Source organism: Orcinus orca, chromosome 17 (assembly GCF_937001465.1).
Source record: "Orcinus orca chromosome 17, mOrcOrc1.1, whole genome shotgun sequence".
Lineage (NCBI taxonomy): Eukaryota > Metazoa > Chordata > Mammalia > Artiodactyla > Delphinidae > Orcinus > Orcinus orca.
In genome coordinates this window covers 44,655,613-44,799,791 of record NC_064575.1, presented here as the reverse complement: position 1 = coordinate 44,799,791, position 144,179 = coordinate 44,655,613, and the positions used below count along the sequence as shown (strand labels likewise).

Sequence of the window (144,179 nt, the reverse complement as noted above, 5' to 3'; positions counted from 1 at the left end):
ATTTTACTTACTAATCTTTTCATTCCTGACATGTAATATTACATTTATAACATGTTAAATTAAATCCTCATGGCTAAAAGTTTTGTTTACGGATTCTCTGTTCTTTTTTACTGATTTGTCCACATATTTTTGCATCTGTAATGCACTAATTTTCTTAGCTCTTCTTATTCATTACTTTTCCAGATAAAATTTAAAATAGTTTTTGCATGTCCACTGTGAAAAGTGAATAAATCACTGCTCCTGGAGTGGAACTAAAATTACAAATTGGGGGAAAGGGGTAGAAATTTTTATAATATTCACTTCAACTTGTATTCATCATATAACATCCAAAGGTATAAGAAGTTGAATGAGATATAATCCCTGATTTTCAGAAATTTATGGTCAATAAAATTAGCTAAGTGTTTGGAAAAGAGTCTTCTGGTGTAAAGAGAACACAGAGAACTGATATATGGGCCAAACTGGGGATCTTGGAAAGCTTTGGGGGACAGATGGTGTTTGAGATGACTAATCTGTTAAGGGTAAATTTTACTCAAGTAAATGTTGGAGATTAGGTAGAACAGAGACAACCTGAAATAGAATAATTTTAGAAGAGTTAAATTACTAGACAAATTATAATGTTTGAAAATAAAATTGACTTTATGTTTTCTGATATGAAAGTAAAAAATAAGTATACCCCATCAATCTAGTGCCCTTTTTGATTTAAATGCCAGAAAAGGTGGCATGGAATTTAAAAACTCACATACTTATAAAAACACACATTTCGGGCTTTCCTGGTGGCGCAGTGGTTGCGAGTCCTCCTGCCGATGCAGGGGACACGGGTTCGTGCCCCAGTCTGGGAAGATCCCACATGCCGCGGAGCGGCTGGGCCCGTGAGCCATGGCCGCTGAGCCTGCGCTTCCGGAGCCTGTGCTACGCAACGGGAGAGGCCACAACAGTGAGAGGCCCGTGTACCGAAAACAAACAAACAAATAAAACAAAAAACCCCCACACATTTCTTCCTCTCTCCTTCCTTCTGTGACAATAAAGAGAATAAAGAATGAAAAGAAAACTTGGAGGCTTTAAGACATGTCAGACATGGACAAAAAAATAACTATATGAAATTAAATGTTAGCCTTTGGCTTTCCACAGCAAATGGAAACTGAAGGCAGGGTGAAGCCAAATCTCTTCTAACATCTCTAAATTAAGCTATTCCTCCATTTCTTGTAGGAAAAGATTGGTCCATTGATTTCACTTACCACTTATTATACGATGGGAATTGTTAGGAAATCAAAAAGAAAGTGGAAGAAGAAATAGGGGATGGAGTCTAGAAGCTATGGCATGGTCACAAGGAATGAAAACTTCATGGTCCTTAGCAAAATTTTCAATAAGCATTTACTCTACAGACATTCCCTCTCTCTTTTGCCTACACATACACATTTCAGTTCACTTTTTAGCAAAAAAAGCTATGTGTTTAAGAAACGATCTCATACAATTTTGGAGATCAATAATGGTCATTCAAAGTCAATCACAGTGTCAGTCAAATTTGAAAAAGAAAACTAAATGAAAAAAGTATATAGTAGTATCTGACTTGAATCTAGGAAAGAAATTAAGATAATGTGTTTATTAACCTTTGGACACATGATAGGTTGAGAGAACTTTTTCCTGATAACTGACAGAAGGACTATTTTATTCTTACATGGAATTTTGTTCAGTTAGAGGTAACAAGTGCTGCATTATACATAATTGTTGAATATCCTTTTCATGATTTCCAGATTTTATAAAGACATAATATACAAAATCAAGAAAATTTGTGGAAAAATCATGAAAAAAATGTAGGAAAAAGAGAGGGAAAGGCAAAATGGAAAGTAAGAGAGGAAAGAGAAAAGAAAGAATTGTTTTTCAGTCTATCTAAAAATTATAATGTGGGCCTTCATAGAACTGGCATACCTTCTGATTTGCATGAAAAACAATTTAATCTTAAGTTGCAATTTAGATGATTAAGGACAGGGTTGTGAATGTTAATGTTATTGGAAAGGAAATACGTTTTGAAAGTTAGACTAATGTCTATAATAGAATAAAAGGGGAACTAAAGAATTAAGTTCCTCTTTTCAATTCTTTGATGAAGTATTAGCTTAAGGTGGAAACTAAATTTTTTGTGGTGAGCTTGCTGTAGTGTATATGGAAGTAGAAATATAATGTATGCATTGAACTTACATAATGTTATAAACCAATGTTACCTCAATAAAAAAACAAAACAAAATTAGAGGATAAATTCAAGAGGTTAAAAAAATAACAACAAACAAAACCAACCCTACTTAGGTTTCTCTATTATTCCAATATCTAATATAATGTTGATGACCAACTGAATTCTCCACTTTTCAGACCCCAGCCCAACCTGACCTCTAAAAACTCCTTTCTTATCGCCTTCTGAATCTTTGTCTTCCACACCCTTGGTTCATATGTAATGGTATGATGTTCTCTGTGATGACTTCATTTTTTTTTATATCAGAGTTTATTTGAATCATGTCAGTACAAGAAAGTGTTAACTAAACATAGATTCCAGCTGTATAATACAGGTGAAATTCAAATATACTTCTGACATTTAAACAGCATGATTTGCACAGGTTTGCTAATGGATTTGATGAAGACAGAGCAGAGTGGAATGGAATGCCAAGTCATTATTATAGTAATTTTTCAGCTATCTTTTCATTAGTAAAAATAATGCCTCATACTTCCTAATTTATAAACACATTTTTATGTATATCTCAATTTAACTTTCCATTTCTGTAATTTAGATAGACATTTTTCAGATAACCAAAACTGGAGGAGGTTGAATGACTTGAACTTTACAAAGAGCTAGGTATAAGAATCCAGCACTGAAGCAAGATCTGCCGAGCTAAACTGATTAGCAAATTATAAACTATTCCTGCATTTACTCTTAAGTTTAATAAAAAATTGGATGTTTACTTTTAAGACTGTAAGAAAGGAGTGTGAAAAAAACTTAGGTGAGGAAATTCAAAAGAAAAATTCAGTTGACTCCCTGCCCTTTTTCTGGCATCTGACCAAATGACATCTCTGGCAGGCAGAAACAATGCTACGTATTTACCAAACTCTGTTTCCTTTCTGACTTTGTATACACAGATTATATCTCTAAACCTCACCTTACCTAGTTGATGGGATCATATGACTTAAGTTCTAGCCAATGCAACATGAAAAACTTGGAAATAACACATACAACTTTTATACATGTTCCCTAAAGATACACCCATGTTATTCTCTATTCTTACTCTTTTTTACTTTTCTTTCTTGCTAGATGCAATAGATTCACATGTGATCTTCAACACTCTAGGAATAGTGGAACCTCTAGATGAAAGAAACTTCATTCCCTGGATGACTTCATGGAGCAGAGGTCTCACTGTCTTCCTATATAGGAGTCAAAGAAATTGCAAAGTCAGCAAGAAATAAAATTTGCTGTGTTAAACCACTGGAATTTGGCACTTGTTTCTTTCATCAGTTAATCTACTCTGTGCTTATAAACAATCACAAAATATTTTGTCTTGATTTGACGAAGTTAAGATCTTTCATCTCCTGTCTGCTTCTACTTTGTGTCTCCTGTGGCATTACTTCCAAGGGAGCTGTCTGATAGGACTAGTATCTGTATGATAGGATAGGTAGCAACCCTGTTCCTCTCCTTTGTCCAGCACTTCTAGGGTAAATAAAAGTAATTTACTGTAAAGTTAAATTTAGGAAACCATATCATTCATACCTTGGGCCTTATTGTATTTATAATCTTTCAAACACTATTTTATAATAATTTTTACAGCAGCACTATGAACTGGATATTATTAGACTAATTTTATGGATGAGAACTCTAAGGCACAGAGACATTAAATAACTTTCGCAATCTGTCACATATAGATTAGATAGACCTAGCATTTAAATTCAATTCTGAAAGTCCCCAGAGCTCTTCAAAATGGATTGCAGCAGGGTCCAATTTTCTCTTAAAATGTCTTTTAGTATTAAGGCACCACAACCCCTACCTAGGAGGAGGAAGAAGAACCTCAATATCACATCACAACTTCATCCTACTTCTGGGCTTATAATGTGACCCTCTTCAGGAAGCATAACAGAAGACAGCTGGCTACATGAAAAAGAGAATGTAATAGTTCCCATTGATATTGGGACATCTGATCCTACAGGAACACTTAAAAGACCAACATATCTTTAATCTACTCAACTATTTGAAAAATAAAAACAATTATTTATCTCTGTTTTTTTTTTTTTTTTTGCGGTACGCAGGCCTCTCACTGTTGTGGCCTCTCCCGTTATGGAGCACAGGCTCCAGACACACAGGCTTAGTGGCCATGGCTCATGGGCCCAGCCGCCCCACAGCATGTGGGATCTTCCCGGACTGGGGCATGAACCCATGTCCCCTGCATCGGCAGGCGGACTCTCAACCACTGCACCACCAGGGAAGCCCTAACTCTGATTTTTGCATCAGTTCTGGTAGACATTACAGCATGAGAAAATTGCCTAGAAAGCAGTCAGTCATGATCTATCCCTCATCCTGGATATTCCCCACCAGTAAAGAATATAGGGTTAATTCAGTGAACGACAGGTTGCTAAAGGATTCTTTTTTTTTTTTTTTTGGTCCAGTATCTATGCATTTGGCTGACTGACAAAAAAACATTATTTATTTATCTATTTAAAATACAGTTTTATTTAAGACATTGAATTTTCCACTTACAACACACTGCTTATAAAGTGCAAAGTTATTTCCTTTCCTTGTGCACATATTCCATGTTCAAGTATCAAGAATGTCCAGTTATTTACTATAGCAGCTCAACTTTAAAACTGTCATGGAATTTGCTACATATTTGGGTCCTTCAATGTTTTGTGTGGAACAGTGCTAAATCTATGCTAGGTTTTAATTATCCATAACACATATATCATACATAAAATCTTTATTTCCATTAACATACAGGGAATGTACATGACTGAAATTAACTTGGGGTCAACTATGTTTTCCTTCATTAAGTCTAATTGAAACTCAAAATTATATTTCCCATAAAAAAATTAAAATAAGGTAGTACTGCAAATTATGATATTGCTAATTTGGCAGATTTCAAATAAAAGGTGACCAAAGAGTAGCCAAATTTTCAAAACGTAATGTCTTTTACTAGTGATTGCTAATTTAAGTATTTCTGTTTTGTCTCTATTAATTTCTTTTTCTAAGATTCTTACAAAAATAGAAAGCCTTATTTACTTTTTTTCTGTACAGCGTGAAAATGAAGCTTTATTGTATGTTCTGAAATGTACAATGAAAATTATATTTTCATAAGGAAAAGTAATGCTCTTAAGATGTCATGAAATGCTGCAGAACTTAAAAATACTATAATGCACTAAGATCAAAATAGCACACTAGTTAAATGCTACATCCTCTCCCTCTGTTTCAATTTATTGGATTTGGTATTAAAAATATATTTAAAATATTCATTATTGCACTGGAAAACAAAAAGTATATCCCATTTTGTTCTAGAAACTATTGGAAATTTAAAATATTCAAAGAAGATTGAATTCAATGGAAGTAGGAAACCTCACCTGGAACAAAATGACACAGAAATATTGGAATAAAAAAATAAAGAAAAACAGATAAGCCAGAAACTTGTTAAGAAAAAAATGAATAGCAACATTAATATTAGACAAAATACAATTTAAGGTAAGCAGCATTAAAGGAGGTGAAAGGGATAGTTCATATTGATTAAATATAATGTAGGAATTTTAGCAGTATATAGTAGTAATTGTTCTTTATGTATCAATGAACATAGCTACAAAATATATAAAATGAAACTGATAAATACACACAAAAAAGTAATAAATCCATAATCATAGTGACAAACTTTAGAAATTTTTGATTTGTTGAATGGTAATGTGAAAATAAGTTAGGATATAAAATATATGCATAACACAATTAACTAATGATGTAGTAGATATATGTAGAATTTTATATAAGATTGTACTCAGCAAAGGATATAAACACAAATGGAACACCAAAAGAAAACAGAAATCAAGTGACTATGTAATAATTACAAAAGGAATCTAAAAAAGATACCAAAAGATGTTATCATGGAGGCCATATTTACTGAGAATGTTGCAAGAAAATAAGAAATCAATCACAAAATCATAACACTTCTTCAGGCTCCCTCCAAATATACAAACATATTGATTAAAGAAAATGTTTCTAAATAACGCTAAGAAATACTAATGATAAACTTTTAAAGGGTAAAAGACACTATTTATTAAAGTGTATACTCTATGTCCATGATAGAACACAGGTAAAAATTTATAGACCCAAATGCACTATTAGAAAACAATAGACTAAAAATAAATAAAAAACAGCAAACAGAAAAAAAAGTCAATAAAATTAAATATATATTAATAAAATTAAAAAATAATTTCTAAAGCTGATCAACAGAAAATAAAAGCAAGATTTTGGAGAGATTAATATTAAAAAACTGCATTTTAAAAAAAATATTTCTGATCTGATTGTTATGATTTCTTTCCTTCTACTAATTTTTTTTTTTTTTTTTTTTTTTTTGCGGTTCTTGTTTCTTTTTGTTCTTCTACCTCTAATTATTTTAGGTGTAAGTTTAGGTTGTTTATTTGAGAGTTTTCTTGTTTCTTGAGGTAGAATGGTATTGCTATAAACTTCCTTGTTAGAATAGCTTTTGCTGAATTCCATGGTTTTGGGTGATCGTATTTTCATTGCCTTTTGTTTCTAGGTATTTTTTTATTTACTCTTTGATTTCTTCAGTGATCTATTGGTTGTTTACTAGTGTATTGTTTAGCCTCCATATGTTTGTATTTTTTACAGTTTTTTCCTGTAATTTATATCTAGTCTCATAACATTGTGGTCAAAAAAGATACTTGGTATGATTTCAATTTTCTTAAATTTACTGAGGCTTGATTTGTGATCCAAGATGTGATCTATCCTGGAGAATGTTCCATGTGCACTTGAGAAGAAAGTGGACCATGTTGGTTTTGGATGGAATGTCTTATAAATATCAATTAAGGAAACAATAGTGAAGATCAATAAAACTAAAAGTTGGTTCTTTGAGAAGATAAAAAATAATGATAAACCATTAGACAGACTCATCAGGAAGATAAGGGAAGACTCAAATCAACAGAATTAGAAATGAAAAAGGAGAAGTAACAACTGACACCACAGAAATACAAAGAATCATGAGAGACTACTACAATCAACTATATGCCAATAAAATGGACAACCTGGAAGAAATGGACAAATTATTAGAAAAGTGCAACCTTCCAAGGTTGAACCAGGAAGAAATAGAAAACATAAACAAACAAATCACAAGCACTGAAATTGAAACTGTGATTAAAAATCTTCCAACAAACAAAATCCCAGTGCAGATGGCTTCACAGGTGAATTCTATCAAACATTTAGGGAAAAGCTAACACCTGTCTTCCTCAAATTCTTCCAAAATATAGCAGAGGGAGGAACACTCCCAAACTCATTCTGCGAGTCCACCATCATCACCCTGATGCCAAATCCAGACAAAGATGTCCAAAAACAGAAAATTACAGACCAATATCACTGATGAATATAGATGAGAAAATCCTCAACAAAATACTAGTAAACACAATCAAACAGCACATTAAAAGGATCATGCACCATGATAAAGTGGGGTTTATCCCAGGAATGCAAAGATTCTATAATATGTGCCAATCAATCAATGTGATACACCATATCAACAAACTGAAGGGAAAAAAATGTATTATCATCTCAATAGATGCAGAAAAAGCTTTCAACAAAATTCAACATCAATTTATGATAAAAATTCTCCAGAAAGTGGGCATAGAGAGAACCTACCTCAACATAATAAAAGCCAAATATGGCAAACACACAGCCAACATCATTCTCAATGGTAGAACACTGAAAGTATTTCCTTTAAGATCAGGAACAAGACAAGGGTGCCCACTCTCACTACTATTATTCAACATAGTTGTGGAAGTTTTAGCCATGACAATCAAAGAAAAAGAAATAAAAAGAATCCAAATTGGAAAAGAACTAAAACTGTCACTGTTTGAAGATGACATGATACTATACATAGAAAATCCTAAAGATGCCACCAGAAAACTACTAGAGCTAATCAATGAATTTGGTAAAGTAGCAGGATAAAAAATTAATGCACAGAAATCTGTTGCATTCGTATACACTAATGATGAAAAATCAGAAAGAGAAATTAAGGAAACACTCCCATTTACCATTGCCACAAAAAGAATAAAATACCTAGGAATAAACCCACCTAAGGAGGCAAAAGACTTGTATGCAGAAAACTATAAGACATTAATGAAAAAAATTAATGATAATACAAACAGATGGGAAGATATACCTTGTTCTTGGATTGGAAGAATCAATATTGTGAAAATGACTACACTACCTAAAGTAATCTACAGATTCAATGCAATCCATATCAAATTACCAATGGCATTTTTCACAGAACTAGAACAAAAAATTTTACAATTTGTATGGAAACACAAAAGATCCAGAATAGCCAAAGAAATCTTGAGAAAGAAAAACAGAGCTGGAGGAATCAGGCTCCCCAATTTCAGACTATACTACAAAGCTACAGTAATCAAAAGAGTATGGTACTGGCACAAAAACAGAAATATAGATCAATGCAACAGGATACAAAGCCCAGAGGTAAAGCCACACACATATGGTCACCTTATCTTTGACAAAGGGACAAAAATATACAATGGAGAAAAGACAGCCTCTTCAATAAGTGGTGCTCAGAAAGCTGGACAGCTACATGTAAAAGAATGAAATTAGAACACTTCCTAACACCATACACAAAAATAAACTAAAAATCGATTAAAAACTTAAATGTAAGGCCAGACATTATAAAACTCTTAGAGGAAAACATAGGCAGAACACTCTATGACGAAAATCCCAGCAATGGGTTTCCCTGGTGGCACAGTGGTTAAGAATCTGCCTGCCAATGTTAAGGACATGGGTTCAAGCCATGGTCTGGGAAGATCACACATGCTGCAGAGCAACTAAGCCCATGAGTCACAACTACTGAGCCTGTGTTCTAGATCCTGTGAGCCACAACTACTGAGCCCGAGTGTCACAACTACTGAAGCCTGTGTGCCTAGAGCCCGTGCTCTGCAACAAGAGAAGCCACCCAATGAGAAAAGCCTGCACACTGCAATGAAGAGTAGCTTCTGCTTGCCACAACTAGAGAAAAGCCCGCGTGAAGCAACAAAGACCCAATGAAGCCAAAAATAAAAATAAATAAAAAAATAATTTTTAAAAGAATCACAGCAAGCTCCTTTTTGACCCACCTTGTAGAGTAATGGAAATGAAAGATAAAAACAAATGTGACCTAATGAAAGTTCAAGTTTTTGAACAGCAAAGGAAACCATAAACAAGATGAAAAGATAACCCCCAGAATGGGGGAAATATTTGCAAACGAAGCAACGGAAAAAGGATTAATCTCCAAAATAAACAAGTAGCTTATGCAGCTCAATACCAAAAAAAACCAACCAAATCCAAAAATGGGTGGAAGACCTAAGAACACATTTCTCCAAAGTAGACATACAGACTGCCATTATACACAAGAAAAGATGCTGAACATCACCAATCATTAGAGAAATGCAAATCAAAACTACAATGAGGTAACACCTCACACTGGTCAGAATGGCCATCATCAAAACATCTACAAACAATAAATGCTGGAGAAGGTGTGGAGAAAAGGGAACCCTCCTGCATTGTTGGTGAGAATGTATATTGATACAGCCACTATGGAGAACAGTATGGAGTTTCCTTCAAAAACTAAAAATAGAACTACCATATGACCCAGCAATCCTGCCACTGGGCATATACTCTGAGAAAACCATAATTCAATAGAGACTGGTGCCACCATGTTCATTGCAGCACTATTTACAATAGCCAGGACATGGAAGCAACCTAAGTGTCCATCAACAGATGAATGGGTAAAGAGAATGTGGTACATATATACAATGGAATATTGCTTGACCATAAAAAGAAACAAAATTGACTTATTTGTAGTGAGGTGGATGGACCTAGAATCTGTCATACAGAGTGAAGTATGTCACAAAGAGAAAAACAAATACCATAGGCTAATATATATATATATATGGAATCTAAAAAAAAAAAATGGCTCTGATGAATCCAGGGACAGGACAGGAATAAAGACGCAGAGGTAGAAAATGGACCTGAGAACACGGGGTGGGAGAAGGGTAAGCTGGGACGAAGTGAAAGAGTAACATTGACATATATACACTACCAAATGTAAAGTAGACAACTAGTGGGAAGGAGCTCCATATCACAGGGAGATCAGCTCCATGTTTTTTGACCACCTACAGGGGTGGGATAGTGAGGGTGGCAGGGAGATGCAAGAGGGAGTGCATATGGGGATATATGTATACATATAACTGATTCACTTGTTATACAGCAGAAACTAACACAACATTGTAAAGTAATTATACTCCAATAAAAGTGTTTAAAAATAAATAAATAAATAAAATAAGAAATAGAAGATATTGCAACAACAGCAACAACTAAAAACTAAAAATAGAACTACCATATGACCCAGCTGTCCCACTACTTGGCATATACCCTGAGAAAATCGTAATTCAAAAAGATACATGTAGCACAATGTTCATTGCAGCACTATTTACAATAACCAGGACATGGAAGCAACCTAAACGTCCATCGACAGACAAATGGATAAAGAAGATATGGCACATATATACAATGTAATATTATTTAGCCATAAAAAGAAACGGAATTGAGTTATTTGTAATGAGTTGGACTGACCTAGAGTCTGTCATACAGAGTGAAGTAAGTCAGAAAGAGAAAAACAAATACCATATGCTAACACACATCATGGAATCTAGATAAATGGTACTGATGAACCTACTGACAGGGCAGGATTAAAGATGCAGATGTAGAGAAAGGACTTGAAGACACAGTGGGGGAAGGGGAAGCTGGGACGAAGTGAGAGAGTAGCATTGACATATATACACTACGAAATGTAAAATGGATGGCTAGTGGGAAGCTGCTGCATAACACAGGGAGATCAGCTTGATGCTTTGTGATGACTTAGACTTAGAGGGGTGGGATAGGGAGTTGGGAGGGAGGCTCAAAAGGGAGGGGATATGGGGATATATGTATACATATAGCTGATTCACTTTCTGTTAGTTTCTGTACAGCAGAAACTAAGACAACATTGTAAAACAATTATACTCCAATTTAAAAAAAAAAACTGGAAAGTATGGTCATGAAAAAGGGGAGAACACATTAGAAACTCAAACTGACAAAGTTATTGAAATAACTTTACAAGTTATTTAAGATATTGTAAGAGAATGTAGAATTCTAGGCCATAAATTTTTAAGCCTACATAACATGTATATGCTTTTGGGAAAATGAATTTTTAAGTGTGTTCAAGAGAAAGTAGAACAATTGAATTAAACCTTTAACCCCAGAGTAAACTGAAGCAGTATCAAGACCAGAAGATTTTTCCCTAGATAGCGAGTTCTGGTAAGACTCTACTAAATAAACAATTTTCTAACTTCTGAAAAAGATTCCCAGAGCAAAGAAAATAAGGTGAAGCTACCTACCTCTTTTTATTAACCTAATATATTCAACAGTTACCAAAACTGGGAAATGATAGTAAACACACCCACACACACATACATGCCCCACAATATGCCAATTACACTTCCTAAATAGGTACAAAAAAACATATAAAGTATTAATCAGCCAAATTAGGCAGCATGATAAAAAGAAAAAAAGGCGCGGCTCAGTAGTGTTTCTCCATGATAAAATATATTCTCACATTAGAATATCTACTGATGTAATAACTGTAAAATGCTGTTGTTTATTTCAATGGGTAATAATAAACATTAAATAGAAACAAATATTCATTCCTAATAAAAATATTTAACAAAACAAATCTAGATTAGAACATACCCAATAAAGTACCAGAGATTTAAGTGAACGTCATGTCACAATGCTGAAACATTAGAAATATTTCAAATTAGAATTGATACACAAGATGAAGATTCTCTTTATTGTTGCTATTCTTCAACATCATATTGGAAGTCCTAGCTAAGGGAATAATAAAAATAAAGTGGTATATATATTGGAAAGGAGAAAAAACTCTTATCAGTCATACATGATTCCAAATTCCAAGACAGTTTATCATTATTTGTACATGATTCTAAATTTCAAGAGAATCAACAAACTTTTGTAGCAGCTAAAAAATTAAACCAAGTTGAATGGCTGTATACATGATCAGTTTGCAAAAATCAATAGCTTTCCCACAAACCAGTAGTAAGCACTTAGAAAATATAGTGCATGTAGTAAATGCAATTCATAAAACCACAAAAAATACAATATTCCAAAAAAAAATCTAAAAATAAATATGCATGACCTGAATGGAAAAAATTATGCAACTTCAGTTAATGAGATCTAAAAAAAAGACATACTATGTATGTTCAAGAGTAAGAACACTCAATATTATAAAGGCATCTAAAAATCAATATAGGCATACCTCATTTTATTGCACTTCACTTTACTGCATTTTGCAGATACTGTGTTTTTTACAAATTTAAGGCAACCCTGCATTGAACAAGTCTACTGGCACCATTTTTCCAACAGCACTTGCTCATCTCATGTCCCTGAGTCACATTGGTAATTCTTGCAATATTTCAAACTTTATTATTATTATATTTGTTATGATGATCTGTGATCAGTGATCTTTGATGTTACTAATGTAACTGCAGATGTGGTGGAAATAGCAAGAGAAGCAGAATTAGAAGTGGAGCCTGAAGATGTGACTGAAATGCTGCAATCTCATGATAAAACTTTAATGAACGAGGAGTTGCTTCTTATGGATGAGCAAAGAAAGTGGTTTCTTAGGATGAAATCTATCCTTGGTGAAGATGTGAACACTGTTGAAATGACAACAAAGGATTTAGAACATTACATAAACTTAATTGATAAGCAGGGGCAGGATTCAAGAGGTTAAGCCTCCAGTTTTGAAAGAGGTTCTTCTGTGGGTAAAATGCTATCAAAAAGCATTGCATATTACAGGGAAATCATCCATGAAAGGAAGAGTCAATCAGTGCAGCAAACTTTATTATTGTCTTGTTTAAAAAAATTGCTAGAGCCACACCAGCCTTCACCAACCACCATCTTGATCAGTCAGCCACCATCAACATCAAGACAGACCCTCCATCAACAAAAACAATATGACTCACTGAAGGCTCACATGATGGTTAGCGTTTTTTAACAATAAAGTATTTTTAAATTAAGGTATGCATATTGTTTTTTTAGACATAATGCTATTGCACACTTAAGAAACTGTAGTGTAAACATAACTTTTTTATCCACTGAGAAACCAAAAATTTGTGTGACTCACTTTACTGTGATACTCACTACATTGTGGCATTCTGCAACCAAACCCACAGTATATCCAAAATATGCCTGTAATGAATATCAGTGAAATACCCACCAAAACATGGATAATATTTTTGTGGAATTTGAAAAAATGATTCTCAAATATATATGAAAGTTGAGAGTTCCATATCTAGTGATATTTTATTGAACCTAAATATCCCGATTGACCTCTGGAATTCTTCATGCTGAAAACAAATAAAAATGCTGAAGACTAGACATAGATATAGATAGATATAGACATATCTCCAAAGACCTAATGAAACAAAAGCATTTTTCAATCACAAATATAATAGAGGGTATGGAAAGTTGTATTTTCCAAAGATGGACACAATAATATTTTCCATCTCACAGATCTGCAAGGTGAGAATTCCAAGCCACTGAAATGCTATGTACAGGTCCTCATGTCAATAGTCCCAGCTAAGTGCAATCCAGCTTTCAAAACATCCTAACCCAGGTAGCAGACATTTGTATAGAGGAGCTTAAAGATGATTGATTCCAATAGCCAGCCATTTGAGTCATTCCCCAGGAGTTTAGGTTTCCCTGCTGAGACCGCAGACATTGTGGAACAGTCAAGCACTTCCTGTTGAGTCCTGTCCAAATTCCTGACCCATAGGATTTTTGATCATAATAAAATTACTATTGTTTTATATCACTAGATTTTTGGTGGTGTGTTTTATAGTAACAGTTAATTGAAACAGCTGTATTTCAGCAAGTGGCAGGAATACAGAAACTGCTTTTGCTCTGAATGTGTATGCAGAAGCTGGAAACTTCAGTGGTTTTCACAGCCTTCATGAGTCAGGGAGCACCCAAGGTAGGAAATCTAATAAGAAACTCTCAAACCCTGAGATAGGAACGTCGATGCAAGGAGGAAGCAAAAGTAAATATACGCATGCCTCTATCCTCAAAGGACTATGGTTGTCCCAACTCTGAGAAGAGAAAGGAAAAAAAAAACAAATCCCTGGGAAGTTGTACCCACAAGGTGGACTTTGAATATATTTGCAGGCAAAAGTTGAGACTCTTATGCTTCAATTAAGTTTTAAATTATTCTACATCCTTACTGCCCTAAAGTGCTTACAGTGGTAATACAAATCCTCTCTGGAATAATACTCCTTTCTCCTACACCCAAAAATTATGATAATTAATTTTCAAATAAAATGGAGTAGCACAAAACTTCTGTTCCCAGCTATGATTAAGTAATAAAGATCAGATCTAACCTTCACCTAAAACAACTACAAACTTGGTGGAGTAGAAACTCTTGAGCTTACCCCCCTCACAAAAACATCAAAATCACAGCAAACTGCTGAACAACCATCAACAAAAAAATGCTGGAACCTACAGAAAAGATAGCCTACATCCAAAGACAAAGAAGAAGCCACAACGAGATGGTAGGAGGGGTGCAATCATGATAAAATCAAATCCTATACCTGCCAGGTGGGTGACCAACAAACTGGAAAATAACAATATCACAGAGGTTCTCTTACAGGAGTGAAAGTTCTGAGCCCCAGGTCAGAATCCCCAGCCTGGGGGTCTGGCATTGGGAAAAGGAGTCCCCAGACCACCTGGCTTTGAAGGCGAGTGGGGTTTGATAGCAGGAATTCCACAGGACTGGGGGAAACAGAGACTCCACTCTTGGAGGGTGCGTACAAAGTCTCAGGCACACCAGGACCCAGGGGAAAAAGCGGTGACCTCATAAGATCCTGGGTCAGACCTACCTGCTAGTATTGGAGGGTTTCCAGTGGAGGCGGGGGGCAGCTGTGCCTCATTGTGAGAACAAAGACACTGGTGGTGGTAGTTTTGGGGAGTACTCATTGGTGTGAGCCCTCCTGGAGGTGGCCTTTTTCTCACCAAAAATTGGACATCTCAAATAATGTTTTCTTTTTTTTTAACATCTTTATTGGAGTATAATTGCTTTACAATGGTGTGTTAGTTTCTGCTTTATAACAAAGTGAATCAGTTATACATATACATATGTTCCCATATCTCTTCCCTCTTGCATCTCCCTGCCTCCCACCCTCCTTATGCCACCCCTCTAGGTGGTCACAAACCACCGAGCTGATCTCCCTGTGCTATGCGGCTGCTTCCCACTAGCTATCTATTTTATGTTTAGTAGTATATATATGTCCATGCCACTCTCTCACTTTGTCACAGGTTACCCTTCCCCCTCCCCATATCCTCAAGTCCATTCTCTAGTAGGTCTGTGTCTTTATTCCCATCTTACCCCTAGGTTCTTCATGACTTTTTTTTTTCCTTAGATTCCATATATATGTGTTAGCATATGGTATTTGTTTTTCTCTTTTTGACTTACTTCACTCTGTATGACAGACCTAGGCCCATCCACCTCACTACAAATAACTCAATTTCGTTTCTTTTTATGGCTGAGTAATATTCCATTGTATATATGTGCCACACCTTCTTTATCCATTCACCCTGTAATGGACACATAGGTTGCTTCCATGTCCTGGCTATTGTAAATAGAGCTGCAATGAACATTTTGGTACATGGCTCTTTTTGAATTATGGTTCTCTTAGGGTATATGCCCAGTAATGGGATTGCTGGGTCATATGGTAGTTCTATTTGTAGTTTTTTAAGGAAACTCCATATTGTTCTTCATAGTGGCTGTATCAATTTACATTCCCACCAACAGTGCAAGAGTGTTCCCTTTTCTCCACACCCTCTCCAGCATTTATTGCTTCCAGATTTTTTGATGGTGGCCATTCTGACCAGTGTGAGATGATACCTCATCATAGTTTTGATTTGCATTTCTCTAATGATTAATAATGTTGAGCATTCTTTCATGTGTTTGTTGGCAGTCTGTATATCTTCTTTGGAGTAATGTCTATTTAGGCCTTCTGCCCATTTTTGGATTAGATTGTTTGTTTTTTTGTTATTGAACTGCATGTGCTGCTTGTAAATTTTGGAGATTAATCCTTCGTCAGTTGTTTCATTTGCAAATATTTTCTCCCATTCTGAGGGTTGTCTTCTGGTCTTGTTTATGGTTTCCTTTGCTGTGAAAAAGGTTTTAAGTTTCATTAGCTCCCATTTTTAAATTTTTGTTTCTATTTCCATTTCTCTAGGAGGTGGGTCAAAAAGGATCTTGCTGTGACTTATGTCATAGAGTGTTCTGCCTACGTTTTCCTCTAAGAGTTTGAGAGTGTCTGGCCTTACATTTAGGTCTTTAATCCATTTTGAGTTTATTTTTGTGTATGGTATTAGGGAGTGTTCTAATTTCATACTTTTACATGTACCTGTCCAGTTTACTCAGCACCACTTATTGAAGAGGCTGTCGTTTCTCCACTGTATATTCTTACCTCCTTTATCAAAGATAAGGTGACCATATGCACATGCGTTTATCTCTGAGCTTTCTATCCTGTTCCATTGATCTATATTTCTGTTTTTGTGCCAGTACCATACTGTCTTGATGACTGTAGCTTTGTAGTATAGTCTGAAGTCTGGGAGCCTGATTCCTCCAGCTCCATTTTTCATTCTCAAGATTGCTTTGGCTATTCGGGGTCTTTTGTGTTTCCATACAAATTGTGAAATTTTTTTGTTCTAGTTCTGTGAAAAATGCCAGTGGTAGTTTGATAGGGATTGCATTGAATCTATAGATTGTTTTGGGTAGTAGAGTCATTTTCACAATGTTGATTCTTCCAATCCAAGAACATGGTATATCTCTCCATCTATTTGAATCATCTTTAATTTCTTTCATCAGTGTTTTATAATTTTCTGCATAGAGGTCTTTTGTCTCCTTATGTAGGTTTATTCCTAGATATTTTATTCTTTTTGTTGCAATGGTAAATGGGAGTATTTTCCTAATTTCACGTTCAGATTTTTCATCATTAATGTATAGGAATGCCAGAGATTTCTGTGCATTAATTTTGTATCCTGCTACTTTACCAAATTCATGGATTAGCTATAGTAGTTTTCTGGTAGCATCTTTAGGATTCTCTGTGTATAGTATCATGTCATCTGCAACCAGTGACAGCTTTACTTCTTCTTTTCCAATTTGGATTCCTTTTATTTATTTTTCTTCTCTGATTTCTGTGGCCTAAACTTCCAAAACTATGTTGAATAATAGTGGTGAGAGTGGGCAACCTTGTCTTGTTCCTGATCTTAGTGGAAATGGTTTCTGTGTTTCACCATTGAGGACGATGTTGTCTGTGGGTTTGTCATATATGACCTTTATTATGTTGAGGAAAGTTCCCTCTATGCTTACTTTCTGCAGGGTTTTTATCATAAATTAGTGTTGAATTTTGTTGAAAGCTTTCTCTGCATCTCTTGAGATGATCATATGGTTTTTCTCCTTCAATTTGTTAATATGGTGTATCACGTTGATTGATTTGCATATATTGAGGAATCCTTGCATTCCTGGAATAAACCCCACTTGATCATGGTGCATGATCCTTTTAATGTGCTGTTGGATTCTGTTTGCTAGTATTTTTTTGAGGATTTTTGCATCTATGTTCATCAGTGACATTGGCCTGTAGTTTTCTTTCTTTGTGACATCTTTTTCTGGTTTTCGTATCAGGTTGATGGTGGCCTTGTAGAATGAGTTTGGGAGTGTTCTTCCCTCTACTATATTTTGGAAGAGTTTGAGAAAGATAGGTGTTAGCTCTTCTCTAAATGTTTGATAGAATTCACCTGTGAAACCATCTGGTCCTGGGCTTTTTTTGGTTGGAAGATTTTTAATCACAGTTTCAATTTCAGTGCTTGTGATTTGTCTGTTCATGTTTTCTATTTCTTCCTGGTTTCAAATAATGGTTTTAAACACTGGGCATTATGCAGCAGGACAGTCATTTATGAGGGAGAAAAAAAATATTAACTGAGGGCTATGACTGCCTTACTTGCACCCTGGATAGTGTTTCCAGCCCATAGTTCAGGGAGAAGACACCTAGGTGGAGCCTGGTGGTGTTGCTCAGTTGAGATAATGAAGTTGAGAACTGGTGAGGCCAAGGCAGCTGTAGTTCACAGGGTCAGATAGCAGACAGGAGAGTCCTATAGAGTGAGAGTTCTGCATAGATAAAGCAATTACTTCTTGAATTTCAACTGAATACTGATCAGTGAATCAGTGTCAGGAAACTACCTGAATTTTTAAAAAGTACTATTTGGAAGAAACAGAAAGAAAAATCTGCAGGGTTAACACAGGGTCAGGAAAAGTTTGTGTCCTTACCAGCCAAAGTAGTAATTCAATAGTAGTAACATCATAATTCAAAGGGTTAGAATAAACAAAAGTGTATTTGGTCAGTGGTGAAGAAATATTAATAGACCAAATTCTCCTCTGCTTCTTCCTACAAAACTTAAAACAACCCTGAAAAGGATTAAATTGTGTCTAGTAACACCTGCTTTCCACAAAAAAAATCCTCAGGTATATTTTAGGAACATAAAAATATCTAGCATCCAGCAAGGTAAAGTTCAAAATATCTGGCATTCAATAAAAAAATTTCCAGATGTGCAAAGAAATCACCCATATAATGAAAAGAAATATTCAATCAATAGTAACAGACTCAGAAGTGACAGATGATAGAATTAGTAGACAAGGATAATAAAACAGTTAATATAATTATCTTCCAAATGTGCAATAAGGTAGAGGGAAGGATGAATATATTAAGAAAAGTGATGAATGATATCAAAAAAGTATCAAATTGAATTTCTAGTTCCATAAAATATCTGATATTAAAAATATACATTGGGTGGGATTAACAGCAGAAGATATAAATGAACCTGAAATATAAAGCAATAAACAATAAAACTATCCTAAAACAGTAAAAACTATCCAAAATTATATATATAGAGAAGAAAATATTAAAACATACTAACAGATCAAGTAGTCCAATGTATGTGTCTGGTGTACTTGAAGGAGACAGAAGAGTAAGAAAAAATATTTGGAGCAATAGTGACTGACAATTTTACAAATCTGATGAAAATTATAAAACCAAGAATCCAAGAAGCTCAACACACTTCAAACAGAAGCAACATGAAGAAGTCTATACCATGACATACAATCAAATTTCTTAAAGTAACTGCTAAAGGGAAATTTTTTAAAAACAGCCAAAGAAAAAAGAATCATTACTTAAAGAAGAACAGATATAAGATGATTGCAGATAGAAAACTTCTTTCTGCAATCAATGCAAGGCAGAAGAATGTGGAGTAACATTTAAAATACTGAAACGAAAAATGCGAACCTGGAATTCTATACCCAGCAACAATATCTTTCAAAAATGAAGGCAAAATAGAGACTTATTCAGGCATACAAAAGGTAAAATAATTCATCATTAGCACCATGAGTTATGTTCAGGGAAGTCCTTCAAGCAGAAAGAAAATAATACCAGATGGAAACATGCATCTACACAAAGAAATAAAGAACACTGCAAATGATAAATATGTGGGTGAATATAAAAAAAAACCTCTGCTTATTTTTAAAACCTTTCTGAAGGAAAATTAAATTGTTAAAGGAAAAATAATAACATGTATTATCAAGGCCATAACAAATGAAGAAATAAATTGTATGATAACCGTATCACAAAGGCTGAATAAATGGAAGTACACAGTTTTAAGGCTCTTTTACTGTATGTGAAATGATATGCTATCACTCATTTCTTACCAGCAGAAACTGAGGTGGCCATAGGAGCAGGCCACCTAGGTAACATATCTCATACACCAGGTATCCTTCTTTGTGGGAGTTGCTTTCATGCTCACTGGTGCTGACTGGGGAAGGGGGACATACAATGGAGGGTGGATGTCTGTAAGAGTCAAGCTTGCTAGTAATAGCCCAGTAGAGGTAGATTCAAAGGAGGATAGAACCCCAAAACCAAAGACTTTTTTGTTTCCCTCTCAGCTTCTGTAGGAAGAAGCAGTGCCTTCTGTCTGTCTTATTTGTATTTTTGGTGTTGCTGAACTACCACACATCTGGAATCCAACAGAATTCTGTGCTCCTGGGGCATCCAGAACTCTGTATGCACATGGGATGCCCAGGAATGGTGCCAAACATACTGTGCTTATCTCCTCTGCTCATGCACATGCTCCTGTATCCAATTCAACTTCCTTAACAAAGGACAAGTTCAAAGATAAAATTATTATTAAGAATTTCATGAAGGCAATAGGACAGCATTAACCAAACAGGAGGCCCTTCTGCAGGTTCTGTGTGCCTGCACAGTTCTCATGCCATAAATCTGGCCCTGAGCGATACATCCAGGAACTCAGTAAAGATCGAGTGAAAGTCTTGGTTTATGTTAAGGGCTGAGCACTGGTTGGCCTTCCACTTGGTGGGATTGGCCTTATTGCCTCTTTTTCTGTTCACTTCCCTGATACCTTGCCCAGGTACAGAGGTAGTGTTTTTACCCTCCTGGTTTTGTTATCCCATGTAACATGATGCCAAAAGATGTAGAAAGTTTCTGGTTTCCAATGACCCACTGAAGCCCTGTGTACTGGCAGCTGTTCACCTTGGCCACCAGTCAGGGCTTCAGCTATACCTGGTAGGATGGTGGGGGAGCCACTGGAGTTAAATTCAACATTGAAAAGTATTAATTTAAGCCATAACACCAATAGGAAAATTTGCAAATCTTTATGATCATTTCAAAATGCACAGAAAAAGATTTGATAAAACTAACATCCACTTGTGATTTTGTTAAAAAAAGTCTTTGAAATCTAGATATAAAAGGGAACTTCCTTAACCTAATAAAGAATATTAAAAAAATTACAGCCAACAAACATTCAGTGATAAAATATTTAAAACTTTCCCTTTGAGAATACAGAATATGTAAGAATGCCTTCCATCATCACTTCTATTCAACATTTTAGCATGAAAAAGACATAAAAATTATTTAAAAAAGAAAAATAAAATAGTCATTATTTACTGGTGGCATAATTATGTAGAAAAAATGTAATACAGATAATTTAAAAAGAAGTTTAGCAGAATTGCAAGATACAGAATTAAAATACAAATGTCAATGTAGACTTCTGCCTTAAACCATGGAAGAGTAGTTAGTAACAGACTAGCCTTTCTACTTAAATAACTGGACAAGTTATGTGAGGCAAGATTTCAGGCCTTGGGCATGAGTCAGCATATAGCTGTCATCCCTGAGAGAAGTAAAAAACATGATATAAAGTCCCATGTTCACTGCAGCTCTCTGTCTGAAGTCAATTTCCTGATTACAGCTTACAAAGCTGGAAAACAAGCAAAGCACATCAGTTCCACTTGCCTGTGGAGACAGATTTCAGAATTTGGGGCTGTCAGATTAGCTGGAAACTGCAGGGCAGGCGGGAAAGAAGAAAGATGCACATAAGGCAGGAACCAAAAGTCTCGTTGGGGGTTCCCTGTAAGTCCTTACTCAAGGATTAGGCTGTGCCTATACAATGAAAACCTTTACAAGGCTTACTAAAGACTAGTTGTTGTGAGATTGAGAGAGTAATAAAGATATTAGAGGTTGGCCAGAAATGGGAAATGAAATTCCCATCCAAGTAGAGTGAGGAAACCTCAGAAACACTCAGGGATAAAACTGAGACACCAGAAAGGCCATAGCTTAGGTGCAATGACCACTAAGGCTTACTGGAGACCTATACTAACAAAGCTCAAAATCAAGCCTGGACGAGAACAGGAGGGAATTTGAAGACAGTCAATGTAGAGGGTCTTGGAAAACATTTTGGAATTTTCACTGATCCACTGTAACAGAGTATAGAGCCAAGCCTACATAAATGCAAGTTGATTGGATATATTGAACTGACTGCAAGAAAAAAAACAACAACAACACTTTTCAGAGGAATATAACAGAATTCAGTGTCCTTACAGCATATCACCCACAGCATCCAGTACTCAATGAAAGGTTACCATATCTGCAAAGAAACAGGAAAATATGACCAACAACAAAGAAAAATAGCAGTCAATAGAAATAGCTCTTGAGAAGGCAGAAATGTTTAATTTCGAGGTGAAGTGTTTAAAAACAGCTATTATAAATATGTTCAAGGGCTTAATGGGAAGTATGGCCACAATGAGTGAAGAGTCAAGGAATCTCAGTAGTGAAATAGAAATATAACACTTAAATGGAAATTTAGTGATTCTACAGTAAATGACTTTTAAAAATTACTGAATAAGCGTCAGGGCAGAATAAAGACAGCTGAAGTGGGAATCCAATCTGAAGAACAGAGGATAAGAGCTTGGAAACTAACAGAGGCTCAGGGATTTAGGGTGACACAATTATCACCATATAACTGGAATCCCACAATGAAAGATCACTTATGATGGGCCAGAAAAATTATTTAAAAAATATATCCAAAGCTTTCCAAGTGATATAAAGTATTGGCTTATAAATCCAAGAAGTTCAGCAAAATCAAAGTAGGGTAAATACAAAGAGAAGTACACCTACACACCTAGATATGTGATAGTCACACTGCTGAAAACCAAAGGTAACACGTGGAAAGCAGTGTGAGGTGGGAAAAAAAAGATAGATTGCAACAGAGGACTAGTTAGGTAAATAATGGCAAACCTCACATCAGAAACATGGAGGCAAGACGATCCAGAATTCTAAATAACCATCAAAAAAGAGAGGGAAGAAAGACCTTTTCAGATAAATAAAGCTGAGAGAAAGTATCACCAACACACTTGGTGTTGCTAATTCTGCAATATGAAGGGAATTGGTTCCATTGGAGATGTAGGAAAGAACAAAACACCAGAAATGGTAAATATTAGAGTAAAAATTTTAAGTTGAGGTTTTACAATGCATTTAAAAGAAACATACATGACAACAATAATACAAAAGATAGGGTGGGAGTGTAAAAATAGAATTACACTCTTACAAGGTTTATACATTTGTGAAGTATCATATATGAACAGGAGGTGTGAAGTACTGTGTGTGAAATGTGAAACTGTGAACTCCAGCTCTGGAATACTGGAGTTGGGGAGAAAACTGAGGGTAGTATGAAAGAAGAGCATAGGGGGATCCCTCCTAAATATGTAATATTAATGGATATAATATTGATGAATCTTAGCAATTATTTAAGTATGCATACTATTAATCTTAGAATTGTAGAACACTACATTTAACAGTTGCAGAATACACATTCTTTTCTAGTACACTGAGAGCAATCATTGAGATAAACCATATGCTGGGCTATAAAATGAGTCTCAATAATTTTCAAAAGTTTGAAATCTTATAGAGTATGTTGTCTAACAAATTGTAATGAAATTAAAAGTCAGTAACAATAAGATATTTATAAGACACCCAAATACTTGAAAACTAAACAACAGAATTCTAAACAAATAACAATGATAAAAGAAAAACTCACAGGGAAATTTAAAAATAATTTCAAATGACTTCTAGTTAAAACACAACATACTAAAATTTATGGGATATTAATAAAGCGGTTCTTAGAGGTAATTTTCTAGATTTAAATGCTTATTAAAGAATAAAAGTTTAAATCAATTTTTTTTTAGTTTCCACCTTAAAGACATAGACAAATAAGAAAGTTAAATAGAAAAAAAGAAATAACAAAGAGCAGAAATCAATGAAATATTAAACAGACATTAGAGAAAATTAACAAAGACAAAATTTGGCTTTCTGAAAAGAAATACATTTGAATCTCAGAAATACTTCTGTTAGGAGAGCAAAATAGTACAGCACCTTGAAAAAACACTTTGGTATTATATTTTCATTTAGAATGTGCACATGCTCTAGAAATCTGTGATTTTACTCTAGGTTATAAGCCAAAGAGAAATTCTTGTGAATCTTCACCAGGAAAATCATATAAAAATATTTATAAGCACCCTGTTATAGAACAAACCTAAAAACAGCCCTAAAGCACTATCACAGGACAATAGATATAGGAATTGTGGCATATTCATGAGTTAGAATAGTATAAGGAATTAAAACAAATCGATGACAGCAATTAATTTAATTAACACTTTTCTTGTGTACCTATTAGGTGTTAGGCACCTGGGATACGTCAATTAATAAAACTGACAGAATAGATCTCTACTCTCAAGCAACTTACATTCTGAGGTGAAGAAAGATAATAAACAATTTACATAATATATAAGTAAATTATGTATAAATTATACTAAAAAGTGATGAATGGCTATTAACAAAGGAACCAGTAAAGCATGGTTAGGGGACATTTGAGTTGGAGAAACTGAGGGAGTAATACACAAGGGGAGCATATTATCAATATTGTGTGTACCACTAAGAAGGAGAAAATGCTATCAGGGAATTATTTATGAACTGCATCCTGATTTGAGAAATGTTTGTGAAATATGTCATTGACATTTTGGGTTAAATGCTCAATAAGCAGAAAAAAAGAAGTAAATGTGAACATTTTCAGCTCACTACAAGTTATGCTTTTTATGCATGCCATTTGATGATTAAAGAAATAGCTGGCAACTCTACATTTGAAATTATATCCTCAAAATATTTGTAATATATGGTCCATATTTCTTCTGTGTACATAAAATAATTCTCTATATATGTTCTCACTATTAATCATCTGAAGAATTTTTTGAGATAATTTTCTTCTAGATTTCAGAGACAATATTGTATTCAATTATTCAAAAAGCAAACAAACACTGAAATATGTGTTTAATAACATGTCAGTTCTTTTCATGGAGTTCATTCTATATATGTGCTCTATAACTGTAATTTCAAATATAGAAATCAATAAAAATGTTTTTTTAAAGTTTATTAATTTTCTGAGTTTTGAAAAGGAAGGCTTTCTTTAAGAAAACATACCCATTTTCCAGGTTTTGTTAAGTGATTTAAATATAGTACAATAGATTAAAACCAAGACTTTCAAGTACGGACTTAGAGGATCACAGAGTTTTTAAATGAACTTACATGAAAAAATCATTCGTTTAAATTTTTAAACAAAATTCACCCTAAGCACCTCCCTGATGTTGTTCTAGGACAATCCCACAGGAATAATAATATGTGTGTTTGACCTAGTAAGTAGCCGATTCCAGCTACTGAGAAAGCAAATTTGGATAATTCAACTTTTAAAATCTAAGGCAAAAGACTGCTTAACAAGATTAAGTAATTTGATATGCTATTTCTTATTTTAATATATTCAATGAATTTCATACATTTTGACAGGATTATAATTTCTGCAAATTGATCCAAAATGATTCTCCCAAATTTCAATCTATATGCACATTTATCTAGACTAAAGATGATGGCACATATAATTATTAGATTCTAGTTTACAATTCAACTTACCACAAATTTAACTAAATGACATATCTGCCACTATATAATAAGAAATAGGCATATTCATAACATGTATCTGGATGTTTAATTTTATGTAAAGCCATTTATTTCTTGTTCAATGTCCCTAGATATATTTTATTTGATATTTGGTTAGTGTATTCCTCATAATTTCTTCTAATATATATTTGTGCCTAGGAGGGAATTTTAAATTATACATGTTCCAAGTATTGGAGAACAAGCGTGAGTTGAAAAATAAATAATTGAGGCCTGGATAACATGAGACTCTCCCACACCAAAAGTGTAAAGTATTAAAAGTTAATTTGAAACATGATTTTTTGGAGTTTAATTATTTTAAAAGATGCTTGCAAAACTACTTTGCAATAGCCATATTCATGGAAGGTAAGTTCGCTGGTGCCCACCTTATAGATCAGTAAACTACTTGCAGACAATTTGCAAGGAAAAGCTATCTCATAAGGATATGTTCAAGATAAGAAATTCATTGGCAGAGACTCATTACCCACTGTTCTAACCTTATTTCCTCACTGTGGATACAGTTTGAAAATTTATTCCTGTGTATGTGTAACACACTATTTTCTACGAGATGTTTAAATAGATATCAAGGTGTAGAGTTCCAGAAATTTGAATATATGCTTCAAACATCTGGAGTTATACATATGGGGAGTATACAGCTGTGTTTATTTCAATGATTACACATTTACATGCATACAATACATTTATTTAAATGTATAATTTCTTATATATGTGAGAATATTCAAACACATTTGCTGTACTTATTTGAATATGCAATTGAAAAAGGATTCAAATAAATAATTCACCATTTTTATTTAACTCTTACAGTATTTATTTGTATAAGGTACTTATTAATATACAATCAGAGCACTTTTTAGTGTAAAACCAAATATTTTTAAAAGATTGAAGTAACAATCGGGATCATGAGTCATACAAATGAAGAAATTTTTTGTACGGAGGTATTCATAGCTGGCAAACTTTCAGAAGAATTTGGAAATTCAGCAGGACGAGAATAAAAGCATTTGCAATTGGAATGTGTTTCTTTTATTCTAACAATTTTATCATAGTATAGTGGCCATTTTAATTGAATCTCAAAGCACTTATCCAGAGGCATTGTTTTTGTTTGTTTGTTTTTATTTTCTTTCTTACTACCTTATCTGACAAGACAAACACTTCTGGGTATTGGTATAGTATAGAACAAAAAAGGATTTTATTATTTTAAAGCTGCACACATGCAAATCTGGTCAAGAGTATTAGTCTCATTTAACTCTACCTTTATTTCTGGAAGAGGAACTGGAGACCAACAAAGGATTTAGAAGGACAGAAAATAAAAGTACATTTTTAGACTCATAATAGTCTCATTTAACTCTACCTTTATTTCTGGAAGAGGAACTGGAGACCAACAAAGGATTTAGAAGGACAGAAAATAAAAGTACATTTTTAGACTCAATTCCTGGCCCTGGTGTCTTGGGAGATTTCAGAGAATCTTCCAGTTAGTCTGTTTATACTTGTCCAGTTCTTTTGCATGCTATTTCCTTTCTCAAGGTTTTCTTTTGTTTGTTCGTTTGTTTTGAAAGATTTGATGGGCTGTCCTAGAAAAAGTGACTTATATTTCAGCAAAAGAAAAATTATATTGGAAGTCACATGATTTTTTTTAAAGAAATTTGAGTTCAATTTATCACAGTATAAAAATAATGACTGCAGGCACTTTTTCATGTGTTGAACGACTGAATAAACGTCACTCACAGCCTCAGTTTCTTTGTTCTTAAGTTGTGGATAATAACACCTCACAATGGGTGTTTTGACGATTATATAAGATAAATCATTCAATTGTCAGATGCTTTGCAAATAATAACTAATAACAATATTTCATTCCAATTTTGTAGGTGTGAAGACTGGGTACCTGGACATATCTCCAAATCTTAGTTGTTGGTCAGATTTCAGGAATCACCTTTCCTAAACTGATTAATCTGTTAAAAGCTTGAATCTGCAAACAACATCGTTTTCAGACAGTTCATTCTTCCATCCAGGGATGCCCCCCCAGAGTGTGGATGGGGATGTGTGTATGTGTGTTACGTGAGAAAAATTCAATAATCAAAAGAACGTATTTCTGTGCTTTATATTGAAAAACAAGTCGCAGTCCTTATTTTCAGTTTCCACGGTCACTTTGTGAGACAGGTATCAGAGCCTGGGAATCGCGTCAAAAGGAAATGCCACAGGTTCCGCGCATTTCCTTCCAGGACCCGCGCAGAGGCGGGAGAGAGAATGACCAATCGGGGCGCAAGTTTAGGCTACTCCCGCCCCTTTCCGTCGAGCCCCGCCTCTTTTCCGTACCGCCCTCTAGGAGTAGGGGTGTGCAGCAGGCTCGTCCCGCCCCCTCCTCTGAGTGACAGGACCGTGGACAGCAACATTTCCAGCCGGACACATAGTTTGTTGGCCCTTGCGTTGGCTGAGCTAAGGTGTGTGTGTCCCGCGAGGGCGAGGGGATTGGGGAGGCCCTGCCCGGGAAGCTCGGGGTCGGGGACTGAAAGCAGGCGCACCTCCTTAGTGGGCCCCCAATGCGTTTAGGAGACGTTCGATCCGCCCCTGGGAGCGGCACTTGGGCGGGCTGGGCGGAGGGGGGGCTCTGGAAGAGGAGGAACCCAGAGCCCGGGAAACCCAGTAGGTACGGTAATGACTTAAGGACCCTTCCCGGAGAGCAGGGAGATCGCGGTGGGGGTGGGGATGGCGGGCGCGGGATTAGTGCGGTGGGTGGGCGTGGCCGCCGTGGTTGCTAAGGAACGCGCGGTTCCCGCCCTGCCAGCGTGTCTGGCGCTGGCTGCTGGGCCCTAGAACCGTAGCCCCACCCACATCCCAAGGCCTTCCACTAGGGTAGGGGCTGGCTCCCGTGTGCTGTCAGTTAATTCGCGTCTGTTAATTTCACTGTCCTGATCTCTGCGTCTATAGTTCCCGCTCAGGCCTCCCTCTCTCTTGTTACTCTTCTCAACATTTTTTCTCACCTCCCCTTCTAAAACGAACAAGTATCTGCAGACCAAAACATGTGCAGAGAAGGGCTTCAGGCAGCCTGAGGTGGCCTTATTGCCAGGATGGTGGGGCGGGATGGGTCTTTTCCTGGTGTTTGGTGAATCCCTGAACCCACGTGGTGTCCATGTGGATGACTAGGAAAAGGGAGATAGAAGATCTGATTTCTTCCACCTGGAATTCTTTTTAATCGGTGCTGCTGTTTGAGCTCAATGACCTTCTCAGGAAGTTGAGGCAGTTCATTATTGGACATGCCCTAATATATGATCTCCCTTTCGGACCCTATTATGGAGAAGGGTGGTACTAACCCTATAAAGCCCTCTTTTGCGTCACTGTCCCATATTTAATGATTACAGCAGAACAAACATTCCAGAGAGAAAATACAAAGGAGCTAAGAGTCTGCTTTTACTTCCTTCTGCTAGGTTTACTGTATAAATCCCCAAGAAGGAAGCTTGTACTACTTGTTACCACTGGGAAGAAGACTGGCCTAAAAGTCAGGAATGTAGCAGAGTTTGGAAATATTTGCCCTTGGGCAGTAACCCTCATAACTGTTTTCTCATCTGGAAAGTGGAGATACTTATGTGCCCTTTATTTCTAAAAAGTAAGGAGGAATAATTGGTTGTGAAAGTGTTATTAAAGTAATGATCTACACGAATGTAAACTGTTATTGATTACACTTTTAATCTAGTTTTTTGTCTCTATGATCTCTGTTATTGATTCTGTATTAGTTCTTGTTAGTACCTGAAATGTCTTGCATGATATATATTTTTTTCCATTGAATCACTAGATTTTTCTCAAGTGTATTCATAGCCTGAAAGAATTGGTAAAGAGTACTTTCTAATTCAACGATGAGTGACCTTTTTGGTGTCATATATCATTGTAAGAAGCCAAGGGAAGCTATTGATTCTCCCCTTAGAAAAAAACACAATTACAAGCATAAGTGGACCTTGGATAAAGAACACCTGTTTTTGATCAACTTCTTGAGGGTTAAGGAAATTACTCTCCCACCTTACCTCACTCCAAAGACTGAGTAATTTATATCCAAAACTACTTGGCTGGGAGCAGAATTGGGTCTCTTTCCTTTCTTACACAGTGCATCTCACTGTAGCTTACCTTAGTTCATGGTCTTCAGTGAATCCTTTTTCTTTTCTTTTCTTTTCTGTTTTTAGTGTTTAACAAACATGAGCTACCAATGATCAATAAACTGGTGCTGTCTTTCAAAAACATGTAAATTGTATTTTATTCCAGATGCCCTTTGATCATCCTCTTAAAGAATATTCTTATATTTAAGCAAGTAAAAGATAAATTATTGTCAAATATTTTGGGAAAATGTAAAATTTTATTTTTGTAATTCTCTCTTCTATGAAAGTCCATTTTGGACAAAGAAAAGCTGATTACTTTTAGTGTATGCTACTAGAATTATTTAATTTAAATGAATCATCTTTTATAACATTATAATTTCCCGTGTCTAAAAAATATTGTGTTTGACTCCACTTTGGCTCTTTTCCTGTTTTCTGTATTAAAATGGAAGGCTAGAAATAGAGATATTTTGTTTGTTAATGTACCTTTATCTAGCTTTATCAGTAAAAGTGGGCATCAGTAGTAGATACTATCATTAGACAGAGAAAACAATGAAAAGGAAAAATATATAGCTTTTGTAATAAACATAAGAGTATTTAGGAGCACTGATTGTTTAGCACTTATAATTTTATTCGAACTGTTTAATATTTATTCCTTTGTTTACTCAACTCACTTCATTTCTAGTGGAGAAACTAGAATAAAGACAAACTGATTATAGCAAGAATTCTAATGGAATTAAAGTTTTAGGGCCTCAATAAATAATAGCTCTTCTCTCGAATTTGTAAACAGACAGGTGGAGTTGGCAAGATCTGCTTCCTTACTACAGAGCTGATCGGACATAGTGCTTTCAGTGGGAGACCAAAAATGAGTACTAGAACTTCCTTCCCCTTTTTAGCTTCACTCCCTTTCTCAGAACCTAGACTTTAGTCCAGTGAGAGAAAATTTCAGTTTAAAGAACAGATGCACTTACTCAGAATTGCTGGTCTGTATGATCCAGGGCAGCGAGGGAAGAGAAAGAAGATAAACCCCTAGTGTTTACAGGTTTATAACAGGTTATCTCTACCCATTGGAATAATATGGGCCAAAGGATTTCAGCTACGGATCATGTAACTCCCCTGTTGGGAAGCTGTGAATACAGAGTGGGATCTGAGGCCAGGACTGTTAATCTAGTGCTCTGGTGTTTCATCCTGGAGTGTACCTCTGGGCCATTTGAAATATGTGGAGGTGTTATTAAATTATTATGATATCTTTAAAAGCTACTGGCTTTTAGGACCCTGACATTTAAGGATGCTGAATATTGTATAATGTAGAGGTCCACCAGCTCAATGAAAGCTTTCCTTCCCCTACTCCAATGCCAAAATCATCTCCAGACTATTCCAGTGGAAGTTCCTCCATATAGAAACATGAAACTAGGCCAAATTTCACCCTAGTCTTTGTTCATATGTGCCATGTTTTTTCTTTCTTTTTCTTTTTTTTAACTGAAGTGTAGTTGATTTACAATATTGTATTAGTTTTAGGTTTACAGGAGTGATTCAAAATTTTTATAGATTATACTCCACTTAATGTTATTATAAAATATTAGCTATATTTCCTGTGCTGTACAATATATCCTTGTGGCATATTTATTTTATACATAGTAGTTTATACCACTTAGTCCTCTATCCCTATCATGCCCCTACCTCTTCCAATCTCCCCACTGGTAACCACTAGTTTGTTCTCTGTGAATCTGTTTCTGTTTCATTATATTCATTTGTTTGTTTTATTTTTTTGACTCCACATGGAAGTGGTAATTTACAGTATTTGTCTTTCTCTGTCTGACTTATTTCACTGAGCATAATACCCTCTAGGCCCATCCATGCTGTCACAAATGGAAAGATTTCATTCTTTTTATGGCTGAGTAATATTCCATTGTATATATACACACCACATCTTCTTTATCCATTCATCTATTGAGTATCTACCATGTTTTTGATATCAATAGATTTGACTCTAAATGTGAAGGTCTTAATAAAAACACTGCTTAGAATGTAGTTATTTTTTGGTATTCTCTCAGAATGACTAAAATTACATTAATGGAAAATAGCAATACAAAGTTCATCATATTTAATATCCTTAAGACTGAATATATCCTTACTGAACATATAAGAATCATAGGCTCCTAGAGCTAAATTTTTTTCACCCCTATTATATACATTTAATTCTTTCTTATATGGTACAAGTGTTAAGTATCTTTGCAACAATATAGTGAGTAGGTATATATTTTCATCAAAAAGAAAAGATGACTTCTTAGCTTACTTTTTAGTTTTGAAATGTTAACAATAGAAAGATAAATACTCTGTACTCAGTGGTTTAACAAACTCTGTTGTGTTGAATCAGAAGGTGGAGACAGTTCTGTAAATGAGAGGATCTTTTCAGTTTCATGGTTTTCAAGCCATTAAACATGGAGAATGAAGCAGGAATAAAGTAGCTTAGTTCTTCTATAGTAGTATTATGTAGGACAAAGTGCAAAAACAGCAGACCAATTAGATTGAACAACTTAAAATTTTGGGGAAGATGAAGGGAAGATAGTTTAATACAAAAAGCATTTTTTACATACTTTGAATTTAAAATATTCAAATATTGCAAGATATAGAATAAGAAATTATATGGATACCTGTGACAAAATCCTAATTGTAGATTACAGTTTATAACCTACACCAGCTAGAAAGTGCACTGGACTGAAAGTTTTAGACTTGGCTCCAGCAATAGATATATCATTTGTTGGGTTTTATAATGTCTCCAGGCATCAAGTTCCTTATTTGTGAATAGAAAGAGTTGAAGATTTATTGTTTTCTACCAGTTTTTTCTGAAGAATATGCTTGAGTATCATGAAAATTCTCATTATTCACAGCGATTCACTTATAGCAGTTTATAGCACTGAAACTTTCTGGGCAGGAGTGTATTAGATATTTTTTAAGTATAATTTTAAAAAGAATATCCCAGTTCCTGATTTCATTTTGTCTGTTCATAGAGTTCTATTCTCTGTCTCTTCTCCTTCCCTCAACATCCCCCTCACCCTCCACACATGCACACACTTGGAAAACACTGGGCTATGTAGAAATGATCTATACAGGCTCTTTCAATGCCAGGACTTTCTGGATAAATTCAGCATTTGAAATGAATAGAGTGGAACAAAAAATTCCCACAAAACCAGGGAAAAGGAAATTGGCAGAATACTCATAGGCATACCTGTGAAAATCTGAGAAGAATTTTAAGCTAAGGAAGAATATTTGAAGGAATTTTTTGATATCTAACACATGCAAGAATGCATAGCCTCTATGGATAGGAGAACTTCATATAAAAAGAGCAACAATTAAGTGACACTAGGAAGAGAATAAGATAAAACAAAAAGAGGACAAAAAAACTGAAAAATGTGAGAACTGTATTAGTTTTATATTCATGCTGTATAATTTCTGTATTTCAAAGTCTGATATAGGTTTTACTGGGCTGAAATCAAGGTATTGGCAGGGATGCATTCCTTTCTGGGGGCTCTGGGAGAGACTGTTTCCTTGCCTTTTCCAGCTTCTGGAGGCTACCCACATTCTTTGGTTTATGGCTCCCGTCCTCCATCTTCAAAGCCAGCAACATTGCATCTCTCTGACTATTCTTTTGTAGTCAAATACATTATGACCACAACTAGGAAAACTTAACAACATTTAAAGACTCAGCTGGATAATCCAGGAGGTTCTTCATTTAATCACATGTGCAAAGTTCCTTTTGCAATGTAAGGTAACATATTCACAAGTTCTAAGAATTAGGACTTGGACATCTTTGAGGAGGGACATTTCTGCCTATCACAATAACATATTAAAAGTTCATATTTGAGGCAGTAAAGAGCAGAACTGATGTTACGGTAGAAAATCTAATGTGTGGAGAATAGACTTGAAAAAATGTCCTAGCTGAAATACTGAATGCATGAAAAGAGAGAAAGATGAAGTCCATTATATGAACATTTGGAATTTCTGAAGGAGAGACTAGAAAATAGCTAATTGTTCCTAAACAAGAGAACAGAACATTTGAAAAAAAGTAACAAACAAAGAGATAACAGGAAATAAAAGTTTTATTAACTAAAAAATGACCAATGTATGCAGAAAGGATATTTCTTATATGAGATATAACAACTCAGAGACACAATATCAAAATTTTTTTCAAATTATAATGATAAAGGGAAAAAATTTTTCATATGTATAGAAAGAGAGAGAAAAAATTGCATATTATTATCAGGAAACAAAAATTAAGCTGGTCTCAGACTTCTTTTCTGTAGTATTAAATACGAGATAACAACAGAGCAACATTTTTAGAGTTTAAAACAAAATTCCATGCAATCTGTCTTGTTCACACACAGCGACAGAAAACCACTCTTAAGTATATAAAGAACTCTAAACTACATACTTTTTGCTTTGGGGGGAAAAAGGACAATAATTTATAAGAAGCTGATACAATATAAATACAAAAGTGATGGTATATTAAAAAACAAACAAAACTGATGATATATCTCAGAGCCCTAGAATATAGAGGTGGCTTTAATAATTACGTTAAGTCTAGTTAAAAATTCAAATGTAACAAAAAAAACTGCATGAGAAGATATATAATGTAAAAATTAATTCAGCAACAGCAACGTAAATTTAAATAAAACATTGATTTTTTGATTTATTTATGCCAGAAATGAAACCTGGTAATTCAAGAGTATGAATAGATTAAAAAATAAACCATAGCTCAGCAAACTATGACCTGGAACCCACCCACATCTGGCTTGTTTTTGTAGGACCCATGAACCAAGAATAGTTTTTATGTTTTTAAATGGTTGAAAAGAATCAAAACAATGATATTTTGCAATGTGAAAATTATATGAAATTCCAACTTTATTGTTTATAATTAAAGTTTTATTGGAACACAGCTACACTCATTTGTTTACATATTGTCTATAGCTGCTTTTGTGTTAAAACAGCAGTGTTGAGTAATTGCAACAGAGATGTAAATGTGGTGCTCTCGTAGCTTTGCATTGCTTCTCAGAGCACTACAAATCACAGTGACAAAATTGAGTTATAACTTAATTTTGTCTCTTGACCTGCAGAGCCTAAAATATTTATGATCTGGCCCTTTACAGAAAAACTTTGCAACTCCTAACCTAAACTATATATATGGACTTTAGTGTATAAGACTGAAACTTTCTTTTCAATTCACGGTACCCAGATTTACTCAGTTATTGCCCTTCAATGTTCTACTTACCCTAGCAACTCTTTGGTCTTATATGGACTTGGGTTAAAACCAAGAATCTATTATTCTTTATATTTAATAATCCAAATTTTCTCTTTTTCACCTCTGTGCTTTAGAAACAAAATTCATGTAAAGATTTTAGAATATCACTTCCAAAGACAAAAATCAGTTAATACTGCAATACTGTAAGAAGAAAAAATGAATACTTTACTGTTGTATGCCAAAATTCTATGTGCTTATAGAGATAGATAAGCATGTACTACATTTAATAAGTAGGTTGTATGTCAATCATTTAATAATCAAATATTTGTTTGGCAAGTATAGGTGAATTATTTCAGAAGAAGTGACATTGAAACAAGGTTTTGAAGGATATTTGTTAATTTAAGGTAGTTAAGGCTGGGGCTAAGGTAACATGGAGAATAAGATTTGTAAAGCCACTAAGCTGTCAGTAGGGTCATGTGATTGGGAAATGTAAGAAATTCAGTAGCTGGAACAGAATTTGGAAAAAAACAGTGGCTGGAGTTGAGGCAATAAGACCTGCTAGCCCAGGCCAAGAAGGCTATTATATGTCATGCAAAGCAATTCTCATCTTGTGGGCAATGAGGATCCATTTCAGATTTTTGAACTGTAGAGCAACATGATCAGATTAGTATTTAGAATAATTGTTCTCAAATTTTTCAAGTACAGCACTCCCTAAAATTCTTTAATGTTATGACTTATAACTTCATGAAGCAAAAGTTGCCTTGGGATATACCCATTTATGTTATATTTATAACAGTTTTTCCTCTGAGGGGGATATATAAACAGTCCCCCAATTTCTTTTCTCCATTTTACAGATGTAAAGTCTATATCTCAGATAAATGATCTGAACACACTCTTCCTTGTAGAGGAAAGTGAGTGTGCTCTGTGATTAGACAGATTTGATTTTAAATCTCTACCCTTACCTTGTTAACTGCATGCTTGGAAAAGTCACCTAATCATTAGAAAACCTAGTTTTCCCAGTTGGGGTTAATTGTACTTATCCCACAGGAATATTATGAGAATTTCTGATAATGCATGCACCATGCTTAACACAGTAAATGGAAACTGCTGATATTATTATTATTACTAATATTAATCATCATCATTATAAGGCTTCAACACCCATTATTCACATTTTCAAAACACAAAAGTTTTGAAAAATTATTTTTTTTCTAAGTTTTCACAAACTAATTGGAGGCAAACCATCTTTGAAATGACAAGGTACTACTTATATAGTATTTATTTTTCTAGTCAGTGTCAATATTGATAAGATTTTGCTGTGAAGTATTGATGTGCTGCCCCTATACTCCTCTAAGAGTGTCATGTAATTATGGTAGATATGGGACATATTACCTTTCTATAGTCTCCAAAACACATCTCACCCATTTTATTTTATTTTTATTTTATTATTTATTTATTTATTAGAATTTTTTAAAAAAAATTTTTAAAAATTAAAAAAATATTTAAAGTCTTTTAAAAAGACTTTAAAAAATCTGGACCATCCTTAAAGTCTTTATTGAATTTGTTACAATATTGCTTCTGTTTTACGTTTTGGTTTTTTGGCTGCGAGGCATGTGGGATCTTAGCTCCCTGACCAGGGATCGAACCCGCACCCCCTGCATTGGAAGGCAAAGTCTTAACCAGTGGATCACCAGGGAAGTCCCTCAAACATTTTAGATAAGGACTACAGATCTATATTATTGTGATTCTTTTATTTTAATAACAGCTTCATCGAGATATGATTCACAATCATAAAATTTATCATTTTAAAGTGTACAATTCAGTGAGTTTTAGCATATTCACAGAGTTGTGCAATCACTACTATCTAATTTTAGAATATTTTCATCACCTCAGAAAGTACTCACTATCAGTCACTCCCCATCTGTTCTGCTCTCACCCTCACCGTTAATCAAACTTTTTCTGTCTCTATAGATTTTCTCATTCTGAACATTTAATATAAAGAGAACAATAGGAATGATGCATTAACTGGACTTTTGTGAATGGCTTCTTTCACTTAGCATAATGTTTTCGAAGTTCATCCATGTTGTACCATGTATCAATATTTCATTACTTTTTATGTTGAAATAATATTCAATCATATGGTTATACCACATTTTGTTTATCTATTTATCATGGATTGTTTTCACTTTCTGGCTATAAGGATAATGCTGCTATTTACATTTGTGTACACATTTTAATGGGAACATACGTTTTCATTTCTCTCACATATATACCTGGGAGTGGAATTACTGGGTCACATGGCCATTCTGTTTAGTTTTTTGAGGAACAACCAAACTGTTTTCCAAAATGGCTGCACCATTTTGCTTTCCCACAAACAATGTATGAAGGTTCTAGTTTCTCCACATCCACAGCAACACTTCTTATTATCTGTCTTTTGGTATAGCCATCCTAGTGGGTATGATTTGAATTGTGATTTTGATTTGAATTTCCCTAATAACTGATGATACTGGGTATCTTTTCATGTGCTTATTGGCAATTTGTATTTATTCTTTGAGGAAATATCTATTCCAATCCCTTGCACATTTTAAAATTGTTATTTGTGTTTTTACTGTTGTAAGCGTTCTTCATATATTGTCTGTATATGGCCCTTATCAGTTATACAATTTGCAAATATTTTCTCCCATTCTGTGGGTTGTCTTTTCATTTTCTTGATCATGTCTTTTGGAATACAAAAGTTGTTTTATTCTGATGAAGTCTGATTTACCTATCTTTTATTTTGTTGCTTGTGCTTTTCATGTTGTTTCTAAGAAACTATTGCCTAACACAAGGTCATGAAGTTTTACTTCTGTGTTTTCTTCCAAGCATTTTATAATTTCAGCCTTTACATTTAGGTCTATGACTTGGTTTGACTTAATTTTTGTGTATGGTATGAAGTAGGAGTTCAACTTTATTCTTTTGCAGCATCATTTTTTTTTAAAGACTATGCTTTCATATTGTGACTCTTGACCTGAATTATCATCATTATATTCAAATAGTCTAAAAATTGCAAGCTATTTTTTAATTGAAATACAGTACGTATGTATGTACAGTATGTATTGAATACATACAGTACAGTATGTATTGAAATACATTATGAAATGATCACCACAATAAGTCTAGTAACCATCTGTCCCCATACAAAAATATTATTGACTGTATTCCTTATGCTGCAACTTATTTATTGTATAACTGGAGTTTGTATCTCTTAATTCCCTTCACCTATTTCACCCACCTCCCCACCTCTCTCCCTTCTAGTAACCACCCATTTGTTCTTTGCATCTATGAGTCTCTTTTCATTTTGTTTTGTTTGTTTGTTTGTTTTCTTAGATTCTACATGTAAGTGAGATCATGCAGTATTGGTCTTTTTCTTCACCTGATTTATTTAACTCAACATAATACCCTCTTGATTCTTTTGCATATAGCTATCCAGTTTCCCCAACACCATTTATTGAAGAGGCTGTCTTTTCCCCATTACGTATTCTTACCTCTTTTACCTCTTTTGTCATAGATTTATTGATCGTATAAGTGTGCATTTCTTTCTGGACTCTGTTCTATTCCATTGATCTGTGTGTCTTTTTTTGTGCCAGTATCATACTGTTTTGATTACTGTAGTTTGTAGTGTAGTTTGAAATCAGGGAGGGTGATTACCTCCAGGTTTGTTCTTCTTTCTCAATATTGCTTTGACTATTCTGGGTCTTTTTGTTTTTCCATACAAATTTTAGAATTGCTTGTTCTAGTTTGGTAAAGAATCCTTTGGGGTTTGGTAGGAATTGCATTGACTCTGTTGATTGCCTTGAGTAGTATGGTCATTTCAACAATATTAATTATTTTAATCCATGAGCACAGTATATTTTTCAATTGTTTGTGTGGCTTCAATTTCTTTCATCAATGTCTTATAGTTTTCTGAGTACAGGACTTTTACCACCTTGGTTAGATTTATTTCTAGGTATTTTATCCTTTTAAATGCAATTATAAATGGGATTGTTTTCTTAATTTCTCTTTTTGATAGTTCATTGGTAGTGTATAGCTATGCAACAGTTTTTGTATATTAACTTTATTGAATTCATTGGTGAGTTCTAGTAGTTTTGCGGTGGTGTCTTTAGGATTTTCTATGTATTTATATATGTATATAAATTATATAGTATATACATATTTTATATATATGTATATTTTTTTATATATATATTCATGTCATCTGTAAACAGGGACAGTTTTACTTCCTCCTTTCCAATTTGGATTTCGTTTATTTCTTTTTCTTTTCTCATTGCTGTGGCTATGACTTCTGATACTAGGTTGAATAAGAGTGGCAAGAGTGGGCATCTTTATCTTGTTCCTGGTCTCAGAGTAAATGATTTCAGCTTTTCACCATTGAGTATAATGTTGGCTATAGGTTTGTTATACATGGCCTTTATTATGTTGAGGTGCATTCCCTCTATACCCATTTTTGTCGAGAGTTTTTATCACAAACAGATGTTGAATTTTGTCAAAACCTTTTTCTACATCTATTGAGATGATCATTTTTTTTTAATTTGATAATGTAATGTATCACATTGATTGATTTGTGAGTATTGAATCATCTTGTGTCACTGCGATAAATCCCACTCGATCATGGTGTATGATTCTTTTAATGTATTGTTTGATTTGTTAATTTTTTTTGAGGATTTTTGCATATATGTTTATCAGTGGTGTCAGCCTGTAATTTTCTTTTTTGTGGTCTCTTTTTCTGGTTTTGGTATTCAGGGTGATGTTAGCCATGTAAGATGAGTTTGGAAGTGTTCCTTCCTCTTCAATTTTCCAAATAGTTTGAGAAGGATCAATGTTAACTCTTTAAATATTTGGTAGAATTCATCTATGAAGCCATCTGGGCCTGGACTTTGTTAAGAATACTTTTTTTTATTACTGATTGAATTTATTAATTAATGATTGAGTAAATTAATATTAATTTATTTATTAATGACTGAATTTCATTACTTGTAATTGGGGTCTTCATATTCGGTTGGCCAAAAAGTTCATTGGGGTTTTTCCATTACATCTTGCAGAAAAAGATGTATGTTTTCCCATACGTCTTACAGAAAAACCCAAACGAACTTTTTGGCCAACCCAATATTTTCTAAATTCTTCCTGATCAAGTCTTGGGAGATTGTACATTTCTAGAAATTTATTCATTTCTTCTAGGTTGGCACATAATTGGTTGTAGTAATCTCTTATGAGCCTTTGTATTTCTGTGGTGTCAGTTGTAACATCTCCTTTTTCATTTTTCATTTTATTTATTTGGGCCCTCTCTGTTTTCCTTGATGAGTCTGTCTAATGGTTCATCCATTTCGTTGATCTTTTCAAAAAACCAACCCTTAGTTTTATTGAACTTTTCTCTCTGTCCCTCTTTTTTTTTTGTTAAGTTTCTGTTTTATTTATGTCTGCTCTGATCTTTGTTATTTCTTTCCTTCTACTAACTTTGGATTTTCTTAGTTCTTTATTTTCTGTCACTTTAGGTGCAAGACCAGATTGTTTCTTTCAGATTTTTTTGTTTCCTGAGGTAGGCTTGTATCACTGTCAACTTCCATCTTAGAACTACTTTTTCTGCATCCCACAGATTTTGGATTGCTGTGTTTCCATTTTTGTTTGTTTTCAAGTATTTTTTTACTTCATTTGATTTCCTCTATTACTGATTGGTTTTTTAAGTAGCATATTGTTTAGCTTCCACCATGCTTGTGTTTTCTGTAGTATTTTTTTCTTGTAATTGATTTCTAGTCTCATAGCGTTTTGATGGAAAAAGATGCTTGATATGATTTTAGTCTTCTTAAATTTATGAAGACTTATTTTGTGGCCTAGGATGTGAACTATTATGGAGAATGACCCATGTGCACTTGAAAAAAAATGTGTATTCTACTGTTTGGGGATGGAATATTTTATATGTATCTATTAATTTCATCTGCTCTAATGTGTCATTTAAGACCAGTGTTTTTTTTACTGATTTTCTGTCTGAATGATCTGTCCTTTAATATAAGTGAGGTGTTAAAGTCTTCTACTACTGTATTACTGTAAGTTTCACCCTTCATAGTGGTTAATACTTGCTTTATTTATTTAGGTGCTCCCATATTGGGTGCATTTATATTTACAATTGTTATATCTTCCTGTTGGGTTGATCCCATTATCATTATGTCATATCATACTTTGTTTCTTATTACAGTTTTTGTTTTAAAATCAATTTGTCTATCAGTGCTACCTCAGTCTTTTTTGTTTCAATTTTCATAGAGTACTTTTTTTTCATTTCCTTACTTTCAGTCTCTGTGTGTCTTTAGAACTGTAATGACTCTTGTAGAAAGCATATGTATGAATCTTAATTTTTTAATCCATTCAGCTACTCTATGTCTTTTGATTGGAGCATTAAGTCCATTTAAATTTAAAGTAATTCTTGATATGCATGTACTTATTGTCATTTTGTTAATTGTTTTGGGGTTGTTTCTGTAGTTTGTTTTTTTTTTTTCTCCTTTCTTCTTTTGCTTCCCTGTTGATTTGATGGCTATCTTAGTGTTATGTTTAGATTCCTTTCTCTTTTTTTGTGTCGGTATCTATTTTAGGTTTTTGATTTGTGGTTACCCTGTGGTTCATATATAACAACCTATATACATATATATACACATATGTATTGTATATGTATGTGTGTGATTATTTTAAGTTGATGATCTCTTAAGTTTGAAGGCATTCTAACCGCCTTGTATTTTTATTCCCCCACCACCATGTTTAATGTTTTTGATATTATATTTTTGTTTTTGTGTCCCTTAACTATTTATTGTGGATATAGATGATTTTACTACTTTTGTCTTTTAATCTTCCTACTTTATAAGTGGTTGACTTACTGTATGTTTGCCTTTATCAGTGAGATTTTTTTTCCTTTCATAAGTTTCATATTTCTGGTTGTGGCCTTTTCTTTTCTGATTAAAGGAGTCCCTTTAATATATCTTTTAGAACTGGTTTGGTGGTGCTGAAGTCTTTTAGCTTTTGCTTGTCTGTAAAACTTTTGATCTCTCTATGAAATCCGAATGAAAGCCATGCCAGGTAGAGTATTTTTAGTTGTAGGTTTTTCCCTTTCATCATTTAAAATATATTGTGCCACTACCTTCTTGCCTTCAGAGTTTCTGCTAAAAGTCAGCTGATAGCCTTATGGGAGTTCCCTTATACATAACTTGCTGCTTTTAATAACCTTATGGGAGTTCCCTTATATATAACTTGTTGCTTTTAACTTGCTGCTTTTAATATCCTTTGTTATCATTAATTTTTGCTATTTTATTTATAAAGTGTCTTGGCATGAACCTTCTTGTGTTCATCTTGTTTTGGAATCTCTGTGCTTCCTGGACTTGGATGTCTGCTTCCTTCCCCAAGTTAGGGACTTTTCAGCTATTATTTCTTTAAATAAATTATCTGCTCTTTCTTCTCTTTATTCTGTGACTCCTATAATGTGAATGTCAGTTTGCTTGATGTTGTCCAAGAGATCTGTTAGACTATCCTAATTTTTTAATTTTTTTTTTTTTTCTGTTCAGCTTGGGTAATTTCCAGTAGTCTATCTTCCAGATTGCTGATCTGTTCTCTGTATCTAATCTACTATTGATATCTTCTAGTAAATTTTTTTTATTGCAGTTATTGTAATCTTTGCTCTGTTTCTTCTTTATATTTTCTAGCTCTTTATTGAACTTCTCATTGTGTTCATCCATTCTCCTCCTGCATTTGGTGAGCATCTTTATAATCATTACCTTGAACTCTTTATTGGGTAGATTACTTATCTCCCCTTTGTTTAGGTCTTTTTCTGAGATTCAACTTGTTCCTTCATTTGGGACATATTTCTCTGTTGCCTCATTTTTCCCAGTTCTCTGTGTTTATTTCTACATGTTAGATCAGTCAATTATGTTTCTTCATCTCGGAGAAGTGGCCTTATGTAAGAGATATCCTGTGTAGCCCAGCAGCATGTTTCCCTCTGGTCACCAGAACTATATGTCTTAGGGGTGTCCCATACATGGGCTGCATGTGCCCTCTGTTGTGGCAGGGCTGACTACCATGGTCATGCTGGTAGGTGAGGCTGGCCCCAACCCGGTTGGCTGCGAAGCCACATGTTGTGTGGTAGCTGCAGGCCTGCTAGGGGATGGAATGAGCTCCCCATGCAGTTGGTTGTACAGCCTGGGGGCAATAGGACTGCTGCTCGCCTGCTGATGTGTGGGGCTGAGTACTAGCATGGCTGTTTGCCTGGTCCAGGTGGGCACTGAGCTGGCACTGGCCTGCTAGAGAGCATGGCCAAGTCTCTGGGCGGCTGTCCACACAGTCCAGGGAGGCCTGGGTCTGTTGCTATCCCACTGATGGCTTGAGGGAGGATTTCAAAATGGGGATTGACAATGCTGGTGGTATTGCTGTAGAATGAGCTCCCAGAAATGGTTGTTGCCAGCTTCTCCATCCCCATGGGGAGTCCCAGTTACCTCCTGCCTCTCTGGGAGGCTCTCCAAGATCAGCAAGTGGGTTTGACCCAGGTTCCTCTCAGACTACTGCTTCTGTGCTGGGATTCAGAACATGTGAAGTTTTGTACATGCCCTTTGAGAGCAGAGAGTTTGTTTCCTATAGCTGTCTGGCTCTCCCAAACATAAGACTTGCTGGTTTTCAAAGCCAGACATTTGAGGATTTGTCTTCCTGGTGCAGGACCCCTAGGCTAGGGAGCTTAGTGTGGGGCTCAGGCCTCTTATTCCTTGGGGAGGAACTCTAAGATTTTGATATTTTTTCATTTGTCGTTTGACAACCTGAGGAAGTGTGCTGACTATACCACATCTCTGCCTCTCCTATTCATCTTCTTGTGGTCCCTTCTTTATATGTTTAGTTGTGAAAAATCCTATATGCTAGTCTTCATGTTGTTCTCATGGAGAATTGCTCTGTAAGTAGTTGTAATTTTGGTGTGTCCGTTGAACTCCAGGTGAGTTCATGGTCTTCCTACTCCACCACCTTGGCCACCTCTGCAAGCTATTTTTAATGATATAATTACAATTAGTAAAACTTGTATTCTCAAATACTTTGAGTTAAATTTTATGTTGATTATTATTGTTAGACAGCAGTTTGGAACCACTTAAATTTGATACTCTTATCTATGTGAGAGCAATTGTGGCATAAAGCTAGAGATAAGTTCAGTGCCTGGCACGTAATAAGTATTTAATAAATATTCATTGAACAAAAATGAATAAACCATACATTATTTGAATGTTTTCCTTGTTGCTTTTTAATTGGCATTTGGTTTAGAAAGTAACATGTACTTAACAATTATGGTTGAATAAATATATTTATAGGTCAACTCTACAAATTGCAATAACAGAAAATAAATTAAAATTAGTCTCTACATTCATATTTAAGTCTAAAATATAGTGGAAACATTTCTTAGTACTTTTCAGATAATCACTATACAATGAACCATTCTTCAAGTGTGATCTGCAGAAATAGTGTTACTGTTTATTACAGTGGAAGGGGGTCTTTACTTAAATAAATTTAGGACACATTGGGTCAAGTAAATTTAAATAGGCTTTTCTATTATAGGACTTCTCAGAGCTTTTTTATGAAAGTGTACCTTGTGTAAAGGGGGAATGGTATGCAATGTTTTTCAAGTATACATGGCCATAGAAACTTAATTTGAATGAACATATAACAGAGTTAGCAAACCACAAACCACAACTTGGAAAATGCTACCACAGTGATTTTATTTTGTGGACGTTAAGGAACTGGAGATCATCCATTTAATATTTCCATAAACTCTGTTTTGGATTCCAGTAAGAAAAAGCAACCAAGAGTATTATTATTGGTATCTGGAGTTGAATTTTCCAGGAATGCGAGCGCAGCTTCCTCAGTAAAGATCTTGCCTTTGGAAACATCTTACTCCTTGACATCTCTCCAGAGTTAAGACTTGGCAGCCTCAAGGACACAGCACAAGGTGTGTTTATTTGATTTAACATTTGGCAAAAGGTGTTTTGACTTGTGGTTTGTTTTCTTTCACTTTGTTTTTCTTGTTTTGATTTGTTTGTTTTTGGCAATGAACTTGAGTTTGGAATTAGTTCTTTTTTATGGGAGGCAGGATTACAATGGGGAAATGTTTTTACTTGGATTTATTTTATGATTTTGGGTAAATCCAAGAAAATGAAGCAAGATCCATAAAACTATAAAATTTTATCTGATTAATTTGTTAAATCATTTAGTATTATTAATTGTCTATGAGAATTTGTTGCCACATTAAATATTTGATCTCTCTTGATGTTTGATACACTATGATGCTTTGATACATAACTATATGTTGATAATTATATATTGGTTAAAATCAATGTCCCTGCATAGTAAGTAATGAACAAATTAAGATCATCATAAAATATCTATTATTCAACATTATTTTAAATCTTTCTTGATTAATTGGTATATCTATGTCTCACATGTTTTGTGGAGAGAGGAAATATGTTATAAAATGGAAGAAAATGGGCCCCCATTATATCTGTGACCCTATCTTCTACTCTCTTCTTCCACCCCTCATTCTAATTAGAACTCTTCAATGGCTCCCCATTTCACTCAAGACAAAAGCTAAAGCTTTGAAACTGGCCTGTATGTCTCTGCAAGACCTGGCTCCTTGTCACCTCTCTAATCTCATCCCTAACTACTCACTTGCTTAGCCATACTGTCTCCCTTGTTGTTATTTGAACATGACAGGCGTGTTCCCATCTCAGGGTTTTTCCATTATTTTCTCTACTGAATTGCTTTCTCCCTGATATCTGCATGACCAATTTATTTACTTTCTTTTAGGTTGTTATTAAAAGGTCACTTTCTAAATGAGGTCTTAACGTGGTCACCATTCCAAAATATCCCTGCTCTGTGTTTTCTACTTAGCATTTATCTTATCTAATAAACTATGTATTTTATACTTATTTGTCTTGCTTACTGTCATTATCATTTGCAAGAATATTAGTTATTCCTATGAGGGCAAGGGATTTTGTTTGCTCTGATTTTATTCTAGCTACCAGAGTAGTCCCTGGCCTTTGATGAGTGAATGAATGAATGCTTAATTTAGCAAATATTTTTTAAGGACTTACCATGAGCAGTGCTAGTTGGTGAGGATAAGGAATGAAATACACAGTTCCTGCCCTCAGAAGTACACTTTGAAGGAGGTAGAAATTGCAGCAGTATGAACAGAACATTATCATTACTTGGGGAAGCAACATTTAATCAGACTGTGTTGGGCTCATGAAAGTCTTCCTGAAAAATGTAACCCTTTGAATCACTCAAATAGCCTAGGTTATGCTGTAGGAACAAAGAAGCCCAAAGCTCAGTATCTTTCTTTTTTAAATTTTTATTTTATATTGGAGCATAGTTGATTAATAATGTTGTGTTACTTTCAGGTGTACAGCAAAGTGCTTCAGTTATACATGTACATGTATCTATTCTTTTTCAAATTATTTTCCCATTTAGGTTATTACAGAATACTGAGCAGAGTTCCCTTCCACTATACAGTAGGTCCTTGTTGGTTATCTATTTTTAATATAGCAGTGTACAAGTCAATCCCATTCTCCCAATCTTAGCACAACAAATATTTATTTCTCACCCAGACTACATGTCCAAATTGGATTGGTAGGGACTCACAGTGACCAAAGACATTGAAGACTTCATCTGAATGTATTTCCATGATCACTGCAGAAGTGAGAAGAAAGAGTGGCTAGTTATGCACTGGCATATAGAGTTTCACTGGTCAAAGCAAATTGCTTTATTTCAAATGGGGGACTGTGAAGTACAATACTGGCCTCTACGCAAAGGGAAAGGAAAATTGGAAGATATGTGAACAGAATTAATGACTACCATGCCTTTCTAACTGTTTTAAAGGAGTATAGGAAAATTGGAAGATATGTGAACAGAATTAATGACTACCATCTTTTCTACTGTTTTAAAGTAGTATAAGATACCCACGTAAAGAAGTATTTGAAAGCATTTTCAGAGAAAGGAAGGGCATGGGCAAACCCAGTAAGCTGTTACATATTATGATCATTTCAGAAAACTACACGTAGTTAAAAGTAGTTGGGGTATAGTGCATGCGTGGGATAAAGACAGATAAAGAGATTAGTGGGAAAACAGGGGTTAGATTATAGCACACTATGGGATTAGAGCTCTATCCTAAAGGACTTAGGGAGCATTGAATGATATAATATACCTCAGAGGAATTTCTTGATTAAATTTAATTTGTGAGAGATTATTCCTGTTTTTGTTTGTTTTTTTTGTTTTTATTGAAGTATAGTTAATTTACAATGTTGTGTTAGTTTCAGGTGTACAGCAAAGTGATTTTATATATATATGTATATATACATATATATGTGTGTGTGTGTATATATATATATATATATATACTTTTTCAGATTTTTTCCATTAAAGATTATAACAAGATATTAATATAGTTCCCTGTGCTATATAGTAGGTCCTTGTTGTTTATTTTATATATAGTAGTATATATATGTAGTAGTATAGTATATGTTAATCCCATATTTGTATCATTTTTATTAGATTCCACATGTAAGTGATATCCTATGATATTTGTCTTTCTCTGTCTGACTTGCTTCACTTAGTATGGTAATCTCTAGGTCCATCCATGTTGCTACAAATGACATTATTTCATTCTTTTTATGGCTAAGTGTTATTCCATTGTATATGTATACTACATCTTCTTTATTCATGTGTCGATGGACATTTAGGTTGCTTCCGTGTCTTGGCTATTGTAAATAGTGCTGCTATGAACATTGGGGTGCAGGTATCTTTTTGAATTAGAGTTTTCATGTGAGATATTATTCTGGAATCAGTGTGGGGGATGGCTTTGAGGGGAGGAAAAACTGGAGACAGTAAGACCAATTATGATACTAATGCAGTAATGCTGGTGAGACCCTGGATAAAGACAATGACAGAGGAAAGAAAAGGAGGGGAACAAAAGGTAAAAAGGCAGGAAAGTGTTTATGGGGTGGACTCCAGGACACAGAGGAAGTAAGATACTTCTTACACTGGCAGTGTTTGTGCCTGAGCATGTGTATGTGGATTTTTGTTTAGTGTGTGTGTAAATGTGTATGTTGCTGTGTGTGAGAGAGTGAGAGTAAGCTTGCAAAGTCAGTTGGCATTACCTAAAGATCTATGTTTTCTTTGTGATTTGGTAAACAAGCTCATGTGCCCAGATTGAAACGAAGATGGGTTTCAGGAGAGCCCTGCAAGCTGGAATGGCTACTGAGTCAAATGGGAGATGGGATCACCTTGGGGCTGAGAAGTTGCTGGGTAGTGTTTTGTACTTGTAAAATATCAGATTACACATTTTACAGCAAAAATTGCTTTGGGAAGTTCAGTTGCGTTTTTCTTTAAATTGTTTAGCGTTCAGCAATAATTTGAAAATAAACATTTTAAATGAATTTGTGTATGCTATTTCCATTAGAGGGGCCCATGATATATAACCTATCCCCTGCTCCCAAATTTTGGTTAATGTGATAATGAAGACCCAATCATTTTATAATAGAGGAAAATTTTCTAAAATTAGTGAGGTAGTTATCCAATGCTTTTATAAAATCATTTTTGATGATAGACTGAAATAAAATACTATAATGTTATAGTGAAGTTTAATTTTCAAAAAGAAAATAGAGAAGTGATTGGAATACTTATTATATTTTTCTTAAAGTTTTTTGGAAGACATTGGAATGTACTATAATTTAAAGGTATTCTGAAATTGCATTTCTTGTTTGCCATTGTATGTTAGACCCATGGTCATTTTAAATATTTGGGATGCTAAATTTATTACTGCAAATTCAAGTCTGGTCATTGAAAGAACCAGTTTTATCTAATGTCAGACTACTGCTCTAGTAGAAAGAACCATACCGACCTGCCCAATGCACGTGGTGGATATATGAGAGAAATTGTGACATATCGACTTAGAAATAACACCAAGAGTTTACAACTCCTGAACTCCTGATAAGAGAATATCAAAGAAGTCGTGGAAGTGTTGAACTGAGAAGATTCTTTTCTTAGAATGGAGAATAATTGGAGATTTCTGACAAAGATAAGAGATTCAGTTGTTAGTTTAAAAAATGGGGACTAGTGTTTAAGATTTTTGTTGTTGTTCAGAAGCCTTCCACTTTAGAAAGTATTTTTGCATACTGATTATGTACATATACTGTAAACATATAAGTAATAATCTATTTATTCAAAGTTTTCAACACACTAACAAGAAGACAGCATATGTAATTTGGCATTTTAAAAGTTATCCAAAGATACTTTTGCTGAAACCACTTAGCTGATTATAGAAGATAGTTAGGAGACCAAATAATAGCAGAAAGGGTACAATTTATATGTAATTAAGTTACACATAAGGTACATATTATGAGACCATTCTTTTCTTTTTGTATCTCATTGACTTTTTAAATGAATGTGAGCTCATCAAGTTCAGGTTATTATTTTTTTGTCTAAAAAAACCTATTTGGACTGTATGGTGCCTCAACAATGAGTAACTGATTAAGCCAGAATGATGTAATAATACTAACAACATTTATTGAGCACTTACTATGTGAGAAGCACCATGTCAAGTACTTTAAATGAACTAGCTATTTAATTTAATGCTTACAGCAGCCACATGGGATAGGAATTCTTACTGTACTGATTTTAAAAAATGATAAATGAGCTTAACTTCATAAACCACTAAAAAGTAAGAGAACCAGAAAGGAAACGAGTTAAAGCAGGGAAGAGTTAACCCATACTTTATCAGGCTCATATTCTTATAAAAGATAGAGAACTTATAGTAATATTTTAAAACTCAAAGCATTTTTAAATTAAGTTTATAATAATTAAGCATAAAATGTGGATGTTTTAAGTTAATGTAACAGTCTTCTGAAAAATATATCTACTCAAAAATATACTGAGTGTCTACTCAAAAATATACTGAGTGTCTAGTGTTCTAATTGTTTGAGATTATTTAGTGTACAAACAATTGTGGTACTACATTCTAGTGGAGGGAAGTCAGAAAATAAGCAATAGACTAAATTTAATATGAAAAGAACTTTTTAACATTTTAAAAGTAATAGTTGATAGGTCTAAGGTAAAAATAACTTTTCTTTTGCAACACTGATCATATACTTGTTCATAAAAAAGGTGAATATTGATTGCTATAATATGGTTATTTATTTTAAATATTATTGACCATTACTTTGAAGAAATCTCTCCTTTCCTCCCTCCTTACACACTGAAGATGCAGCATTCCAAGAAAACAATTAAATGTCATTTGTAAAATAACTTTATTTTATTTAATTACAGAACTAAGTGCTCCATGGCTTAAACAGAATGAAAGTGAAAAGTCTTAGGACGTATTTTTCCTATGAAGAACACATTTAAGTGCATTTTAGCACCAAAATAACTGCAGATGCCATGATTAAAGATTCAGTCGTCGTCCTTTTGTTTGCAATATATAGGGGTATGTTTATGTGTGTATGAGAAAAAGAGGAAGGGAAAGAATAAACATGAGAATGAGAATGAATAATGCCAAAGCTCCCTAGGTGCTTTTGTTTTAGTAGCTTCTCAGAATTCTACCTCTATAATTCAGGGAATTGACTAAACATTTATATGTATTGTTAAAGTAAAGGATGCCATTTTCTCTGTTCTATGTTTCTTCTATTTTCTCTCAAGTGGTCTCAGTATTACTATACTGGATATTCTTTTATGTAGCTGTCTCTAGTATACCACTCTGTAACTACTTGGTAGACCATCTTACACCTATTCTTTCTTGTGTATGCTTTAAGGAGTTAAAAAATGGATATAGTTTATGAACTTCATTATTGAAGTAGTAATGATGTGGTACAGTGAAAAATTAAAATGTTCAATCACAAGGTCATTAACAAAGAATGAAAAATAATTAAGGGCAAAAGATGAATAAAGGTTTTAAGATAAAATCGAAACTCAAGTATGAAAAGACCACTGTGTTGAGAGAGGCATAGGAAAGATTTTTGCAGAGGATATAATCTGTATTAAAAGTCCAGTTCTGTTAGGAACTAGACTTTTGTACTGAATGAGATAACATGAAAGTCTTTGGAACAGGCTGTAAAAAAGTTTTGGAAAAAGTAAAGGTAACAAAAGTGACAAGTGTAGTTAAAAAATAAGCAGTAAGGAATATGATTCATTAGGGAGAATTTTGGACCAACCAGAGATTGTGATTATGGCCAATAATGTGAAAAATTTGGAAAACTATATTTTTCTTTATTAATTGCTTCATCAGTTTATTCATGCACTAAGAGTTGTTTACTTTCATAAAATCCCATTTTCTGATCTGAACTAAACAAGGCAAGTTTAAAGGCAGGGACTCAGAACAGTTCACAGCCTTTTCACTACATTCATTTCTAAATGCCTTATTTGACAGAGAATGCCCTGGTTTATGATTTTCATATCTTTTTCCCTTTTAGAAAGAGGCAGATGGTATGAAAACTGGACTCCCTTATTTAAAGAGAATGTTGATATTTATAACCAAGCTTATCTCCAGCAAGATTTGTTTTTTGCAGCTGTTCCAGGTTGAAAAAAATATTATATTAAAGCCCCGGCTTGTTTTTCTTTCCATATTTGGGGGGGGGGTAATCTTCAGAATGTGAAAAAGTGATGTTTGATTTTAAACATGAATGCAATGTAAACTGTGATTTTTTGCTTCTATATGTGAATTTTCTGTTTGTATGCTGTGATGATATTACTCTTTTTGTTTCACTGATCTATTTCCTAGATACATCACACTTGAGAAATAATTTACTCATCTTTTTCCTATCATCAAAGTATTCTAGGAAGTATAGTAGATTTTCACTGAGTTAGCCTTTATTATTAAACAAACTATTTTCTAACTGTCCATTTTGATATGTTAGTCATTTTCTTTCTGCCCAGAGTGAGTATGTTTCACTGGGAAATCAACTTTTTCTGTTCTTTTTTTATAGTTATATTATTTTTTGTAAGATATGTTTTTCTTTCTTATTTTCTATTCTTTGTTTCTATTTTCAATTATAAATGCTGCTATTTTTCTCTGAACATGTTTTAGAAACTTTCTTTTATAATTTAATAGAAAATTAATTATATTTTATACTCTAAACTTAATACTTAGAGCTATCTTTTTGGGCATGTGTTGACATAGAATGAATATCTAAGCTTATACACACACATAATCTTTGTTCATATGTGTTCTTATTATGTACCCACATGTACAAAATTTTCCATAAAGAAGGATATTTTATCAATAGATATATTGATTTATTGTGAATAAATGTGATTATTGATTTAAGTGGACATAACTTACACAGCTTGCTTGTCAAGTTAAAGCAAGCCCCACTATTTTCATGAAGATTACCTTCTTGAATATGAAATATTATGCAAATTATGATTATGTCAGACATATATTTTTCCTTTTTAATAATTAAAGCTGAAACTTTTATTTAAAAGTTTTTAGTGTTTATCAGCACTCACAATTAAACTATTTAATTTAATATCATGAAAACCAGCATATTGCTTAAATTTACAAAACCCCAACCATTATTAGTAGTAAACAGTTTATTTCCAGAGAGTTTCTGGCTGTTTTCTAAATAAACCCTTTAAACTTCAATCTTTGATTCATAAAATAATCAATCTCTCTCTTTAACCACATAGAACATGAGTAACTTTAATAGATTTTATCAGTTCAGTTTATTCCACACCTCCCTTTATTCTTTATAATGATAATCACAGTTAAAAATGTTAAGTGAAGAATATGTGAACTCTTTGTTGGTGTGTCACCTCTCTCCCTATCTTTTTGTAAGGAATGCTTTTCACTCTAGTATGTTAGTTCATTGTACAAATGCCATTTTTTCCTTGCATGAGTGTTTGCCTAATGTGGGTTTAGTAAAAATTTAAATGGAATTCTCAAAATAAACAAATTGACTTGAAACACTTAGTGAAAGCTGCCAGCATTCTATTATTCTGTACTCTCACCATGTAACAAAGCAAGTGATTCTACAAAAGGTATGAAACTGCAAACAAAAGTCTTTCACCTTACTATTCCTGGTTTTATTATTATTGCTGCATGTTCCCAATGGATACCGTATGAGTGAGCATTTAAGGATCCTGTGACCTGGGGTTGTCTATATTCATTTTCTACTTCTTTAGCCAGGAGATCTAAAGTATATATTTCTCAAATTCTTTGAAAATAATAAAAATAATAAAGATAAATAAATATAATAAAATAAATAAATAATTTATTTATAAATAAAAATAATAAAGGGTGTTCTTTCAGTCAGTACCTTATACATCTAAATCTCACATAAGTTCAAATACAAAGAGCTAGGGCAGAAATAAAATACATTCTTTTATTATATGATATGGCTGAAGGAGATGCTGTGTTTAGTCATATAGAAGTAGTAGTGTATAAAAAAAGTGAAATAAAATATATTTATAAACTATATTAAAATAATTGAAATTTTAATTCAGAAAGTATTTATGTGTTTCCCAGGCTTGCAGCCTTTCATTTTGAACATCAGTTATCATTATTCTATTAGTTCATGGGGAAAATAACAAACTGCTCACAATAATCACCCTCTTTTTTTGAAATATCCTTCTAGAGGACCTGATTCCAAGGTAAAATGTTAGCTTATGTGAAGGAGGATTTAATTAACACTTGAAAATTGACCAGTGGGAGAGAGAGAAAACTTGTAGAGTAGTAATGCCATTTTATAGTGAATAAAAATTGATTCTAAATATAATGACACTTTAATTTCTTAATAAGAATGTAGTTTAGGAAGGATCTAACAAACGTGACACATTATTTATTTATTTATTTTTGCGGTATGTGGGCCTCTCACTGTTGTGGCCTCTCCCGTTGTGGAGCACAGGCTCCAGACGCGCAGGCTCAGCGGCCATGGCTCATGGGCCCAGCCACTCCGCGGCATGTGGGATCTTCCCGGACCAGGGCACGAACCCGTGTCCCCTGCATCGGCAGGCGGACTCTCAACCACTGCATCACCAGGGAAGCCCTACACATTCTTTTATCTTTAAAAATAATTACTGGGAATTCCCTGGTGGTCCAATGGTTAGGACTTGGCGTTTTCACTGTGGGGACCAGGTTCGACCACTGGTTAGGGAACTAAGATCCTGTAAGCTGTGTGGCACAGCCATAAAAACAAAAAACAAACAAACAATAAATAAAATAATTAATAATAACCAACATGACTATGTTTAACTGATTCAATAAACTAGATATTAGATAATTAATTTCCAGGTATGTATTAGTTTTCTATTGATGCATAACAAATTACCATAAACTTAGTGTCTTGCAACAACAACCATTTATTAGCTCACAATTTTGTGGGTCAGAAGTCCAACATGGCCTGAATGGATTTTCTGCTCAGGGTCTTACAAACCTGAAATCAAATGCCAACCAGGCTGTTCAAGGCTCTGTGAAAGAATCCACTTTTAACCTCTTATATGTTCTTGGCAGGATTTAGTTTCTTCTGGTTGTAGGACTGAAGTCCTCATTTCCTTCTCAGCTAACTGATCTATTTCAGGTCAGCCTTATTTTTTGCCACATAGCCCCCTCCATCAATGGAGAATTTCTTATACCCAGAATTCCTTTGACTTTGAATTTCTCTGACTTCTCTGGCTTTGACCTCTAGACCAAGATTTAAAATGCTCATATGTGAAACCCCTTTGCTGTTAATGTAGCATAATCACAGGAGTTATATTTTATCATATTCACAGATTCCACCCACACTTAAGGAGGGGAAGAGATTTACAAAGAAAACCATATTGGAGGTCATCTTAGAATTCTACCAAACACATTTGATGTAGTCATTACTTATCAATATGAGTGTATGGATAACTTTTAATCGACGGTGTGCTCTAGGATTACCTCATTATTTTTGTAGCTAATACCAGGTCTTTCTTGCTCTGCTCACTTAAAATTTTTGTATTTACATCTAACATTTTACTTCCTACATCTCTGCTGCATTATCATAGTTTTCTTCTTATCTGTGTTTAGAACAGGTGAGACATAGGACCACACATTGAGATTTCTCCTTTTAAAAAGCAGCTAATGAATTCCTAGGGAGAGTTATTCTGGGTCTCTTTTGGACATTCAAAACTGTTTTGAGAAAACACAGTTAATTGCAAAAAGCTGTAATGTATTTAGGAATTGATGGGGCAGAAATAGAGTAATGAATTATATATATATTATCACATGTTCCCCAGACAACAGATTCTGAGGCTCAGCTTAACCTTGAGTGCAATACTAGGGGGACAAGAGTGAGTGAAAAATGGAAGAAAGAAAAACTTTAGATAAGGAGGAAAAACAAATACAAGGTGGTTACTAAGCTGGCCATAGGTGCAAGAGAAAATGTAGACTTTTGTGTAGTCATGTGGGACTTCTCCAGGCCGGCTGTATAGAACCAATCAGTTGGGTTGAGCAGAAGAAAGTAATTTATCTGCCAGCATCTGCCTATCTCTTATTTTTCACTGGTCAAAGCTCACCTCATGGTTTGTTACTATCCCTGTACTTTTCAGATTGTTGTTGTGCTATGGGGCTTGGGATTTGGAAGTGGCAGGAGGAGCCAAGCTTCCTATGGGTCTAGGTGTAGGTATTGCTGTAGCTGTGGAGGTAGTGTTGGAAGCTGTACCTTCACCTTCACCCCCAGAGGAAGCCAAGTCAGCCAGTGGTATTTGAAGATTAGTTGAGGTTCATGGCTGGTGCTATTGGGTAAGTGATTGAAGATCCAGGAGGCAGTGAATCTGCGGAAGTACATAAATTGGGTCTAACATAGAATGACATGTAGTGATTGCATCTGGTCAATTTCTTTAAAGATTCCTTATAATATGTAAATGGGCCTTTAATAGTACCTATGTCACAGTTAAAACTCACTAAATGTTTATGAAGTTTAATTTTTAGATAACATCGTCTCCTTGGTCATCAGATAGTCTTTTCAAAATTTAGATAGTTTATTTGTTAATAGATGGGGAAATAATCAAGCATAATTAATGTTAGAAGCAATAGATATCATTCCTTTGGATATCCATTGTTAATTGAGTCCTAGAGTTATACCGAAAGGCATTGATCTTGTGGATGTGTTACCTTTCAAATATGAGTATTCAACCAGGTCAATATTCTTTACAAAAGCCAATTGTCTAATTTTCACACCATTACTGTAACAGCAGAATTCAGATTAACATTTACATGGTCTTCTTATACAAAGATTTTGTTATTATTTATTTTTTGTTATTATTATTAGGATCAGGGTAGGATTGAACCCAGGTTCTCTGATAAGGCTTGTTGGACTGTCCAAGGTATAAAGGTTAAGAACAAATAGATGTATTTAATCTCTGAGGTTTCTTCTGATTCTGTGATTCTGTTGTACTAAATAAACTATTGTTTATACTCAGATCCTTCCTTTTATATATTTAAGGTAAGTTCCATGGCTTTAATACTACCATTCTCATTCAAAAACTGAGGTATATTCATATGTCTGTCTTTTAGTTAAGTTCTGTGGTTTTAACTACCATGTTTGTCCCAGATTTTTTTTTTCTTTCAAACTAACCTCAAATATTAATCTCTGGGACTATATTTTGATTGACTTTTGGAAAATTCTAACTATGAAGAAAATAATAGCTCTCTAAATTTTGTGGTTGATTGAGTGAACAAACAAACCAATCTAAGTTTGTATAATTCAAGTACATTTTCATTGTCAATTGTACATGAAAAGCATATTATCTGTTTTATAATGAAATATTTCATTATCAAATGAAATGTTATATAACAATGTTATAAATATCTATGTCTCACCCCCAAGAGTAAGAAATAAAATTACAAATTGAAAGCTTCATCTTATGGCCATGGTGGAGGAATATGGGCCACACTTTGCCTGCTTTAAACAACTATCAATAATAAACTGGTATATTTCAACAATTTTAAACATTGGACAACAGACAGTAGAATTGTGATTCCTAAGAGAAGGAAAACGGTGAGCACTGGATTTCTTCCTGGAATTAATTTCCTGCTTGTGGGTATAGAGAGGAGGAACCCAAACAGAACCCAGCCACCTCACTGAATTTAGCTGATATGGATTGGAGTTTGGAGAAGCTGAGTGGGCTATATATGGTGGGGCAGAGTTCTGGAGGGAGCTATGCAGTCAGAGCATTTCAGAAATCTACATAGGGGTTCCCTTGCATCTTTATTGTGTGCTATGCCATACATGTGTAGTATGTAACTCTATTTGGCTGGGCATAGCATGGGAAGGGTGTGTTAAATTGAACAATTATGAGAGCTTACACAGAGTGGGGAGATTAGAGCTTTGGCCAGTCAGAATGGAGGGACTTCATGGTCAAGTAGGGCATTTAGTGGGACCCTAGAGATTATAATGCCTTAGAAGTAGGACTGATCTGAGTGAAGGCTGTGCCAGACCCAGCCTAGAAAAACTTAAATAAAACCTGATCAGAGCTTCCCTGGTGGTGCAGTGGTTGAGAGTCCGCCTGCTGATGCAGGGGACACAGGTTCATGCCCTGGTCCAGGAAGATCCCACATGCCGTGGAACGGCTAGGCCTGTGAGCCATGGCTGCTGAGCCTGCGTGTCTGGAGCCTGTGCTTCACAACGGGAGAGGCCACAACAGTGAGAGGCCTGCGTACCGCAAAAAAAAAAAAAACACCTGATCAAACTGATTTGTAACTTAACTGCTTACCCATCCTCCCCTCCCCCTAAAAGAAACCCAAAATGTTTCAAAGGAAGAAAATGATATCCAGACACTCAACAATGTAACATTTACAATGTTCATCATCCAATAAAAATTACTAGACATGTCAAAGTGCAGGAAAATGTGATCCACAACCAGGATAAAAGATAGTCAATAGAAGCAGACTCATAAATGACAGATTTGGTGGACCTACCAGCAAGGAATTTAATTAGTTATTATGAATATTTAAAAATTTTTGGTGGGAAACATGAAAATAGACAAAACATGAACAAAATGGAAGGTATTAGAAAGAATCAAAGGAAGTTCTAGTAATAGAAAATACAGTTTATGAATTAAAAAAATTTACTGTATGATATTAATAGATTAGACACCATAGAAGACAAGATCAGTTTGGACATATTGTAAGAAAATCAGCCCCGAATGGAAAATAGAGAGAAAATGATTGCTTAAAAATAAAACAAACAACCAAAAACCCACAGAGCCTCAGTGACTTATGAGACAATATGAAGTAGCCAAATATATATGTAGCTTAAGTCCTAGAAAGTGGGGGGCAGGAAAATATTTGTAGAAATCATGGCAGAAAAATTTTAAAATTTGATGAAAACTTTAAACTCACAGATCTAAGAACTCAAGGAATCCTAACCAGGTTAAAAAAAAAAAAATTAGACACCAAAACGCATCAAATTGCTGAAAACAAGGATTTAAGAAATCTTCTAAATTAGCTAGATCAGGGGAGGAATACGAAGCAAAGAAAAAATGGTGAATTTGAAGAGTGTTCATCAAAACTATGCCAGCCAGAAGACTGAAAGAAAATATTGTGACCCTAGAATTCTATACCCAGCAAAAATATTCTTCAAAAGTGAAACACAAAAAAATACTTAAAAAAAATCTTAGAGAATTTGTTGCCCAAACACTTGCATTACAAGTAATATTAAAGATAGTTCTTTAGGAAAAATGAAAATGAAACCTCAATTTATACAAGGAATAAAGAGAACTGGAAATAGTAAATATGTTGGTAAGTATAAAATATATTTTTCTCATTTCATAAATTTTTAAAAAGATGCTGGTTTAAAGCAAACATATTAACTATGGCTTGGAGTGTACTGTTGCAAGGCCTTATACTATGTTAAGTAGTAGAACGTTATTTGAAGATAGACTGTGATTAGTTATGTATGTGGGTTATAAATTCTGGAGTAACCACTGAAAATGTAAAACAAAGAGGAATAACTAATAAATTAAAAGTGAAGATAGAATATTAAAAAATGTTCAATTAATCCCAAAGAGGCAGGTAAAGAAGAACAAGGAAAAGAACAGATGGAACAAATAAAGAACAAATTGCATGATAGTAGATATAAACAGAAATATATCATAAGTCCAATAAACAAAATTATCTTAAAACTCCATTTGAAACAGGTATTTTCAGCCTGGGTTAAAAAGACAAGCCGCAACTATATGCTATCAACAGATATAATTAAATACCTCTGTGCAAACTATCTCAATTGTTATCTTCCTTCCTCGTTCCCACCAAATAACTAAAGAATTTGGTGTTTTGGTGTTTATTATTAGGAAGCATGAATATACGTATATATAATATTGTATATATTTTACCTAAATAATATTGGCTATTGATTTGAATGTTTTAAAATGTTATATAAATGTATTAACACATGTATTTTGTCCATATGTTTTACTGCCTTATATTTCATTGATGAATAAATTGTGATGTACATGCAGGGCTTTTTTTTTTTTTTGCTGTTATTAAAAATGTTGCACTGAACATTCTTTCTAGTGTTTTTGTGCATGTAAATCTAGCATTGTTTTTCTAATTCATATAACTAGCAGAGGAATTGATGATTCTGGTGAATGCATATTTTAAATTTTACTAGATATTGCTGCATCACTCCCCAAAATACTCATTAGTTACTGCTCTTATTTTATTACAGTAATCTATTCTCTTTAAAAAGTTCTGTAAGTGATCTTGCATGCATTTTAGAGGTATTCATAGTATTTATAGGTATTTTATAGATTTTACTGTTATAGTAATTATGATCTTTGTACCTAGATTTAATATACAGTAGCCTTGCTGAGCCCTTGTAAAGAATGTTGCACACATTCTAATAATTTGCCTGTAGTTTCCTTTCTGTCTCCCCAGTCATATTATTTGTGAATAATAAGTTTTTTTCTTTCTTTCCAATCCCTGTGTCCTTTCTCCCCTTGTCTCACTATATTACCTGGATTTCTCAGTACAATGACTATATTTGTCTTGTTTATGATTTTTACTATTAAGGATAATCTTTATCTGTTTGCCTATTCATAAGCAGAGTGAGAAAGTTCTTTTCTATTCCTGTTTCCTCCCTCCCTTTCTCCCCTGCTCCCACCCAACTCTTCTTTATTTTCTTTCTCTCTTCTCTTTAAGAATCAATGGGTAGTAGATGTAACTTTTATTTTTGCATCTATTGATTGAGGACTTTCATTTTTTTCTCTTCTTTAAACAGTTACATGCAGAATATTATTAATGTGTTATCTAATATTAAACTATCCTTCCATTTGTGTTATTGGTCCAGCTTCTTCATGGTGAATTTTGTTATTTTGATTATACATACTGGATTTAGTTTATAATATTATATTTAGGATTTTTATATCTCTCTTCATAATTGTGATTGGCTTATGATTTTTCACTCTCATAATGTTCTTATAGTGCATATTTGTATTTTTCAAAATAGCTTATTATATATCTGATCTAGCTTGTTAAGGATTTTCTTTTCCTCGAATATTCCTTTCACATCTGAAGCTGGGGAGCTGATTGATAAGCATGTCTCTTAACCAGTTCTTGATATCTTTTATTCATTAACCAGATGCTTATTCCCTTCCTTATAATCCTTCTAAATCAGCTTTCCAATAATCCCTTTAATTCAACAAACTTTACATGAAACAGAGGTTTTATGGGATGATAATGTGCAAAATTTGAAAAGTTGGACAAGTAACATTGGAAACATAGTTTCAAGTCCTCTCAGAGATTGACAAGACACGTGTGGAGATTCAGTAAAGCTTTGCAGAAAACTTGTCCTAAAACTACCACATTTTGGGAACTTGGTTCACGTTTACTTCAATGTAAAATACATGTAAATTAAGAAAAATAAAAATTTTAACTTTAAAATAAGCCAAGCTTGGTTATAAATAGTGATTTTGATAGATTAAGAGTGAATCAGAATACTTCATCTACACAGATATATATTATTTGGGGCTAAACATAAAAAACATACTTTTTGCTAGTAAAGCTTTGTTTCAGGTAACTTATTGAAAGCTCTGAATAAGAATTTGCTAATGTTACTTCAGAACCAAGGTAAGGGAGTTCATATTGAGGAATTATGATAAAATAGATATACATCTGTTTACTTAGGAATTTCAGAGATAAGAATAGATACCATCTGAGATGTTTGCATTTAGAGCTTATTGTTTTCCCTCATCTTTTAGCTACCAGTTTTTGGTAGCATCTGGTTGGAATACAGTTTTTTGTTATTGATATGATAATTGAAACAATCTTGGGTTTCATAAAATTCCCTTAAAATAACCCCTCGTTTAAAGGGATTATAAGTATTGAAAAATCAAAGTTTGTGACCTTTAGAGCTAGAACCCTATTTTTAATTACTCTTTGTCTCTTCAAGAAAAATAGTCTGAAGCTGTGTTGGTCAAAGGTCAAAGATATGAAACTGCCTTTTCTCTGCTTGAGTCCCTCAAGCCAAACATAGCCTTGGTTCCTCTCATTCCTCTTGACTGTTAGTAGCTCTTAGCATGCAGTGTACACGTTGCCTGACTTACTGATTTTATACTAGAACTGTAGGTGTCTTTGCTCTTTTTACATGGTTGGATATGTGTCTCTTCTTTTATCAGCATTTTGTAGTAGTAAAAACAGGGTCTGGAGTTTTATTTATTTGGTACCATATTATTGTAACCTATAAAAACTTTTTGAAAGTGCAGTTTACAATAAAAATAAAATGCTTATTTGAAAGAGTGTAGTTTATGACTTTTTAATTAACTATTAAAAGTTATATCATAGGCCAATCCTAGCTTAATTATCTTTTGCAAATGTAATACGAGAAATTAACTGAAGTGCATTTCCCATTTTGCTGAATTTAAACCCTGCAAATCATAATGATCATTTTTCTGCTTAGGAACATGGTCCAGAGAGAAATCCTCTCCCTGTCAGATTTGAAGTCCCTATTCCTTTGATATTTATGCGAGGTTCAGAATTTTAAAAAATAATTCCATGGGACCCAGCTAATGTAACTCCCCCACCCCCAAATGATGAGCATTGCTGATGGTACATGCAGGCAGCTTTTTGTCTATTCTGGGCAGTATAAATTTAATGTGTTGTTTTCAAGTATGCCATGTGTCCAGATGCCACAACAATCTGTGAATTAAAAAGGCATTAAAATAAAAGTAAGTAAAATATTTGTAGGTATTTTTTTTTATGAAGGCCTGGGAATTTGTGATACAATTATGTTTGGATTAACTAATTCTATTAGGTTTCAGGAAAAACAAGTGCATTGTTTTCTTACAGCAATTTTAAACATTTTATGGTGTGGATTTATACTACTACTCTATCCTCATCGCCTAGCCCATACCTTCTTCTCCCGCTATATTACCTATTTCCGTTAATGACATTACCATCTCGCTAACCCAGTATTTTGCAAGTATAGGCCATGAACCACCTGAGTTTGAAAACTGCGGCAGGGAGCTGGTGCTTGTTTAAAATGCAGCTTCCTTGGACCCACCCCGACATTTCTGACCGGGTGTCTCTGAAGAATAAGACCTGGGACTTTGTATTTTAGTTATGACTCAGTTTAAAAGCATAGTCATCTTCAGCTCTTCCTTTGCCTCATACCCCCATCCAGCATGTTCCCAAATTCTAAAAGTCAAACACCAAAACATCACTTCCTTTCTATTTGCTGCATTCCTTCCTTAGTGGATTGCCTTTGAACATAACTAAATTTTTTTTAAAACTTATTAATTATGTTCAAACCTTCCAGTCTTTCTAATATCATTAGAAAGTGTCTGATTTGGTTACCTCACTGCACAATACCCTTTTATGGTTTCCTGTTGAAAACAGGAAACCCGAGCCTTTTCCTCTGGAACTGAGATGCTCAGTTCTGGGCAGCTGACCCTTTCCACAGGGACTGGGATCTCCCCATTTTACCCAGGCCACAGCTGCCTCCTGAGAGGGAGGCCTGAGTACTGCATGCAGTTATGAGTTAAGCTGGTTCGAGATATTACACATTCGTGTTATATTCATTCACTTTTTAAGATGACCTATTTGGCCATTTTTCCTCCCCTTAACCCTTATGCTCCCCATTATTTTGTTTTTGTTTTTGTTTTTCATGGACCACTCTTTTGCTGTTCCCTTATGTTCCTATATTTTTCTTTATGTCCCTCTTGAACCCCATCCATTCTCAAGCAATTGATTATTACTTTTACCTCTTGGCATTAATTGAAACCTTATTCTTCTCAGAGACACCATTTCCCTGAAGCTTTCTTCAGTGGAAACTTCTTTCTTTAACCCTCCACATACCCATGGATCAAGATTTTGGTTATCTTTTCATTTCCTTATTACCACTTCCAGATCATTTCTTTTTCCATGCATATAGAATGACAAATGAAACAAAAAAACCCCAGCTCCTTTGTGGTTCATTCCATTAGACTGTAGTGCCCTTTACCTCTCTTCTTTGCTGTTATCTGTGGACATTCAGGTCACAGAGTCTCCCTAACTTAGAGTTTTCTTTCCATCCTACCCCAAATCTTTCCACCCTCCTGAGTACCTTCACTATTCATATGTATGAAGTATATATTATTCTGGTCTCTCGTTTCCTTATCTGCCATATTGTTTTTCTATCATTTTAGTCACCCTCCATGATGGGTGATTAATGTGCTTCATCCCGATAATAACATCAATCACCTCACACTTTCTATTAATAACCTTTAGTTCTTCTAGAGTAAATGAAGACTTTGGTTATTGGACCTCATACAAATCTTTAAGTCCAAAAATCAATCTATTTTCTGCTTAACTCTTAAATCCTCACGGTCTCCACTTCTTTCTCTATCTTTAAACTCCATGGTACATCATTTCACCCACTTTTTATAGTACCCTAATCTTCTTGCCCTACTGCCCTTCTGTTATGCCTGTCCGGGAAAAACAAAACTTTGCTTAATCTAGCTCTCTATCCCTTCCCTAGACCAGCAGTGCACAGCTGAACACTCAGAAATATATTATTTGCAATCATGTAGCTTGCTGCTACTGTGGATTCATGGTTACCAAATTAATGTGGTCTCTTAGTGTTTCTCATTAATCTGGTTTTCCCTAGACACCTCTTTCCATTTCTCCACAACAGAAATTCCAGCCTCTGCACTCTCAAATCTCCAAACTTCCCACCTTCCGTTTCACTCTTAGGAGATAACCTTGCTTCCTAATTCATGGTGAAAGGAGAGCTACAGCTTAGAGCTCCCTCTGCTTTCGGCAGCCAAACCTCAAAACTTACATATATTTTTACTCATCGTTTTTCCTCTTTCCTGCTGAAGTGAAATAGGTAGTCTGCTATGATTATTCCTTCAAGTGTACACTGAATTCTGTCCCTTCCTATCTACTTGGAAACCTCAATCATTTTCTGTTTTTTTTTTTTCCTGTGTCTTCACCTCCTCACTTTGTGCTGGTTGCTTCTACTTACTATTTAGACCAACTCAAATTTCCATCTGTATTCAAAAACAAACATGCCCTCAAGAGTAAAACAAAGCAAAGCATAACAAAAAAATCTCCCTCAACCTCAGTTCCTCTCTACTTACTATCCTATATCTCTCCTTCCTTTTACTTATTTTGTAATAGATTTGTCTAGGCTTTCCATCTCTGCTTTCTCACCTTGTACATATTCCTTAGACCATAGGAATTAAGTGTTTCAGTGTATGTGTCAGGGAAGAAGCAGGGATGACCACTGTTAAATCATATTATAAGGCCACTTATAATGAAACGGATGAATGCCCATTCAATTTAGGTCCAAAGGAGCCATTGCTTCTTTTGCGCAGCATAGTATTTTTGAGATTTATTTCCATTGTTGCATACTATCAGTAGTTTTTTGCTGGGTAGTATCTCATTATATGAATAAACTGCAGTTTATCAGTTTTTCTATTGATCAGCATTGGAGCTGTTTCCACTTTTTGGCTACTATGAATAAAAATGCTATGAACACCCTTGTACAAAGCTTTTTTTGTAGACATATGTATTTATCTCTCTTAGATAAATACATAGGAGTAGAATTGTTGGTAGTTAATTTTGTAAGAAATTGCTAAACAATTTTCCAAAGTGGTTGTATGATTTTACAACTTATATACATGAGAGTTTCAGTTGCTCCACATCCTCCCAATATTCTGTAGAGTAAATCTTTATTTGAATCATTCTAGTGGGTGTATAGTGATATTTCAATTCTAATTTTAATATGCATTTTGCTGATTACTAATGGTGTTGAGAACTTTTTCGTGTGCTTGTTTGTTATTTGCATATCTTCTTTGGTGAAGTTTCTGTTCAAGTCTTTTACCCATTTTTTGTTGAGCTGTATGTCTTATATTATTGAGTAGCTCTTTATACATTCTGGATGCAAGTTCTTTTTGTCAGATACAGGTATTATGAATATTTACTTCCTATAGGTAACTCACCTACTTATTTTCTTACTTGATAAAGTTCAGTACATCCTTTTCTTTTTGCTTTTATGGTGCATACCATCTGTGTTCTCTCTAAGTGTTTTTTGCCTACCCCAAGGTCATGAAAATAAACTTTTTTCCTAGAGCTTCATTGTTTTGTTGTTTTTCTCTTTTGTTTAGGTCTATGGTCTATCCTCAGTTGAGTTTTGTGTGTGGTATGAGATAGGGATCTGTTTTTTTTTTTTTTCCCCATAAGGACATAGAGTTGTTCCAGCACTATTTGTTGATACTGTAATTACTTTAGTTCTAAGTATAGATGAAGGGTAGTCCCAATCACTAAGATTCCTCTTTTGGAACATGACTTTTTGGAGTCATACAGATTACTGTCTTGTAGTTACTTTTCTAATGAACTTTTATATCAATGTTGGCAAGTGATCAGGATTTTGGAAATCACATTTTCACACATTCGAGTTTTTACATACTCTTTCTGCAGCTACAAAGGAAATTAATTTGGCAAAGTAAAGATGAAATGGTCACCTTGATCCTTGAAAATATAAGGAAGACCACTGTTTAGCTCTCCAGTTTTATACAATAGGAATTTGTTCCTATTACAGACTTATCTCACTATTACACTTATGTCAAGGTATACATTGTCTACTTGGATGCTGTGTCACATTTTGATAGTCTTTTAATTACTTATTTTTCACTTCCTCAAGTGTGGAGAATTATCTCAGGAGATCTGAATCATGTACCCTTGCTTGAAATATTAAAATATAGATTCCATGAGTGGGGGAGGGGTACGGAAGTGACATTTAAAGTAAATTGCAGAGTTTCAAAATCATGGACCTAAAAGCTGAATTTGATAGTGCACTGGAACATGAGCAGGGAACAAATGACAAACTTGGATCATTAATGCTTCTTTATACCAAGGATTTTTGCGTCATATAGGAAAAAGGCCATAATTTGGATGACTTAAGTATGTTAATTACATGATCAGCTTTGAAATTTTAAAACATTACTCTGGAATGTTAGATCAGGGACCCTTATCTTCTTCATTTACTACTTTCTTCAGTTCAGCTTCTAGCATAAGATTGTATTTCATGATTGATTCTCAATTCTGATCAAGCTATAGCCAAACATCTTTTTTGCCTGTTTATAACTTAATACTTAGGTTAGAGGGTTTTTTTTGTTGTTGTTTTTTTTTAAGTGAGAGTCTATCTTGTAGTCTTAAAAACTGAGATGGTTAATTTTTTGTGGTCATGGGTTGAATTTTTTTTAATAACCTTTGTTTCGATCTGTATTTAAATGTCACAGTCTGGATTGAATGCTTTTTCTGGAAGCAGAGACATATGTGAAGGCTTCAGGTTTCTTATTTCTTTACATGTTCTTTCTGGATTTCATAAAAAAGATATAAATGAGCAATAAAATAAGTTGGTTGGAATGTGATTAAATATAACACTACCTTTGTTTTTTTTAAAGGTCACATATTATGCTTAAAAATATGTATGGGAAATTGCTGTGCAAAATTCAGGTTAAGAGAGGATATTAAAAACAAAAGTATTCTCTTTAATTTTAAAAGTCCTAAAGAGTGTACAGTTTTAATGGAGTAAAAATTAATTATGAATTATTTTAATATGCAATTTAGGTATTAAATAAACTTTTTTTCTTCCTTAAAAATGTGTTATCAAGTTTCAAGAATGTTAAAAACTTCTCTGATGATTTAATCTAAAATAATTCTTACAGCAAAATTCATAAATAATAACTATCTTATTAATCCATATTTTAGTTTAGCTGGGTCTCAGAGCAAGATAGTTCCTCAGGGAATGTAGTCTTCTTTGTAAAAGAAGGTGATGAGATGTAATCTCCAAGGAATTAAATTGTGAAAACAATCTTGGTATTGTACATGCTAATATAAATCTGCTATTCCCTTTCTGCATCTATCACAACACACTTTAAATTGTGACTGATCTTGTATGCAAATAGCTGTCTTATTAGAAATTGTGGCTGTATGTGCTAATGTCTCCCTGGATTTCTAGGGGGTTTGCTATCTAACCATCAAACAATAGAAATGAATGATGATTACTGCAAGGCTTTGAAGAACAAAGAAAAGACAGAGCATTTTAGAGGTTCTAGATGTCTGAGGCATTGACAGTTTGCACCATACACATGAATGGGTTTCTCTTTAGATCATTTAAAATAGCCCCAATGTGTTTATTAGGAAAGTAAAATATTTTCCACCTTCTTGTGTTTGTGGCAACTAATAAAATGTGAGTCATTTGTGCATGTGTGTGCTCTCTAGGCATTTTTTTGTTTGTTTCAACATTTGTTCAAATGTAACCTTGCTTAAAAAATGTTCCCTGGTGGCGCAGTGGTTGAGAGTCTGCCTGCTGATGCAGGGGACATGGGTTCGTGCCCCAGTCCGGGAAGATCCCACATGCTGCGGAGCGGCTGGGCCCGTGAGCCATGGCCGCTGAGCCTGCACGTCCAGAGCCTGTGCTCCACAACTGGAGAGGCCACAACAGTGAGAGGCCCGCGTACCGCAAAAAAAAAAAAAAAAGAATATAATAATTTCAAAGATAAGAATAAAGTTTAAATTTTTGAAATTTTGCATAAGGGTTATCAATCACCAAAATAATTAGGAACAAACATTTAAAACTAGTTCCTCTTTAATGTATCTCCTAGGTTGAAATTCTCTTAAAGTTTTTATATTCACAGGTTATTATACACATAAAATGTGTCATTTATAGAGTGTAGGCCCTTATAAACCTTTAGGTTCTTTAGCTTTTTTTTTTTTGATATAATTTTGTGTATTTAAAGTACATTTTAAAGTAAATAAAGTCCAGTTTACTTTGGTGAAAAGATTCTCTATGAGTTCCTGACTTTTTTACTTACTACAGATAATGAATGAATAAAATACTGGCCTCTAAAGTGTTATCTCTGTTTGGATGTTTGTCTAAATGACTAGGAAGGAATTGGGGGAAACATAGTTAGTGACTGTTTTGGTAGGTTGCCTTAGTAACTTGCTTTTTAAACATTTAAGCTATTCCATAAAGGCAAAAAAACAAAACTAAATTGAAGAGAGAATAATATCTTATGTATTTATTCATTTAAACTAACTTCTCTCCTAAAATGTAGTGATATCTTCTCTAGTCCCACACAATCAAGATTAAAATAACTTGACTCCTCTCTACAATTAACAAATGCAAAACAGTATGCAAATGGAATTGCTATATGAATAAATTATAATATATCTGTTGACATTATTTATGGTACTTCTTTATCAGAATTATTTTTGATATTCTGAATTACAACAAGTGAGAATATAGGATTAGGTGATGTCTTGGTTTCAATTCTGAAATTTTAAGCATGTGTTATCTTAGATGTAATAACTACATGGTTTATGAGAGATTAAGACAATTTATTTGACTTTTTGTCTTGCTTTGTACATTCCTAGATATTACCATAATATTAAATCTGAAGATTATTATGAATATAAAAATAAATTTTTAGCTGAATTTATAATTTTCCTATATATAAGTAGAAATTATTACTTTGGAAATGCCTTTTACTGTATAAAGTGGGGTCATTGTTTTCATTGCTCTATCTGTGTGACCATAAATATAAATAAACAATACAATTTGGTCTGAACAGATTTCAAATGTGTTTGGCATTTGGCATTGTTAATAATGCTCATTTACAGTTAGATAATTGCATCAGTTTATATGGAGACATCTATACATCTATTTGTTTTAGTTAGGGTGATACTACCTACTGTGGCAAATAGATGCAAAATGTATAGAGGCTCAAATGCTACAAGTTTATTTCTTGTGCTCATAGCAGTATGAAAGGGAAAATAAGTTGGTTGAATAGCTAGCTGTTCTCCATGCAGTCATTCAGGATCCAGGATGTCATGGGCTCTGCCATCTTCATCACATTATTAACAGGGTCATTCTGGAGGTCATCTCCATTTCAGCCAGATGAATGAGTACATATGAAAAGTTTTTATAGTTTAGTTATAGAAGTAGCAGACATTAATTTATTCATATTTCATTAATTGAAACTCAGTCACATTCCCACAACTAACAGCAAAGGAGGCTGGAACATGTAATTGAGTGTGACCAGGAAAAAAAAAAAGAGAGCATGTAATTTAGGAAGCAGCTTTTCCTACATTCCACCTTTCTGGTCATGATATAGCCATGCACATCCTTTTTCCTGCCTCCCCAGTAGGGAGATCCTAAAGTTCCCCACTTACTGAATCCCGCACAAAGTCAAGGATCTCAAGCCAATGCACTGTCTGGTTACTTGAGGTTTACAGACTATGAAGTTTACCTACTGTTTCCCAGCCTCACCAGGCCCCTAATAAATAACAGCAAAGCAAAGGATAACTGCTTCATAGCTCCAATAATCACTCCCATTTAGAAACGGAAGAATGGGAAACACACAGGGATCATTGATCCATGCTGTGCAGGATACCGCTGAGAAGGCCCATTATACTGACAGTAGAAGTTTCTTGCTTAGACCCTAGTTATGGTCTTTTTTAGAGAAATTCCCTTGTCATGGCTCTACCTTCTGGATGGTTCTCCTTCCTTGTCTCATATGCAGTGAGTGTTACAAATCCACAAAGTTTGCCTTCTTTGGGGGCAGCACTCTGCTGGTTTAAGTTTAGAGGCCCAGGGATTGGTTTTCATTCACAGAATTTTTTAAACAAAATTTCTGGTTTCCCTGTAAATATAGTTCCCTCATATTTTAGTAACATTTTTACCATTTCTAGTTAGTTCCATGTGCCAGTAATCACACTGCGATTTCTTTCTTAGACATGGTTCTCAAGTCTGCTTTCTTTATAAACATCAGATCTCCCACGCGTCTCTTTCTATAGTGGCTGCCTCTAGGTGATCTGGAACATTACGTTCAGGTGAGAAAGGAACACCCTTGATCTGCTCTTTGCCCCCTCTCTCTCTCTTTTTTAACTGAGATGTCTTAATGAGCATTTGTTTTTCAAAATCTGTTTAACTGTCTTCAAAATTTTTTTTAAAGTTTTATTGAAGTATAGTTGATTTACAATGCTGTGTTAATTTCTGCTGTACAGCAAAGTGATTCTGTTATACATATATATACATTCATTTTTTAAAATATTTTTTCCATTATGGTTTATCATAGGATATTGAATATAGTTCTCTGTACTCTACAGTAGGACCTTGTTGTTTTAGCCATTCTATATATAATAGTTTACATCTGCTAACCCCAGCCTCCCACTCCATCCCTCCCCCAACCCCCTCTGAGTCTGTTTCTGTTTCGTAGATAGGTTCATTTGTGTCATATTCTAAATTCAACATGTAAGTGATATCATATGGTATTTGTCTTTCTCTTTCTGACTTCCCTTAATGTGATTATCTCTAGTTGCATCCATGTTGCTGCAAATGGTATTATTTCATTCTTTTTTATGGGTGGGTAATGTTCCACTTTGTGTGTGTGTATAGATAGATACATAGATAGACAGATAGATAGATAGTTAGATATCTCATCATCTTCTTTATCTGTTCATCTATCAATGGACATTTAGGTTGTTAACATGTCTTGACTATTGTGAATAGTGTTGCTATGAACATAGGGGTGCATGTATCTTTTTGAATTATAGTTTTGTCTGGGTATATGCCCAGGAGTAGGATTGCTGGATCATATGGTAATTCTGTTTTTAGTTTTCTGAGGAAGCTCCACACTGTTTTGCAAAGTGGCTGTACCAACTTACACTCCCACCAACATATAGGAGGTTTCCTTTTTCTCCACATCTTCTCCAGCATCTGTTATTTGTAGACTTTTTAATGATGGCCATTCTGACTGGTGTGAGGTGGTACCCCATTGCATTTTTTTAAATTATATTTTTTATTGAAAGTGGGCATAGAGGGAACCTACCTCAACATAAAAAAAGGCCATATATGACAAACCCACAGCAAACATTATTCTCAATGGTGGAAAACTGAAGGCATTTCCTCTAAAATCAGGAACAAGGCAAGGGTGCCCACTCTCACTACTATTATTCAAGAAAGATTTGGAAGTCCTAGCCATGGTGATCAGAGAAGAAAAAGAAATAAAAGGAATCCAAATTGTCAAAGAAGAGTAAAATTGTCACTGTTTGCAGATGACATGATACTATATGTAGAAAATCCTAAAGATGCTACCAGAAAACTACAAGAGCTAATCAATGAATTTAGTAAAGTTGCAGGATACAAAATTAATACACAGAAATCTCTTGCATTCCCATACACTAACAATGAAAGGTCAGAAAGAGAAATTAAGGAAACAATCCCATTCACTACTGCAACAAAAATAATAAAATATCTAGGAATAAACCTACCTAAGGAGGCAAAAGACCTGTATGCAGAAAACTATAAGATACTGATGAAAGAAATCAAAGACGACACAAACAGATGGATCAAAGACGACACAAACAGATGTTCTTGGACTGGAAAAATCAAAATTGTGAAAATGACTATACTACCCAAAGCAATCTATAGATTTAATGCTTCTCTTTAACTTTTATTTACTGCTTTTTGGCGTTTAGAAGTTGGCATTTCCAATCTTGTTCCCAAATTACTGGGCTCTCTATTCCCTCATAGTTTTGCTTGTGAACTGGCCAGTTCTTGCCTGACTTCATCTTTATCCTGTAGCTCCTTCCTCGAAGCATTGAGGAATGCTTCCAGGCACCCTCTGGGGAACACTTAAGTCTGTAATAGTCCCCACCAACATACATGATTCAATCACAATAGAATTTCATTTCTTTTTCAGTAGAGTCCAATGATAGTTTGAACTAAAATATTGCCTGCCGTGTCAGGAAACAAAGGATGTGGCAGCCATCAAGCCATCACATTACAGCCACTGGATGGTGAGCCCTGAGGGAACTCAGGGTGGAGACAAACAGGCTGCCCACTGCCAAGCTCATCTAGCAGTCAGCCACTGTAGCCACCTGTGATAGTACACCAGAGGAAACTCAGGATGAGAAAACACAGGATACTGGCCCCAGGTAGCTGAAGGGCATATCAAAGGAATGATTTCAGTGAGCCCAGACTCTTGCATCTTCCCATACATAGAAAAGAGCTAAATTCCTTAATCTGAGCTATCTGGTTTTCTTTAATTAATAGTAATCTTTTGATGTTCCAACTACCTGGTCTTTGTTGCAGAAACTCCTGTATATCCTGACTTCCCCCCTTGCCTCTTTGAGCAGTTTCTCAGAGTCATCTGAGATGCCTCCTCCCAGGCTTGAAGTCCTAAGAATGTTTACTGAATAAAACATAACTCTCAACTTCTAGGTTGTGCAGTTTTTTCGGTCGACAATAGTAAATGAGTTACAGAATACCCTCCTCCATCCCAGGAAGATCAAGATTCTGTGTTCTTACAAAGATACCCTTATGGTTTCTCTGGAGATTATTTCCATTCTAGCCAATTGGAAGGGGAAAAAGAACACAGGATTCAGCACGGGAGATTTTTAGTGTTCAGGTCTGGAAGTGGCACACGTGACTTCAATTCATATTCTGTTGATAAGAATTCAATTAAATGTTTGATTTCAGGCTAGGAAAAATAGTGCCAGGAAAAGGACAATATGGATTTTGGTTAGTAGGTTGCAGTCTCTGCTACAATATCTAAATTCAGTAAAAAGAATAGGATTTGAAAGATATGTTGTGGATTAAAACAAACAGTGCATATAATGTAGTGTACAGGGGGGAAGAAATTTTCTTCTACACTTCTAGGTTCTTCTGGCTGGTCTAAGAATTAAATTGACGTGAGACAGATTAACAGGAGAAAATCAAACAGAACTTTAATAACATGTATACATGGGAGAGACCCAGGAAAACAGAGTGACTCATCAAAATGGCTGAAACCCTCACCTTAAATACCCTGATCTCCAGCTCTGTAACAGTGTGGTTTCATTGAGCATTAATAGTACTTGATAAAATGAATGTTACCAAGAATGAATAATTGGGAAATTTAATTGTATTTATTTGCACCAACAATTGTATCCTTGATAATTTATTTGAAAGAATTTTATATTTTCTTTTTCTTTACATCTTTATTGGAGTATAATTGTTTTACAATGTTGTGTTAGTTTCTGCTTTATAACAAAGTGTATTAGTTATACATATACATATGTTCCCATATCTCTTCCCTCTTGCATCTCCCTGCCTCCCACCCTCCCTATCCCACCCCTCTAGGTGGTCACAAAGCACTGAGCTGATCTCCCTGTGCTATGTGGCAGCTTCCCACTAGCTATTTTACATTTGGTAGTGTATATATGTCCATGCCACTCTCTCACTTTGTCCCAGCTTACCCTACCCCCTTTCCTTGTCCTCATATCCATTATCTATGTCTGCATCTTTATTCCTGTCATAAGCTTAGGTTCTTCAGAACTTCTTTTTTTTTTTGATTCCATATATAAGTGCTGGCATATGTTATTTGTTTTTCTCTTTCTGACTTACTTCATTCTGTATGACAGATGCTAGGTCCATCCACCTCACTACAAATAACTCAATTTCATTTCTTTTTATGGTTGAGTAATATTCCATTGTGTGTGTGTGTGTGTGTGTGTGTGTGTATATATATATGTATATATATGCCATATCTTCTTTATACATTCATCTGTTGATGGACACTTATGTTGCTTCCATGTCCTGGCTATTGTAAATAGAGCTGCAGTGAACATTGTAATACATGACTCTTTTAGAATTATGGTTTTCTCAGGGTATATGCCCAGTAGTGGGATTGCTGGGTCATATGGTAGCTCTATCTTTAGTTTTTTAAGGAACCTCCATACTGTTCTCCATAGTGGATCTATCAATTTACATTCCCACCAAGAGTGCAAGAGGGTTCTCCTTTCTCCACACCCTCTCCAGCATTTATTGTTGGTCGATTTTTGGATGATGGCCATTCTGACGGGTGTGAGGTGATACCTCATTGTAGTTTTGATTTGCATTTCTCCAATGATTAGTGATGTTGAGCATCCTTTCATGTGTTTGTTGGCAATCTGTATATCTTCTTTGTAGAATTGTCTGTTTAGGTCTTCTGCCCATTTTTGAATTGGGTTGTTTGTTTATTTGGTATTGAGCAGCATGAGCTGCTTGTAAATTTTGAAGATTAATCCTTTGTCAGTTGCTTCATTTGCAAAAATTTTCTCCCATTCTGAGTGTTGTCTTTTCATCTTGTTTATGGTTTTCTTTGCTATGCAAAATGTTTTAAGTTTCAGTAGGTCCCATTTGTTTATTTTTGTTTTTATTTCCATTTCTCTAGGAGGTGGGTCAAAAAGGATCTTGCTGTGATTTATGTCATAGAGTGTTCTGCCTATGTTTTCCTCTAAGGGTTTTATAGTGTCTGGCCTTACATTTAGATCTTTAATCCATTTTGAGTTTATTTTTGTGTTAGGGAATGTTCTAATTTCATTCTTTTATATGTAGCTGTTCAGTTTTCCCAGCACCACTTACTGAAGAGGCTGCCTTTCTCCATAGTATATCCTTGCCTCCTTTGTCATAGATTAGTTGACCATCGGTGTGTGGGTTTATCTCTGGGCTTCCTATCCTGTTCCATTGATCTATATTTCTGTTTTTGTGCCAGTACCATACTGTCTTGATTACTGTAGCTTTGTAGTATAGTCTAACGTCAGGGACCCTGATTCCTCCAGCTCTGTATTTCTATCTCAGGGTTGCTTTGGCTCTTCAGGGTCTTCAGTGTTTCCATACAAATTGTGAATTTTTTTGTTCTAGTTCTGTGAAAAATGCCAGTGATAGTTTGATAAGGATTGCATTGAATCTGTAGATTGCTTTGGATAGTATAGTCATTTTCACGATGTTGATTCCTCCAATCAAAAAAACATGGTATATCTCTCCATCTGTTTTTATCATCTTTAATTTCTTTCATCAGTCTCTTATAATTTCTGCATACAGGTCTTTTGTCTCCTCAGGTGGGTTTACACCTAGGTAATTTATTCTCTTTGTTGCAGTGGTAAATGGGAGTGTTTCTTTAATTTCTCATTCAGATTTTTCATCATTAGTGTATAGGAAGCAAGAGATTTTTGTGCATTAATTTTGTATCCTGCTACTTTACCAAATTCATTGATTAGCTCTAATAGTTTTCTGAGAGTGTCTTTAGGATTCTCTATGCATAGTATCATGTCATCTGCAAACAGTGACAGCTTTACTTCTTCTTTTCTGATTTGGATTCCTTTTATTTCTTTTTCTTCTCTGATTGCTGTGGCTAAAACTTCCAAAACTATGTTGAATAATAGTAGTGAGAGTGGACAACCTTGTCTTGTTCCAGATCTTAGAGGAAATGGTTTCAGTTTTTCAGCATTGAGAATGATGTTGGCTGTTGGTTTGTCATATGTGGCCTTTATTATATTGAGGTAGGTTCCCTCTATGCTTACTTTCTGGAGGGTTTTTATCATAAATGGGTGTTGAATTTTGTAGAAAGCTTTTTCTGCATCTATAGAAATGATCATATGGTTTTTCTCCTTCAATTTGTTAATATGGTTTATCACATTGATTTGTGTGTATTGAATAATCCTTGCATTCCTGGGATAAACCCCACTTGATCATGGTGTATGAGCCTTTTAATGTGCTGTTGGATTCTGTTTGCTAGTATTTTGTTGAGGATTTTTGCATCTATGTTCATCAGTGATATTGGCCTGTAGATTTCTTTTTTTGTGACTGCTTTGTCGGGTTTTGGTATCAGGGTGATGGTGGCCTCATAGAATGAGTTTGGGAGTGTTCCTCCCTCTGCAATATTTTGGAAGACTTTGAGAAGGATAGGTGTTACCTCTTCTCTAAATGATAGGTAGAATTCGCCTGTGAAGCCATCTCATCCTGGGCTTTTGTTTGCTGAAAGATTTTTAATCACAGTCTCAATTTCATTGCTTGTGATTGGTCTGTTTATATTTTCTATTTTTTTCCTGCTACAGTCTCAGAATGTTGTACTTTTCTAAGAATTTCTCCATTTCTTCCAGGTTGTCCATTTCATTGTGATATAGTTGCTTATAGTAATCTCTCATGATCTTTTTTATTTCTGCAGTGTCAATTGTTACTTCTCCTTTTTCATTTCTAATTCTATTGATTTGAGTCTTCTCCCTTTTTTTCTTGATTAGTCTGGCTAATGGCTTATCAATTTTGTTTATCTTCTCAAAAAAATAGCTTTTAGTTTTACTGAGCTTTGCTATGGTTTCCTTCATTTCTTCTTCTTTTATTTCTGGTATGATCTTTATTATTTCTTCCTTTCTGCTAACTTTGGAGTTATTTTTTTCTTCTTTCTCTAATTGCTTTAGGTATAAGGTTAGGTTGTTTATTTGAGATGTTTCTTGTTTCTTCAGGTAAGATTATATTGCTATAAACTTCCCTCTTAAAATTGCTTTTGCTGCATCCCATAGGATTTAGGTCATCATTTTTTCATTGTCATTTGTTTCTAGGTATTTTTTGATTTCCTGTTTGTTTTCTTCAGTGATCTCTTCGTTATTGAATGGTGTATTGTTTAGCCTCCATGTGTTTGTATTTTTTACAGATTTTTTTCCGTAATTGATATCTAGTCTCACAGTGTTGTTGTCAGAAAAGATACTTGATATGATTTCAGTTTTCTTGATTTGTGAATGAAGGCTTGATTTGTGAATGAAGATATGACCTATCCTGGAGAATGTTCCATGAGCACTTGAGAAGAAATTGTATTCTGTTGTTTTTGGCTGGAATGTCCTATAAATATCAATTAAGTCCATCTTGTTTAATGTATCATTTAAAGCTTGTGTTTCCTTATTTATTTTCATTTTGGATGATCTGTCCATTGGTGAAAGAGGGGTGTTAAAGTCCCCTACTGTGAATGTGTTACTGTCGATTTCCCCTTTTTTGGCTGTTAGCATTTGCCTTATGTATTGAGGTGCTCCTATGTTGGGTGCATAAATATTTACAATTGTTATATCTTCTTGGATTGATCCCTTGATCATTATGTAGTGTCCTTCTTTTTATCTTGTAATAGCCCTTATTTTAAAGTCTATTTTGTTTGATATGAGAATTGCTACTCTAGATTCTTTTGATTTCCATTTGCATGGAATATCTTTTTCCATCCCCTCACTTTCAGTTTGTGTGTGTCCCTAGGTGTGAAGTGGGTCTCTTGTAGACAGCATATATATGCGTATTTCTTTTTGTATCCATTCAGCCAGTCTATGTCTTTTGTTTGGAGCATTTAATCCATTTACTTTTAAGGTAATTATTGATATGTATGTTCCCATTACCATTTTCTTAATTGTTTTGGGTTTGTTATTATAGGTCTTTTCCTTCTCTTATGTTTCCTGCCTAGAGAAGCTCGTTTAGCATTTGTTGTTAACCTGGTTTGGTGATGCTGAATTCTCTTTGTTTTTGCTTTTCTGTAAATATTTTAATTTCCCCCTAAAATCTGAATGAGATCCTTGCTGGATAGAGTAATCTTGGTTGTAGGTTTTTCCCTCTCATCACTTTAAATATGTCCTGCCACACCCTTCTGCTTTGCAGAGTTTCTGCTGAAATATCAGCTGTTAACCTTATGTGGATTCCCTTGTATGCTATTTGTTGTTTTTCCTTGCTGGTTTTAATATTTTTTCTTTGTATTTAATTTTTGATAGTTTGATTAATATTTGTCTTGGCCCTTTTCTCCTTTGATTTATCCTGTATGGGACTCTCTGTGCGAAGTGCACCTTATTGACTATTTCCTTTCCCATATTAGGAAAGTTTTCAACTATAATCTTTTCAAATATTTTCTCAGTCCCTTTCTTTTTCTCTTCTTATTCTGAGATCTCTATAATTCAAATGTTGGTGCATTTAATGTTGTCCCAGAGGTCTCTGAGATTGACCTCAATTCTTTTCATTCTTTTTTCTTTATTCTGCTCTGCGGTAGTTATTTCCACTATTTTATTTTTCAGGTCACTTATCCGTTCTTCTGCCTCAGTTATTCTACTATTGATTCCTTCTAGAGAATTTTTAATTTCATTCATTGTGTAGTTCATCATTATTTGTTTGCTCTTTAGTTCTTCTAGGTACTTGTTAAACGTTTCTTGTATTTTCTCCATTCTATTTCCAAAATTTTGGATCCTCTTTACTATCATTACTCTGAATTCTTTTTCAGGTAGACTGCCTGTTTCCTCTTCATTTGTTTGCTCTGGTTGGTTTTTAACTTGCTCCTTCATCTGTTGTGTGTTTCTCTGTCTTCTCATTTTGCTTCACTTACTGTGTTTGGGGTCTCCTTTTCGCAGGTGCACATTCGTTGTTTCCATTGTTTTTAGTGTCTGCCTGCAGTGGCTAAGGTTGGTTCAGTGGGTTGTGTAGGCTTCCTGGTGGAGGGGACTGGTGCCTATGTTTGGTGGTTGAGGCTGGATCTTGTCTTTCTGGTGGGCAGTACCATGTCCAGTGGTGTGTTAAGAGGTGACTTTGACCTTATTATGATTTTACTAAACCTCTCTGCTAATGGGTATGATTTTGTTCCTGTCTTGCTGATTGTTTGGCATAGCATGTCCAGCTTGCTGTTTGTTGAGTGGAGCTGGGTCTTAGCATTGAGACGGAGATCTCGGGGAGAGCTTTTGCCATTTGATTTTATGTGGAACTGGGAGGTCTCTGGTGGACCAATGTCCTGATCTCAGCACTCCCACCTCAGAGACACAGGCCTGACACCCAGCCGGAGCACCAAGACCTTGTCAGCCACAGAGCTCTGAAGAAAAGGGAGTAAAAAAGAAAGAAAACTGAATAAAATAAAATAAATTTTAAAAATTATTAAAAGTAAAATAAAAATTAAAAGTAATAAAAAGAAAGAAAGAAAGAAGAGAGCAACCAAACCCAAAAACAAATCCACCAACGATAATAAGCACTAAACATTATACAAAAACCAAAGAAAACAATCAAAAAGATCCAGACAGGCAGAACCCTAGGATAATGTTAAAAGCCAAGCTATACAGACAAAATCACACAAAGAAGCATACACATACACACTGACAAAAAGAGAAAAAGGGGAAAAAAATATATATATATATAAAGAAATAGGAAGCGAGCAACCAAATCAATAAACAAATCTACCAATGACAATAAACTCTAAATACTAAACTAAGATAAACATAAAATGCTAAACTAAGATAAACATAAAATCAGAAACAAATTAGATGCAGAAATCAAATCCCAAGTCTACAGTTGCTCCCGAAGTTTACCACCTCAATTTTGGGATGATTCGTTCTCTATTCAGGTATTCCAGAGATGCAGGGTACATCAAGTTGATTGTGGAGTTTTAATCAGCTGCTCCTGAGGCTGCTGGGAGAAATTTCCCTTTCTCTTCTTTGTTCACACAGCTCCTGGCTTCAGCTTTGGATTTGGCCCTGCCTCTCTGTGTAGGTCGCTTGAGGGCATCTGTTGTTCCCTTAGACAGGACGGGGTTAAAGTAGCAGCTTATTTGGGGGCTCTAGCTCATTCAGGCCAGGGAGAGGGAGGGGTATGTAATGTGGGGCAGAGGCCAATGTGACATTGCAATAGCCTGAGGTTCACTGTGTGTTCTCCCAGGGAAGTTGTCCCTGGATCATGGGACCCTGGCAGTGGTGGGCTGCACAGGCTACCAGAAGAGGAGGGGTGGATAGTGACCTCTGCTTGCACACAGACTTCTTGGTGGCTGTAGCAGCAGCCTTAGCATCTCATGCCCGACTCTGGTGACTGTGCTGATAGCCACGGCTTGTGCCCATCTCTGGATCTCATTTAGGCTGTGCTCTGATTCCCCTCTCCTTGCTCACGCCAAAACATTGGTCTCTTGCCTCTTAGGCAGTTCCAGACTTTTTCCTGGACTCCCTCCTGGCTAGCTGTGGTGCATTAGCCCCTTTCAGGCTGTATTCATGCAGCCAACCCCAGTCCTCTCCCTGGGATCTGACCTCTGAAGCCCAAGCGTCAGCTCCCAGCCTCCACCTGCCCCTGTGGGTGAGCAGACAAGTCTCTGGGGCTGGTGAGTGCTGATCGGCAATGATCCTCTGTGTGGTAATCTCTCTGCTTTGTCCTCTGCACCCATGTTGCTGTGCTGTCCTCCATGGCTCTGAAGCTTCCCCCCTCTGCCACCTGCAGTCTCCACCCGCAAAGGGGCTTCCTAGTGTGTGGAAACCTTTCCTCCTTCACAGCTCCCTCCCACTGGTGCAGGTCCCATCCCTATCCTTTTGTCTCTGTTTTTACTTTTTTCTTTTGCCTTATCTAGGTACGTGGGGAGTTTCTTGCCTTTTGGGAAGTCTGAGGTCTTCTGCCGGCATTCAGTAGGTGTCCTGTAGGAGTTGTTCCACATGTAGATGTATTTCTGATGTATTTGTCGGGAGGAAGGTGATCTCCACGTCTTACTCCTCTGCCATCTTGAAGATCTCTCGAATTTTATATTCTTTACCAATATCTAATGGGAATAAGTCAAATGCATTTTTACCTGTTGCTTTAAAAATGGATTTTGTGAAATAAATTATTTCTGAAGTTTGTAGATAGTTCTTTTGATTTTTTAGGACTTCATCATAATTATTTTCTTTCTTTGCAGCAGGCACTTTGGAGATCAAAGATGGGAAGAAAAGATGCCTCCACTATAAAACTTCCTGTTGATCAGTACAGAAAGCAAATTGGTAAGCAATGAATTCCCTTTGATACATTCTTGTGAATTCAGATGAAGAAAAAAAGCAATTATGTGTGATATTAAGAAAATAACTTTTCCCTAATACATATGATGCACAGAATATGAATAACAAAGGACTGCACAGAATTTTTAAGGAAGAAAAATCAGTGCAGCCCTGTTTACCTCTGAAGAAATACCTTTTTTGTACTTATGATTTTTCAAAGCTCTTTTAGATTTTATTAATTTGGTAAAGCAAAAATACTTTTATTGTTATTCTTAAGGCAAGGTGCTTGTGTATAATCAGTATTTTTAATATTAACATCTGTTTAATTATTTATTTTTATCCTTATAAAACCTTTCAATTCTTTTGACTCTTAGTGGCAATAATGTGATAACCTCAAAATTCTCTATTAAAATTTTAACTTAGTAAAATGGTGAACTAGAGGAAAGTCCAGTCAACAGCAAAGGAAGATAACAGGAAGCTTCCCTGTTTTAGACTATGCTCTAGGTACAGGATTTCCTACCCAATCTTTTCAAGGATGCATGGAGTATTTACAAAAAATTACCTCCATATTACGTCACAAACCAAGTCCCCTCAATTTTAAAGAATCAATATCCTGCAACCACAACTTTGAACAAAGTGTAGTAAATTAGAAATCAATTGGAAGCCAAAAAGTTAACTTCCCCTTCCCCACCTGCTACCCTCTCTTCTTACATGTTCCTTCCTTTTGCCACCTGTTCCCATTCTTTTGGAAATTAAAATAATAATAATAATAATAAAACCTCTTCTAAATAACTGACAGATAAACAAAGAAGTTACAATACAAGTCAGAAAATAAGTAGAAGTAATTGATAATAATAGAGTATATACCTGTTTTATAAATATGATACATAAGGTACACTCCATAAGGGAAAAGATGTTTCTGCAAAACAAAGGAGATGAAAGCAAAGTGAAAAATATTTAAAATATGTAACCAATTAAAAATTTACATGTAGAAAAATAAAGCCCTACTATAAATAAAATAATCTGGAAATCCAATAGTAAAATGGGCAAAAAATATGAGCAGGCAATTCATAAAAGAGGAAATCAAAATACACAAACAAAACCAAACAACTATTACAACAAAAAATGCAATCAAAAGAATCTTATGAAAGATTTAACTCACCTAACTGATGGATAATGCAAATTAAAAAACAGTATTTCTGACTATATTATTTCTTAGGAGAAGGTTTATTATATTTGATTTCTTTTGTATATATCTTCCTTCACTTATAGGATGCAGCATGAGTAAATAGTGTGGGTTGTTATATTACTTATGTGTTTAAACAGAAGGACTGACTTACCAGATTGAAGTTTGATCAGATGGGATGTGCTAAACCACATAAATAAAGAATAACCATATTGGGGATCAATCCACATCCAACTCTTAAATAAACAATTCTTAGAATTTTGACAAGTGTATATATCCATGTAACCACATATGCCAATCAAAATATAGAACATTTCCATCTTCTCAGATAGTTCTAGTCAGTCCTTACCCACACCCCCCATATGCAACCACTGTTCTGATTTCTATCATCACTGATGACAGAAAAATAAAATAAAGCATCAGCTAAGATTTTTATTGAAATTGAATTATATCTAATGATCAATTTTTGAGAATAGACACCCTAAAAATCTAAAGTATTCTGTTCTATAAACATTGCATATCTTTCCTTTGATTTAGTTCCATTCATATATGTAAGAGCCCAGAAAGAATAAGACAGAGAAAGTAATATAATTGTAAAGTCTCAGCCCTCTTCTTATACTAAATTGTTCTGAGGATTCTGTGTTATGCATTATGTTCCCGTATAGAGTTCTCTTTCCTGTTTCACTTCCTCTTGAAAATATAAGCAGGCACAAGATCTACCCTTCTCACAGGATGCTTGTGAGATCCATAAAAAGTGTTAGAGCAGTTTATAAAGTAGAGTGTTGCATGGACATGAGTTATCCTGGGTAAACTTTGCAAATACAGTAATCATGATCAAACAAAATATACTAAAATTAAAATAGCAAGGGTATACTTTTGTTTACTCTTTTTAAGGATAATGCACTGCAGTGTTTAGATTTTCATGTATATACTATAGAATAATATAGTAATATTATGTAAGTAATAATAATAATATGTAAGATTTTGTAAAGACAGAGAAAAAAGCGAAATAGAAAATATATTAATTAGTTAATTAATTAGGATATTAACTAATGCGAGAATTTTCTCAAGGATTTTTTTTTCTCACTTAATGCGTCAGAGTTAGAAAGTACCAGAAGCCTCAACTCATACTAATGATGATAGATGGTCTATCACCGACACTGTCTTCCTTACATGGAGTTCTATGTAGACATTTTCCCAAATATGATCCAAAATGTGAGGAGGGAATAAAGCAACTAGAATTATTTTAAGAAGCTATTTCAGTATTGATGGTAAAAAACAAAATACAAATAGCAAATAAACTGAGTATCACAGTGTTTTTCTTTTAGTATTCAAGCTGTTAGTAAGCTAATTTAGATTGCTAATAAAGTTTCACAATGAATAGAGGCATTGTATGTGTTCAGTGTTCACTTGTTACTAAATCTCATTTATTTATGTAATTTTTGTATGGTCAGTCAGTGACTGTACATGGCAAAACCAGTGCCATTTTTGAATGATGATTTCAGTATCATTGTTTAATATTTGTCTTCCACTAAAAGTTTTGCCTTTTAAATTATGTAGTAAATGACAGTGATTAATGGCTTTCACAAAAAGCCTTTCTTACAATAGTCTTTGCTCAGGTAAGAATCAAATGAGCTGACACTGTGACTGGAAACGCCTCGTAGATGGAGAATTTTCACATTAAATGGACACTACGTTAATTACTGTATCATGATCTTGAAATGTGTAGAGAACTGAGATGGAATACCCTTCTCACTTTTAAGGCAGTATACTAAGAAAAACTGAATATTCTGAAATATTGCTGACTGCAAAGGGAAATAAATTGGTTTGGGCCTTACATTTCTTCAGAAATAATGTTTTAAAAATAGTGTGAGACTGGCTAATATTACATGTATTATTCTAGAGATAAATTATTTCAAAATTGAAAAAGAATAGAATTTTTAAAACTTCTAACATAATTGATATTTTATAAATAGATATTATTAAATATATGAGGCCAAATAATACATGTGCTAGGTAAATCATATAAAAATTATAACTAATTTACTTATAAATTCCTATTTTCTTATATAACAGAGGTATTATAGGCATCTTGTGCCACGCACATCTTATTTCATCCTCATAGTAGTCCTATAGGAGCTTCATTTTTTACAGATCAGGAAAATACAGCACAGATGGGTTAAAGAAATTTCTCAAGGTGCTACATTTGGTAAGAGGTAGAGCCAGGACTCCATTCCAAGAAACCGACCACAGAATCCCTTCACTATACTGCTTCCCTGGGGCCAAAGACAATATTAGGTACTGGCAGATGCAAAAATAATTAAGTCATAAGATCTGAGTTCATGGAATTGGCAGTATAATAGCACTATGGCTATTATGACTGACTGAGGAAACTCTGCTCATAATTTAGAGATACAATGTCCAAAATAAATTCTGGTATTTCTTAATTCTCTCTATATTTTTAAAAATCCTAATGTTATTACTGTAGTTTATTCACTAAAAATTCGTATATAATGGTATACGTATTTACTATTTCCTCTATTCCTAATTCTGTTTTATGTCCCAGACCTTCTATCTAAAATCATTTTCTTTTGTGCCTGGTAGACATCATTTTTTAGAATTTCCTAGAATATATGCCTGCTTGTGGCAATTTCTCAGTTTCTTTTTTTAAAAAGTGATATTGATATACCATTATTTCTGAAATATGTTATCTCTGGCTGTAGAATTTGAATTTGGAAGGTTTTGTTTTTATTTCATTGTGTGTTCTTTCAATATATGAAAATATCACTCCTTTGCATTTTGTCTATTATTTTTACTCCTAGGAACTCAATCTAAATGTTACTTCTTTAAAAATAATCAATCTTTTTTTTTTAACCTCCTTTTAAGATTTTATGTGTCTTTGGATTTCTGCAGTTTCACTAAGATAAGTCTAAGTATAGGTTTGACTTCATTTATCCTATTTGGGGTTTACTGGGCTTCCTGTTGTTGTAGATTCATTTTTTAAAATATGTTCTTGAAAATTCTTATCCATTGTTTCCTGAAAATATTACCCCAGTTTCATTCTTTTTCTCTCATTTCTGGCAAATACCAGATATTCTATTGCTGTACAATAGAAAGGTGCATTTTCAGCTTTACTAAATGCTGGTAAATTACTGTCTAAAGTGGATGCACTCACTATTTTACAGTCAGAGAAATGATGTAAAATGTCAATTTCTGCATATTCTTTGTTACTTCTTAGACTTAAAATTTTTGCCAATCTCATACACATGAAATTGTATTCATTCTTATTTTAGTTTTCATTTTATTACTTACTAAGATTAATCATCTAATATATTTGTTGATCTTTTGATTTCTCTCTTTGACAATTCTATTGCTGCCATTTTTCTTTTTCTTTTTTTGTGTGTGAGTAGACTAAACTACTATTCTTTTCTTTCATTCTTTTTTTTTTTTTCATCTGTTAATAGATCTATATTTTCTTGAACCAATTTGTTTAACATCCTGGGATGAAGCTGAATGAAATCTACTGAGTTGTTTTTCTCTCATTGCATTGTTTCATTTCTTTATTTATACTGATAATAATTCTCTGTTACTTTATTCCATTATCCAATTTGCTTCTTGCTTTGGAAATACCTTACTTGTTTAGTTACTATAGCTTTTATACTTTTATACTTTATTTTTATAGTCTTTAAAATGGTAGGACAAATCCTCACCCTTATTTGTTGTTTTTAAAACTTGTCTCAACTACTCTTGGTCCTCTATCTGCTCATGTGAATTTTAAAATTAACTTTAAATAGTCATGAAAAAGGCCACTGGTAGTCAAATTTGAATTCCATGGGATTTGTAGATTACTTCATGGAGAATTTATGTCTTTATATGTGAAAATTCATATCAATTTTATCTTTTGAAATTATCATATGGCTGGTAAATTCAATAAATTTTTATTATTTTCTTTATAAAGTTATTGAGTATTTTTGAGCTAAACAGAAGTGATACATAATTTATTTGCTATTATTGCATATTTTTTTGCTAATATAGAATTATATTTTGTAATTGGTTCTTGCTGCTATATAAACATGGTAATGAATTTTAATTATTAATCTTGTACTAAGCAACCTGACTGCATTTTATTAGAGTAATAATAATTTGTAATTTCTCTTGACTTTCTAATAGGCATAATTAAATTTTTTTAACCTTTTTATTTTATCTTTCATATCTTGTTATGTTGTGTTTTTCAAGTATTGGATATAAATTACTGACTTTTAAGAAAACACTTCAATCATTTTGCCATTATGTATAATACAGCTCTAGGATTTTGGTACATGTTGGACTAAGGAAATTCCCCTTTGTTCTTAGTTTGCTAAGAGTTTGTTTTTCTTTTTTAAAATAATAAAGTATGTTGAATTTTATTGAAGTTTTTCTGTATCTGTTGGAAGGATATTTTTGTTATTTTGGCAAATTGTATTTATAGATTTTCAAATGTTAAACTATCCTTGCATTACTGATATATACTGATATATATCCTACTTTGTCTTGATATTTTTTAATACACAGCTGAATTTAGTTTACTAATAATTTAAGATTTTTTTAACATCCTTCTTCATGCATGAAATTGGCACCAACTTTCCATTCTCTTACCACCTTTGTTCAGTTTTAGTTTCAGAGTCATATAAGATTTCTATAATGAATTGGAGAAATATCTTTTTTATATGCTCCAGGATAGGTTATATAAATTTGGAAATATGACTTTCTGGAATGTTTATAAAACTCCCTAGCAAAACCCCTGTCTGAAGCTTTTTAGGTGAGTAGACTTTTAACTACCTTTTTTTTCCATCAGTTAATAGATCTATATTTTCAGCCAATTTGGGTAACATATTCAGTGATAAAGTTGAATGGAAAATATAGAATATATTCATAAACAGTTATGCATAAAATTCTTTCAATATTTTAAAATTATAACTGTAATTTCTATTTTTAATTGATGTTATTTAATTTTACTCTATCTCTTTTTTCATCACTCGAGATTTGTTTAAATTTTTTAGACATCTTAAAGAATTAGCTTTTGTTACTAGATTTTATTATTTCCTTTTCCATAATTCTAGTGTTGTCTCTGATTTCCTTCATTGTAATTCTTTAACTTGTCTCTTTCTTTTATAATTATTTGAGTTGAATTCTTTGCTATTTGCTTTACAAACATTTTTTTTTACTAATGTATTCATTTAATGGATCAGTTTTCTTCACTACATTATTGGCTCTATTATATTATTTTAGAGCTTTCTTGAGTTATATACAGTTATCCCTCAGTATCTGCCAGGGATTGGTTCCAGGACCCTCTGAAGGTACCAAAATCCATGGATGTTCAAGTCCCATAGTTGACCTTTGTATTAATGGCTCTGCATCTGTGGATTCAGCCAACCTTGAATTGTGTGGTACTGTCTGTATTTACGGGAAAAAAAAATCTTTCTAAAAGTGGACCTGCATGGTTCAAACCCATGTTGTTCAAGGGTCAACTATGTGTATATATATATATATACACATATATATATATTTCAAATTGATTTTTAACCTATTGTTTTCTGTTCAGAAAATGTTTTTAGAATAATGTTACTTTTTGATATTAAGCTCTTCTCTATTGCTTACTATATATATGGTCAATTTTGTTAACATTCTCTCTGTGCTTACAAGGGATAGGTATCCTCTAATATTGGGATGCAGTACTGCTTATATTAACTGTGGTGTTCAAATCTATTTTGTACTTAATATGAATGTATGTGCTGTCATTCTGTGAGAAAGAATAATTGAAATATTCTCACTAATTCCATGAAGCTGTCAATTTTTGTAATTCTGTCATTTTTTACTGTGTATATTTTGAGGTTATGTTTTTGTTGCATAGCATTTCTAAATTGGTATATATTTCTGATAATTATTCCCCCTTTTCTATTAAATCCTGGCCTTTATAAAGTGCTATTATTTTTCTTCAGAAAATCTTTTTTTGTCTTAAATTAATGTTGGTAATGACCTTTCTTTTGTTTAGTATTCTGACTGACATTTTTGTTCCTACCCTTTTACTTTCATCTAGACTTTAATGTTATATTTTATGATTTTGATACAGCCTAAGAATCTTTGTTTTGGGGCAAGCAAATTTAATCGTATATTATTTACTGTGAAAAAAATCTAAATATATTTCCACAATTTTATTTTGTATTTTTTATCTGTGGCGGTTTTTCCTTGCTAATCTCTACCCTAACCTTCTTTCCAAAAAAAATTGGATTGTCTTTTTTTCTTTTTTCCTTCAAATTTTAGTTTTACTTTTCATTTCTTTCTCTATTTTCTTTTTTGTTTTTTTGTTTGTTTTATTTTTTCTTCCATCAAATGTTATCTGGTATATTTGACCTAGTGAAAACTGAAGTGTATCAATACTTTTATTTATCCTAAACAATATAAAGATTTTTAACTCTTTATATCTGATTACTTTTTCCTGTTGTTCTTGTTGTTGTGTGTATTACTTTCTCTCTTGTTTTCAACAGGATAATAATTATTATTTTTAACTTTTTAATCACCAATAATTACTTAGGTCTAACTTTATGTTTGCTCTCTTTACTAACCACTACCTCTTATATTTTACATCTTCCTCCTGGTGAAGTTTCCTTGTTCCTTTTGCCTGAATGCAAATATCTATTAGGGAAAAATTCCTCTGTCTCTGCTTAAAAGACAATATTGTTGTTACATTGTACTCACACTTGAATTATTGTTTCAGGTGTTTCTGATGAGAACTCATCCATTAGTCTAATTGCCATTTCTTTTTGGTGTATTTTTTTTCCTGTCATTAAGAATTTTTTAACATATTTTTCAACTTTAATTTAATGCAAATATTTTTTATTGGTAAAAAGAAAAAAAGGGGGTGGGCTTCAGAATTGCTGTGATTCTTCATCCTGTGGATTCTCGTCTTTCTTTAGTTTCAGAAGGACTTCAATCTCTGATTTTTTTTGATAATGACTATCCTCTCTAATCTCTCCTTGTGGAATTCCTATTATATATAAGTTCAGTCTTCACATTATAGCATCCATATCTCTTAAAATCACTTTTATATTTCATATCTCTGTCCTACTCTGGGTTACTTCTCAGATCTACCTTCCCTTTGACTAGCATTCACAAATTCTTTTTCCCTCTCTCATTTATTTATTACTGTGTTTATCTTGCACCCATAGATGTATCATTTCAGTGACCTTTTTTTTGTCCTGGGTAAAAAGTCTATTTAATCATTTAAAAACTCATTCTGTTTTTATTCTGTTCCTTAATTTTTTCCTCTTTAATTATTTTAAATAGCAATTTTATATATTCTTTCAGATTTTTTAAATTATTCCTTCTTCTTATGGTACCAACTTCCCCATTTGTTGTATTGGCTTATTTATTCTAGGTCATGCTGTTTTCTTCTTTTTCTTTCTTTTTTTTTGATCTCTCTGTGCTTTATGGTTCTGAGTTTGTGTGTATGTATTCAGCTTCAACAGAGGTTTGTTTTTGTTTCTGTTTTCTCCCTCTGTGAGAGTCCCAGCAGTCTGAATTATGAAATATTCTTATGGAACAGTGTTCTATTTATTTATTGACAATGGGGATTTTATAGATTTTGGACTATTATTTTGGACTTATTTCTTGGCCTAGGATTCCCACAATTTGGACCTCATACCTTGTTCTGGGTCTAACGGTATTAAGATTTGTATTTCCCACAGGAGACACATCTCTCTTCCACACCCAGAGCTTAGAGGAAGCAGAAAGATCCCTTGCTATTTCTCCTAACAAGCACAGAATTATTTTTTGTATGTTTTGGTCAGTGCTTTGAGAACCTCAACTTTATCCATATATCTCACAGTGGCACTATACAGACCTGGGCCTTTAAAATCTAATATCCAAGCCTCTTGACATCTAATACAGGCACTAATATGACCACCCCGACTTCTGCAACCAGGGCCACTAGAACATCAGCTGGAACTAGCTGTCTTGTTTTGAGTTTTTTCCTTGTTTCTGGCATTTGAACATTTTCTCTATTTCCTTTATTTTATTATAAATATATGTATGTATGTGTGTATGTAAATATGTGTACATCTAATATTAAGAGCTTTATAGAATGTTTGTCTGTTTGTTTGTTTGTTTTTTCCTACTGTTTCTATGTACTTATATCAGAGAAGGGTCCATCTCAGCCCACTCTACCATGTTTTCAGAACTGGAAGTCCTTTTAACATTTAACTTTGCTGATTGCACATACCACTTCCTTTCTACCTTGTTTAAGTATTTATATTTTTATTTGTACCTACTAGGACTTAAACATTTTTGCAGGCAGAAGCTCTATCTAATTTTTGCATCCTTAATGATCATCCCTCATGATAGAAGGTACTTAATAATTATTTGTTAAAATAATCAATAAAACAATCTCCCTAATTCTTAGGTAATTAAAATTCTATATGCCCTTTGTTTAACCTACTGTTTATATTATTTATTGTTTTGTAATCTCTCTTGAAATAATAAGCAGTATCTTTAACTAACTTGAAAACTTATTGATATATGCTGTTATGTAATTTTTCTGGAGTTTGTTTCTTATCTTCTGTGTGATACTTTTTGTTGTTTTCCTTTAATTTTATCTCTGTATCCCCAAGGCCACTTTACACATAGCAGCTACTTAAAAAAATGTTTGTTGATTTTTTTGGGGGTGGGGGAAGTGGTGGTTAAATACAAACTAAAGATTGAGATACTTTATAATACCTTTTACTTAACTACATTTCCCTCTTTTGGGGAGGAAGAAACTTTCCTCTATCTTTCTAGGTTCTTCTGGCTGGTCTAAGAATTAAATTGATATGAGACAAATTAATAGGAGAAAAATCAAACAAAAGTTTAAATAACATGTATACATAAGAGAGACCCAGGAAAAACTGATTAACTCACCAAAATGGCTGAAACCCTCACCTTAAATACCATCTTCAGCTAAAAATAAAGGAGGACTTGGGGGTAGTAGTTTGGAATTTTAAAGGAAAAGAAGGTAATTCACATGCAGATGGAAGCAAACTTTTGGTAAGCAAATGTTTGCTGGGCCCTGCAGAGATAATTAAACACAGAGTTCACTGTGATCTGTAGGCACTGATGAGTTTCACCCACCACACCCAGCCCCTATTCTTGCAGATATCTCTGGTGATAGCTCTATTTTTAGAACAAGCTACCTAAATTTTTTAAACAGGAGAAGGTCAAAGTTTCTTCCTGAGTCTTTTTGGGCCTTGATTGTTTTAAGCTCAAAATAATCTGCATGCCAAAGAGACATTTTGGGGTGGCAAATTTTGCTCCGCTACATGTATAAGTTGCTCTCCATATATTAAATTGTTGCTTGGTTAACATTTTTAATGTATTTTTCTGGGAAGTTAATTTATATCTCATAAGCAACTTGTTGCATGACCTTTGTAGAAACCCAAAGTAAAGTACTTGTTTCTTAGTACTTAATGACTTAATGTGCTGTTAAATGGTGATGTGTCCTTTACAATGTATGATTAATGTTAAGTTGTTCTGTGCAAGCACTGAAAAATTATCATTGTTTGAGTTGCCTCTATGACATGATTTTAAAAGTTTGTGTGAGATTTTTGTTTCTGAGGATTAATTTACCAGCTTCCTCTCTATAGCCCAGATATCCCTCAATAATTTTAAGAAAAATACTATTTTCAAATTTACTTTTATAGATACCTCCTTTTTCTAGGTAAATATATGGCATCATTTTGTATGACTAAGTAAGTATAAAAGTGTACAATGCTGATGAGAGTCCATTAGATCTGTATTTTTTATTGTGTTCCTGGTTTTGTAATAATTTTCTTTTTATCAACTTGATGGATTAAAATTTTAATTATATTTTGCCTGTGACCACGCAATTTGTGATTTTATTCATCTTGCAGCTATCAAAATGCAGACTTTTTGTTTACTGGCATAGCTACTGGAGCTTGCTATAGAGTTCCATAAGAAAGACTATTGAACCTTGCTTTTGCAAAGCGTTTTCTATAGTTATTTGTAGTTTGTAATATAGTAACTAAAAATTGTGTTCATATAGTAGTTGGAAAATTACTTTATATGCCAAATAGTATTGTTCTCTTACGTGTAATTATGGTAATATGAGAAAAGTAAGATTTCAAATAGCATTTTGCTTTTTAAGGAATGGAGGAGGGATTTGAAACAGTTGAGAAATTATTCTAAAGACGTTGTAGGAAATATAAAAGTCTTTATTGTTGATTAGCAAATTTTATTATTTGTCAGTATTTTTGGCATGTTGTAAATAACTCATCTTCCAATAATTCAGTTGAGTAATTAAATTTAGATTGCAAATTTTTCTTTTCAAATATTTTGACTCTTATCTCTTCACTTTTCTATTGTATCTTAATTGGTGTGGTCTATATAAATGGACAATAAATTATATATCTTTGTTATAGAGATCAGACAGTGAATAGAACTTGGTATTCATCCCAGACAGAATTATGATTGAATGTGTTTGCAAGATTAAAGCACTGAATTTACTTTTTTCTAATTAAAGGCAATTAAAGATTTCCAGACACAAATAAAAGACAATGAATTGAGGAATAAGTGTAGGAGCAAGTCCATTTGCAGGTGAAAAGATGTGCCTTTGAAGCAGAACCAGCTGTATTTTCATTGAAAGAATAACAGTTGAGGAAGCTTTTCTGCATGTGCTTGCTTGATAGCATAATGTACTCATAAGCAGCTTATGCAGTATTCAGAAAATAACAGTGCATTAATTTTTAAAGCAGCAAAAGCAGAGGAAGAGCAGTACTGCCACATGATGATAATGAGTGTGGCTACTGTAAAGTCTACTGTTCTAAGAAAGAAAAAAAAAAGTGAGCTTCTGAAAAATGAACATTTATAAAACAATAACCAGATATTCACATGATAATGAGCTTAGGCCACAATATCAACAAAAGGCAAAGATGCAGTCTTGTTTCTGGGCAAAGCTAAGGAATTAAAAAGCCAAAAGCCAAAAGCAGTTAAGTAATCTATTCTTTTATTAAACTAAGGAAACTGTCAGTAAAACTGTGGCACAGTTAACACAGACTATTACTTTAAATATAAAATAATTCTTGGCATAAATGTAGGTTTTTATGTCGAATTAAATAGAGCATATAAATTACTCTATTCTTTCCTAAATTAATGTAATATGAGGAATGGAAAATGATAATATTGAGGTAACAAAATATGATCTTTATTAAACATATGTTCTTATATCTACCCATGATTCTTTATAGAAACAGTGCCAATGCTAAAGTTAAATATATTTTAATTATACTGAATAAGAAAGGAATTTTTAACATATATAACATGTACTGATTAGAAATTATAAATGAAAATGGCCTTTTAAAGTATTCTGTTTAAAAAAGCAGACACTACACAGATAGTTTGCAAAGTATATATAAATAAAAATTATGAGAATGTAGGTATTATCTTTGCTATCAAAAAATTCAGGCATAATTCAAAAATTCTTTTGCATCAATGTTTTCTTTTTAGTTATTACTTTGCTCTTAGTTGATATTTATAATCCCTGTTTAAGACTTGAAACAGGAAATTCTGGTGATTATGTACAATGAGTTGTCAAATATGTTTTCAATTTATATTTAACAGGAGAAATCAGAGACAGACTAGTTTGTTTTGTTAAAGTTGCTTGAATTGGGAACTAAACACATATTATTAGGTGAATCTTAGTTCTCTGTCGTTAGAAGTAACTTGAGAGATAATCTTCTGGGGCATAAGGATGATTAAAATGATCCCAAAGAAAAGTATACATTCCACTTTGCTCTTAGTTTTATAAAGTGTGAGCCAGGGCTGGAAATAGCTGTGAATCCAGAGTGAAACAAGAAATAAACTCTTATTCTTCTCTTATCTCCTGGAATCAAGAAGTAATCAATTAAGCTCTCTCTCTCATTTTCATGTTATTTCAAGTTGGCTTTCTGTCCTTTATCATGAAAACAATTCTGAAGAGTATCTAAGAAGATCCTCAACAACTACACAGATATTTTCCAACCAAGCCAGGGACTGTTACTCTCCAAGTCTAGGATCTTAATTAATATTTAGTCTTTTTATTCTTTCTTCTTTTTTCTATTGTGATCCAGCCTAAAAGATGAGAAAGAAATATTTAAATTTTTATAATGTTCTTTAAAGGAGAAATTGGTTGTGTAGAGAGGATGGGCAGTACACTCTAGGACAAAGCAAAGAACTATAGGTTCAGGTTATCATGGTCAGTATTCTAGCTGGTCATAGTAGTTATAATTTATGACCTTCATTCTCCAATATTCATTCCAGATCTTATCTCTAGCAAGAATCTTAGTTTGATGAACCCTTTGCCATTAGTGGGTAACACAAATCTTCGTTCCTGAAGTTTCTAAGTGATTCTTCTTGTTATAAAGTCACACAGTTGACCAATTTTTTAAATAGATATATGTGTTTATTTATTTATTTTTAACATTTTTATTCGAGTCTAATTACTTTGCAATGGTGTGTTAGTTTCTACTTTACGACAAAGTGAACCATTTATACATATACATATATCCCCATATCTCTTCCCTCTTGCATCTCCCTCCCTCCCAAACTCCCTGTTCCACCCTTCTAGCTGGTCACAAAGCAACGAGCTGATCTCCCTGTTCTATGTGGCTGCTTCCCACTAGCTATCTATCTTACATCTGGTAGTGTATATATGTCCATATATACACTACCACTCTCTCACTTTGTCCCAGCTTACCCTTCCCCATCCCCATGCCCTCAAGTCTAGTAGGTCTGCATCTATATACCCGTCTTGCCCCTAGGTTCTTCATGACCTTTTTTTTTTTTTTTTTTAGATTCCATATATGTGTGTTAGCATACAGTTTTCCTCTTTCTGACTTACTTCACTCTGTATGACAGGCTCAAGGTCCATCCACCTCACTACAAATAACTCAATTTCATTTATTTTTATGGCTAGTAATATACCATTGTATATATGTGCCACATCTTCTTTATCCATTCATCTGTTGATGGACACTTAGGTTGCTTCCCTGTCCTGGTAATTGTAAATAGAGCTGCAATGAACACTGTGATACATGACTCTTTTTGAATTATGGTTTTCTCAAGGTATATGCCCAGTAGTGGGATTGCTGGGTCCTATGGTAGTTCTATTTTTAGTATTTTATGGAACCTCCATACTGTTCTCAATAGTAACTGTATCAATTTACATTCCCACCAACAGTGTATGAGGGTTCCCTTTTCTCCCCAACCTCTCCAACATTTATTGTTTGTAGATTTTTTGATGATGGCCATTCTGACTGGTGTGAGATGATATCACATTGTAGTTTTGATTTGCATTTCTCTAATGATTAGTGATGTTGAACATTCTTTCATGTGTTTGTTGGCAATCTGTATATCTTCTTTGGAGAAATGTCTATTTAGGTCTTCTGCCCATTTTTGGATTGGGTTGTTTGTTTTTTTGATATTGAGCTGCATGAGTTGCTTGTATACTTTGGAGAAAAATCCTTTGTCAGTTGCTTCATTTGCAAATATTTTCTCACATTCTGAGGGTTGTCTTTTCGTCTTATGGTTTCCATTTCTGTGCAAAAGCTTTTAAGTTTCATTCGGTCCCATTTGTTTGTTTTTATTTTCATTTCTCTAGGAGGTGGAACTCTCTCATAGAGTGTTCTGCCTAGGTTTTCCTCTAAGAGTTTGATAGTGTCTGGCCTTACATTTAGGTCTTTAATCCATTTTGAGATTATTTTTGTGTGTGGTGTTAGATAGTGTTCTAATTTCATTCTTTTACATGTAGCTGTCCGGTTTTCCCAGAACCACTTATTGAAGAGGCTGCTTTTCTCCATTTCATATTCTTGCCTCCTTTATCAAAGATAAGGTGAACATATGCATATGTGTTTATCTCTGGGCTTTCTATCCTGCTCCATTGATCTATATTTCTGTTTTGGTGCCAGTACCACACTGTCTTGATTACTGTAGCTTTGTAATATAGTCTGAAGTCTGGGAGCCTGATTCCTCCAGCTCTGTTTTTCTTTCTCAAGATTGCTTTGGCTATTCAGGCTCTTTTGTGTTTCCATACAAATTGTGAAATTTTTTTTTTCTAGTTCTGTGAAAAATGCCAGTGGTAGTTTGATAGGGATTGCATTGAATCTATAGACTGCTTTGGGTAGCATAGTAATTTTCACAGTGTTGATTCTTCCAATCCAAGAACATGGTATATCTCTCCATCTATATGTATCATCTTTAATTTCTTTCATCAGTGTCTTATAGTTTTCTGCATACAGGTCTTTTGTCTCCTTAGGTTGGTTAATTCCTAGGTATTTTATTCTTTGTGTTGCAATGGTAAATGGGAGTGTTTTCTTAATTTCACTTTCAGATTTTTCATCATTAGTGTAGAGGAATGCAAGAGATTTCTGTGCATTAATTTTGTATCCTGCTACTTTACCAAATTCATTGATGAGCTCTAGTAGTTTTCTGGTAGCATCTTTAGGATTCTCTATTTAGGGTATCATGTCATCTGCAAACTGTGACAGCTTTACTTCTTCTTTTCTGATTTGGATTCCTTTTATTTCTTTTTCTTCTCTGATTGCTGTGGCTAAGACTTCCAAAACTATGTTAAATAATAGTGGTGAGAGTGGGCAACCTTGTCTTGTTCCTGATCTTAGTGGAAATAGTTTGTTTTTCACCATTGAGGACGATGTTGGCTGTGGGTTTGTCATATATGGCCTTTATTATGTTGAGGTAAGTTCCCTCTATGCCTACTTTCTGGAGCGTTTTTATCATAAATGGGAGTTGAATTTTGTTGAAAACTTACTCTGCATCTATTGAGATGATCATATGTTTTTTCTCCTTCAATTTGTTAATATGGTATATCACATTCATTGATTTGCATATATTGAAGAATCGTTGCATCCCGGGATAAACCCCTCTTGATTATGGTATATGATCCTTTTAATATGCTGTTAGAATCTGTTTGGTAGTATTCTGTTGAGGATTTTTGCATTTATGTTCATCAGTGATATTGGCCTATAGTTTTCTTTCTTTGTGACATCTTTTTCTGGTTTTGGTATCAGAGTGACAGTGGCCATGTAGTATGATTTTGGGAGTGTTCCTCCCTCTGCTATATTTTGGAAGACTTTGAGAAGGATAGGTGTTAGCTCTTCTCTAAATGTTTGATAGAATTCACCTGTGAAGCCATCTGGTCCTGGGCTTTTGTTTGTTGGAAGATTTTTAGTCACATTTTCAATTTCAGTGCTTGTGATTGGCCTGTTGATATTTTCTATTTCTTCCTAGTTCCGTCTCAGAAGCTTGTGCTTTTCTAAGAATTTGTCCATTTCTTCCAGGTTGCCCATTTTATTGGCCTATACTTGCTTGTAGTAATCTCTCATGATCCTTTGTATTTCTGCAGTGACAGTTGTTACTTCCCCTTTTTCATTTCTAATAATATTGATTAGAGTCTTCTTCCTCTTTCGGATTGATCCCTTGAACGTTATGTAGTGTCCTTCTTTATCTCTTGTAATAGTCTTTATTTTTATTTTATTTAATTAATTTTTTTTTTTTTTTGCGGTATGCAGGCCTCTCACTGCTATGGCCTCTCCCATTGCAGAGAACAGGCTCTGGACGTGCAGGCTCAACATCCATGGCTCACGGGCCCAGCCGCTCCGCAGCATGTGGGATCTTCCCGGACCGGGGCACGAACCCGTGTCCCCTGCATCAGCAGGTGGACGCTGAACCACTGCACCACCAGGGAAGCCCAATTTTAAAGTCTATTTTGTCTCATATGGGAATTGCTACTCCAGCTTTCTTTTGATTTCCATTTGCACTGAGTATCTTTTTGCATCCCCTCACTTTCAGTCCGTATGTGTCCCTAGGTCTGAAGTGGGTCTCTTGTAGACAACATATATATATGGGTCTTGTTTTTGTATCCATTCAGCCAGTCTATGTCTTTTGGTTGGAGCATTTAATCCATTTACATTTAAGGTAATTATTGATCTGTATGTTGTTTCGGGTTTGTTATTGTAGGTCTTTTCCTTCTCTTGTGTTTCCTGCCTGTTGAAGTTCATTTAGCATTTGTTGTAATGCTGGTTTGGTTGTGCTGAATTCTCTTAGCTTTTGCTTTTCTGTATAGTTTTTAATTTCTCCATCAAATCTGAATGAGATCCTTGCTGGATAGAGTAATCTTGATTGTAGGTTTTTCCCTCTCATCACTTTAAATATGTCCTGCCACCCACTTCTGGCTTGCAGAGTTTCTGCTGAAAGATCAGCTGTTAAACTTACGGGGATTCCTTTGTATGTTATTTGTTGCTTTTCCCTTGCTGCTTTTAATATTTTTTCTTTGTATTTAATTTTTGATAGTTTGATTAATATGTGTCTTGTCATGTTTCTCCTTGGATTTAACCTGTATTGGACTCTCTGTGCTTCCTGGACTTGATTAACTATTTCCTGACCCACATTAGGAAAGTTTTCAACTATAATCTCTTCAAATATTTCTCAGTCCCTTTCTTTTTCTCTTCTCCTTCTGGGACCCCTAATTTGAATGTTGGTGCATTTAATATTGTCCCAGAGGTCTCTGAGACTATCCTCAATTCTTTTCCTTCTTCTTTCTTTATTCTGCTCTGCAGTAGTTATTTCCACTATTTTATCTTTCAGGTCACTTATCCATTCTTCTGCCTCAGTTATTCTGCTATTTATCCCTTCCAGAGAATTTTTAATTTCATTTATTGTGTTGTTAATGAATGTTTGTTTGCTGTTTAGTTCTTCTAAGTCCTTGTTAAACGTTTTGTATATTTTCTCCATTCTACTTACAAGATATTGGATCATCTTTGCTATCATTATTCTGAATTCTTTTTCAGGTAGACTGCCTATTTCCTCTTCATTTGTTAGGCCTGATGGGTTTTTACCTTGCTCCTTCATCTGCTGTGTCTTCTCATTTTGCTTAACTTACTGTGTTTGGGGTCTCCTTTTCACAGGCTGCTGGTTTCGTAGTTTCCGTTGTTTTTGGTGTCTGCCCCCAATGGCTAAGGTTGGTTCAGTGGGTTGTGTAGGCTTCCTCGTGGAGGGGACTAGTGCCTGTGTTCTGGTGGATGAGGCTGGATCTTGTCTTTCTGGTGGGCAGGTCCATGTCTGGTGGTGTGTTTTGGCCTGTCTGTGACCTTATTATGATTTTAGGCAGCCTTTCTGCTAGTAGGTTGGTTTGTGTTCCTGTCTTACTAGTTGTTTGGCATAGGGTGTCCAGCACTGTAGGTTGCTGCTCGTAGAGTGGAGCTGGGTCTTGGCGTTGAGATGGAGATCTCTGGGAGATTTTTGCCGTTTGATATTACGTGGAGCTGGGAGGTCTCTGGTGGGCCAATGTCCTGAACTTGGCTCTCCCACCTCAGAGGCACAGCCCTGACACCTGGCTGGATCACCAAGAGCCTGTCCTCCACATGGCTCAGAATAAAAGGGAGAAAAAAACAAAGAAAGAAAGAAAAAGATAAAATAAAATAAATTAAATAAAATAAGATAGAATAAATAAAAATGTTATTAAAATAAAAACAAAAATTAATTATTAAAATTGTTTAATTAAAAAGAAAGAAAGAACAACCAAACCAAAAAACAAATCCACCAACGATAACAAGCACTGAAAACTATACCAAAAACAGAAACAAACAAACAAAAATAAACAGACAGAATCCAGGACAAATGGGAAAAGCAAAGCTATACAGAGAAAATCAAACACAGAAGCATATGCCTACATACTCACAAAAAGAGAAAATAGGAAAAAAAAAAAAATATATATATATATATATATATATATATATATATATCGTTGCTCCCAAAGTCTACCTCCTCAATTTGGGATGATTCGTTGTGTATTCAGGTATTCCTCAGATGCAGGGCACATCAAGTTGGGTGTGGTGATTTAATCCACTGCTTGGATTTAATGAGGCTGCTGGGAGAGTTTTCCCTTTCTCTTCTTTGTTTGCACAGCTCCTTGGATTCAGCTTTGGATTTGGCCCTGCCTCTGTGTGTAGGTCACCTGAGGGCGTCTGTTCTTCACTCAGCCAGGACGGGGTTAAAGGAGCAGCTGCTTTGGTGGCTCAGGCTCACTGAGGCCGGTGGCGGTGGGGAGGCAGTGGTACGGAGTTCAGGGTGAGTCTGTGGTGGCAGAGGCCAGCATGGCGTTGCACCAGCCTGAGGCATGCCGTGTGTTCTCCTGGGGAAGTTGTTCTTGGATCACAGGACCCTGGCAGTGGCGGGCTGCACAGGCTCCCGGTAGGGGAGGTGTGGATAGTGACCTGTGCTCGCACACAGGCTTCTTGGTGGCTGCAGCAGCAGCCTTAGCGTCTCATGCCCATCTCTGGGGTCTGCGTTGATAGCCATGGCCCGCACCCGTCTCTGGAGTTCTTTTAAGCAGCGCTCTTAATCCCCTCTACTTGTGCACCAGGAAACAAAGAGGCAAGAAAAAGTCTCTTGCCTCTTCAGCCATTCCAGACGTTTTCCTGGACTCCCTCCCAGCTAGCCGTAGCACACTAGCCCCCTTCAGGCTGTGTTCATGCAGCCAACCCCAGTCCTCTCCCTGGGATCCAACCGAAGCCGGAGCCTCAGCTCCCAGCCCCCACCTGTCCCGGCAAGTGAGCAGACAAGCCTCTCGGGCTGGTGAGTGCTGGTCTGCACCGATCCTCTGTGCGGGAATCTCTCTGCTTTGTCCTCTGCACCCCTGTTGCTGTGCTCTCCTCCTCGGCTCCAAAGCTTCCCCCCTCTGCCACCTGCAGTCTCCACCCGCAAAGGGGCTTCCTAGTGTGTGGAAACCTTTCCTCCTTCACAGCTCCCTCCCACTGGTGCAGGTCCCTTCCCTATTCTTTTGTCCCTGTTTTTTCTTTTTTCTTTTGCCCTACTCAGGTACATGGGGAGTTTCTTGCCTTTTGGGAAGTCTGAGGCCTTCTGCCGGCATTCAGTAGGTGTTCTGTAGGAGTTGTTCCACATGTGGATGTATTTCTGATGTATTTGTGGGGAGGAAGGTGATCTCCATGTCTTATTCTTCCGCCATCTTCCAAATGGGGCTTCTTCTAGATGTATATTTACATACCACACAGTTGACCCTTGGTATCCATGGGAGATTGGTTCCAGGACCCTCATGGGTAACAAAATCCTGATTCTCAAGTCCCTTATATAAGTAAAATGGTGAAATACAGTTGACACTTGAACAACATGAGTTTGAACTGCTTGGGCCCACTTATACACACACTTTTTTTTCCCAATAAATATATACTAGAGTCCTACAAGATCCTGGGTTAGCTGAATCCATGGATGTGGAACTGGAGATACAGCAGGCTGACTATAAAGTTGTACTAGATTTTTGACTGTGCAGAGGGTCAGTGCCCCAACCCCTGCATTTTTCAAGGGTCAACTGTATTTGTGTATAACCTACACACATCTTCCTGTATACTTTAAATCATTTCTAGATTACAGTTGACTGTATATAAATTTCATTAAATTCTACCATTGGTCATGGTAGTACATGGGATTAACCAAGGAGTTCCTTCACATCTTTCCATATTCCTCTTGGCCCTCACTGTGTATTAACAAACCATTTTCTCCTTGATAGCCAACATCAATTATCCCAGCCAACACTGTGAGTCCCCATTTTACTGTTTACTCGTAGGCATGAATAATCCAAACTGACTGGGTAGCAGACTCAGCTTCCAATTCAGGAAAACTAATATTGTGTATTTTTTTTAGGTTACCTCTCTTTCTAGGTAAAGTACACAACAAAATGTACTACTTAAACTTTGGGCACTGGGAGGATTTCCCTTATAAATTGTGTTTTAGGACCACCTCCAAAGATAGCAGTGTACTTCCAGCTGGTGCAGCATATTATAATGAACCATCCACATACATTATTTTTTAACTACTAAAACAGTACACAATATTTTATGATTTGTTGAATTAGATAACCCCCAATTCATGACTGCTAGCTCAGGCCAGATGGTCCCTGAGTCTCATGACCAGGTAGTCAGTCTTCATCAGAGCTTGGTATCAATCCAGGAGTTGTTTCTTAGCAGCTGTTACCTGTTGAAGGATGTATGGTGTTGTTCCAAAACCCTAGAGACTGCCACTTATTTTTAATTGGGACCTGCTAAAGACTTGTTTCTATGTCTCAGTTAGCTTAAAGCACTGCAGGCTCCATTGACTATGCCATGTCATAAGTTCTAAGAAGTAGAAGAGCTTGTACACCAATCTACTGGAGAACCTTTTATTGTACCATGTCTTAGCAGCTTTTCAGGTTCTTTACATATATAAAATATGCATGTAGATTAAAAAAATTAACAACATGAGCAACCATGTATCCATCATCTAGGTTAAATATTAGACATATACCAGTAGCTTAGATTGCCTCTTTATGCACCTTCCCAATTGCTACACCCTCTATGCCTCTATACGTGTGAGAGATAACCACTATCTTGATTTTGTATTAATTCTGTTTTATGAATTTTCTACCTAGATATGTGTTAAGCAATATATTTTTTAGTTTATGAATTTTATATGAATGAAATCATGCTGTATATGTTGTTATGTATCTTGCTCTTATTGAACATATTTTTAAGTTTTATTCTTATTGATGAATGTTGATATAGTTCATTCATTTTCTATGCATTATAGCATTCCATTATATGACTATATCAATATTTTTCTATCCTACTCATTTTGACAATTGCATGATTCTCAGTTTTTTTCCTATGAATGCTATTATGACGATTCTATAAATATTTTCAGACATGTCTGTTCCATGTGCAAGAGTTTTTCTCTACAATATATACCCAGTAGAAAAATGTTGGATTATAGGTATGGATATGTGACATTATCAAGTAATGCCAGTTTCTTAAGAAGTTGTACCTATGTTCCCTTCTTAATGGTAGATAGAGCACAAAGCGCAGCAAGTTGACCTTTTCTTCTTGGAGATAATCTTGACATGCTCTAAATCAGTGGACTTCCATGAATCAGATTTAGTTGATAAGTCTCCGTATTTTTGACAGAATGTTCTTTCTTCTCCCAGATATAGACATAGATAGATATAGATAGATATAGATATAGATATAGATATAGATATAGATATAGATATGAATGAGGCATCTCAGGCAGTTTTCATATCTTCTCCAGGGCTTATGTCTTATTGTCCTTGTGATATATTGCAGGTTGGTGAGGCAGTTGGTCTATTGGAATCAGATTATAGCATTAGAGAGAGAGTTGATATAGTTTAAAAGCAGGTTTGTAAGTATACTGCTGTTCCTTCCAGTAAAGGCAGATAGTCTCTTGTGGTATCTGTGATCAGAATTTAGAAAAATGCATTGGCTAGATTAATTAGCTAGTTGTGACCATGTGCAAAGGACATTTATATTCTGCTATGGTAAGTACAGTAAAAAAATTCTACATTAAGTTTATATTTAATTGTACTCAGTCTCCAAGACCAACTAGCCACAGTGAGGAAATAAATAGATCTGCAAAAATAATCAGTGTAATTGCATATTTTGGGTTTTTTTTTTCTTTAGAGTAATCTTTTATTTATTTATTTTTGGCTGTGTTAGGTCTTCGTTTCTGTGCGAGGGTTTCTCTAGTTGCGGCAAGTGGGGGCCACTCTTCATCGCGGTGCACGGGCCTCTTCACTATCGTGGCCTCTCTTGTTGTGGAGCACAGGCTCCAGACGCACAGGCTCAGTAGTTGTGGCTCATGGGCCTAGTTGCTCCGCAGCATGTGGGATCTTCCCAGACCAGGGCTCGAACCCGTGTCCCCTGCATTAGCAGGCAGATTTTCAACCACTGCACCACCAGGGAAGCCCACATATTTTGTTTTTGATGATATACTCAGTTTCTGAAACTTCTCCAGGAATATGCATTCCCTTTGATTTACCATTTTAGTAAGCAAGGGGATTAATATTTCTACTTCACTCTTACTTTCAAAAGTTCTCACATCACATATCAGGGAACAAAGCTGAAGATCCTGCCTATTTCCAAGGTTATCATTTGAACCTATATACTCATATATTGACAGTTGGTTCTGGACCACTGAGCCTGACATCAGAAATTGAACTTTTTACTTTTATTACCTATTAAGCTCTCTTTCTGACTTGGGAGACTTCAGTGACATTTTGGCCCCCTCCAGAAGTTAGTGTTTTCTGAATCTTTATACTTAATATGTTCCCAGTATTTGGAATTGCTTCCACCAGTTATCCACATGACTTCCTCCCTGACGTCATTCAAGTACCTGGTTAAGTGACATCAAATGATAATGTCAAGTGATGTTACCAAGAAGGCCTTCCCTAACCACTCTATCTGAAACAATACATCTCCCTCCTTTGTTTTCTGCTGCTTGCCAAATGTATTCTTCTATTTAGTGCTTTTCATTACCTAGCAAATTGAACCATTATTTTTGTTTGCTTATTATCCATCTTTTTGCAAGGTTCAAGATAATAGGCATTTGGTCTGTTTTGCCAAACTATTTTATTTTCAGTACCTTGAACACTGTTTCTATATAGTGTAAGTGCTCAATAATTTTTAATGAATGAATGAAAGCACTGCTTAAGAAAATAAGATATAAGAATTCTTATGACCATAAGTGAACATTTTCAGTTATGCTTAGGTACAAGGTTAACTAAGAAAAATTATAATTGGTGATATGTCCTGATGTTATACTATTTACAATACTATTCTCAGAGATTCTAGCAACTCTATCTGCTAACAATAAAAAATAATGTCTCATGCAATTAAGAGCTTGGATACAGGTGAAAATAATAATAATAGTAGTAGTAATAATATATCTATATATAGATATATAAACACATAGGTATAACTTTTCTGTTTCCTTATGGATAACAATATTTTGTTACTTGCTAGCCAAAGTAACCTTATGTCAGAGATTTTACAATGTACTCAATAGCTATGTGTATATACTCATAGAGGTTTGATAATCAGTTGCTAATATTTGTTCAAAGAGCAATTTTATAGTACAGATTTCCTGTGTGAAAATGCAAGCTTTAATGTTTTTTATTTTGAAATGCCCAGTTTTCAGCATTAAGTCCAGATTAATTTTGAAAAAAAAATTACTAAATTCTATTATAGAATAAATAGCAAAGTTCATACATTCTAAGTGTATTTTTCCCTTATATAAGTTATGGTAAGTCCAGGCATTAACACGAAAGTTAATATGTTTTATTGTTCCAAGTGCATTACTTAGCTGTATCACTAGCATATTTGGGGACGGCCTTTTATATTTCTTCCCAAAATGATCTTGGATTTTACATGCAAAGGGAGAAGCTTTATAATGAGATATTGACAGAAACACACACTCTCTATTAAGAATCTCAGATTGTATTGAAGGAATTTTAAGTTTCAATGTCGTGATTTCAGAGAAATTTTCTATTTGTATTGGCAATATTAATAATGCAGTCATCTAAATATATATTTATTGTTAAGTCTTATACATAATGGATAATAGAATCTATATTCTTACTAAGCCATAAAAATAGTTTTCCATATCATGGAATTTTTACTAGAATAATAATTTTGCAACTTTATTTTAAACATACAAAAGGTGGCATTTCATTATTATAAATATGTCTCATAAGTTTAAGATATAATATGTCATTATTTTAGAGAAAATCAAATGGAATGTTATGGCTGTTTTGATGAAAGTAATTGAGATTGAGGATTAAGAGTAACATTTGTGGGCTTCCCTGGTGGCACAGTGGTTGAGAGTCCGCCTGTCGATGCAGGGGACACGGGTTCGTGCCCCGGTCCAGGAAGATGCCACATGCCGTGGAGTGGCTGGGCCCATGAGCCATGGCCACTGAGCCTGTGCGTCTGGAGCCTGTGCTCCACAGCAGGAGAGGCCACAACAGTGAGAGGCCCGCGTACCACAAAAAAAAAAGAGTGACATTTGTCATCATTTATCAACCTGAACTTTGTTTTATTCCTGTACTTTGTTTTGGTTTTACAGTATCAAGAAAATTCTATTAATACAAATAAATAGTTACAATATTAATGTAACTTTTTAATAGTACAGATCTAGCAATTTAAGCATACTCTTCAACTAAACTGAACACAAAACTCTAGAGAAGAGTAGTTAGAAATTTTATTCCAGAACTAAAACACAGGTATTATCTAAGGACAACCTGCAGTTTTTATCATGAATATAAAGTTTCAGTAACCAAAGTATAATAGTCCTTCTAACTATGCATGTGCCTCTCACTTTTTATTGCAAAACAGTTAAGCTATAATAAGAACATGCATCAAATAGGAACACCAGTGTCTTGTCTAGCATTTTTAAGGAAAATGCATCTGTGCTACAATAGTATATTCACTTGTATAATTCTTTGTCTGTGGACATTTAAAGTCCTGAATTATTAAAAGTCAACTGTATAGAAACAACTTTCCTAACCTATGACACATGTCCAAGAAGATCAAATATAAGTACAGCAAAGTCAAAAGAGATAAACAACAACTAGTTAAACTAGCACTGCAAAGCAATGTACTGCTTGTTTCCATTATATTAGAATGTGAAATGTATTGGATTGTGCATGTTAAATTTTTTTTAAATGTAGAATATCTTTAAAAATAGGAAATTGGGGCTTCCCTGGTGGTGCAGTGGTTGAGAATCCACCTGCCGATGCAGGGGACACGGATTTGTGCCCCGGTCCGGGAAGATCCCACATGCTGTGGAGCGGCTGGGCCCATGAGCCATGGCCGCTGAGCCTGCGCGTCCAGAGCCTGTGCTCAGCAACGGGAGAGGCCACAGCAGTGAGAGGCCCGTGTACCACAAAAAAAAAAAAAAAAAAGGAAATTGAATAAAATATGATTTGAATTAGACTCTTAAAAGTTAAATGTATATTTTGTAATCTCTTGGGAAACTATTGAAACATTATTCTAAGAGATATATCAAAATACAATAAATGATTTAAACAAAATATTAAAAAATGTTCAAATAACTTAAAAAGGCATGAAAAGTGAAACAGAAACAAATCAAAGGAAACAAAAAGAAAACAAAGATAAAATGGTAGACCTAAATAAAAATACATTAATAGTTTCATTAAATGTATATGTTTAAACATACCAATAAAAGGACAGAGGATTTTCAGGTTGAAATTTTATAAACTGATGTAAATATAGGCTGTAGATAAGAAATTCACTTCAAATATAATGAGATTAAAGGTAAAAGGATGGAAGAGAAGCACTTCTTGAATGGAAAGTAAGGACCTCAAAAGTCTGCTCTTCTATAAAAGCAAGAACAATGACAAAAAATTGTCAAAATCAAATTTTTCAGAAATCTACAAATTTTCAAAAAATTTAAAACAGTGCAAAGAGTGTTTATTTGAGAAAAACAGCTGACTCTGAGTAAGAACATCAAGCTTTGTTTTGTTCAACTTGCCTTAATCCAATCTTCCCCTCCTCAGCTTTGCAACAATAGTAGTCATGAAAAACAGCAGCCTGCAGTCACTGGAGAGGCCAAATGTGTTTGGAGCTACCCCAAATCCCATCCTCTGAGAACTATCACTATTTGACGTATCTGGGAGCTTACTGAAAATCCCCATTCTCAGAAGTTGTCTTTATTTGACCTGACTTAGAGCTCATTCTGTGTGAAGAGTCCTTTCCTGATGGCATTTGGCAAAAACAATCAGTGGCAAGCATTTAACATCACAACTACCTGAGGCAGCATTACTAGTTGGGGCTAGCATAAGGCTGACCTAAAATTGTTTTTAAAACTGGGCAATGAGATGTTCATAGTGTCTTTTTAAATCCCTGACATAGATTCTTGGGAATCTAGAAAGTCATGAACCTGTGCAGGACTATGCCATGTCCAGTAAAGACCTGGAAAGGCCATAAGGTCTCACTCTTTGCTGACCTTGAGGAAGCTAGCAGGAAGTGAAGGCTAATGCAGAACTATAAAGTCCTGTCAAAGTATGGAACACCTGTTCAACAAACCTGGAAGATATATTGGTAAAAGACAGTTAAGAAAATACCTGTCCAGTTATTAGATGAACATTAAGCTAAGTGACTCCATATAACAAAGAATACAGACTCTACAGAATTAGACCATAAAAGTCACTAAACAAACAAACAGTAACACCAACAAAAGAAGAACAAAGAGCAGCAACAACAAATCCTAGGGGAGATCTGTTTGGCCGAGTTGCCACATTACATTATTTAACTGTTGCTACATAACATTTTGTAGAAAACTGTTCTCTACAAAAATTATGAAACACACAAAAAAATCAGCAAATTATGGTCCATACACAGAAAAAGAATAGAAAGCATCTCTAGACAAGGTCAGACCTTGGACTTACTAGACAAAGACTTTAAATCAGCCATTTAAAATATGTTCAAAATATAAAGAAAACCATGTCTAAAGAATTAAAGTATGAGAATGATGTACCAACAAATAGAAAATATTATTATATAAATGTAAATTATGTATATAAAAAATAGAAATTCTGGACTTGAAAAAAATATAATAACCAATATAAAAATTTCACTAGAGGGGCTTCGCAGTAGATTTGAACTTATAGGAGAAACAGGGAACATGAAGAGAGGTTAATTGAGATTATCCAGTCTGAGGAACATGAATAAAAAATAATGAATGAGATATGACAAAAAATGAACAGAGCCATAGATACCTATAGGACTCTATCTAGCATACCAGCCTATGCATAATAATAGTTCCAGAATGAGAAGAGGAAGAGAGAGCGTCAAAAAGAATATTCAAAAGACAAAAACCGTCTTGAAATGTGATGAAAAACTTTAATTTGTATATCCAAGAACCTCACAAAATTTTGAGAAGGATAAACTCAGAGATCCACACCTGGCCACATCATAGTCAAACTGCTGAAAGTCAAACATAAAGAGTAAATCTTGAAAGCAGAAAGTAAAAAGTAATTCATTATATATGATGTGATGAAAGCAAAAGAGCGTCAACCAAAAATTCTACATCTAGCACAACTGTCCTTCAAAAAAGTGAGAAATCAAGATGTTCTTGGATAAACAAAACCAGAAAATTTGTCAGTAGTACACCTGCCCTATAAGAAACACTAAAAGAAGTCCTCCAGGCTAAAATGAAAGTGCATAAGGCAGTTAGTAGAATCCACAAACAGAAAAAATAAGTTAACACCAGTAAAAGTAACTGCATAGGTAAATATATCTACAAGTGTTTTTGTGTATAACTTTCTTCTTCTCCTTGCTGACTTATGAAATGATGATAAAGCAGTACTTAGATGGAGATTTATACTTGTTAATGACTATATTAATAAAGAAGAAAGGTTTCAAATCAATAACTTAAATTTCTATCTAAAAAATTAGAAAAAAATGTGCAAACTAAACTCAAAGCTATCTGAGGGAAGGAAATAAGAAAGATTAGAGTGAAAATAAACAAAATACAAAACAGAAAAATGGTAGAAAAAAATCGACAAAACCCAAAATTTGTTATTTAGAAAGATCAATGAAATTGAAAAAACCTGTAGTTAAGACTAAGGAAAAAAAAAGAACAAATTACTAATACCAGTAACAAAACAGTGTAACTACTATCAACCTTACACATATAACATGGATTATAAGAGAATACTATGAACAATTAATTGTACACTAAAAAATTAGATAACCTAGATACAATAATACCAAGTGCTAGTGATGATGCAAAGCTATCAGAACTCTTATTCATTGCTGGTGAGAATGCAAACACTCTGAAAAATGGTTTGACAATTTCTTACAAAGTTAAATATATACTTACCATAAGACTCAGCAATCTTACCCTAGATAAATGAAAACTTATGTTCACATAAAAACCTGCATACCTGTGTTTATAGTAGCTCTTGTCATACTTGCCAAACACTGGACATAACCCAAATGTACTTCAATGAGTGAATGGATAAACAAGTTCTGGTACCTTCCTATAATGGAATACTAACCAGCAATAGAGAAGGATAAAATGCTGATACATACAACTTGGGTGAAATTTAAAGGCCTTAAGCTGAATAAAAGAAGCGCTTGTCACATTTTTGCTGCATTATTGAAAAGACAAAGCTATAGAAATGGACAATATATCAGTGGTTGCCAGGAATTATGGTAGGAAGGAGGGTGAGTTTAGAAAGTTAGTGCCAGGGAGTTTTTTGAAATAATATAACTTTTCTATATCCTGATTATAGTAGTAATTACATGATCTATACATAAGCATTAAAATTCATAGAACTGTATACCAAAAGGAAAAAAAATGTTATATTCACTGTATGATAAGTAAAAAATAAAATATAATGAAATAATATAATAGGATCATATTGGAGGGAGGAAGCATAAATCAGTCCATCAGAAAGTGTGGAGATGGGGGAGAAAGCTTTTGTTACTTAAACTATGTCATAGGAAATTAAAATACAGAACTGTGATGAATGGTGTAATTGAGAAGAGAGAAACGAGATGATTGAGGTCCCATATTGGCTTTGTAGGCTCGAATTTCTCTCATATAAAATGTAATGAGCAATTGCTAAATTGCCACTTTTGTTATCGTATTATTGATATAACCAAAATCAGATCCAATTGTATTTAAAAAGCTGTCTGCATATGAAATCTAGATTACATAAATGTGTTTTTTCCTGGGTGTAAGTACTCAGAAGGCAGGAGCTTCTTATTTTATATTTTTTTTTACAATCATGTGCGCATAGGTATTTTTCATGAAGCCATAAAAAATTAAAATGTTAAATATCTTTTTGGGTATAATGGAGAGATCTGGTTTTAGTTATAAAGAACTTAACAAATGCCCCTGTAAACGTTTTCACTTAGTAGACTGAAACCACGTTTTGCAATATATACTTTTGGATATCACAGTCAGCAAGGAGAATGCTACATTAATGACAGATGCACTTTTTGGAGAAGTATGAGGTGTGTAATAATTTTTAAAACTGTCTTTTTATTATAAATACTGCTTCAAATGTTCATATCAACTTTAATATAAATTTAGAAGTATTATTCTTTAAGAGATTATAGGACTTGAATTGAAATAGAACACATTATTTAACCAATGGCAAGTGAAGTAGAATGATAAAATCTCACTTTAACATTGACTCTTTTAAGCATATTTGAATCTGCTTTATGACAGACACATCATCCAGAATATTGCATATGTCTACAAAAAGCAGATTGGTTAAGATAATCTCTTTTTTTGTTTATTTTGTCCCTGTTGCACCCAGAGTTTATTATAGGGCATATATAACATAAGAAATGACTTCTTGGCTTCAAATCTATAATATTGAAATTTCTTTTTAGGGTCTCATTAGAAACTTGCTTTGTAACCCTGAGTGGAGACATTTGATGTGTCACCAGTTTCATTGCTCTGAACTGTTTATATCTCAGCAGGAATAATGACATGAATAGTTTGACTGTTGACATGTGAAATCAGAGTGAACACTTGTCAAGATTTTTTCAGCAAAATTAAATGTTGCTAATTTAAAATGGGTCAGAGTAATATTTTTCTGTATTTGTTCATTCCATAATTTAAATTTAGATCATTTGATATACATTTTTACAATTGGCTCATTTCTGGATCATTAAACCCCATCATCAAATAATATTTATTAAGGTGCTGCATGCTCATAGATCCAGAATGACTGCTATACCATTGCAGTTAAGGAAATAGCATACACACTTCTTAAAAAAAAAAAGCTCTTCAGCCAAATAAATACTTTTATGTGTCTAATGAACACAGATATAGCATTTCTTCATCCTCCCATTCATTTGTCTCACTTCTCCCTGGCATTTCTAACTCTAAAAATCTATATAGAATTTTAAAGGTACTTTTGAATCATTAGCAAACACATTAAAAAATATATTGCACATTAAATTTTGATGGTATACTTTAGATAAACTGCTTTCAGATTTACTTCAGTGTGAGGAAGATGTGGAAATTAAAGTTAGCAGTTGTATTATTTTGATAGACTACAGGGGTAAGTTTTGGAAAGTAATTGATCTTTGAAAGGAAAGGGAATAAAATGGAAACAACAAGGCCAAATAGAAGAATATAAAATAGTTGAAGAGATTATATGGTCAAATGTTAACTCCCACTCAGAATGACATATGATTATATTTGAGACTAATTGGACCCAATTCTTAGCTAACAGATTGGTTAACAAAAAGAGTATATTATTCTAGTCAATGCTTTTGTTGTTGTTATTGTTAAATCTGTTTTCCTCACAGGGTGTGTAATAGCTCTTTTGTTACCCATTAGTGGGGTCACCAGGTGGTATACACACACACAAAAAAGCAAATTTGGTGACACTAACTCAGTTTTGTTCATTTTTGGTTGTTAAATGTGGTAAAGAACATTGAAACTAATGTCTAAATATAGCTATCCTTCATCATTTATCTAGCCATATTTATTCTGTCCTCCACAGAGAGCAAACAAAAGTTAAATACTTTTTTCTAAAGAATTCAGCAACTGAAAGTTATTTACAGATCAGTCTTTAGTTTCTTACTTTGAAGATACTTCTCAGATTGATTACTGAATACTTAATATATCGATAATAAAATAAATTTCTAATGAACTGTTATTCTTCAATTATGAAGACAGAGTTAATCTTATCTGTTTAAAGGGATCTTATGTAATTTCATTTATTTCCACATTTGTCTCCAAATGCTTCTAAGGTTTACTCTCTTTGCTTTAAACATCTTATTCTCTAAAAGAATTTTTTATCTTTGTTGATATTCACCTCACACCAAATGAAAGATGTCTGTCAAATCTTCTTCCTGAAAAAGTAAGAGAGAAGGAAAAATTGACCTTAGGGTGACCAGTTTATGGTTTCCATAACTGGGAATTACTTTGCAACTTTGTCTCCCAGTTTTACTCTATTTAAAGGTTCTTTGACATTTCAGATGGCCGTTAAACTTAAATTATAGCTCATTGTCTGAAATTATCTCTTTCTAGGTAAACAGGATTATAAAAAAACCAAACCTATTTTACGAGCAACCAAATTAAAAGCAGAAGCAAAGAAAACAGCAATAGGCATAAAGGTACCTGTATTTGATAACTTTAAAATGTGATATATTGCATGCCATCTCATTTTCTAAAACTGGATTGCATAAATGTTGAATTCTAAATGTTTTATGACATTTCAAAATCTAAGTCAAATGCCAGGATTAAAGGCTTTTAAAGAGAATTTACTTAATGAGAAACATCCTTCCCATTCTAAGATTTTATTAGGTCTTAGAATAAGACCTAATGTCACTTAAGAGAGACAGTTACACTTAAAGTTGCAATTTACTTTTTCTCTAGCTACTGTATTTATTGTTCAAACACTTCAGCGATATACGTGGCCTGGATCAAAAACTTTTCTCACTTGCAATAAGTTTCATTTTATGGTTGTTTAACTTTTAATTATAATTGTATATACTTAGATCATTAATATATGTAATTTTACACGTGTATTATTTTTGTTGTCAGTACTCCCTATGATGAAATTCTAATGATGTTTCCAAACTTGTTCTTTTAGAAAACCAGTGTTTTAACTGCTTAAGAGGGATAAAAGCAACTGAGAATGATGTTAGCAGATGCTAATCCAATGTGCTAGCACAATGAAGTTCAACAAAATTACATTTACATTATTACCCATGTCAACTCTGCCAAGTGTTTAGAGTAAAATTAAACTATAAATAGAAAAATTAATTTGACAGCTCTACTGTCAAATGTGCAAAAGTAAAGTGACTAGTACCTATATTTTATTTAAATATTAAAATGTTAAAAGGAGATTTTGGGTTTTATCTGGCAGATGAAAAATCAATTTTTCTAAGTTATAGCTTATAGCAAATGCCAAGGTATTACTACCAAGCTGTAACAGCTGTTGAACTGCCAGATGATATATTTGGTTGTCTTCCAGAATTTGCTATTATGATCACAAAACACTGCCTTCTTTTTACTCCTGATACTGATTTTGATCAAGCATTGCTGTGTGCTGCGGTATGTTTCCACAGCACAATCTCCTCAGTTAGTGCTGTGTGTCAGTTTTTAATGGAAGAAAAAGAAAAAAAAAAAAATGAATTGCCTTTTTGTTTGAAAGAGAGATGATTAATCTTTTGAAGTTTTCTTCTAATTTCATGTGAAATTTCATTCATCTTTAAAATTATTTCCATGACACAAACTTTCTAAAACCAGTGGTTAGTTTCTTATTTTGCAGTTAGTTACCTGATGATTGTCTCTTGTAATGAGAGCACTGTCTGTCATTTTCCAGGAAAGCAATATGTCACTTATTTTTATCTTTCACAATACAGGGCTTTGTTTTTGTCTTGTTAGAAGAATATTGGGGTAGCACAATCCACTTGTGGCACAGTATAATGAGCAGCTGCAAATTAGAATTTGAAAAATAGTGCAGCCATGCATTTATTGATGTATACCACTTTCCTGTATATATCCTCTGTTTCATTTGCTCATTTTGCTATGGTTTTAACTTGAGGAAATAACCATATTCCTAGTATAAGTCTACCTTATAGTGCAATCTAATGTCTTTTTAAAAACAATATAGAATTTGTTTATCTTTTATGAGAAAAAAATTGTTCTTAGGTTTCATTGATGATTTAAAGTATGTACAGAAAAGTTTCTGACATCAAAAACAGCTCCTTTTTAATAAACTAGCATATCATTTTGATTTGTAAACCTGTGAAAAACAAAAACCTTATCTTTAAACACTGTTTACTTTGCTTGAAAATTTATGTAATGAACCCATTAAAATAATAGGAAACTTTTTAGAATCAGAACCATGGAGGTGTTTTACATTTCAAATCTGGCATACTAATTAGTTTGCCCTGTCAAACTTTGATTGCCTTGTCATTTTAGCATAGTATTTTAAATAACGAAATTTCTTTCAGCAATTGCCATTTAATGCTATTTAATTTCCCCAGTGAGTGATTTTATCCATGTTGATAATGTCAGAGAAGCAACTAAGGATTAATGAACATCAAACATGTTTGACTCTTATCTAGTTAATACAGGATGGCCATAATGTTATCATATTTTATCACTTTACTACTTATTTTTTAGAATGAATCATTGCTATGCTTTTAAAATAATTTAAATCTACAGAAAATATGAACAGCTGCAAGGAATAGGAAAATAACAGCAATGATAAAACTGAACACGAAAGAGGCCTAGAATCACATGACTCCTCTTACTGTTACAATGATCTAGCTGAGTCTAAACTGGCACATTTGTAAAATGGATTTTATGCCATTTACCTCACAGTATAGTCAGAAGAGTTAAATAATACACTTAACATAAATATTTCTTTGAATTAGCTATTACTGGTTTGCATAAATAAGACTGTCCTTGGATGTTTGTCATTGGCCTAAAGATCCCCTACTCAACTAAGTCTGCTTTGTGTTACTATACTACATATTACAAAATGTTTTCAGTTTTGCTGTGAAGATAGTATTATGGATATTATTGCTGTAAAGTTTTCAAAACATTACATAATTTTAATATACCTTGTACATAAATTATATAAATCTGACTCAATCCTTCATTTATTTAGAAATTGCTATGAGCATTACAATGTTGTAGAACCTGTGGAAAAAAAGATGAATAAGACACAATTATCTTGGAGGAATTTCTACAAGAAATCACATGATTGAGAAATCATGGATTAGAGATATAAAAATTACACAATAGGGGCTTCTAGTGCTTTTTTATAAATGTATGTTTAGTGATAGAAAATTTCAGGGAACAGTAATGATTCAGAATAAGATATGAATATCACTTCTTCAAAATGTGGAATTATTTCTATTGAGAAGCTATTTTTAGTTCGTGTCTTTTACCAATATAAACAAAATGTCATAATTTATGACCCAGTAATGAGTACCACCTAAAAATTATTTGCACAACTAATATTTGCTATTTGGTTGCTGTTCAATTTGAAGATTATTTTTCAAGAGTTGCAACATCAGGGAAAATTTTTTTAGAATGCAAATAACCTGTGTTTCCTAGTATTTAGAAGGAAAAAGATAATCTATATTTGTTTATTAAGTAGTTTATTTGAAACAAGTAATTATAATAAAAAATAAGGATCAGAAATTTGATTTATCTGTTACATAAATAAAATATTCAAATGGCAACCAGATCCTGCTAACAACCCCTTGGGTTGAGCCAGCTGGAAGCATTATTTTTGTTCTCTTTGTTATTCCTGATCTAAAACTAAAAATGGCCAAGGGTGGGGAGAGTCATAAATGCCTGTAGGTCTCTAAGTTATGGTTAGTGTGACCAGAATTCTGAAAGCAGTATTTTCAAATTTTACCGTAGTTTTAACCCTCCAAGTATGCAGTCCCCACAATACTTATCTCCTTAGCAGAATAGGGACATTCTGAAACAAATGATTTGCTGTACCTCCTCGTCCAATACTTCGGAAGCCTCACCCCCTACACCATAGTATGTTGAATAGACTTAATTGAATTAATGGATCTTCTGAAGTTGTATTCTATGAATGTTCTCTGCTTCCTACCCTTAAACCCCTTTTTCATGCCTCTGGATATTCTGAAAATGTACAATGAAGATGATACAGAGCTGTTTGAAAGGATAAGAAGGAGTTGAAAAACAGCAATTAGAGGTGATTATCAATGAGATGAGAATCACAGACTCTAATCAAGAGTAAAAACTTTAGTCTTGTGTTAAGCTTATGGGAATGGTGACTGCTGTTGAACAGTTTTTTGTCCACTGTACAGGACAGATGGAGTTTGCAGTTGTGTGTCACTTGTTTATTACATCCTCTTAAAATTAGTAGCTGTGTAACCAGATGGGTCTGGGAGCACAGCTGTGGATACAAGAAAATAAATGAAACCTGTCTGATGCTGCCATGCCCTTTTGAGATGCCAAAGTATTCCAACTGCAGCAGAGAAAATTCACTTTAATTTGACATTATATTGATAGAGTAGATTGAGAAATCAAATCTTACAAAAATAGTTGACACTAAGTCTTTCAACCCCATGTATTTTATTAATATTTATTTTTATAGTTTGCAAATCTAAAAAAATCTAATTATAAAGCTAAAAATCTGTATAAAATGTCCATTTGTAATTTCAATATCCAGGTAAAAATTACATGTTGATTATAAACCAAATTTATTTTAATGCTTTTAAAGTTTATTAGGTGGCATATGTTGAATTATTAATTTTGCATTCTTTTGAAATGTAAACTACATTTGTGTAAGTGCAAATAAATTGCTTCTCCATAAAATAATGTCAGGAAGGGGTGTGATATGCAAGTGAGAATTACAAGGGAATATTTAAGCCCCTTAGGATACTGTACTAGCACTATTTATTCTTCTTTCTGTTTAGCCAAATGATATGTTAATATTGAGACAATTCCTTCATGGTATGTGTGTGTGTGTGTGTGTGTGTGTGTGTATATATATATAAGTTTATAGACTTTTTGAAAAATAATATGATTTTTGCCATTGTATATATGTTAATTTTTTGGCTATTATTTCAGCATAATTGATTAATATAATCCATATCAGATCACCAAATGAAGTATCCAGGACCATCCTTCATAGTTGTGTTAATTATATCATATCATGCTTTATGAGCCAAGAGTACTTAGTTTTGTTCTGCCACATTGTAAACTATAGAATTTAGAATTTAAAAATGAGTTTTAAAAAATAATATTTAATAAGGATGTTTACAGAGACATAATGTAGAAACTGGTTATAATAGTTTCTTCCTATTAGAAAAGGAATGATAATTTAAAAAAGAATCTGTGTCCAAATGCTATAGCTAATAATAAATGTATTGAAGCAAGAAATAATGTTATTTCTTTCTCAAATGTTATTTCTTTCTCAGATAGAGAAAGATAAACTGTGTAGGCACAAACTACATTGCTTACATCCAACAGTTTGATATCCAAACTATGAAAATATATTAAAATTATAAATGTTAATTTTACTATTAAAAAAACACAAATTTAAATAAAAATAATAATACACATCTATTATTATACCCACTGATGTACCTGCCATTATATTAGGTATTGTCAAGCACAAAAGTTTCTTTGCTTAATGACAGAAAGTGTTAAACAAAAAGAATGTGATTATTAATTCTAGACTGTGTTTTTTTATCTCGTGAAACTGATAAAGTTAACCAACCTCATTTCATGAATTTCAAATCTACTTTTTTTTTCCTTCCTCAGGAAGTTGGCCTTCTACTTGCAGCTATATTGGCCCTCCTACTGGCTTTCTATGCTTTCTTTTATCTCAGATTGTCCACAGATGTTGACCCTGATCTGGAACCAGATGAAGATTAGTTGAGCAGCAATCAATGCATGAAAAGGATATAATTTTATAAAAGCACCTCTAGGGACCAATACTTTCTGAAGTACTGAGACAGCAAGGTCTTGAATTTTTTCTGCTGGCATTTTCAGTTTGCAGAAATATCTTTTAAAATGTTGCATAGGATATCAAGAAAAGAACCTTACCTAGTAATGTAGTATGTGTGCTACCAGATACTTTTATAAATCTTTCTACTTTGACAGGCAACCTATTCATGGTGCATTTAGATAAAGTGAAAAACAGATCCTAAATTCTTCAGATGTCTTAGGCAATTTATGTGTATAACTCCATCACTTACAGATTACTAAATCTATTTTTGTTCCATATACATTCTAAGTAAAAGTATATATCCTCATTTACAGAAACATTCTCTAGTCACATTCAGAGCCTAAGAAGGAATGAAAACTCATGGGAAATTTTTCATTTTACAGAGAAACCCTGCTTTCTTTCCAGACGTAGTTTATATCATTAGAGAGACAATCTGCACATACATCTACAGTAATCTTTTTCCTTCTTTGCCAACTGTTCAGTGCACATGTGCTCCATCAGAAATGGCACCTGGATGACAGAAGCTCAAAGAGTCACATATGTCTCTAAAATAGAGTTGCTTTCCTCTTGGGCTGTCTGAACTGGTGTAAATAGAAAGTTCAGTTGATCTTGATTTTAATTAACTTATTACTCTATTAATATAAACTTGGAATTCTATTTTAATTATGTTGTCCTGGCTGCTTGCAGTATCAGTTTTCCCCTCTTGTTAAGGAGATATGTAGCAACCTGTTGTCTAATTGTGCAGTGTTTTTCACACAACGGTAATAGCAGAAGTCCTACCTACTCAGAGTCATTTTCTTGGGTTGTCTCTTATATCTGAACAATACAAACTTGTTTTACAAAATTGTATTTTGTCTCTTGGGAATTAAATCAATTAGAACCCTTTCATGAAAAGTAATAGAAGAAAATATATGTCTTATATTACTCACATATGGAGTTTTTTGTTTATATGATTTTTCAAGGTATTTTACATTTGTTGGAGTATAATGACTAATGTAGTCAGTATTTTTTACTGGTAATGGAATTTTAAAATAATTTTATAACACATGAGTACATAAAGGTTAGAAAATGGAAAAATATGTGTCCACAGCAGAGTTGTTAGTTACTACCTTACATAAATATGTATAGAAAATGAATAGCTTGCAACATGTGCATAAGGTGTTTCATAGTAAATACATTGTATTTATAAAGAGTAAATAAAATGTTAAGATTGTTTCCATACTCTCCAAGAGAAGAAAGTATTGATAAATATCCTAGATAGTCTTTGAGACTTTTGCAGATAGTTGAATGTGGTTGTGTAGCATTATGTTCTGTAGAATTTTTTCAAGTAGCATAACTCATTTCATCAGTGTGAAAACAGCCAAAAGTTCCAGTGTCCTCACAGATCATTTATGCCAAACATCTGAGGGCAAAATTTAGCCAGTGCTGTTTCCTGGATTCTTCCCATTGAAATCACAAACTTAAGAGACAGACCAAGAGTTCCTATACATTCACCACAGTGGACAAATCCAAGTGGCATTTTTAGGAAAGGTTGCAGCATTTAATGCCATGTGGTATGTCTGTTTGTGAAGTGGGTGGCAAGAGAATATCCAAGCTGGCATTTTGGATATGATGGGTCTTTTACTTTCCTGAGTGACATGCCACATGTCAAGAAATACTGCTTTCCCCCACTCCTATCACATTTATGTGAACAATCTTCATTTAGTTATTTCCCCTCCCATCTGGTGTTAAATACAGTCATATAAAATAAAGATTATTTCTAATTTCAGTGGTAATTTAAATGCAAGGATATGTAATAATTGTCTATTAAATACCTATCCAAGTGAGATATTACAGAATTTACAGTATTTAAAATAGATGATTGTACTCTTGGAAATGTTTGAAAATTCATTACCCTGAAAAAAAGGAGAAAAACAACTTTACTATCCTGTTCTACTCTTGAGGTATTCTTTGGAGGAAAAATGTTGTTTCTGATAGTAATGAATATTAGCCTAGACACAGCATAACTAACTTAACTGATTAACTTATGGTAAGTCCCAAAGGCTAAACTCTGATTTTAATAAATAGCAGGTAAAGTGAGACAATGTATATTTACAAAATAATGTTTTCGTGAAATGCACATTTTTCAAACTCACATTAGCTGGGAAGCAGCCAATCCTCTGTAGAGAAATCCCAAGTTGAAGTCTGGTATGAATCTTTGAAGACAGAGAGGTGATATCCGGTCTGCAGTTTCAGGGGACTACACTTTTAAATAGTGAGTGGTATTTGGCATAAATCTGAGACTGGCACCATACAAATTTTAGGCATGGGTTTTTCCCCTCCAATAATTCACTGCTCAGAGTAATTCAGAAGGCAAAAAAAAAAAAAAAAAAAATTAATGACTTTTCAGAATGTTAGAATCTATCTGTTAACATACTCTTTCTGCAGAAGAAATTTCAACTAACGCAGCTGGACTTAACGTACAGCCTATAGAACACTTTGAATGAAGCTTGAATGGTTGCTGGTTCTTATATTGCATGAAAAATACAGAATATGTAAATTCATTTGAGAGGCGATGTTGTAAAAATATAACCTCATCTATAATTTCTTCTAAAACAAATGTGCTAAAATCCTATTTTACTACCAGAATGAGGTTTGTTGTTGTTTTAAGGTGGCAAAATACTTGAAGATTTTCCAATCTTTTTCAATTTTTTGTAAATGTAGGTGAAGTACTCCCACTCCAACCAAGGATTACAAAATCCTGAGAATATGTTCTTATTCATTTCTGTAATTGCAGTAGTGTAGTGGTCTGCACATTTTTAATAAATGCATGTTAGAATTTAAGTTAATCTCTTTCAGTCCTCTCAGAGCCTGGCACAGTTCTTGCATGTAACAGATGATCAAAAATTATTTGCATTTAATAAATAAAACTTAAAAATCACAATATTGATCAACTCAGCATTTAACATTTATGGTCTTTGGTTGTATTGGGACACATATATATTTAATCCTGGTTCTCTTTAAGATCAACACAACTAGCATTAAATTTGCTACACAACAGAAACGTTGCTCTTTTCTAGGAAATCAAATATGCTATTTTCATCTTAGTATTGTTAAAAATCATACTCATTGTTTTAAATTTAACTTAGTCTAAATCTTCACTCCCATTGTAAAAAAAACTAAATTTTCATTATAATGCTATATTTATGTGAAAACTAAAGTGTTATATTTTCCAGAATCTAAATTATATAGTCATTGATAATTCAGTAGATCAATTTATGCTTTAGATAAGCTTCAGAAATAAACTTCTAGATATTAAACTTAAATTTTAATGTATTTCATCCATAACAAGGTTATTGTGTCAGAGACTATCTAAGATAAACTTTTATTTTTTTCTTACCAACAATTAGGTGAAGACACTTACCTGAGGCTTCTCTGGGGAGATTCTCACCACTTTTCCCTTAGCAGCACTGCCTTCTTTTATTAGAATTGCTCCAATGCAGCCTGGATAGAATGTTTGCTAGATTTTGTTCCACTGACACCATATCTAAAATCAGTGTAACCTACAGTAAAAATTGTAGCAGATGAATTCAGTGCCTACAGAAACACTTTACTATTTTGTATAGGTTTTAGCTATACAGGTAAGTATAGAGGGAACTGGGAGAGTCACTTCAAGAACTATATCAGTGTGGAAATATCTATAGTGGGTCAGTAAATGTATCTAAAACAATTGAACTGCTGTCGTATTCAGCATTGTGCCTCTTTGTTAGACAATTTTTTTTTTATCCCTAGCAACAGACATGAGATCCTTATTTCAAGAAAAATAAGATACTTTACATGCCAGAAGATTTTTTGATGACAGTACCCCCTCCTATTCTTCATTTTTTAAAACAACAACCAAAATGGTGGGGAGGCAGCCAAAATTTGAGGTACCAATGCCTCTCGAACAGATGTCGCACCATTATTTTTTAGCTCGTTTAGATGAATAAACATGTTAAACTGTGAAGTATTACATTTTAGATTTTTTCATTAAAAAAAGAGACAATCTGTTTACTGTCCTAATTGAGACAACAATCCTTGTGGTTGCCAGTTTTGGCAGTCATAACAATGAACTATAAATATTTGGACCAACCAAGTAAATGATGGCTATAAAGGCTATAGCATGTGTAAAGTTCTGTTTTCACGGGCACCCATCTTAGTATGGCATTTTTTTCTGACTTCTTCAAATACAATTGTTTGTGTAAATCTGAAGTTTCATGGTGAGCCTGAAAGAAATTGATTTCAATATCTAATTTTGTTCTAGTTTATCATCCTTTTCAGTGTTCAACTATCCATCTGCTTGTAACAAATTGCTTCTGCAGTTGCTCTATTGAATGTGACAAGGCAGGTCTTATTGGATTGCCTTCTCTGTACATCCTAGGATAATACAAAATTCAGAGGGTTTTTTTTTGTTGTTGTTCTCATATATATAAAGTGAGGTTAAAAACATTTTTAAAAGTCTCTTTAATTGCAGTTTTTTAAAAGAAGATTTTATAGATAAACATGGCCAAATATAAGTCTTGCTATAATGACCATGAGATGGAGGTCATAGTCTTAGCCCTTATCAGTATGCTTTACATAAAACAAGGGTGTGGGAGAAGTTGGTGGACCAAAGAGAAATAATCCAGACATTAAAAACCCATTTATGACACTAGTTCCTAAACATTTGTGATGCAGATAGTGAGTGCCCTTCTAGGCATCTTATTTGAGTTCTCTTGCTCACTTTTCCTACTCTTCACCCATGTACCTCAATTCTAAATTCTCAGCAATCTCGAACATTCCTTCTCTGTTTGTCTGAACCTCACTTGTACTTTGTAATACTTAACTTTGTGCTTACTATATTAACTGCCTCTATCTACTGTTTTACTTAGAATCATCATTGATCCTTACCTATATTTTCTACTGTCTCTTATTTCTTACCTGCTTTCTTTTTAATCTGTCACTAACCACAGGCATTACACAAAACTAGAGAATAGTACAATGAACCTCAGTCTACCCATCACCTAGTTTCAACAATTACCAATATTTTGCCACTGCTTTATATACTCCGTGCATTTTCTGTAACCTGAGGTATTTTATAGCAAAATTCAAATATGCTGACATTTTACCTGTAAATATCTCAGTATGCATCCCTGAAGGAACTTTCATATTTGTTTGTTTGTTATTTGTTAGGTATTATTTTTTGAGTTACTAAGAAGCTACTATTACAGCTAATATAATTAATTTTTTCTTGTTATCACTTAATACCAAGTCAATATTCAGATGTCCTTAACTGCCTCCAAGATACCTATTTAAGATAAGTTTTGAATCAAGATCTGTACTGCATTTGGTTGTATGTCTCTTAAATTTCTTTTAAAGTTGACCCTTGAACAATGTGGGAATTAATCTCCTTATAACTCAGTCAGCCCTCCATATCCCTCATTGCTCCACATCCGCAGATGCAACCAACCATGATCATGTAGTAGTACTGTAGTATTTACTATCGAAAGATATCCACGTATGAGTGGACCCATGCAGTTCAAACCCATGTTGTTCAGGAGTCAACTGTATTCTGCAACAAACCTTTTTCTATCATGCCATTGATTGTTGAAGAAACCAAGTTATTTGTCCTTTTGGATGTTCAACATTCTAGATTTGGCTTTTTCATTTTGTTATTCATTTTATTCCTCTATTTTTCCTATTTTCTGTAAACTAGGAGTTAACTTTTAAGTTAGATTAGATCCAGACAGTTTTGTTGTTGTCATTTGTTTGTTTTTAAGGCAAGAGTATTTCATAGTGAGACACATGATATCTGGTTGTCTCACTTATGGTGGTGCTGAAATTTAATAGTGGATTCATGCGCTAGTAACCTGATTCCCTCCAAAATAAGGTTTTACATCAACATTTTACCTAAAGCTTTTAGCATCCATCCATAATTGTTTCCTCGGTTCATTATCTCATTAGGCATTTCAAACTGGTGATTTTCCGTCATTCCTTTACCATATATTAAGTGAAATTATTAAAAACAATTTTATCAACTATTTGGTTAGCTTACACAGCTTATAACAAGAAGGAAGCATAAATACTTGAAATCCAAATTTCAGAGTAATGGCTTAGCACTCTCTAACTGTGGCCAATAAAGATGTGTCATTGTTGTTCCTGTTGTTTCTTTTATTATCATTATAAAGGCATAGATTTTACCTATGTGGTGTGGCTCAATCCTTTGTAATCTTTGTTCTTTTCTGTACTGAAAGGAGAATTCCATTATCATGCTTTACGTTATTAAAATCATGAAAGTTTTATGTTTTTACACTATTTTAAGTTATTCTGAAAGTGACAGCCAGTCCAATCAGATTTTAAAAACAACAGGAATAAGTAGTAAATATGGGAAAAAGTATAATATTTTCATATTATATGATCGACTAGAAAACTAAGAAAATACTAAGTTTTATATAACATGCTCTTTTAGAAAAATATCTGTGAAAATCACTATCTACCTAATAATTAGCTAAATATCATAACATGAAAATATTTTTACAATTGCAATCAAAACTACAGAATTATCTAGAAAAAAATCAGCAAGAAATATGAAGAGTCTTCATTGGAAAAAGAACTTTACAGGGGAACGTAATAAAACTTTAATAAAAAGGGACCAACTATTTCCCTGAATGAGATCATTCAGTATTGTACAAATATAAATTTTCTTCTGATCTGGAAATAGAAAAGAGAACCTTTATCAGATATTAAAGTGTATTATAAAGTTATAATACATAAAATAATATCATTGTCAAGGAAAAGTAGACAAACAAATAGAAAAAGCACAATGTCCAGAAATATATTCAAATGTAGATATTCATTTAATGTATCCTGTAAGTCATGAAGATGGAAAGATAGGTTATTTATTAAATGTATTAAAACAACTGAGTGTCCATTTTGAAATTAAAAGATGCCTACCATGACGTAAAACAAGATTAATTTCTGATGGAATTTGATTTCTGTATGAAAATAAATGAAACCATAAAAAGTATTAGAAGAAATTGTAGACATTTTAAGAAAATTATAGTAGGGAAATTATTTCTAGGCATTGATTCATGAGTCAGAAACCATAAAGGAAATACTGTTGGTTTATAACACATTAAATTAAAATCTAACACATAACCCGGTACCCAGTGTTAATTAAAGATGTGAGAAAACAGTCTCTTTCATATACTGCTTAGGGGAATGGTAATCTTACACACTTTATGGAAGGGACTTTTGCAGTGTACTTTAAAAGTCTTAAATTTCATATATACTTTAGAAATTTATCTCAAGATAATAATGCCTATAGTGTGTAAATACACAAAGTTAACCACAGCATTCTTCGTAACATCAAAACAAACAAGCAAGCAAACAAAATGAAAGCAATGTAAATGCCCAATGTAGGAGTCTTTTTAAATGAGTCATGTTACATCTATAAAATAAAATGTGATGTATTTATAAAAATAACATATTTATACTTAACTGACATGGAGAGAGGTGAAAAAGCAGTCATAAAGGATTACATGTAATGCAGTTCTCTTGTTCGAATGTATATACATGTCTGTGTATTGTATATGTGTGTGTTTATATGAGTCTGTTGGAAGAATATTTAGCAAAAATTAAAGAGTATTTATCTTTGGATATTAAGTTATAAGTGATTTTTACTTCTCTATATAGAGAGAATTCTTCAGTCTCTGCTCTTCAGGCAAGACTAGAAGGGAAATGTTTTACTGAGCTACATCATGGGTCCAGACACCTGGCAGATCTATCTGTTTTGGGTTTTTTTTTTTTCCCATTATGTTCTTCATTTTTCATTCAGTTAATAAACATTAAGCACCTATTAGGTGTTATAATAAGTCATCTTTTACATTTACCCATCTATATGCAATGTAAGAAGTATGGGAAAAGGCAGTTCTGGGTTTTTTTGTATGTTTTACAGTGAGAAATTGAGGAATGCTTCAGAAAAGAACTGATAATGTAATAGGGAAGAACTTTTGTATCCTATTACAAGCTAATAACTCAAGGCATGTTGCCTATGAGCTTAAATTATACATAACGGCCCATCTCTGGGAACCCTGACTCCCAGGTAATGAGCATTAAGCTAAAATACCTTTTTTTAGCTCACAGGAAACATCCTGACCAGGCCCACCTGTGAATGACTGCAGGGAGGAAGAAATTAACACATCCCTTCTGGAGGCTGATGGGAATCAGAAAATGCTTGACTTTACTCCCTCTGCTTTTAGTATAAAAGAAGCCTGAATTCTAACTCAGGCAATGTGGTTCTTTGGGGCATGCCCACCATCTTTTTAGTTTGCCGGCTTTCCAAATAAAGTCATTATTCCTTGTCCCAACAACTCGTCGCTCGATTATTGGCCTGTCACGTGGCGAGTGGTACGAGCTTAGACTCAGTAACAGTATTTGGGTTTATACATTTGTTCATTCAAAAATAACTTAATTGAACATGTACTACATGCCAGAACTGTTTTTGTGCTTGCAACATATCCATAAACATTAAAAAACAAAAACAATACCCTTGCTCTCATGACATATGATCTTGAGAGATGGTGATGGTTTCATCAAACAGAAAAAAAGCGTGAAAAGGGTATTCTGAAGTGAGAGAAAACCAATACAAGAGTACAAATACATACTAGTACTTGAGTGCTAGGCCTGTTGCAGCCAAGAGTGGCTGAAACACAGAGTGTATGTGGTAAAGTGGAGTGAGAAGTTTGTTTGTTAATGTCCCTTTGTACTTATTGTCACCTTTCTTTCCTTTGCCTAAAACCATTTCCTTATATTTAATCGGGAAAATGCCTACATATCTATCCTTTAAGACCCATCTGTTCCCAGATTTTCCTGGACTTCCCCCGCTCCAGCCACCAACACCTCCAACCCAAGGCTAGAATTTATTCCATGACAATTATTCATTTATATAATTCTTCCACTGGACTCTGAGGTCCTTCAGGAAGGAACTCTGGGTTTCATTGCTGTATCTCAAATGTCAAGCACTCCTCTAGACCCATGGCATTTGCCACAGTAAATATTCTTGAGTGAATAGATACTACACCTCATTCCCTAGAACAGGGTTTCTCAACATTGGCACTATTGACATCTTAGGCTAGATAATTCTGTTGTGGGGCCCTGTCCTGTGCATTGGAGGATGCTTAGCAGCAGACTTAGATGCTAGTATGCAACTAGATGCCAGTAGAACCTCCTCCTGCCCCAGTTATTGTTGGAGGAGGTCATCAAGAGGATGGACAACTGGTTGGCCCATGAGTTGGACCAGGGCAATGGGAGGTTCCTTGCCCCTTCCCTGGGATGTATATTCTTCCCACTGTTTCCACAGTGGGAACCATTTTCAAGGACACAGCCTTTGGAGGGCAATGTATTGTGGAAATCATTTGGACTGTGTACGTGACTGTTAAGGCCTCTATATAAATGTTATGATTCTGAGAGCAAGTGCAGAGATCTACTCATCTCTTACTTTCTAATTTTTCATTCATTTGACTTGCCTTTTACTGAGATTGGTGTGTTAAAGTCTTTTATTAGTATTTTTTTTTCTCATATCTTCTGTGGGTTTTGCATTTTGAACATGACTGCTTTGTTATCTGGTATCTTGTTATTTGGTGTATTGATATTCATTATTATATCTTGATTATAAGTTTTGGATTTTAGCATTATAGAGAGTCCTTGATGCTTTTAGGCCTGAATTCTACCTTTTTAATATCAATATCACAATTCCTGCTGTCTTATAGTTTCACTTTTTTTTTTTTTTTTTTTGCGGTACACAGGCCTCTCACTGTTGTGGCCTCTCCCATTGTGGAGCACAGGCTCCGGACGCACAGGCTCAGCGGCCATGGCTCACGGGCCCAGCCGCTCCGCGGCATGTGGGATCTTCCTGGACCGGGGCACGAACCCGTGTCCCCTGCATTGGCGGGCAGACTCTCAACCACTGCACCACCAGGGAAGCCCAGTTTCACTTTTTTGATATGTCTTTTCCCATACCTATGATTTCAACAGTTTGAAACACTGTATGTTTGGTGTGTCCCTTACATAGAATCACAGAGTTCAGATTTGCTTTATGAGCCAATTTGGATTTTTTTTTAATAGATGAATTAAGCCCATTCACATTTTCCAATGTGGCTGATATATTGATATCAACTCTGCATATAATTTTATTTTACAGTCACCAAATATATTTAGTTATATATACTATGTTTCTGTATTTGATGTGGCTTTGCTTCTAAAAAATTATTTTGGTATTTTTGAACATTGGTATTTTTATTTAGAGATTTCACTTATATTTATGCCTTTTTTGTGCACTTAATATACCTTTTCTTAAATAACCTTTTATTCAGTAGACTGTCAGTCTTACATGATATCCTTGACTTTCGTCTATTACCTATAAAACAGTCAATAATCTTAGTCTGCTTTCTCCTTTGTCTTTTCCTTCTTCTATTTCTAGTTGTTTTCTTTCTACTTTTCTAGAGTATATTCTTCTACTCATGCCACTACCCTTCTTTTAGGTATTTAACTCTTAAAATACTCAAAAATTAAACTTAAATTTAACTCAAAAATTTAAAATATATAAAATGCTTATCATCATTTATTTTGCCAAAATTTTCCAGGTTATCTCCTAGTTGAATGAAGGTCATCCAACCAAGGAAGAGCTCATGTGTAAACTATTCTCTTGATTCACGAACCTTTAAAATAGTTTTTCTATTGCCTTGACACCTGAGGGACAGTTGGGTGATTACAGAATACTTGGCCTGCAATTTTTTTTGTTTGTGTGTTGCCTTTGAAAAGCTTGATGCCAGTCTTTCCTAGACCCCCTCTATGCATAAGCAACTCGATGTTATTGCCGGTATACCCTGAATTCTAATTGTTTTTCTAGAACATGTCTCTAAGTTGATTATTTTTGAGTTTTCTAGGCACACAGTGGGCCCTTTGAATATGTAAAAAAAGGTTTTTCTTACTTTTGAAAAGTTTTCTTTGATTATACTTTTACATATCAGTTATAGCACGTTTTGTTTTCCTTCTTCAGAGACTTCAATTATATGTATTTTGAATTTTTTTTTCATGTCGTCAATTTCAACCATTTTCTCTTTGACCCTTTTACTTACTACTTTATCTCATTTTATCCTTTTATCCTGCTTTCCTTCAAAGTTCCTTAGTAAATTTCACTAGAATCTATTATACCTTGGGTACCTCTCAATTTATTCTTTATTTCTGAGATGGGCTAGTTTTTTTCTACAGTTTCTTTGCTGAGATCAATCAACTCTTACTCCATCACTCCCCTTTTTTTTTCCCATTGTGCCCTTAGTTTTAAACTTTCTGTTTCTAGTTTATATCTGTATCTATATCTGTGTCTCTACGTATCTATATCTAATTTTCAAATGCTCATTTGAGGATTTTTAATTCAGTTAAAAATTGTGTAAGCATATTCTTCTGGTTTGTGGTTTTTGGTTGTTTTTGTTTGTTTGTTTTTGTTGTTGCTTTTTGGTACAGACCATTTCATCAGCTGAAGTATTTTGATTTGAATTTTCTGTTTTCTTCTTCCATTAACTTTGTATGTAGTTGGTTTGATTTTTTTTTTTTTTCTATTCCTAGTCATTTTGGGGGTTGAGTCTCTAGTTCAGGATTACTTCCTTATAAAAGCTTAGTGAAGCCAGTTTCTTTAATGAATGCTTTCAGTGGTAGGGAAGACACAAAGGATCGCATGCCTTGTCTCTTTCATTTCTGAAAGATCCTCAGGTTTTCCCTTACCTTCTTTCTCATTTCTGCTACATTCTCAAGAGCATAATCTTTTCTCTACTTTTATGATTCTCACTAAGAAGCAATGCTCTTTGAGGCTGCTGACTTCCTCAGTATTAACCATTTTCGAATATTTTTCCTATAGCTGGTACTGTGAAGTGCCAAATACCAGACCTCAAATTTTGCCACTTAGTATTGTACTTCCTTTTTCTGGGGTCTTTGACTTGTTGATGTGTTCCACTTTTTAATGGTGTGTCTTAAGTGTCCCCTTTCCTAATTTTGGCACCTACAGGCTTAAGATGTTTGTTGGAATGTGGTGTTTATATCTCTGTTTACAGGTAACTTGATTTTGGTGTTTTCTACTTCCTAATGAGGGTAAACACTTGAGCCATTTGTGATTATATTTGCATTCTTATTTTGATATTATCATTGGGTGGAGGACTTGAGAGATTCAAGTTCAGGAGGATATCGTTATCTCCAGTCCCACAATTTTTAAATAGATTTTGAAATTGCTTATTTTCTAGGTTAAATGTATAAAGCTGCTTTGGATTTGTCTTCTATAGACCTTATTATATTTTGAATTTTAAAATATTTTTTGTCTTTAACTTGTATATCCCTAAATGGACTCCACACTTTGAGGGGAAAGATCTTGTAATTCTGATATTCACCATAGTACCTGGTATACTAACATACACAGAATAGCTTCTCAATACATATTAATTATTCAGTTATTAAAATTTTTATGTAAGAAATTGTAAGCAAAATATTTGGTTTCTTTATATATCTTTTTAAAAAGATTTCATACCTAGATAAATATTGAGAAATATCTCCTAAAACCATTAAAATGTAGTCCAGTTTCTTAAAAAGAATCCACGTTTTAAGAGAAGCACCAATATGAGAACATGTTCTCATGATAAAACTGGAAATAATAGACTAAGTAGTTTCTCCAATTCATATTTTTCTCAGTAATTTCTCTGCAAAAAAAAAAAATGGAAACCCATAAACTTTGTTCATTTTAACACGTGTAAAAATTAAATCAGCAAACAATAAGAAAATATAATACATTATTGTAATCTCTGCTATTTGTTAATTCATTTAATTTAAATGCAAATTGTATGTTTTAATCATAAATTGCTTGGTACCAGGTTGTTCCTAGTAATGAGCAGTTCAAGAGATGGCACTTTTTTGAAATTCTAATAAAGCATTCCACAGAGCCCTCATTCTTTGTGAGCATGGTTGCCCCTTGAAACATCCTGAAATACAGAGCTAAAATGATTTAAAACCTCAGAAGAAGGTTTCTAAGGTTGGAATAGGAAGCTACTCTTGGCTTCATGGCTAGATCTGAACACCAAAGTTAAGAAGTAATTTCAAATCAATCTGTAGAAAGATTTTACCTCTGATCATGAACGAACAGAAGCCCTCTCTCCAGAAGGTGTCAGGAGTCATATGATGGACACTAATGATGTCTGCTGCCTTTTATCATCTGTCAGGGACGAGTCACATTTATTTCCACACAGACAGTGAGAACATTTAATGAAACAAAACAGCATTATCGAGCTCCAGGTTTCCCAATTCTCTTTGGTCCTAGAAATGAAGCCCCAGTTTCATTAAATTGTAGCTTTTGGAGGTATACTACAATTATAGTCCATTGAACCAAAAATTATAATAAGATCCCAAAGCAAAACTTTAATATACACAGACCTCCTCTCTCTATTTCAAAAGTTCAAGTTAATTCAGCAAATACCACAGCTTTAGGATATATATATAGAGAGAGAGAGAGAAAAAAATTATAGAATAAATACAAAAATGAATTAAAAATAACCAAAATCATATTATCCAGAAATATTCCCTAATAATGTTTATACATTAATTATTTTGCTTTTAGCCTTCTAGACTTTATACTTTCATGTTATTATAAAAGTATGCAATTTATTTGTTCCCAGGCCTCAATAGCCTGTGACTACTGTAATACCCAAATTTTTGCTGTCTTTAATCAAAAAATGCACAAATGTAGGCATATATAGGCCTACCATATTGTCATATTCTTATTTATTTATTCACTCAACAAATATTTACTGTATTTCCACTAGAAGCAAGGCACTTTTTAGCAACTAGAAATATAGCAGTGAACCAAAAATAATGAAATCTGTCCACACAGAGCTCGTATTCTGGAAGAATAGCTGAGCAGAGATATAAAATAAACAAATGAAAAAATACATACAAATATATAAACATAATATGCCAGGTGATGAGAAGTGCTATGGAGAAAAAGAAGGTGAGGGAGGTGGAAAATGAATGTCTCTTCACCCCACTTGCTCTACCAGACAATTCAGACTATTTTTTTTAATTAATTAATTAATTTATTTATTTATGGCTGTGTTGGGTCTTCGTTGCTGCGCACAGACTTTCTCTAATTGTGGTGAGTGGGGGCCACTCTTTGTTGCGGTGCATGGGTCTCTTGTTACAGAGCACAGGCTCTAGGTGCCTGGGCTTCAGTAATTGTGGCACATGGGCTCAGTAGTTGTGGCGCTCAGGCTTAGTTGCTCCGTGCCATGTGGGATCTTCGTGGACCAGGGCTTGAACCTGTGTCCCCTGCATTGGCAGGTGGATTCTGAACCACTGTGCCACCAGGGAAGTCCCAGACTGTTCTTGATTTGACCAGACATGCTTTGACCTGAGGGCCTTTGCACTGACTGTTTTTTCTATTGGACTCACTCTTTCATCTCTTTCTAATCTTTGCTCAAATGATAACTTCTCAATGAGGCCAACCCTAACTAGTCTACTTAAAATTGCAACCTGATGCCATCTGCCCTCACCAGCACTCCTAAGCCATCATCGTATTTTGTCACTACCTAAGGCTTATCACTTTTGAACATTCTGCATAGTTTACTTAGTTATTAAGCATATTGTCTATTTTCAGTCTCTCTCCACTGGAATGGAAGGTCCATAAGAGCAGAGATTTTTGCCTGATCACTAATGTATTCCAAGTGCTGAAACTAGCATCTGATACAAAATAAATGTTCAAAAAATATTTGTTGGGGCTTCCCTGGTGGCGCAGTGGTTGAGAGTCCGCCTGCCGATGCGGGGGGACACGGGTTCGTGCCCCGGTCCGGGAAGATCCCACATGCCGTGGAGCAGCTGGGCCCGTGAGCCATGGCCGCTGAGCCTGCACGTCCGGAGCCTGTGCTCCGCAACGGGAGAGGCCACAGCAGTGAGAGGCCCGCGTACTGCAAAAAAAAAAAAAAAAAAAAAAAAAATTTGTTGGATGATTAAAGTGGAGATGTTGAATAAGCAGTTGAATATCTAAGACTCAATTCTGGCGAGAGAAATCCAGCCTAGAAATACAAATTTGGGAGTCATATAGGGTGACATTTTAAGTCATAACATTGTATGAGACCTCCTAGGGAATAAGTAACAATAGAGAAGAGGCCCTTAGAAATGTTAAGGAATCAACAAGATGGGGGCACTCCAGGGAGGAAGGCTGAGAAAAGAGGGTAGTAAGGCAGGCGGAAAACCAATTGTGTTTGGCCTCCTGTCATATGAGGGAAGAAAATGCTTCAATAAAGAAAACGTCAACAAATTTAGAATATTTGTCTTTTTGTAAAAGATAAATATGCAACATACCTTAATTTTTACTACTCTTTTAACTACTACACTGCAAGATAAGCTCTGTATTTCTGAGTAGTAAAAACAATTTTTTGTCACTCCAATTTCATTACGAAGTATTATAAATATTCTGCTTTTTATAAAATGAGCTGCTGGCAATACGTGCACATAAACTGCAGGGTGGCCCAGTAAATGAACAGCAAGTATCCTGAATCTCTTAAGATGCACAGGCTTCCCTTTAGAAATCCATTCATCTGCAAAATAACACTCCAAGGGACCTAAGGTTGAGCTTATTCAAATGAGACTCATCACCTGCTTTCTCAGTTCCCTTCCTCCTCTAATGATTTCTTCTCCCATATGTGGCACATCTTTCTGTAAAAGCTTCACTATTCTACATGATTCCTCTTCCCTCCCTTCCAGCCAAGGGACCAGCTGTGTTGGTTTTGTATCCTGCCTATGTTGCCTCTGTTGCTTTTACTGCATCCTGTTTGCTCCTTCCTTACTAAGGGCATCTTCTTTCAGGCCCTTAATACTACAGTTTCTGTCTTCTCTTCATAACCAAGTGTCATCAAAGCTGTCTCTCTTAAGGTTCATCTGCATTCACTAACTCCCCTTGTCACCCCCTTTCATTCCTCACCTACTGTACTTTAACTGTACTGTTCTCACATCTCTGTCACATCTGCTTCAGCTGGGATTACTAATAACCACCTAACTATCCACTTAAGTGAACTTTTTCAGTTCTTACTTTGCCTATTTGTGGCACTAGACATTGTTGGAAGCTTTCTTCCACTTGACACCTTTTCTTCTCATGGCTTCTGTCATACTACATTATATCCTACTTTTTCACTTCTCCTGATTCTTTGCAGCCTCCTCTGCAGCCTCCCTTTTCTCTCTCTAGTCTTAAAATGTCAGTGTTCCTCAGAGGTCAATCTGTGGTCCTCTCAGCACACCTCTGTCTTTAATCTACATGAGTCCCTTGTTCCAATCTAATTAAATTGAACTAAATTCATTCATTCCCCAATGCTCACCTACGTTTTTCTTCTCTGCTCTTCCGTCACACTGTCCCTACTTTCTAGATTTTTCTTCCTACTTTCACCATCAACCCACTGTCAGATCTGTAGTACTGGTCCTTCACGACTCAACTGAAATAGCCTTGTCCTTTCCTCCCCAGAGCACCTCAGCTGTACCTTTAATAAGGTGCTTTCCACAGCCCATCAAGCATTAGCATTATTCATGTATCCTATCATCCCCCTGCAGGCTGGCCACATGTCTAATTCATCCTTTCCTACATTGGCCTTAGACAGCTGAAACTCAATAAATGGGCTGATATTACAATGACATGATAATGGTATCCAGGAAAAGGCCATTTAGTTAGCAACTTCCTGAATTACCTAGCACACTGTGAATTAAGAAGTGAGCAAACTAATTCCTGTCCTGTTGAAATTACTGTGCTTGACGAAGCATCTCAATGAGCGGTGGGTTTGGCACAGATTCACTGAGCAGTAGATAACTTTTTCATAGTTCTGAATAACTGGACATTAAAATATAGAAACACATTTACAAATATGCAAATTACAGTGGTTATCTTTTCTTCATTTACTTTCAGTGAATCATTTATATGTACATCAATACTGCTATTTCATGTTTTTATAATGTTTTAGACATTTATTATGTATGACTTCACAGTTCTCTGAGTACCTTGGCAGAGCTCACTCTGAAATAAAATTAACAGTAATGATTATTAATAACAATTTAATGGGGCATTATATTAACATGGACGAAGATTAGGGCTTATTACACTTATTATTAATATTCCTCATATGATAATGTCTTTAACAGTTTTAAAATTTGTCATGTCATTATATTGGCCCCTTTTCCTTAAGCATTGCTTGGACTTACAACTACCAAAACTATGACTTTTTTTTTTTTTTTTTGCGGTATGCGGGCCTCTCACTATTGTGGCCTCTCCCGTGCGGAGCACAGGCTCCGGAAGCGCAGGCTCAGCGGCCATGGCTCACGGGCCCAGCCGCTCCGCGGCACGTGGGATCTTCCCGCACCGGGGCCCAAACCCATGTCCCCTGCATCGGCAGGCGGACTCTCAACCACTGCAACACCAGGGAAGCCCCAAAACTATGACATTTATTAGCTAGTAATAATAGTAGCAACAAAAGCTACCATTTACTGAGCACTGTGCCAGTGTAGGCCTACTGGTAAGCACTTTATGTGCATCATTTTCTTTGATCCTTACAGAACCTCAGGAGGGAAACCATATTGTTATCCCCATTTTACATTGAAACTGAAGCTTAGGAAAGTGAAGTGACTTTTTCGAGGTCATTAACTGGAAGTAATGGATCTAAGTTTTCATAATAAAAATGTCTGATTTAAGAGCCAGTCTTTAACCCAAGCTTATTTAGCTTCTAAATCTCTTTGCTCTCAGTAAGACATATATTTGTATAAACAATAACACTTCTACTGAGTTTGCCAGTTGTCGTATTCAACATCTGTAAGGTCATGCTGTACTTTGCTCTAGGAAAAACCAAATGTTCCCAGATAGGGAACTTATTAAACACATTATGGTATGAAGTATGGTTACTGCATTTCCATAATTTTTTGAGAAACATTAACTTAAAAGAAAATGAACCTGAAATAGGTTCTTATTATACAATGTTGGCTTCATTTTAAGTGCTCACAAAATGTATTTTTAAACAACCCATTCTAGACTCTTGACTAGAGTCAAGTTCTCTGACCTGCTTTGAAAGAGGAGAGCTAAGTTTGCCCACTCCAGCCTCCCAAAATTTCAAATCTTCATGATTCCCTAGGACATCCAATTAGATTGATGAAATGATACTGTTTCCTTAATGTTCTAAATAAGTGATGTTTGAAAGCTAAGAGACAAATGTAGTTGAGACAGAAATTCTTCCAGTCTTCTTATGGATTTCAGGCTTCGATTTCCTCTTACCAGCATTTGTCCTGGCTTTCCTATCTGAGGATCACTCTCCTTTGACAACCAAGGCAGAAAAATCATCAGCCCTTACCAGATCTGTTCTCTACTTGTCATCTGTCAGTACTGTACAATTAGACCTGAGCAATAGGCAACCTGGACCTTCCCTGCTCTTATTTGGAATATAAGTAAGTGAAACTTTTTTTGTATTTGTCCTTATCATTTTCTCTCACTTCAATTCATTTAGGGGCTAAGACTTCCTGATGGAATTCTTTAAAATCTCTGCTACATTTTTGGTATTTGTTCTTCTTTAATACACCTTTTTTACATTGAAATCCATTAGAAAGCTCCCTTTAGGGGTATATGTAACTTCTAAAGTTGATGGTTCTAGACCATTTGATTGAACAAGCTTTGGGAATCTGATGAAAGCTCGGGGCACCCCTCCCCTGAATAATGCACCTACAGATTCAAATTTCTTATAAGTTCAGGGAATTTATAAACCAATGGCTTTCATCTATGGACCGTTATAGAAAAAATTCTGATTAGAGCCACCATTATTAAAGACTTTCTCATTCTTACCTTCATTAGTATTATCACAGTTGTATTGAGTCAATTAAAATTTTAATATAAATAATTTAATTTTTTTCTTTTTTCACATTTTTCCTTCTAATTGACATACAGCACTGTATAAGTTTAAGGTGTACAGCATAATGATTTAACTTACATATATCATGAAATAATTATCACAATAAATTTAGTGAACACCTATCATCCCAGATAGATACAAAATTAAAGAAAAAGAAAAAAAAATTTTCTAGTGATGAGAACCCAGGGTTTTCTCTCTTAACAACATACAGCAGTGTTAATTATATTAATCATGTTGTACATTACACCTCTAGTACTTATTTATCTTATAACTAGAAGTTTGTACCTTTTGACCATCTTATTCCAATTCCCCCTTCCCCCACCCCACCTCCAGTTACCCCAAATCTGATCTTTTTTTATAAGAGTTTGTTTGATTTTGAAATATAATTGGCCTACAACACTATGTTAGTTCCTGGTACATAACATAGTGATTCAATATTTCTATACATTACAAATGATAACCATGTTAAGTCTAGTTACCATCTGTTACCATACAAAGATATTACTTTATTATTGGCTATATTTCCCACACTGTATATTTCCTACCCCTGACTTATTTATTTTGTAACTGGAAGTTTGTACCTCTTAATCTCCCTCACTTATTTCTCTCATCTCCTTCAGCCCCTCCCCACCTGGCAACCACCTGTTCTCTGTATCCAGGGGTTTGTTCATTTGTTTTATTCTTTAGATCCCACATATAAGTGAAATTATTCAGTATTTGTCTTTCTCTGTCTGACTTACTTTACTTAGCATAACATCCTCTAGGTCCATGCATGTTGTCACAAATAGCAAGATTTCATTATTTTTTTATGCCTGAGAAATATTCCATTGTGTCTGTCTGTATATCTGTGTATGTGTATGTATGTGTGCATAATATACATACATATATATATATATATATATATATATATATATATATATATATATATATACCACATCTTCTTTATCCATATGCCACATCTTCTTTTTCCATTTATCTGTCAATTGGCACTTTGGTTGCTTCCATATCTTGGCTATTGTAAATAGTGCTGCTATAAACATAGGGGTGTATGTATCTTTTCAAATTAATGTCTTTGTTTTCTTCAGATCAATGCCCAGGAGTAGAATGGCTGAATCATATGGTAGTTCTATTTTTAATTTTCTGAGGAACCTCCATACTGTTTTCCATAGTGGCTGCACCAGTTTTTATACCCACCAAGCGTGCACCAGTGTCCCCTTTTCTTCGCATCCTCACCAACACTTGCTATTTATCTTTTTGATAATAGCCCTTCTGATAGGTGTGAGGTGATATCTTATGGTGGTTTTGATTTGCGATGTTGAGCATCTTTTCCTATGCCTGTTGTCATCTGTATGTCTTCAGGGAAAATGTCTATTCAGGCCCTCTGCCCATTTTTTAATCAGGTTGTTTGTTTGATACTGAATTGTACACATTCTTTGTATAACTGGATATTAACCCTTTATCAGATAAATCATTTACGTATATCTTTCCCCATTCAGTAGATGGCCTTTTGGTTTTGTCAGTAGTTTCCTTTGCTCTTCAGAATATTTTTAGTTTGATGTAGTCTCATTTGTTTATTTTTGCTTTTATTTCTCTTGCCTGAGGAGACAGGTACAAAAATAATATTGCTGAAGAAATGTGAAAGAGTATACTGCCTGTGTTTTCTTCTAGGAGTTTTAAGGTTTCAGGACTTACATTTGAGTTTTTCATCCACTTTGATTTTATGTTTGTATATGGTGTGAAAAAGTAATCCAGTTTGATTCTTTTGCATGTAGCTGTCCAGTTTTCCCAGCACCATTATTGAAGGGACTGTCTTCTCCCCGCTGTATATTTTTGCCTCCTTCGTTGTAGGTTAATTGACCATAAGATTTTAGATTTTCTTCTGGGCTCTGTATTCTGCTCCATTGATCTATGTGTCTATTTTTGTGCTAGTACCATAATGTTTTGATTACTGTAGCTTTGTAGTATAGTTTGAAATCAGGGAGCATGATACATCCAGCTTTATCCTTCTTACTAAAGATTGTTTTGGCTGTTGAGGGTCTTTTGTGTTTCCATACAAATTTTAGAATTATTTGTTCAGGTTCTGTGGGAAATGCCTTGGTATTTTGATAGAGATTACATTGAATCTGTAGATTGCCTTGGGGAATATGGTCATTTAAACAATATTAATTCTTCCAATTCATGAGCAGGGTATATTGTTCTATTTGTTTGTGTCATCTTCAACATCTTTCATCAGTGTCTTAATAGTTTTCCAAATACAGGTCTCCTCCTCCTCAGTTAGATTTATTCCTGTGTACTTTTTGATGCAGTTGTAAATAGAAGTATTTTCTTAATTTCTCTTTCTTTTTGTTGCCAGTGTATAGAAATGCAACAGATTTATGTATATAAATTTTGTATCCTGCAACATTTTCTGAATTCATTGATGAGTTCTGCTTTTTGACAGCTTCATTAGGATTTTCTATATAAAGTATCATGTCACCTGCAAACAATGGCAGTTTTACTTCTTCCTTTCCAATTTGGATTTCTTTTTTTGACTGAAAAAAAATGCACAAGATAATAGTTGTGAGTTAAATTTTATATGGGGCAAAATGAGGACTATAGCCCAGGAGACAGCATTCCAGATAGCTCTGAGAAACTGCTCCAAAGAGGGAGGCGGGAAGGTCAGTATATATGTGATTTTGGTGAAGGGGGAGTACATGCAATCAGGCACATATTTTTTGCAGGTTTCTGCTAGTCTTGTGAAGGTTACTGCTAGTCACAAGGAGCAGATATCACCATGAAAGTTTTTAGTTCTTTTCTAGATATGAGAATATACAAGAATTGGGCTCATAAAATCTTCTCCTAAAAATATCTAACCATCTGAAGGCCTGTTCTGCTAGTTTTTTTCAGAGCACAGAGTGCCTCATTCCTGATCTCCACCCTGGACTCCTTTCAGGGTGTGTTGAAGGCCAGCGGTCACAGCAGCTTGTGATTTGATCCTTAGATGGTAGATGGCAAGTGCCAATTTGTAGTTGACACTTTTATTTCTTTTCTTTGTCTGCTTGTTGTCGCTAGGACTTCCAATAGTATATTAAATAAAAGTGGCAAGAGTAGGCATCATTGTCTTTTTCCTGATCTTAGAGGAAATTCTTTCAGCTTTTTGTCATTGAGTATGATGTTAGCTGTGGGTCTGTCATATATGGCCTTTATTATGTTGAGGTATGTTCCCTCTATACTCATTTAGTTGAGAGTTTTTATCACAAATAGATGTTGAATTTTGTCAATAGCTTTTTCCAAATCTATTGAGATACTCATATAATTTTTATTCTTCACTTTTTTAATGTAGTGTATCACATTGATTGATTTGCAGATATTGAACCACCTTTGCATCCCTGGGATAAATTCCACTTGTTTATGGTGTATGATCCTTTTAATGTATTGTTGAATTCGGTCTGCTAATGTTTTCTTGAGGATTTTTGCATCTATGTTCCTCAGTGATGTTGACCTATAATTTTTCTTTTTTTGTAATATCTTTGTCTGGTCTGGGTATCAGGGTGATACTGGTCTTGTAGAATGAATTAGGAAGTGTTCCTTCCTCTGCAATTTTTTGGTACGGTTTGAGAAGGATAGATTTTAACTCTTCTCTAAATATTTGGTAGAATTCACCTGTGAAACTGTCTGGTCCTGGACTTTTGTTTGTTGGGAGTTTTAAAAATTATTGATTCAATTTCATTACTGGTAATCGGTCTGTTCATATTTTCTATTTCTTCCTGATTCAGTCTTAGGAGATTGTACATATCTAGGAATCAGTCATTTTTCCTAGGTTGTCTGTTTTATTGGTATTTAACTGTTCATATTAGTCTCATATGGTCCTTTGTATTTCTGTGGTGTCAGATGTAACTTGTCCTTTTTAGATAATTTAATTATAACAATATTTATTTTAGGGTCTCACACCACAGGTTTATACATGTCTTTACTCTGAATATTTTGAAGACTGTCTTCATAAGATTTGCTTACCACCTTCATTTTCCACCACAGCTATTTTGTATTATTGATTCAACTAAGGCAGTGTGTATAATAGAAAAATACAAGGCTTTGGTATATAACATTAATCAAGGTATTTAGTATCTCTAAGTTATAGTATTTCCCTGTGCTAAATATGATTATGATTTATTTCATTGTTTGCTTTTTAATGGGTGAGAATTAGGTGGGGATGTCAGCTCCCCAACAGAAGAAATGTCATTGGTTTTGTTAATTGTGGTTCCTCAGCAGTGGTCCAGAACAGCACCTGGCACATAGTTGTTGCTTAACGAATGTTTATTGAAAGAATCAATAAAGTATATAATATTTGACTTGCCTGATGATGATTTCATTCTGAAATTAAAAAATCATTACTAAGGACATACTATCTGCTAAGAATGTAAGAGAAAGGGAAACAATGGAAATATAAGAGACAAAGAAAATAAGAAATTAATGAGAGAATGAGACTGAAGCTAAAAGACAGACTATGAGAGAGAAAAAATGAGTCCAGCAATAAGGAAAAGAAGTGTGTACATAAAGACTAGTTAACTGAAAAGACTTGTCTCTATACTATTTTCCAAGAGGATGAACAAATAATAAAAAATTACTCTCCTGTCGAGTTGGCAGCAAGAAGCTTCCAGTAGAAGCAATATATCTGAAGTAGATTTTTGTACCTGCTGCTTAGCATTGAATGAATATATAATAAATTTTATTCAATTTATTAGATTATCTTAGAGACCCTAAGTATGTCTTCAAATTATTTATTGATAGAATTTAACCAACATTTACACCTTAAATATCCAGTATCCTGGAGTTTCTATAGAAACTTTCTTTGGTTGTTCTCAGCATCTATTTGCATGACATCATTATACACTCCTTGTGAAGAATGCCAAGGAATGGCCACAGGTGTCTGGTGCATTCTGACTATGGCCAAGAGACCCATATCATTAGGATAATGACCACAAGTCATCCTGCTTGGCTAAGTGTCTGAAATCAAAATGTGAGGCAAAACCAACATAAGTACAGTTAATTTAAGACACTTTCTATTTGTTAAAGCTAATTTCAAGTCTGGTTTACAATTAACAATTGCCCAAAGGATTAAAATGCCCATGTCATGTGACATAATAGAGTGTTTGTGGCACTGACCCCTGGATTTAATATTTCCAGGAATGGATTTCATTGCTTGTGACCTTACTGCTGGAAGGAGTCCTACTGTAAAATAAATATCAACAATATCTTGGCAATGCCAAAGCAATTTATGATTTTATGACAGTCTATACTGGTGTCTAGTATTAAAGCAATACTGCTGGAGGCTAATTAATGGGTACATGTAGGATGTTCCATCCTGTAAGAGGGAGGTTGCCTGTTCCCTCACTGGCTGCTGGTTGCAGCTCTCATACTGATAGCATGTTGTTGCCAGTGTTGCCACCTCATTAGAAAATTAGCTTTTAATTAATTTTGGAAGCTGTTGCATGGGTTTCAATAGGAGGCACACATTTGTACACATCTCGTGGCAGAATTCAACCACCCCTCCATGTTTCTAATGGGCCTCTCCTGCCTCGCAGTAAAGCAGCAGTCCAGCTGCTTGCAGGCAGCAGCTCCATGGGTAGCATTGGCCACACAGCTCCAGCCTGCTCCCAATTACAAAGAGATGTCCTTTAGTGCCCTCGTGTGCAGCCCCTTACTCCAAGGCCACTTGAGACATTAAGCAACAACAGAAAGGACCACAATCCCAGATGCTCCCCTTTCATGCTCTGACCCCCCAACCTGGCTTTAATGGCACATAGTCTGGCAAGAATGTGCCTTACCTCATTTTTATATTTAAACATCTCTGCCTGAGCACAGTGGTGATAAACCTACAGACAAGATAAATAGCTAGATTATCACTCTTCTCCCCAGGGGAAAGTCATGCTGTCAATTAGGCTAATGGGGGTTCCGGGTTCAGCTTTGGCATGCCCTAACATTAGGGAAGGCTTTTTGCCCTGCATAGCTGTAAAGCCCAAAGATGGATTTGAAAAGTAGCTATGACCCTAGGGTGGCCAGGCAGCAAAGAGGGAAGTCAAGAACCTGATGATTAATCATCTGCCACAACAATGGGAGGGAAAAGAAGATGAGGCCCATGAGACCAGATCTTTTGAGCTCTATTATAATTGTACATTGCTTTTTTCGATTCAATTTGGTGGCTTAAAAGGAGATATGGGTGTTTTCGGCTGAGGAAGTGAGGCTCCATCCTTTACGAAAAATAAGTGTTCTTTTGTCATACGTTTTCAAAGCACTTATTCTGACATCTCATTTGATCTTATTACCAATCTCTGATGGACGTAGGGCAGGTGGCGCTTTTCTCAGTTTGCAGCTGATGGAATTGTGTGACACAGCAGAGTTTAGCAATTTCCCTGTGACCACACAGCCAGCTGTGATGGCACCAGGATGACAACCCAAATAATCTAGCTATCCTAAATTTTTATGATGGTTCTCCATTGCATCATACTTCACTCTACAGTCACAGAAATTAAATTATGAACTGCTGACAAATGATTTTTGTAATTTTATCTGTTA

At 34.4% G+C, this 144,179-nt stretch overlaps 1 protein-coding gene across 3 annotated transcripts; it reads left to right on the top strand.

Annotated features, from left to right (window-relative positions):
* Positions 1–28,044: 28,044 nt before the first annotated feature.
* Positions 28,045–126,324, top strand: TRIQK (triple QxxK/R motif containing). 3 transcript variants are annotated; one of them, XM_033411703.2, is made up of 6 exons: positions 28,045–28,166; positions 29,151–29,329; positions 44,875–45,034; positions 81,034–81,112; positions 113,241–113,326; positions 118,482–126,324. In XM_033411703.2, the coding sequence occupies exons 4-6, from the start codon at positions 81,052–81,054 to the stop codon at positions 118,593–118,595; spliced, it is 261 nt and encodes an 86-aa protein (XP_033267594.1). In that variant the 5' UTR covers positions 28,045–28,166; positions 29,151–29,329; positions 44,875–45,034; positions 81,034–81,051; the 3' UTR covers positions 118,596–126,324. The 3 variants fall into 3 exon arrangements, with proteins under 3 accessions (XP_033267594.1, XP_033267592.1, XP_004283266.1); XM_033411701.2 differs by having other exon boundaries at positions 81,031–81,112; XM_004283218.4 differs by lacking the exon at positions 29,151–29,329 and having other exon boundaries at positions 81,031–81,112.
* The last annotated feature ends 17,855 nt before the right edge of the window (positions 126,325–144,179 follow it).

Coding starts and splice junctions, on each gene's coding strand:
- TRIQK (XM_004283218.4), top strand. CDS start 81,052: ATGGGAAGAAAAGATGCCTCCACTATAAAACTTCCTGTTGATCAGTAC. Junction 81,113..113,240: donor TCAGTACAGAAAGCAAATTG/GTAAGCAATGAA, acceptor ATCTCTTTCTAG/GTAAACAGGATTATAAAAAA. Junction 113,327..118,481: donor AAACAGCAATAGGCATAAAG/GTACCTGTATTT, acceptor TTCCTTCCTCAG/GAAGTTGGCCTTCTACTTGC.